The sequence below is a fragment of the Grampus griseus genome, assembly GCF_964374135.1.
Source record: "Grampus griseus genome assembly, chromosome: 8".
Taxonomy (NCBI): Eukaryota; Metazoa; Chordata; class Mammalia; order Artiodactyla; family Delphinidae; genus Grampus; species Grampus griseus.
The window spans coordinates 104,866,217-104,985,477 of NC_139002.1; the positions used below are offsets into that span (position 1 = coordinate 104,866,217).

At 42.6% G+C, this 119,261-nt stretch overlaps 1 protein-coding gene across 3 annotated transcripts; it reads left to right on the forward strand.

Moving 5' to 3' along the window:
• The first annotated feature begins 3,831 nt into the window (after positions 1 to 3,831).
• On the forward strand, positions 3,832 to 109,823 carry KDM2A (lysine demethylase 2A). 3 transcript variants are annotated; one of them, XM_082659526.1, is made up of 21 exons: positions 3,832 to 3,930; positions 6,047 to 6,170; positions 66,049 to 66,187; positions 66,953 to 67,031; positions 67,434 to 67,480; positions 71,817 to 71,995; positions 77,618 to 77,724; positions 78,090 to 78,183; positions 79,370 to 79,523; positions 80,382 to 80,497; positions 84,041 to 84,167; positions 86,600 to 86,994; positions 95,906 to 95,989; positions 97,431 to 97,700; positions 98,244 to 98,375; positions 99,945 to 100,034; positions 101,953 to 102,665; positions 104,566 to 104,729; positions 105,324 to 105,482; positions 106,061 to 106,276; positions 106,709 to 109,823. In XM_082659526.1, the coding sequence occupies exons 2-21, from the start codon at positions 6,129 to 6,131 to the stop codon at positions 106,888 to 106,890; spliced, it is 3,489 nt and encodes a 1,162-aa protein (XP_082515652.1). In that variant the 5' UTR covers positions 3,832 to 3,930; positions 6,047 to 6,128; the 3' UTR covers positions 106,891 to 109,823. The 3 variants fall into 3 exon arrangements, with proteins under 3 accessions (XP_082515652.1, XP_082515651.1, XP_082515653.1); XM_082659525.1 differs by lacking the exon at positions 3,832 to 3,930 and adding an exon at positions 4,676 to 4,827; XM_082659527.1 differs by lacking the exon at positions 3,832 to 3,930 and adding an exon at positions 4,676 to 4,827 and having other exon boundaries at positions 86,912 to 86,994.
• Positions 109,824 to 119,261: the final 9,438 nt, after the last annotated feature.

Sequence of the window (119,261 nt, forward strand, 5' to 3'; positions counted from 1 at the left end):
AAGTATCTGATATTGATTTTGGAAGGTCTTTTGAGGGACTCAGATGTGGCCTGGCCCCTGCCTTCAAGGAACTTCCAGTCCAGTGAAGGGGGGTGGAGAAAGATGTTCAGGAAATGATTAAGTTACAAAACTAGACAGCACGTGATGAGGGTGCACCAAACATGGGTAAAGGGAAGTGGGCAAGCAAGGTCTACTCCGCTGATGACATGGGCATGGCTGGAGAGAGGAATGAGCACAGCAGGTGGGGAGCAGCAGAGTGATGGAGAGAATGATTTAAAGAAAGAGACCTCAGGATGATCAGGTGATGATCAGGGAGAGGCAGACAGAGTCAGGGACAAGAGAAAACTGGAGATCAGAGACACCAGGGGTTGGAGAGGAGAGACTAGGATCCAGGAAAGGAAAGAGGAAAAGCTATGTAAGTCACTCCTTACACTCTAAATTTGCTTAAACAGTGAAGCATCTGTACTTAAAACTTTCCTCGAAACTGGAGGTCAGAAACACAGTAAATGCTCATAATCCATGGCTACTATGTGTCAGACACTGGGCTTTAAGATATTATTTACCTCATCCTGAGAGTTAGGTATTTTTCCCACTGTATAGATGAAAAACCCAGGCTTTGAGGAGTTCATTAGGACTGACTAGCTGGCAGCCAGCTGAGTAGACCTTCTGTCTTTGATGCCAATACTTTTTAATTACTGGCTATGCTACCTCCCAGGGGCTCTTCAAGACCAACTCTTCTATTTCGGTTTAGACCTACACTGTTTGGGATATCCCTACTTCCTCCTGAACATTTAGGGAGTGCAGAGAAATCAGAAATAGCTTAACTTAATTGACCAGACTACAGGGTTCTCTTTTCTCTCACTAAAGTCTCTCCAAGGAAGTGGGTGATCTGAATTTTGACTCTCAGCATTTGAGGGGTCTTAGCTTTGCTCAAGAAAGCAGAGGTTTGTTAATATCTTATTAAGGTACCAGCTTATTCCAGTCAGGGATTCTCTTCTCAATGCTTCTAGAAGGAATTTTTCTTTCCTTCTTTCCCTCTACTACTCTCGCCCTCTCCCTGCAGCTGCAGGTGAAGTCATATAGCTGTTCACAGTTCTAGTGGCCTTCTCGGGGAATCCCCAATCTCTGTTCTCCTTGAAAATGGCTCTTTTAGGGCAAAGCAGTGAGCCTCATGATATGCCCTTGCCAACCAGAGCCGTTGTGATTTTGGGGGGGTGGGAATCACTGGCCATCTGCCTATCTCTTATCTCACCCTGCACATCTGCTTTGGAATATTAACAAAGCCTGCCTGTGGAGAAACCACTGTGTATATGTTTAAACATCATGTTGCCCAGTGCAGACTAGTTAACAAATAGTTTTCAACTGGAAAAGAGCTGGCTGCAATCTGACAAACCTTTACTCGCAGTCCTGTTCAAAGTAAGTATTACTATTATTGTTCTTGAAGCCTTCTTAGGTTTCGTCCCAGCACACCCACCTGAGTTAAACCTGTAGGAGGCATCTGTTATCTGAAGGTGAGCAACTCAGTTCACTGACGGTTAATTACTTTAAGGGGTCCTGGATCTTAAGACCAAGTTGAGTTTCTGCTAGAGACCTCCTTCTCTCTCTCTTTGCCCCCAAGTATCTCATGGGTTTATAGGGATGAGTGGGAAGGAAATAAAGCCGTTTATTTTGCAAATAGCAATGAGGCCTGACAATGGCAAAAGTCTTTCTCTCCTTCTTAAAGACAATACAAACAAGCTGCTGCCTTTTTCTATACCTGCAGAGAGCCAGATGCCTATGGGATGGCATGTGGTAGTGCCAATGTTAAAGACTGCTGCCTTTTAAATATATTTTACTATAGTCTGAAAGGCTTAGGCTTTAGGCCTGATAATTTTGGGTGAAGCTCTTCATTTGCCCTGAAAATCTAAGAAGTCTGAACAAAACTAGTATTAGAATAAAGAATATTTCCCAGTGACTGGAATGCAAGAGGGTGATACCATGTTAACAAACATTTTGTGTTGTTTGTGAGAAGTTGAAGTCTGGTGTGGCAAAGCACTAAACTCTTCTCTGTTAGAGTAGTCATGCAAGCTGTTTAACCTTTCTGTACTTCAAGTGTCTATCTTTGAAATGAGTGTAATGGTACCTACACTTTAGCTTGTCCCCTAAGGATGTTGTGAGACAAAGCAGAGAATGTCTGTAAAGCTCCCCAAGTTTGCATGTAGAAAAACCTCATGTGCTAATAAATAATGATACTTTGGGTTTACATACTGCCTTTGCCCTAGAGTCCAAACCTTGACAGAAATAGAAGATATCATTATTTCAATTATTGTCTTTCTCTAACGTCTTCCTAAAAGAGTTCCATGTTGTTCATGGAAGTTATATGATTCACTCCATGCCCTTCCTCTCTCCTCCATCCCCGGATCCCAGGAATCAAGAGTTTAAAAGGTAGGAAACCAAGGCAGGGAGAAAAAAGATCTATGTGACACCTCTCAGCAAGAGTGTAGTGAAGCCAACAGAGCTGACCCGGGTGCGTTAACGCCCAAGCCACGGTCCTTTACGGGATTTATAATTTAAACGGGCCCCAAAGCACGAGATTGGCTGGGGAAATGCCCTGATCGCGGTTGGGCTGCTCGCATGGCGTTGCTCAGATACCTCTGGCCGGGCTCCGTCGACGTCCCCAGCCTGCTAGCCCGTCGGGCAGCTGTCGAGCCGCGGGAGCCCGTTCGTGGGCAGGGCTGGCGCGGCTCGGCGGCCGCTGCCCCGTCGCTGACCCTCGCGCGAAGCTGCGCGCACCGAGAGAAGACATCTTCCCGGCCGGGCCTCCAGCGCCCGCCGCGGCCCGGGGCGGCGGGGTCGGCCCGCGGGCTCGGGACAGCTCGCGCACCCCTCCGTGGGGGGCGCCCCGACTCGCCGGGGGCGGGGTCACGTCCCACCCGGGCCGCCGGGGGCACGGGCGCTGCGGAAACCTGAGCGTGGCCGAGGAGCGGGGGCTTGCAGGGCCACCTCCCCGGGCGCCTCGGGCCCGCGGTGGGCGCGCCGGCCGCCACCGCCCCCGGGCCGTCGCGGCGACCACTCCCGCGCCTGGTACCTGTGGACTCCCTTGTCAAGAGCCCGGAGCTCCCCCGGGGGAGCCGAGCCCAGGACAGACATGCTACTCCCGTTTCCTGCCCCTTCGGAGCGGCGTGGAGTGGGTGAGGCGGGACCGGGCTGCTGCACCGAGGAGCCCCCCGAGCCGAGGGCGGACTGGCCCCGCGGCGAGGGCGCCAGGGCCTGCCCGGTGATGGCGGGCAGGCCGGCCTCGGCCCATCGGCGGGCGCGTGAGGGGAGGGAAGCCGGCGGGAAGGCGCTCCTTCCCTGCGCCCCCTCGCCCTGGGCAGTCTGGCCGGCCGGGCCCAGCAGCCTGACCCCGGGAGACCCCGCTTTGAGGCGGGCAACGGCTGCCCTCGCCCAGGCCGCCCGGCCCTCAGGTTGTGCGACTGTGACGGGCTGACTCGCGCAGAGGGCGGTTGAAGGGGAATGGGGCGCTTCTCCCCTCTGCTTGGGGAGGGGGGTGTTGTGCTTTGTGGGGGGTCGGGGGGTCACCACCCTCCCAGAAGAGGTGGGGGAGGGCCGCCGGCGCAGCTGGCCGGCGAGGGGCGGGGTCACAGAGGCGAAGTGTGTGTTCGAGCGAGGGCGTGTGGGGGGCAGGGCGCGCGCGGAGGAGGATCTGTGGCCTGCGCGCAGGCGCGAGCAGCGGGCCGGGCCCGAGCCCTGGAAGAAGGCCGACGGGGAGCGGGGGCGGTGGGCCGGCGGGAGGGCGGGCAGGCTGACGCTAGGGGGGGCGGGGAGCCGCGTCGGCGTCGCGGGGGCGCGGGCGATTCGAGGCCGACGCATCCGCGCGTGCGCGCGCCGGCAAAGTGTCCGCGTTAGAGGGGAGTGACGCGTGCGCGTTCACGTGCACCTCGGAGAGCGGTAAGCGGCGAGGAGAGGCTTGAAGGGGGGTGGGGGGTGGAGAGGCTAGCCGAAGGAGGGGTGGGGAGGCGGCGCCTGCGCAGTGCGCCGCGGAGGAGCTGTGTGTATGTGAGAGTCTGACGGGTTCAAAATGGCGGCGGCTGCTTCAGCGGCTCCTCCTGTGTGAGGGAAACAACACCCCTCCCCGGCAGCGGCGGCGGCGGCGGCGGCTGCGGCTCGCAGAGCACCTTCCCAGCGGCTGGGCTTGTCGCCGCTCTGTCTATCCTGGGCAGGGGGCGCTTCGGGAGGAGGGGCAACGCCAGGGGGCCCATCCCCCGGAATCCCTCCTCTGCGACTGGGGAGTAGCCGGGGGCTCGTCCCGCAGCGCGGAGCCCGGGCTGAGGGGGAGACGCGAGGGGAGCCGGGGCCCCCAGCCCGGCGCGCCGCGCCGCTCCCGCCCTCTCCGCCCCCCGGGGCCGGGGCCCGCGTTCCGGGGGGCCGGGGCGGCGCGGGCAGCCTCGGGTCGGCCGGTCTCAGCTGATCGGCCGCCGCTCCCGGGCTCCGGCGGTGGCCGAGCGGCTACTTGTCTAGGGCACGGCGGCCCCGCGGCCGGGGCTGGCCCGGGGCTCGGGCTCGGGCTGCTGACCGCTGGCCCGGGGGAGGCGGGGGCGCCCCGGGCTCGGCGCCGAGGGGTCGCGCTCCCCTCTCCTGACGCCTCAGACTCCCGGTCTCCAAAGCCAGAAGAGGAGGTTTGATTCAGCAACTGTTTCCTCTCTTTTCCGGGTCGCTGTGACCCTCTGGATACTGGGTTGATCCACGGAAAAAACCCGAAGACGACGTTTGGGATTTAATTTTTCCTCTCAGTTTTTGGAATCTTTTACTTCTCACTTGGACAAGAACTCACGAGCAAAATCCCCGGTGAGATTCCCCCTCCTGTCGCCCCCCCCCCCCTTGGAAGTTTTGGTTCGCTGTGTTATCTAAAGACTTAATGTAAAGTTTCTATTTCTTTTTCCGATGGTTGAACGAACCATTGAAACGCCTTTTCCTGGGGGAACCAGGCGAGATTTTCCATTTTTCCTCTCCGGCCCTGGCTGCTCTCAAGCCCGGGCGGTCTTCGCCCAGGGGGTGCAAACACGGTTTCCCTCCCGACTTGGGGCGAGGGCTTCCTCCAGGAGGGCTCTGCCACGAACTGCTCTTGCAAACTGTGTCATCAGGTCCAGTGGTCTCGTAGCAGTTTTGAAAGGATGCTGTTAACGTGGCCTTAATGTAGTTACAAAAAAGAAAAAAAAATCTGCATTCTCTATGGAAGCCATTATCCTTGAGAATATTTAGGAAAAAGAAAAACCTTTCTTGGTATTAGGGATCGGCCGTCGCGCAAACCGGTCTTTAATGTTTGGAAAAGATGAATTTTACTTACGTCTCTATGTAAAATCTTTATTACTTTACACAGAAAGATCTGATACATTTTTGTGTCTGATTTGCAACTCCCTTGAATTTGTTTCAGAGTTGTACACATCTTGTGTTGGGGTGGAGGGTTGGTTTGGGAATGAAAAGATCCGGGGAGTCTAGGAAGGAAGGCGACGATTGCATACGGATTTACTAGAGGTGTATGGGAAATTGTTTTGGAGTCTATTTAAATCCTAATTTCTTGTTCTCTTCTTATATAGTTAGTCTGTCCTTTTCTTTAGTTTCTAATTACGGGTGAGAGAGAACTAATTTGGTTCGGATCTGGATTAGTTCAGTGGCTGCTTCACCTGGCCAGCTCTCTAAGAGAGAAAAGTCCTGTGTCCCCCCCCCCCTTTTTTCTTTCTTTTTTTTTTTTTTTTGCTAATGCTGCCATTGAAGGGGAGCCTTGCGTATTGTAATCCTGTGGGGAGAAACAAGTGGTATAGCCCGACAGTAAGGAACTGAAACCAACATCTTCTTGCCTATAGGCCTCAGACAGTTGTAATGTGATTAATGTTGATCTTGACATGGAACCACTTGCCCCAGAGCTGAGAGGTCCCAAACTGATGAAGAGGAACCAGATTTCTCAGGAAGCCTTTAACTTACACATGTCCTAAACACTTCATTCCGAGGAAAGAAAGGTTGAGTTCGAGGATGAGTTCTCATCTCTGCTCATATCATTATTCTTTAGTGTTGCAATCTGGTTCCTAAGGAGGAAGAGGAAGGCAGCCCTGGAGTGGTTTCTTTCTGTAATTTCAACAGAAGAGTGAGAGATGGAACCCGAAGAAGAAAGGATTCGTTACAGCCAGAGATTGGTTAGTATTTTCTTGTCTTTTTTTTTCTTTTCTTTTCTTTTCTTTTTTTCCAATTTTGAAGCAGAAAAACTATTTTGTTTACATTTGTGAACATACTGTGATTAAAACTTTTCAGGTGGCTTTTCTCTGCACCAGAGGAGGGAAGGTGTATTAGTATCTCATTTGAATTTTAGGCCAAGTAGTTAGAGTCTTAGTAGTCATCCTATTTGGAAATGGATTTATAGGTAGCTTTTAACTTCTGCTGAAACCGTTGTAAATCAAAGGATTTTGTGGATTACAGTGTGACAAGGATTCCTAATTTTGCAATACTGACATTGTAATAAATCTAATTGATTACGTTAGATTTGAATGTAAATTTGAGGGGCAAAACTGTTTGAGGAAGGATAGTTCCGTATAATTTTTTTAGATTATTGTGTACCAAGATTTTTGGCTTTGAGCTGGGGAGTGGAAATGCGGATTTTTTTTTTTTTAACACAAATTAACACTGATAGGGTTGAAGGGGATTGATTGAGAGAAGGGAGAATACTGGATGCTGATAAAGTTCTATATTTTGTATTTGGGGAGGGATGTATGCGATATATCTTATAAAAGTAAATTTTTACTTAGTAATGATTTGGAAGGAATTAGCTTGTATGTGCATATGAATACTTTGTCCATTAGGCTCCCGCTTTCCTCTCAGGGTTTCCCTACTGGAGTTTAAGAATTTGATTTTTGTTTTCCCTAGTCAAAGAGAGCTTTATTAATATTCTCACCATATATTCGTTTCAGAAATTTGACTTTATTTGTAGAGTGGGGAATGAGGAAAGCCACAGAACTATATGCATTATGTAAACTTTGGTGAACTGAAAGACCTAGAAAATTACTAAAGGAATTTATGCTGGTTTTATTTGGCTCTGCATTTTAGACTGAATTTGGAGGAAAAAAGAGTGATTCTTTAATTCATTTTCTGATAATGTCCAGACTCTTTGAGAAAAGGCTGTTCTCCCCCGCCCACCCCCCCCATGCCCCAGTGTGACTGTTGAAAAGGTGTGGTGTGTATTGGCAAGTGTATCCAGTAGGCAGTATGTTCTAGCAAAGCTTTATTTCAGAGATTTGCTTCTTGTCTCCTAATCTGTGTGTTGAGATTATAATTCTTTATCTTTAACTTTTAGAAATAAAGTATATCATCAGTGGAATTTTGTACGTTTAGGATTTATTTTTGTTTTGACATTTCTTGAATTCAGTTTTTTGGGGGGAAAAGAAAGAAGATGCTGCAAAATTCTTTTCTTGGTTAGTTACTGCTATATGGATTTTCGTTTTTATCACGTCAGGCTGGTAGAATTGCTGAGCTGTTTCATAAATATCTGAGAGATCTTGGGATCCAGTCTTTCAAAGCAAGTTTTTATTTTTTAACAAGATAGGGAGGTAGTGGTAAGGAGATCCAAAGAATCTGTGATTTTTGTCCTGGTAAGTTTTTTTTTTTAATTGTAAAATGATTGCTACCTGTTGCACACATTAACCTTTTCCTTATCTAGCATATTTTTTCTTTTGGTTTATGTGTTTTTGTAGCAGTGTTGTGTAAGAGGGTACAGCAAATATTTTGGGAGAATCTTGCTCACTTAGAATTTTGGGTAATAATCTTGAGTTTAGGGTGACTGATGTCTGTTTTCCTTTTTTAAATTACATGACAAAATTATATCCAAAGTGTAAATCCCTTCCATAACATAACTTTTTTTTTTTTTTTTTGCGGTACGCGGGCCTCTCACTGTTGTGGCCTCTCCCGTTGCGGAGCACAGGCTCCGGACGCGCAGGCTCAGCGGCCATGGCTCACGGGCCCAGCTGCTCCGCGGCATGTGGGATCTTCCTGGACCGGGGCACAAACCCGTGTCCCCTGCATCGGCAGGCGGACTCTCAACCACTGCGCCACCAGGGAAGCCCCATAACATAACTTTTGATATGAGAGCATATTGGTGGCTAATTTGAATGGCAGTCTGCCTACCAAACTTTTAAATTTATTTATTTATTTATTTTTAAAATTTATTTATTTTATTTTTGTCTGCGTTGGGTCTTCATTGCTGCGTGTGGGCTTTCTCTAGTGGTGGCGAAAGGGGGCTACTCTTCATTGCGGAGCACAGACTTGAGACGCTCGGGCTTCAGTAGTTGTGGCGTGCAGGCTTCAGTAGCTGTGGCACACGGGCTTAGTTCTTCCGCGGCATGTGGGATCTTCCCGGACCAGGGCTCGAACCCATGTGCCCTGCGTTGGCAGGAGAATTCTTAACCACTGCGCCACCAGGGAAGCCCTAAATTTATTTATTTTATTTTATTTATTTTTGGCTGTGTCGCGTCTTTGTTGCTGTGCGCCGGCTTTCTCTAGTTGCGGCGAGCAGGGGCCACTGTTCGTTGTGGTACACGGGCTTCTCATTGCGGTGGCTTCTCTTGTTGCGGAGCATGGGCTCTAGGCACGCGGGCTTCAGTAGTTGTGGCTCGCGGGCTGTAGGGCGCAGGCTCAGTAGTTGTGGTGTACGGCCTTAGTTGCTCTGCAGCATGTGGGATCTTCCTGGACCAGGGCTCAAACCCGTGTCCCCCGCATTGGCAGGCAGATTCCTAACCACTGTGCCACCAGGGAAGCCCTGCCTACCAAACTTTTAATGTCTCTGTGGCAAGTGCTTATATTACAGAATTCTCTATTGATAAAGTTAGATATTTGAGGAATTTTAAGACTGACATGAAGGCATAAAGGCTAATTTTTACAGTAGCTATAATACCGTATCTCTTTAAGTCAAAGTATAGAATTTAGTTTTGTTTTGCAGTTACTGGCCATGGAACATAAAGTTTGAAAGAGAGACAAAATGACAGGTGTGCTAATTTGGCTTGGTGATTAAACTTTGTGTGGTCTCATGCTATATGTTTGTCGAATTGAATTACCTAGTGCATTGATTATAGTGTTATTGGCTATCACTTCCATATTGTTTTAGAGGACAAAACCTAAATGGTTATCCCTCTGTGACATACTTTCAAAATAGCCTCTTGGGAGAGAAAATGTAGTATACCAGTATTAACAGTCTGAGGCCAAACTCGTTTCAGAACAAGAGTGACTTTAATATTGAGGATCTTTTACCTATCTTTAAAAAAAAAAAGTTGTATCCTTACTTATAAGAATATGTATTATTCATGATTGAATAGATCCTTTTTAATGCTTTTAACTGACATAGCTATTTCAAGTTCACAGACTGGATTTGGTGAGATAAATTTTGATATGTTTGTTATCATCTTTGTGACAAGCCATTTTTTAAAAAATCAGGCATAGCTAGTTTTTAAAAATTGGCTTGTCTTTTGTCAAACTAGTATTTATCTATTACATGTAGAAGAGAATTACACCTTTGAATATGGTATGTACGTGTAGATTTGGGGCATAAGCTCTTCTTTCTGGAACTAGAACATTTACTTATTTTGCAGTGTAGGGAATACAAGGGAGGGTAAATGCTGTTTTGATTTTTTTTAAACAAGCCACTGTTTTGTTTTTAATGAAAAGATTAGTAGTTTTGTGTATGGATTTCTAGAAGAAAGCCAGATAGATCTCCATGGGAAGTTGACATAGTTGAGGAGGTATTCAAGTGAGAGGGATAGAAGCTTCAGGTTGGTGATGGGTGGATATTTGGTTATCCTGAGGTAATGATGATTTATTTCTGTATTTCTAGTAAATTAAGATGTAGGACCTTACTGAGAAACATGGACAGGTACTAATTTTAGAACTTTTTTTCTTCATTTGGTTTCAGGAGCCAAAGTGTTGAAGTATTTTTGAATGTTTGTCACAGCCATGTATATTTAAATGTTTGTTTATAGGGAATGTTCAACATAATATCTTATAGTTTCTTAATCTAAAATATTAGTTAAATCCTCAGCAATTGTAGTCAATGATCTTTTAAGTTTTTGAAATCACACCAATTCTGAGTAATCCTTATTATTGCACAATAAAAATAAAATCAAGGACAAAATAATGTGCATCTGAAGTAAATGCTTAAGGTATAGTTACATTTAGTATGGAAAAAAATTCACTGACCCCTGCCAAAGGCAATTGTAGAAACAAATGAACGCCTAAATCAATGTAAAAGAAGGTGAAGACAATATACTTCAGGGTAAAAGAAGTTACATGACATGAATATTTTTTTCCCTTGACTTCACCTAAGCCTAGTGCTGTTATCTGAAGGGAGAGATGCTGATTTACTTGAGAATTCAGCTTGCTTGTCAATCTTGATGCTAAGATGAAGAGATTTTCTAAAGGATGTTATTATACTACTGGATGCTCAATCCTGTTAATGTGCCTTACATATGATTCTCTCTGAAATAGCTAAATCATTTATCTGTTGCAAGAAACTGAGGGCACTGAGTCCTTATGATATTCTCACCTTTCTTTGGGTCATCCTTAAAATTGTCTCCCCAGATTCAGGAGCAATGAACAGATTATCCCTTTTACAAACAGTCGCACTTTGAATGTCCCCGCTCTAAGGTCTTTCTGCCCAGGAATAGACCAGGCAAAATAAAAACCTAATTTTAAGCAATTTTTTCCATAGTTTATTAATAATTAAAAAAATTATAGATGGTCTAAATTGTTGAATTTGCTTATTTATCGTCATTCCATTAGACTTAACTGTCAGTCTCTATTGGTGGAGGAGTACATTGTTCGGAGTGTTGCAGTCTCCTTCCTGGTGATGTAGGAAAAACTTGTTGCCCATTTTTGGCATTCAAAATGCAGATGATGAGGGAGCTAATTCTTTATACTTATGCATCAGTCTTCCACAGTTACCCGTATTTTGGGGACCCAGAATACAGGGCTGTATTTAAGCCCCATTACTTTCTCTTATTTATTTTGCTGAGCACTAATCACTACCATACTTAAGTTTGTTTGTGCATATCTCTCCATTAGAGTACAGGCTCCTTGAGAGTTGGGACTTTGTTTTTGTTTATGGTGTCTACTGGATGCTTTGAATAGTGCCTGACACATAGAAAGTGCTCAATAATTAGCCTCAAAAAGAGAGAAGAAAGTACTCTCAGTCTGCAATGTAGAAAGTGCTCAATAAGTATTTGTTGATATTGTTGAAAGCCCTCATAAGTATTTACTTTTCTTTGCTATGAGTTTTCTTGACTGCTAGGAATAGATCACTAGAATGGAGGAGAGTTTGGTATACAGGGATGAGCAAAATATTGGGGTATTGGGTTCTGTAGTATACATAAGAACCAGAAGGCCTAAGCTCTAACAAATGAAAACTTATGCTTAGCACACGTGCCACATGAACACATTTATAGTATTTAAGCCATTAGAACAGATAAGAAAATATTTAGTTAACTGTAAAAGCTCAGTCTGAATTTTAAGTTTCCTATCTCAAATCCTGTCCTAAACCCTCCATGTTACGGTTTTTGCTGACTTTAAGACAACCTTAAAGTTGTGAAGTTGCAAGCGACGGTGTTTGTGTTACTCTCAAGTCTTGGTTTTTGTAAACTGATACAGCCACTATGGAGAACTGTATGGAGGTTCCTTAAAAACTAAAAATAGAACTACCATACGACCCAGCAGTCCCACTACTGGGCATATACCCTGAGAAAACCATAATTCAAAAAGAGTCATGTACCACAATGTTCATTGCAGCTCTATTTACAGTAGCCAGGACATGGAAGGAACCTAAGTGTTCATCGACAGATGAATGGATAAAGAAGATGTGGCACATATATACAATGGAATATTACTCAGCCGTAAAAAGAAACGAAATTGAGTTATTTGTAGTGAGGTGGATGGACCTAGAGTCTGTCATACAGAGTGAAGTAAGTCAAAGAGAAAAACAAATACCATATGCTAACACATACGTATGGAATCTTAAAAAAAAAAAAAAGGTTCTGAAGAACCTAGGGGCAGGACAGGAATAAAGACGCAGACGTAGAGAATGGACTTGAGGACATGGGGAGGGGGAAGGGTAAGCTGGGACGAAGTGAGAGAGTGGCATGGACATATATACACTACCAAATGTAAAATAGATAGCTAGTGGGAAGCAGCCGCATAGCACAAGGAGATCAGCTCTGTGCTTTGTTACCACCTAGAGGGGTGGGATAGGGAGTAGATATGGGGATATATGTATAGCTGGTTCACTTTGTTATAAAGCAGAAACTAACACACCATTATAAAGCAATTATACTCCAATAAAGATGTTAAAAAAAATAGTCTTGGTTTTGACCATTAAGTCAGGGAATGGATACATTTGCTGTATACCATGCAGAGGGACATAACATTCTTATTTTCTGTTCCTTTTTATTTTTCTTCTTGGGGAATGAACATCCTTAGTCAGGTTTTATTAATGTGCTCTCTTTATCTCATTTTTGGGATAATACAGTGTTTTTGCATTGTGCTTTCACATCAACAGAGGTTAAAATTCAATAAACATTTATCATGTGTCAAGTACTAGGCTAGGTTCTTTCAAATGCGTTACCTTATTTAATCTTCAAAACAGCCCTGTAAGGTAGATGGTATAGTTTCCAACCTTAATTTTTTTTTTTAAATAAATTTATTTATTTATTTTTGGCTGTGTTGGGTCTTCATTTCTGTGCGCGGGCTTTCTCTAGTTGCGGCCAGCGGGGGTCACTCTTTATCGTGGTGCGCGGGCCTCTCACTGTCGCGGCCTCTCTTGTTGCGGAGCACAGGCTCCAGACGCGCAGGCTCAGTAGTTGTGGCTCACGGGCCTAGTTGCTCCACGGCATGTGGGATCTTCCCAGACCAGGGCTCAAACCTGTGTCCCCAGCACTGGCAGGCAGATTCTCAACCACTGCACCACCAGGGAAGCCCCAACCTTAATTTTTTTTATCATGGTAATGGAGGCGTAGGGAGCTGCCTTGACTTGACCAGGGTCACAAAGTTGGTAAGGGGTGGAACGAGACTTTGAACCCTGTGTTTCTTCTTTCACACCTTATCATCTCTCTTGCCGTGTATTTCATACAGAAAACAAATGATAGGTACTCCTGTTGTAGGAAGTTGTAAACTGAGTGCTTCATCTTTTTTTGAGGCTACTGTTACAGTTTCTTTCCTAACAAATATCTGCTTAATAGCCTAAATGAGATAGCTACAAATATTTGACAGCTAACATTTGATTATGTTTTTTAAAAATTGGCACGTTCTTTCTTTTTTGTGAACTTTGAACTTACTGCACTTGATCTATTAAAATAGCAATATCCATGCAGTTTGTGTATATGTCAAGCCTTTTATTTATGCATGTCACTCATATCATTGTTTTCTGTTTTAAATTTTAGGTTCTTGGGGGTTTTCTCTATCTGTGAGTACTTGGTAAAAACTTAAAGCATAAAGATAAAAGGCAGCAGATAGTGACCAAATGAGTGGTTTTGGCAAATACAGTGGTGAAGCCTCCTTCAGGTAGGTAGAGAGGAGGAGGGAAGAGGGTGGTCTTGTAGGAGCTAAAGAGAGCGTAAGCTTTACTAGAGATTAGTAGGACTAAAGTAGAAGATTTGTTTGGGAGGTAGTGTTGATAATGTAGGGAGCACATTTTAAACAATTACGAAAGCCAGGTATGGAAAATAGAGAGCCGTTAGAAGCTGTGGTTTGTTTTTAATTGAACACTAATTTGATCAAAATGTTTTTTTACGAGTAATATTTTTGTAGTTTTAAGTCAGGGAGGTGTCTAGAAGAATACTGAAATAGATTACCTCTTGAGGTGATAGGTTACCTGAACTCTAGGGCAGTGGTTCTTGAAGTGTGGTCCACTTACCAGCAAGGTAAACATTATCTGGATGTCTGGGAACTAGTTAGAAATGCATATTTTTGGGCCCTGCCTCATACTTTTGGTGGATCAGAAACTCTGGGGTTTGAGACCCAGTGATCTGTGTTTTAACAAGCCAGGTGATTCTGTTGTGTGCAGAAGTTTGAGAACTACTGCTCTGGGGTATAGATAGTAGAAATGGAAAGGAAGAGATAGAAGCAAGACACTTTGGCAGTGAAGGACTGACAAAACTTGGTGAATGATAGATACCAGCATGTTAGGATGGAAAAGAGTGCTTGACTGGGGATCATGAGCCCAGAGTCCTAGTACCAATTCTATTACCAGCTATAGTTTTGAGCAAGAGAACTGACCTCTTATTGAGGGAGTTATACTAAGTGATTTCTGAGGATTTTGGAAGCAAAGACAAATGAATTAAGGTGGACTCTGGGATTAAGTCTCGATTATCAGGAAGATCAGAGGGAGGAATTTTTGAAAGAGGGAGGAGTGAGTGTGGGCAGATGTTTTAGACATTTGGAACAGATTTGTTTAAAGCAGAGGTTCTCAGCTGGGTGTGATTTTTGCCCCCCGCCCCGGAGACATTTGGCAATATCTGGAGACATTTTTGATTGTCAGACTAGGAGAGTACTACTGGTATGTTAGTGAGTAGAGGCTAGGGATGCTGTTAAAACATCCCATTAAACATCCCCTACAACAGAACCTGCCGTATAGTGCGGGGAGCTCAGCTCGGTGCTCTGTGGTGACCTAGATGGGTGGGATGGGGTGGTGGTGGGAGGGAGGTCCAGGAGGGAGGGGATATATGTATACATATAGCTGATTCACTTCGTTGTACAGCAGGAACTAACACCACATTGTAAAGCAACTATACCTCCAAAACAAAAACCAAAACAAATTGCCCATAACAAAGAATTATCCAGTGTTAATTGGGTGAGATTGAAAACTGATTTAAAGAGAGCTATCCAGTAGATGGGTTCTAGGTTTCCATCCTGATTATCTGCTGTTAATCTTAGAGTTTTAAGTCCAACACAAAACATCTTGAAAGCATCTCAGATTGTTTTTCTCAGGGCTTTGCCCAAATAAGCATGAAGTGGTTTTTTTGTTGTTGAATTTTTGCAAAAGTAACTTCATGGTCATGGCAAATCCTCAACCTAGTTGCAGATTTCTTTATTATTCCTTTAAACTTATTCTAAGATCACTTGATTTGGGCAACCAAAGTAAGTACTCACTGTCTTGAGATGAATAGTTAAGTTATAACAATAAATCATCTTTTGGTATTCTCTTTGAAGGATAGCAAAAAATGAGCTAAAAGCTGTGGGTGTTGATGTGAACAAATATTGAAATACTTTTGATTACCATGTGGCTGAATAAACCCATGGCCATTCCTGGAAACAACCTCATGAGCTGGTTGTGGCCCTCAGTGTGAATTTAAGGTAGCCCCAACCTTAATTTATCTCTTTATATCCCTGGATCACAGAAGTTACGAAGTCTTTTGTGTCAGGGCAGTAATCTAGCCAACCCTTTCTTGTTTCTGACAGTAACTTCAAGAGAATGTATATTCATAAATACGGTGATTGTATTGTAGGACTTTAATCATTTCCAATGTACCTCTGTGTTTATTGTCTTTTGATCATCTTATTCTTTTGATCATCACAATTGCAGGGGTTGCTAGGACATGAGGATGGTGCTACCATGTTGCACAATTCCTGAGGGACCCATTCACATTTGTTATTCTATGTGAAAGATGCTCTTGGAGATGGGCAGTGTGCAAACAAACAAAAAAAAGGGACCCTTTCTGGGTGGGTAAGATAAAGGAAGGGCTTCCCTCAAGGCGCAGTGGTTAAGAATCTGCCTGCCAATGCAGGGGACACAGGTTTGAACCCTGGTCCAGGAAGATCCCACGTGCTGCAGAACACCTAAGCCTGTGCACCACAACTACTGAGCCTGTGCTCTAGAGCCTGCAAGCCACAACTACTGAACCCGTGTGCCTAGAGCCCATGCTCTGCAACAAGAGAAACCACGGCAATGAGAAGCCCGCATACCACAATGAAGAGTAGCCCCTGCTCTCCGCAACTAGAGAAAAGCCCGTGCAGCAATGAAGACCCAATGCAGCCAAAAATAAATATAAATAAAACAAATTTCTTTCAAAAAAAAGATAAAGGAAAAGCCACCTTGTATATTTGAAACAAAGGGAGAAAAGAGTCCAGTCTGATGAATAATAGCACACATTAATTGAGTGTATATTATGTGCTTGGTACTGACCTTTTACATATATTAACTAATTTAATTTTCAGCAGCCCTTTGAGGTAGGTTCTGTGATTTCCATTTTCTAGTTTGGAAACTGAGGCATAGCACAGTTAAATAACTTGTCCCAGGTTATTCAGCTAAGTAGGGAAAGAGCCAGGATTTATAGTAGACAGTCTAAGATATACTGCCTCTTTTTCAACTTTGTTGGAACGCAGTTTGTAAATGTTCTGCTGTTGAATTTAGGGTGTTCCCCAAGTCATCTTTTCTCACTCAAGAGATTCATTCACTTAAATGTTTGCTGAGTGCTTACACCGTGTCAGGCACTTAACATGGGCCTTGCTTTTTTAGAACTTCCAAATAACTGTGGTTTCAGGTAGTGCTGAATACTTTGAAGAAATTAAGAGGGGGATAAAATACTTGTAGGGTGGGGATCACTCCTTGAGTTGGGTCATTGGTAAAGGCTCCCTGAGAAGATGGTGTTTGTAACTGAGACCTGAGCGATGAGGAGCCAGTCTTGTGAAGGTCAAGGCCTTGGGGGACCAGATCTGGGTCAGCAGAGCTCTAGGTTGAGGGACCACCTAATGCAAAGCCCTATGGTAGGAATGAGAAAATATTACAAGCACTTAACCACATGTCAGACACCATGCAGGGCACTTGGGATACAGATACAGTGATGAGCAAGATAGGCATGGTCCCTCTGTCATCAAGATTACGGTCTGTTAGGGAAGTCAGACAATAAATACTTATAATGTTAATTATAGTTATGCAAAGGACTACAAAGATAATGTAGGAGGCAATGAAAGTGTATAATAGAGTGACCTAATCTAAACTTCAGGAGTGGGAAGAGGCATCAGGGAACACTTTTCCTGAGAAAACCTTTAAAGCTGAGACCTGAAGGGTGAGTAAGAGGTAACCAGGCAAAAAGGAGAAGTGATTATCATATGCAGAACCTCCGAGGTTGGAAGGAATCTGACATGTTTGAGGAGCCTACCAACCAAACCAAACCAAAAAGGACGGTGTAACTGGAGAGAGGAAGTAAGTGGTGGAGACAGTTAAAATCCTGACAAGGTAATCAGGGGTCAGGTCAAGTAGGGCTTTATTCTTTTCTTTTTAAATTTATTTATTTATTTATTTTTGATTGCGTTGGATCCTTGTTGCTGGACGCGGGCTTTCTCTAGTTGCAGCTAACGGGGGCTACTCTTTGTTGCGATGCGCGGGCTTCTCACTGCGATGGCTTCTCTTGTTGCGGAGCACGGGCTCTAGGTGCACGGGCTTCAGTAGTTGCAGCACGTGGGCTCAGTGGTTGTGGCTCACGGGCTCTAGAGCACAGGCTCAGTAGTTGTGGCGCACAGGCTTAGTTGCTCCATGGCATGTGGGATCTTCCTGGTCCAGGGCTCAAAGGGTAGAGCTTTATTCTGAAGGCAGTGGGAATGCAAAGTTCAGCAGAGGAGTATAACATGCTTGGAGTAATATCAGTAGCTGCAGTGTAGAGAAGGGATCAGGGAGAGGTAAGAATGGATTTGGTGAGAACAACTAGGAGGCTACTGCAGTTCAGGTAAGATAAGATGGTAGTATGGTTGAGAGTGCTGGCAGTAGAATTATAGAGGTCTTCAGGAATATTTAGGAAATGGAATCAAAGGACTTTGGTTCATTGGTTGTGTGGAGGGTGAGGTTAAGGGTTACATATAAGCATAACTCCCACGTTTTTCTCATGTGAGTGGTTTGTGGTGCAGTCCTTTTATTGAGATACAGGGCGCACTGAAGGAAGAGCAGATTTGGAGATTGAGGGGAAGAGCTTACGTTCAGTTTTGAGTTAAGTTTGGACAGGTTGAGTGTGAAGTGCCTGTGAGACATCCTGGTAGAACTGTTGAGTAGGTAACTGGCTGTGGTTCTGGGCTTCAGGAAGGGCTTATTGGCATATAGTTGGATCTTACTGGCATACGTGTGGTAGTTGAAGTTGGGTAGACAGGGAGTGACTTACAAAGGGGGTGAGAAGGAGGAACCAGAGGGATATGAGGAAAATCAGGAGAAGTGGTGCTGGGACTTCCCTGGTGGTCCAGTGGGTAAGACTCCTCACTCCCAATGCAGAGGGCCCGGGTTTAATCCCTGTTCGGGGCACTAGATCCCGCATGCAGGCCGCAACTAAGAGTTCGCATGCCGCAACGAAGATCCTGCATGCCACAACTAAGGCCCGGTGTGGCCAAAATAAATAAATAAATAAATTCTTTAAAAAAAAAAAAAAAAGAGTAGTTGTGCCTTGGGGACTTCCCTGGCGGTCCAGTGGTTAAGACTTCACGCTTCCAAGCAGGGGCATGGGTTCAATTCCTGGTTGGGGAACTAAGATCCCACATGCCATGTGGTGGGGCCAAAAGATTTCAAAAAAAAAAAAGGATAAACAGTGTTTATCAGGCACTGTTCTAACCATCAGTGTATTTTTACTCATTTAATGCTTGTAACTCTATGAAGTAGGTGCTTTTATTATCTCTATTTTATAGATCAGGAAAATGATACAAGAAGGGACTGTATAATTTGCTCAAGACCACTGGGTAGTAACTGGAGAAGTTGGTTTTCGAACCCAGGTTTGTATGGCTCCAGTTTGCATTCTTTTTTTTTTTATAAATTTGTTTATTTAGTTTGGGGGTTTTTTTGGCTGCGTTGGATCTTCATTGCTGTGTGTGGGCTTTCTCTAGTTGCAGCGAGCGGGGGATACTCTTCGTTGCAGTGTGCGGACTTCTCATTGCGGTGGCTTCTCTTGTGGAGTACGGGCTGTAGGCACGCGGGCTTCAGTAGTTGTGGCACGTGGGCTCCGTAGTTGTGACTCACGGACTCTACAGCGCAGGCTCATAGTTGTGGCTCACGGGCTTAGTTGCCCTATGGCATGTGGGATCTTCCCGGACCAGGGCTTGAACCCATGTCCCCTGCATTGGCAGGCGGATTCTTAACCGCTGCGCCACCAGGGAAGTCCCCAGTTTATATTCTTTTTTTTTTTTTCCGCGGTACGCGGGCCTCTCACTGTTGTGGCCTCTCCCGTTGCGGAGCAACAGGCTCCGGACGCACAGGCTCAACGTCCATGGCTCACGGGCCTAGCCGCTCCATGGCATGTGGGATCTTCCTGGACCAGGGCACGAACCCATATCCCCTGCATCGGCAGGCGGACTCTCAACCACTGCGCCACCAGGGAAGGAGGCCCTCCAGTTTATATTCTTAAACACCACTTTACACTAATAGTGTTTCAAAGAGGAGAGAGTGGTCAGCTGAGGTGGATGCTGCTTACAGGCTGAGTATACTGAAGACTTGAGATTTCCATTGGATTTGGCAACATAGAGGTTATTGGTGACTTTAAACAGGAGTTTTGGTGGCATTTGGGGGCAAAAGACATTCTTCAAAATAAATGTGAGATTAAACAGAGACAGTGAATGAAGAGAAGTTTAGAGAAGTTTGGCTGTGAACAGAGAAGTGGAGCAAGTCGTTAGCTACAAGTGTAAGATCCAGAGAATGTTCTCTTCAATGTTTATTTGTTTGCTGTGTTTTGTTTTAAGATAGAAGAGACCACTGCATTTTTTTGTTAATGGCGTTATCAACTATTACTCCTTCTTCTGTTACTCTCCATATTTACTTAGTTGCTAAGCCCTGCTGGATTTCTGATATTCATCTCTTTGTAGTTCCTACTGCCACTTCTAGTTCTTACTCTTAGCCTGGACTATTGTAGTAGCCTTTTCTTAGATTTTTTAATTTTTATTTATTATTTTTTTTTTTTAGTGTCAATTCTTTTTTTTTTTTAAAGTTTATTTATTAATTTATTTTGGCTGTGTTGGGTCTTCATTGCTGCGTGTGGGTTTTCTCTAGTTGTGGCGAGCGGGGGCTACTCTTCGTTGTGGTGTGCGGGCTTCTCATTGCGGTGCGTGGGCTTCTCACTGCGGTGGCTTCTCTTGTTGCGGAGCATGAGCTCTAGGCACACGGGCTTCAGTAGTTGTGGCACGCAGGCTCAGTATTTGCAGCTCGCAGGCTCTAGAGCTCAGGCTCAGTAGTTGTGGCGCATGGACTTAGTTACCCCGCAGCATGTGGGATCTTCCCAGACCAGGGCTCGAACCCGTGTCCCCTGCATTGGCAGGCAGATTCTTAACCACTGCGCCACCAGGGAAGTCCCTCCATTATTTCTTATATTGTGCTTCTAAGGTTCTGATAATGTTATTCCTATCCTCTGTGACATTTCCATTCTGTAAAGTCACTGGTGGCATGGGACAGACACTGGGCCTTGGTTCATGAAACTTGGCTTTGAATTTCAGCTTATAAACTGTGTAAACTTGAGCAAGTTATTTAACCTTGATGAACTTTCATTTTTCATGTGTGGAATAGTAAAAATAAAACTTACATTTTGGAAATAGCTTATTAGTGCTTGGTTAACTTTAAAGGTTTGCCACTATAGACGCGAACTCCTTAGCCTGGTATTCAGGCTTTCCTGCACACTTGTGATATCCTGTCCCTACCCTAGGGTTTATCCTCTAAAACCCATTTGCAGTATTGTTTTCTTAATCCTATATGTTGAAGGAAACCTTTTCTGAACACTCATAGTTTTTTCTCGCTATCTCTTGTGATATCTAACTGGATACAAGATAGAAAGCTTGATTATGTCTAGATTATATGCTCCTTGAGGACAGAGCATGGCACACAGATAGCACAGAACTATTTACATCACTGAGACTGTAACATTACGAGTTGGTTAACTTCGTCATGAGCACATGGTAGAATGTAATCAAATTAATTTACTGCATTCTCTTGTTAAGTGCTGACAGTACTGCTATAATTATCAGGAGGGTGGTGGTCAGACAAAAGAGAAGGGAGCCAAGGAACAAGAATTTGCCACGTCTGGTTGCCCCACTTGTTATGGTCAGTAGAGAAAGGTGGAACAGACTGCTCATGTTCTTGAGACCATCCAGTTACCTTATTTCTTATACCGTGCTCACCAGGCTACTTTCATAATTAGTTTGGTTCCCCTGTTCCTTGGGAAATGGGTTCCCTGGATAATGGGCATGAGTATTCACAGTGCTAGGCATTGTGAAGAAGTTAACTGACAATCCTTTTATCTTGCAGAGTTGAGTACTAGCCTACCAAGATCTCTCCTCTGGGGCTTCCCTGGTGGCGCAGTGGTTGAGAGTCCGCCTGCCGATGCAGGGGACACGGGTTCGTGCCCCAGTCCAGCAGGATACCACATGCCGTGGAGCGGCTGGGCCCGTGAGCCATGGCCGCTGAGCCTGCACGTCCGGAGCCTGTGCTCCGCAACGGGAGAGGCCACAACAGTGAGAGGCCTGCGTACTACAAAAAAAAAAAAAAAAAAAGTCTCTCCTCTGAACCTTAAAGGAGACAAGAATGTCCACTTAACAGTAGTAGTGTCTACACTCTTCTTATGTACAAAGGTTTGAACGGTGTGTAGAATGCTAAGGTACCATCATACCTTAGCTCAGACCCTTTTCTCCGGGGAGAATTTCTTTGGCTAGGTCAGATCTTCCAGTTATTCTCATAGTATAGAATACCTCTTATGCGTAGCACTTCTCAAAATTGCCACTTTGCTTGGGTTATTATTTGATTGTCTGTTTCCCTTTTAGAATATAAGCATCATTAAAGGCTGCTACAGTGCCTTTTCTCACCATTTTATCCCCGTGCTTGGTACAGGTCCTGGTCCACAGTAGGTTCTTGATGGATTTTTTTTCTGTGAATGTGCATATCTAAAATGCTTTCCCTCCCACCCCATTCTGTCTTCTTGGGTAAGCTCTTAGTAAGCTCTTAGTTGTCCTCTAAGACCCCCAGATGTTGCTCTTCTCTTGAGTTCTCCTCAGTTACATTCCCAAGACACTTCTTATGCATTTTTGCTCTGGGACTAGTCACTTTGTGTTGTAATTCTTTGACCACGAGTCTATTTTCACCCAGCTAGAGTAGACTCTTTTCCAGTTTTATTGAGAAATAATTGACATACATCACTGTATAAGTTTAAGGCGTACAGCATGATAGTGTGATTTACATATATTGTGAAATGATTACCGCAATAGGTTCAGCTAATATCCATCTTCTCATACAGATACAATAAAAAGAAGAGAAGGGGACTTCCCTGGCGGTCCAGTGGTTCAGCCTCTGTGCTTCCAATGCAGGGGGCACGGGTTCAGTCCCTGGTTAGGGAACTAAGATCCCACATGCTGTGTGGTATGGCAAAAAAAAAAAGAGAAGAAAGGAAAAAAAATTTTTTCTCCTTGTGATGAGAACTCTTAGGAATTTCTCTTCCAACAACTTTTCTACGTATCATACAGCATTGTTAGCTGTAGACATCATGTTGCACATTACATCCCTAGTACTTTTTTTTTGGTAACATCCCTAGCACTTATTTATCTTCTAACTGTAAGTTTGTACCTTTTGACCACCATCCTCCAGTTTCCACTCCCCCCACACCTCATCTCTGGTAAGCACTAGAGTAGACTTCTTTAAGGCAAGAACCATGTTGTTTTCAAGTGCTCAAGTGCATTTTATTGTGCTTAGCTTTATTGCGCTTAGCAAATATTGTAGGTTTTACAAATTGAAGGTTTGTGGCAACCCTGCATTGTCAGATGATGGTTAGCATTTTTTAGCAATAAAGTATTTTTTAATTAAGGTATATATATATGTTTTTAGACAATACTTTTGCACACTTAATAGATTATAGTGTAGTATAAACATAACTTTCATATATCTCCGAGGTATGCTTGTATGTCTATTGAAATGAACAGAAATGTGTTGTGTACTTTCTTGAAAGTACATAGACCATCATATATAACATAATAACCCTAACAATTAAAAAAACCTTAGCTTGGTAATCAGGAAGCCTGTATTAGTTATCTCAGCTTTATTTTATTTACCTACAAGGTCCTTCTCAATTCTAATAGTTTAAACCAGGTGTTTTCAAAGTGTGACCCAGACCACGTCATCTGGGAACTTGTTAGAAATGCAGATTCCCAGGTCCTACCCCAAACTTACTGAATCAGAAACTCTGGGAGCGGGACCTGGACTTGTTTCAATAAGTCCACCAGGTGATTCTGATAGATGGTAAAGAGAACCACTGAAATTATTTTAGCAGTTAGTTTTTCTGTGCATTAAAAAAAAAAAAAATAGAGTTAACGACCTTAATTTAAACTTCATAGCTTAAAGTTATTTTTAAAACTTTTCTTTATATGTGTTTCGTACCAGTTGAATTTGAGGACATTTTTCTAAACTAGTTGTAGCTAAATATCAAGGTATCTTTGAATCAGAGGTAGTAGATTCAGAACTATTTGAAGACTGCTGCTTGCACAAAGTATGAGTGTGTGTATGTGCTTATATTTATATCTGTATATATGCATGTAGCATACATACATGTTTTTCTCTCTATCACTGGAAAATTCTCCATGATGAGTGGTTAAAGGAAGGGAAGGATACAGTACAGGCCTCTATTAGGCAGACTTGAATGAGTGGTATGGCAGAATAAGAAGTATTAAAAAGGAGAAGTTGCTTTTTTACAGTAGCAGATACACATATAGTTGGCCCTCTGTGTTCCTGTATCCTGCATCTATGGATTCTACCAACCATGGATTGAAACTATTCAGGGGAAAAATTCCAGAAAGTTTCAAAGAGCAAAACTTGAATTTGCTGCGGTGGCAACTACTTACGTAGCACTTACATTGTATTTACAATCATTTATATAGTATTGTATTAGGTATTATAAGTAATCTAGAGATGGTTTAAAGCATATGGGAGGATGTGCATAGGTTATATGCAAATGCCATACCATTTTATGTAAGGGGCTTGGGCATTTGTGGATTTTGGTATCCTGTGGTGGGGGGTGGGGGTTAAGGGGAGTTCCTGGAACAAATCCCATGTGGATGCTGAGGGACAACTATATTTACCTCCTATACCAAGGAGCTCTCTTAGCAACAGATTTTACCTCTGTGCTACCTGCAGCGGGTTGTTGTTGTGGACCGAAAGGTACTGATTATTGTTGATGTTCACTTACTTCCTATAGAGGGAGTTGCACACTTTACTATTGGAAACCATAATAATGGCATATCTCAGATGCATATTTTGTGTTTGGCACTATGCTACGTGCTTTTATATGTGGCCCACTTTCACCACTGTTGTTTTGGCTTAATACCTTGAGTTTAAATTTACTCTCTGTTAAATAAAAGGGAACCTTTTGGAAATAGAGTTCCTAAAAAGAACTCCATTTTTTTAAATAGATTTATTTATTTTTATTTATTTATTTTTGGCTGTGTTGGGTTTTTGTTGCTGCGCGCGGGCTTTCTTTAGTTGCGGTGAGCGGGGGCTACTCTTCATTGCGGTGCGTGGGCTTCTCATTGTGGTGGCGTCTCTTCTTGAGGAGCACGGAATCTAGGCGCGCGGGCTTCAGTAGTTGTGGCACACGGGCTCAGCAGTTGTGGTGCACGGGCTTAGTTGCTCTGCGGCCTGTGGGATCTTCCCGGACCAGGGCTCAAACCCATGTCCAGTGCGTTGGCAGGCGGATTCTTAACCACTGTGCCACCAGGGAAGCCCAAGAACTCCTTTTAAGATACCTACTTGAACAGTTTCAGGATTTAGTAAACAGTTTCATGTTTGCTTCATTTACCTGTTGTACCTTTTGTGTGTGTGTGTGATTCATTATTTTTATAGATTATACTCCATATAAAGTTATTACAGAACAGTAGCTATATTTCCCTGTGCTTTACAATATATCCTTGTTGCTTATTTATTTTATACATAGTAGCTTGTACCTTTAGTTATTACCCATCTCATACTTTCTAAATTGAAGAAGCCTGTTTTCTTTCATCTTTCCTTACATGGAAGTTGCTTCTTCTTTTTTCTTTTTTTCTTTAATTACTGTAATGGCCTTTCTCCAAGTCTTTTCTACCTATTAACTATTTCCTAGTGTGGTTACCAAAACTATAAGAATTGTCATAGGTTCAGAAGTTTTGTTGTTTTTGGTTTTTTGCTCATTTATTTATTTATTCAGCAAACATTGTTGGGTGTACTGTTGATGTTTATTGCGTGTGCTGGGTATACAGAAATGAATATCTCTACCCCGTCTTCATAGTCTGATAAGAGCCATATAAACAAATAATTACGCTGTACTATGATAAATGAAATTTAGGAAGTATAAAGTACAAGAGGCAAGAGGAAGGAGGGTATGACTGAGGAAAGAAAGTCTTCAAAGAGGAGGTAAACTATTTACTAAGCTCGATATTGTAACATTAAGGGTTGTCCAAGAGGCCAGAGGGTGAGGGGGGAAATTCCAAGCATGTCCAGAGGCAAAGAAATATGAAACAGCACTACCAGCTCAAAACAGCATTGCCAGTAGTTCAGTGTTACTAGCGCATACAAATGGGAGAGGATCTGAGATCTGAAGAGTCTGAGTCCTGTTAAGTTGTTTGTACCTTATGCAATAGGTAGTGAGGAGACATTATCGGAACTAGAAACATGGGGATACTTGATGGTATCTGTTTTAGAAAGATCGCCCTGGAAAGGTGTTGTGGTGGATAGACTAGTGAGGGAAGAATTGCAGCGGTAAGGAAATCAGATAAGAATTTACGATAATATTTTAGAAAGAAATGATAACCAAACCTTGGTACCAAGAATGGAGATGGAGAAGAGACTGAGTCGAGGTACTTGAGGACAGAGTTGATGGGACTTGGTGATCCTGTTAGATGCCCTTGGAGAGGAAGATGACTCCTGAGTTCTTGGCTTGTGTTCCCAGTTGATGGGTGGTGTCACTCACTGAGAGAGAATACCATGGTTCTATGCAAAGGCAAGAATGTAATTTTGATATATTTATATTGATCTTTATATCTACATTAGCGTATTTATTTAATTTATTTATTTAAAATTTTTTTTTCTGCGTTGGGTCTTTGTTGCTGCACGTGGGCTTTCTCTAGTTGCGGCGAGCAGGAGGGGCTACGCGGGGGCTAATCTTTGTTGCAGTGTGCAGGCTTTTCCTTGCGGTGGCTTCTTTCTTTGTTGCAGAGCATGGGCTCTAGGCATGTGGGCTTCAGTAGTTGTGGCACGTGGGCTCAGTAGTTGTGGCTTGCGGGCTCTAGAGCGCAGGCTCAGTAGTTGTGGCTCACGGGCTTAGCTGCTCCGCGGCATGTGGGATTGTCCCAGACCAGAGCTCAAACCCATGTCCCCTGCATTGGCAGCCGGCTTCTTAACCACTGCACCACCAGGGAAGCCCTACATTAGCGTATTTAAATCACCAATTATTTATTGGGTCTGCTCTATGAGAACCTTACTAGAGATTCTGGGCTGATGTCATGAGGTATCAACATAGATTTGGATGACTTTTTATTAGGTAAAACTAGTTCAGAAACCATTGTATTTTTAAATAATTAATTTTTTATTTACTTATTTATTTTGGCTGTGCTGGGTCTTAGCTGCAACGCTCAGGATCTTTAGTTGTGGCATGCAGACTATTAGTTGCGGCATGCCTGCAGGATCTAGTTCCCTGACCAGGGATCAAACCCGGGCCCCCTGCACTGGGAGCACAGAGTCTTACCCATTGGACCACCAGGGAAGTCCCAGAAACTATTGATTACTACATGGATTAATTATTTTTTCTCTAGGCCTTTTACTTTAAACTTGCCCAGATCAAAGGCTAATAGTATAATACTGATTCATGTGGCTTTTTAAGCCCTTTCTCAGTTCATTTCCCTCTGTTTGGAATATTATTCCATGTTGTCTGCTATATCATTTATGAAAATATTAGGAACTGTCCCAAACATTATCTTGTGGAAAACACAAACATCTGGAAACATCCGTTTACTTGTTACTTTTTTTTTTTTTTTTTTTTTGCGGTACGCAGGCCTCTCACTGTTGTGGCCTCTCCCGTTGCGGAGCACAGGCTCCGGGCGCGCAGGCTCAGCGGCCATGGCTCACGGGCCCAGCCGCTCCACGGCATGTGGTATCCTGCTGGACTGGGGCACGAACCCGTGTCCCCTGCATCGGCAGGTGGACTCTCAACCACTGTGCCACCAGGGAAGCCCCTGTTACTTCTTTCTAAGTTTTTTTACCAGTTCTTCATATATGATATAAAATTCTTCCAGATTCTGTTTTTAAAATTCTATAAACTTTGTTTGTTAAGAATTTTTATAATTCTAAATAAATTATATTTCTCTTGAGTTTCTCCCTTCATGGAATCCATGTGGCCATTCTAACAGCACATTTGGGAAAGCCCCTGTTGATACTTTGCCATCCTAAGTCAGGTTGGAACTGTGAGGAACTCTCAGTTACCAGCCATGAGCCAATGAACTCTACTTTCACTGGGTAAAAGTAGAATGGGAGTTTATAGTGCCATGGTCAAGTGTCAAGTGGGTGGTGGTGGTAGTTTTAGATCTGGGAATACATCACATCTCTAGGCCTCTCGCCTTTCCTGTGTGAGAACAGGCTTCTCTCTCATTTTTTATGGATTGAGAGTTTTCTAATCACCTGGATACAGCTCCTTAATTTGATGACTTTATTGGTGGGTTTTTAAGACTCATTTGAAAACCGAAAACTATTGGCTAAAATTTCTCAATCTTGTTCTATGGTAATAATCATTTGAATGACTTATGTATGCCCACCCATATTAATCAAATTCACTGGCTTCTGCTAAAGCTCTCATGGGAATAGAATGGCAAGCTGACACATGTGCATTTGAATCAAAACCTGTCTGTTCATTTCACAGGTGTCTGATAGGTTCATTACCACAGGACTTTAAACTAGGCACACTGGCTTACGTGTGAAATAGGCTCTATTCGGTTTCTGAAAAGGAGAAGTTCCTTTGGGTATAATGCTTCTTTATATGCTGTTAAATCCTAAAAATAGTCTATTGGTTAGTTGTACTATGGGATTAATATGACTCCTATTGAAATTGTAATTAAATACAGGAATAATACAAAGGAATGGAGAAAAATTCAAATAGGATTTTCCCATGGGTAAAATTTTGTTTACCTTTTCCCATACTGATCAGTCTTTTGGAATGTAATACTGATGACTCTTCCACAATTTATTAGTGTTTTTGCTTTCTTCCCTGAACTTTGATAGAATTGATATTTTGGGTGAGTGAATGAGGAAGAAGTTTAAAGGATTTTACCCTGTCTAGTGATAAAAGTTACACATGCTAGTTGTGAAAAATACAAGACAATCACTCATAATCTTAAACTTAACCATCATTAGCATATCTCCTTCCAGTTTTTTTTCCCCATGCATAAAAGTATTTTTATGTAGCTGGGATAATGCTTGATATCATTTTATATCTTGCTTTCTAAATTTATCATAATCATTTTCCAGTCATTAAAAAATCTTACAAGAGTTTTTAGTGACTAAAGGTATGCTGTGATTTCCTGTAGTTTATTTGCCCATTTCTGTTATCGAACATTAGGTTGTATCTACCTTTGGGGAGCATTAAAAATAAAAATACAGGGTCTTCCCTGGTGGCGCAGTGGTTGGGAGTCCGCCTGCCGATGCAGGGGACACGGGTTCGTGCCCTGGTCCGGGAAGATCCCACATGCCGCGGAGTGGCTGGGCCCGTGAGCCATGGCCGCTGAGCCTGCACTTCCAGAGCCTGTGCTCCGCAATGGGAGAGGCCACAACAGTGAGAGGCCCGTGTACTGCAAAAAAAAAATAAATTAAAAAAAATAAAAAAATAAAAATACAGTGAACTTATGTATTTTTTTATGTTTCTGAGTATATCCTTATCATTCCTACAAGTACAGTAATTAAGGTTATGAACATTAAAAAAACTTACTGTGGGGCTTACCTGGTGGCGCAGTGGTTGAGAGTCCGCCTGCCAATGCAGGGGACACGGGTTTGTGCCCCGGTCCGGGAAGATCCCACATGCTGCGGAGCGGCTGGGCCCCGTGAGCTATGGCCACTGAGCCTGCGCCTCTGGAGCCTGTGCTCCGCAACGGGAGAGGCCACAACAGTGAGAGGCCCATGTACCGCAAAAAAAAAAAAACAAAAAAAAACTTACTATGGAAAAATTTAAACATACACAAAATAAACAATAGTGTAATGAGCTCCATCACCAGCTGCAATGATTATCAACATATGGAACTCTTTCATCTGTATCCTCCGCTCCCTCTCAATTATTTTAACTTAAATCACAGATACTTTTATTTAAGTAATTTATTTCATCTGTAACATCCTTCAGTTATGTATATCTGAGTTTTTAGTAAAACTTACTGTTTGTGAAATATAAAGCACATACAGAAAAGAATGTAAAACATAAATTTCTAGTTCAGTGCATGATCACAGAAAATACCCTTGTAACTACCACTCATCAAGATTTAGAATTGCCACTACCTCAGGAGCTTCCTCATGCCTCTCCGAGTCACTCGTTTGTTTTTCTTTCCCAATGGAGACTTCTAGCGTTATAATTTAGTTTTAGTTGAGTTTGAACTTTTAAAATTGGAATAATACAGTGCGTATTTTGTGTCTGGCTTGTTTTACCCAACATTTTGAGACTTATCCATGTTGCTCTGTAATATATATAGACTTTTTAAAAGCATAGCAGCATTACTGGGCTTCCCTGGTGGCATAGTGGTTAAGAATCCACCTGCCAACACAGAGGACACAGGTTTGACTAAATTTGCCAGTTTTCTTCCCTGGTCCGGGAAGATCCCACATGCCACGGAGCAACTGAGCCGGTGAGCCACAACCACTGAGCCCACGCGCCAGAACTACTGAAGCCCGCGTGCCTAGAGCCCATGCTCTGCAACAAGAGAAGCCACCACAATGAGAAGCCCGCGCACGGCGCTGAAGAGTAGCCCCCACTCGCGGCAACTGGAGAAAGCCCATGCGCAGCAACGAAGACCCAGCGCAGCCAAAAAAAAACATGGATGAGAAACAACATTACTAGTATCAAAGTAAATGAACAACTTCTTAATACCTTCATTGTTCAAATTTCCCTAATGGTTTTTCTTTTTTTTTTTCCTCTTGTTTTTGGCCACGCGGCTTGTGGGATCTTAGTTCCCAGACCAGGGATAGAACCCAGGCCTTCAGCAGTGAGAGTGCAGAGTCTTAACCACTTGACCATCAGGGAATTACCTTTTTTTTTTGTTTTTTTTTAATGATTGGTTTGTTTGAATCATGAGTCAGACAAGGTCCACCCACATGTTGTGTATGGTTGATGTGTGTCTGAAAACTCTCTTAACCTATAAGTCACTATTCCCCCCTTTTCTTTTTCTTGTCTTGTGGAAAGATCTGGTCACTTGTCCTGTAGAATTTCCCACTTTCTGGATTTTGCTGATTGTATATCCATGTTGTTATTTTTTTTAATTGAGATATATGTAACATATAATGAAATATAGAGGTCTTGTGTTCAGTTTGGTGAGGTTTTTTGTTTTGTTTTGTTTTTTGCGGTACGCGGGCCTTTCACTGCTGTGGCCTCTCCCGTTGCGGAGCACAGGCTCCGGACGCGCAGGCTCAGCGGCCATGGCTCACGGGCCCAGCTGCTCTGCCGCATGTGAGATCTTCCCGGACCGGGGCACAAACCCGTGTCCCCTGCGTCGGCAGGCGGACTCTCAACCACTGCGTGCACCACCAGGGAAGCCCCAGTTTGGTGAGTTTTGACAGAGTAGTCACTATTCAAAATAAGATATAGATAGAGAACATTTCCATCTTCATGGAAATTTCCCTTGTGTCCCTTTGTATTTAGTGTCCTCTTCCATCCCTATATCTGACTTCTATCACCATAGACTAAACTTGCCAGTTTTCATAAATATAGAATCACAGCATGTGCTCTTCTGTGAGGGGCTTCTTTCACTTAACATTACGTTTTTGAGTTGTGTCCATGTGTTTCCAGAGTTTTTTCCTTTTTATTGCTGAATATATTCCATTGTGTATATATACCATAATTTGTTTATTCTCCTTTTGATGGACACTTTGGTGGTTTTCAGTTTTCAGCTATTATGAATAGGCTGTGATAAATATTCTTGTGTAAGTCTTGATGTGGACATGTTTTTCATTTTTTTCTTGAGAAAATACAAAAGAGTGGTTGCTGGGTCATATGGTAAATATATGTATAAATAAGAAATTGCCAAACTATTTAAAGTGCTGTTCCATTTTATACTTCCCCAGCAGTGTATGAGACCTCCACTTGCTCCATATGCTTGTCAACGTTTTTTTGTGTTTTTTTTTGGCTGCGCCATGTGGCAAGCAGGATCTTAGTTCCCTGACCAGGGATGGAACCCATGCCCCCTGCATTGGGAGCATGGAGTCTTAACCACTGGACCGCTAGGGAAGTCCCCTTACCAACATTTTTGACATTAGCGATTCTAGTGAGTGTGAAATAGTATCTCATGATTATAATTTGTATTTCTCTGGTAACTAATAATGTTGAGCACCTTTTCATGTGCTTACTGAGCATTTGTGTATCTTTGATGAAGTATCTGTTCAAGTCTTTTGCCCCCTTTTTTATTGATTTGTTCATCTTTTAATTGTTGATTTGTAGTTCTTTATATGTTTGGATACAAGTCCTTTGTTAGACTTACATGCTGCAAATATTTTTATCCAATCTGTGACTTATTTTATTTTTTTAATGGTGTATTTTGGTGAACAGAATTTTTTAAATAATTTTTTTGTTTGTTTTATGGTTTGTTACATGCTTTTTAAAACTTGATCTTTGAGATAACCCTTTGAGGGGAAATATGGTAGTGTCCTCATTTTGCTCATTAGGAAATAGAGGCCCAGAGAGGTAAAAAGACTTGTCCTAAAGTTATACAACTAATAAGTGGTAGAGCAAAGCTTGGAAACCAGGTCTTTTTACTTTGGGTTGAATTTCTTTCCATTACACCTTATTCTCCCTTTCTCTTTTCCCATTACCTGAAAATGATACTGTACTCAGCTACTTTCTTTTTCTTGAAGTTCTCTGGCCTATTTTACCTTGGGGCCTTTGCGTATGCAGTTCTGAGTTGAACACTTTCCTTCCTCTCTCGAATTTGATTTATCCTTCAGATTTCAGCTTAGATGTTACATCCTTTGGGAAAATTTTGACATCTGTTTCTTTTCCTGCTAGATAAGGTACCTCTTCTCCCTGTTTCTTTAACATTAGATTTTTCTGCTGTCATAACAAATAATACCCTGATTGTCTTTCTACTTACTCTCTCTAGATTCTGAGGGCAGGAACCATTACCGTCTTATTTACCAGAAAATTGACAATGTCTGGCACATGGGAGATGATTAAAATATAATGAATTCGATTGAATATAATTCTCTCTTTATCTACTAGTGACAGATTTTTTTTTGTACCGTATACTTAAACCCTATTGTGTATTTAATTTAGCATTTTTGTGTAGTGTCATGATGTTTCACTTGTGATTGCTGAATTCCTGAAAGGATTGTATCATATTTTAAAGTGAAGATTATAAAAATTTATTTTTTATTCCCTGTATACCTAAGGAGTATTAAAACTTATTGAATTGAATATTTGACTAGCTTTAGGAAGTTTTCTTTATCCATTTACTTTATTTTTATTCATTTACTTTTACTATTGACAATGTCTTAAACTGCAAATTTAAACTATATAATTGCCTGAAAGATATTACATCTGAAAAACTAATTTATACATTTCACAGCTGCTATCTTTGACATTGAACAGCAGGCATAGACTCCATCTTTTATTCCTAAAGAGTAGATAGGTTCTTAAAAAGTAACTTACAGAATTTACTGACACCTGGTCTGTGGTGTGGTTAAAAAAAAAAATCCTTATTCTTAGGAAATGCACACTTAAGTATTTAGGAGTAAAGGGCCATCGTATATACAACTTACTCTCAGATGGTTTGGGAGTAAGTGGGGAAAAAAATACACAGCTGTGGAATGTAAATTGGTGCAGCCACTGTGGAAAACAGTATGGCAGTTCCTTAAAAAACTAAAAATAGAGTTGCCATATGATCCAGCAATCTCACTACTGGGCATATATCTGGAGAAAACTATAATTAGAAAAGATAAATGCACCCCAGTGTTCACAGCAGCACTATTTACAATACCCAAGACATGGAAGCAACCTAAATGTCCATCCACAGATGAATGGCTAAAGATGTGGTGTATAGGCACAGTGGAATATTACTCAGCCACAAAAAAGAATGAACTAATGGGGAGTTCTCTGATGGCCTAGTGGTGAGGATTTAACCCTTTCACTGCCATGGCCTGGGTTCAATCCCTGGTCGGGGAGCTGAGGTCCTGCAAGCTGCGTGGCGTGCCCCCCCAAAAAAGAATGAAATAATGCCATTTGCAGCAACGTGGATGGACCTAGAGATTATCATACTAAGTGAAGTAAGTTAGAAAGAGAAAGAAATACCATATGATATCACTTATATGTGGAATCTAAAGAATGACACAAATGAACCTATCTGTGAAACAGAAACAGACTCATGGACACAGAAAACAAACTTATGGTTACCAAAAGGGAAAGAAGGTGGGGGAGGGATAAATTAGGCAGATACAAACTGTTATATATAAAAGAGATAAATAACAAGGTCCTACTGTATAGCATTGGGAACTATATTCAATATCCTGTAATAACACCATAATGGAAAAGAATATGTATATATAAGTGAATCACTTTGCTATATACCAGAAACTAACACAACATTGTAAATCAACCAGACTTCAATAAAGAAATAAACAAAAATTCCACACCTGTATACACACACACACACACTCTTGTATATATCCACAAGCAGTCCCCACTTTGCATGGTAGTGTAGGACTATAAAAACGACCATGAAGCCTAAGGCCATGCAAGATGACCAATGGGAAAAGTTATGATGTGCCCTTTAAAATTTTTGTCAAAATATTAAAAACAATTTCATTGTTGGTATGAGGAAACGAAAAAGTAAAACTAGTATTTATTTGATACACTGTAATCTAAAGCATTAGAAACATTGAATATTGAAGTGTTCTATATCTTTGTTAAAATTTATCAAGAGTAGTTTGAGCAGTGTTTGCCTGCTTCTTGTCCTATAACTTAAGATATGGAGCAAACGTCTTTTGGATGCCTTGGCTTCCAGCATTTTATCCTTTGTACTTTCTTTTTTTTTAATTTATTCTTATTTATTTATTTATTCTTATTTTTTATTTTATTTATTCTTTTTTTTCTTTTTTTATTATTCTTTTTTTTTCTTTATTTATTTTTGGCTGTGTTGGGTCTTCATTGCAGCGTGTGGGCTTTCTCTAGTTGTGGCGAGCGGGGGCTACTCTTCGTTGTGGTGCGCAGGCTTCTCATTGTGGTGGCTTCTCTTGTTGCAGAGCATGAGCTCTAGGCACGCAGGCTTCAGTAGTTGTGGCTCACAGGCTCTAGAGCACAGGCTCAGTAGTTGTGGCTCACGGGCTCTAGAGCGCAGGCTCAGTAGTTGTGGCGCATGGGCTCTAGAGCGGAGGCTCAGTAGTTGTGGCGCACGGGCTCTAGAGCACAGGCTCAGTAGTTGTGGTGCACGGGCTTAGTTGCTCCGTGGCATGTGGGATTTCCTGGACCAGGGATTGAACCCGCGTCCCCTGCATTGGCAGGCGGAGTCTCAACCACTGCACCACCAGGGAAGCCCATATCCTTTGTTGTTGTTTTTTTTTTAAATTAAATTAAATTTATTTTTTTTATACAGCAGGTTCTTATTAATTATCTGTTTTATACATATAAGTGTACATATGTCAATCCCAATCTCCCAGTTCATCACACCACCACCACACCCTCCCCCGCCCCCGCCACTTTCCCCCTTGGTGTCCATATATTTGTGCTCCCTATCCTTTGTACTTTCAATGTCATGAAATATCATTGAGAGTTCCTTTTTTTTTTTGCTGGTGTCAGTTCCTCTGGGACATCCTTATCCTTTTCATCATCATCATCATCATCACTTTCCTTATGTGTATGTTGATAAGTTTGCCAGTACTAAGCTCCTCTGATGCATGTTAACTCTGTTTATTTTCTATTCAGATTTTACTTTCAGCATTACCACTTTTTACATCTTTGCTTCATTTTTATCTCTGTAGGCCAGTTCCCTTTTTTGATTATCCATTTTTATAAAATGTCACATGGGTTTATTACTGGAGACTAGGAGTCAACACAGCTACACGCTGTGCTGTTTGTGTGTGAACTGAATAGCATGCCCAGTGACTCATCACTAACAGACTTTGAAAGAAGTGATGTGATTGGTCACTGATCACAATGCACATCTTCACTTACACAGCCATTCTGGAGTGAAGAACTAGCAGTAAAATTTGTACTTGAACCTAGGGGCAGGACAGGAATAAAGACGCAGATGTAGAGAATGGACTTGAGGACACAGGGAGGGGGAAGGGTAAGCTGGGACAAAGTGAGAGAGTGGCATGGACTTACATATACTACCAAATGTAAAATAAATAGGTAGTGGGAAGCAGCCACATAGCGAAGGGAGATCAGCTCTGTGCTTTGTGACCAACTAGAGGGGTGGGATAGGGAGGGTGGGCGGAAGATGCAAGAGGGAGGAGATATGGGGTTATATGTATATGTATAGCTGATTCACTTTGTTATAAAGCAGAAACTAACACACCATTGTAAAGCAATTATACTCCAATAAAGATGTTTAAAAAAATTTGTACTTTATGCAGCTACTTGTGGTTCATATACCATGGTAACTGAAGTTTGAACGATGTTGTTGGGAGACTGATGTTATTTAACTAAAGTGTGACTACTGAAATTTGGGCACATGGGATTGTGGAAAACAAGTACTACCAGTAAAAAGAGCATGTGTGGGGGCTTCCCTGGTGGCGCAGTGGTTGAGAGTCCGCCTGCCGATGCAGGGTCACGTGTTCGTGCCCCGGTCCGGGAAGATCCCACATGCCGCGGAGTGGCTAGGCCCGTGAGCCGTGGCCGCTCAGCCTGTGCGTCTGGAGCCTGTGCTCCGCAACGGGAGAGGCCACAACAGTGAGAGGCCCGCGTACCGCAAAAAAAAAAAAAAAGGGGTCATGTGTGAATGAATGCAAATCCTTCCATTTTTATAATGTTAAAAGATTAATAACTCCTTGCAGGAAGATTTATGTCATTGTATTCACTTTTAGTGACTTGTAGCTGTTATTTACAGGGAGCATCAGATGATGAGACACTGTATGTATATAAAAGTTTTTTGTTAATCATGACATAGAGAACAATATATGGTATGATAGGGTAACCAACATTTGCTGAATCGCTCTAATATGCCAGGCAGTATTTTAGATATTTTACATTATTAGATATGCCGTTTAATCCTTGTAACAATCTCTGAAATTGGTAGTATTTTATATAACCTCATTTTATAGAGGAGGAAACTGAGGCTCAGGGCTTATGTAGGCTTAGTAAGTAACAGTTCCAGGATTCAAACTTAGGTCTGCCTGGCCCCAGACCTACTCATTCTGCTACCCCGTTTTTCATGGTGGTTGTTGGCGCTCCACCAGAGTCCCTTTGATCGTGACTAAACTGAGACTAAAACATCAGAAAGGAGCACTTTAGAAATAAGTTTATGGAGCTTTAGGTGATTAGCTTCAGGTTAAACACATTGGCAAAAATACTACAAAGGTCACTGCCTGTGTTTGTTTATTGCATCATACCAGGAGACAGTTTCAGGTTGTCTCATTTTTGGCATTGCTATGTTTGATCACTTTGTTACAGGTGCGACTGTCATTTCTTTCCTTTAAAAATGTGTTTTCTCCTTTGTAATTAGAAAATAATTTGTGGGATGGTACTTTGAGATTCCCAACAACTTTTTGCCAATCATCCGTTTATTGTCCTTGCTGTGGTATACTTTTATTGACATCTTTAAAAGTTTATTACCAAAAATTTAGAAAATTAAACAAATAACGTATTTTTCACTGTAAGAGATAATAGGTGATCTCCAAAGAAGAGAAAAAGTTCAAAGGCACTGTTGAGCTTTTATTCTTTTATGATAACTTTGCAATTCCTAAATTTTTTTTTTTTTTGCGGTACGCGGGCCTCTCACTGTTGTGGCCTCTCCTGCTGCGGAGCACAGGCTCCGGATGCGCAGGCTCATGGGCCCAGCTGCTCTGCGGCATGTGGGATCTTCCCGGACGGGGGCACGAACCCGTGTCCCTTGCATCGGCAGGCAGACTCTCAACCACTGCGCCACCAGGGAAGCCCGCTAAATTACTTTTGAACTGTGTACTCTGAAGTATGTCAAAGGCACTGTTCTGTATTCTAATTGTTCTCTAGTAGAACACAGCACAACACACACGCACACATTTGGCCTGTTAAACCTTTCTGAGTTTTCTTTTTAAATAATAAATAATCAGTAATCAGAATATAGCAGTCAATTGCAGAAACTTTCAGGAGAGGACAGAATTTAAGATCTACTGATATAGTGGCAAAGAAAAGAGAAGAGTTATTTTATGGTTATAAATAGATAGAGCTGGGTGATTGTGATGATAGATATTCAAGAATCAGAATTAAATAATGGCTTCTCTGGAAATGGTGGATCTTAAACTGGTGAGGACAGAGAGCCAGAGAAATAATTTTAGAAAGTAAAGCACAAAAGGCACATCTTAGGGGCTTCCCTGGTGGCGCAGTGGTTGAGAGTCCGCCTGCCGATGCAGGGGACCACGGGTTCGTGCCCCGGTCCGGGAAGATCCCACATGCCGCGGAGCGGCTGGACCCGTGAGCCGTGGCCACTGAGCCTGCGCGTCCGGAGCCTGTGCTCCTCAACAGGAGAGGCCACAACAGTGAGAGACCCGCGTACTGCAAAAAAAAAAAAAAAAAAAGGCACATTTTAGAACTTAGTCGTCTTGAAATTTGAGTGAATTTACTGAGACCCAGTGAGAGGGTGAGAAGGTACCTTGATAATGGGGGTAGGATGAAAGAGGCAAGGGTTGGCCCAACATCGTGGGGAAGAAAAACTATAATTGCTACGTTTTAAAGTTTTGATGTTCTTTATAGAGTAAGTCATGAGGTCATCATTTGTAAGGAAAGGTGGTAGAACTGGGAACAGAGTTTAGGAAAGGAACTTGAAACAGCATGTGTAATATAAACCGAAGACACTGAATACAGAATGAGCAATATTGAAATGGTGGATGGAAAATAACCATTTATTCTCTTTTTTTTTTTTTGCTGTAGAAAACTCTTCAGTTTAATATTGGTTATAAAAAAATATTGGTTATAAACTATAATGCCATGCTTTCCTCCGTCATTTTAGTGGGTTTTATCTATTGATTTCTTAACTTGAGTATAAAAATGTTTTATAAAAGCTTTTAAAGGTACATAGCTTTTTTATTTCATTTGGAATTAGGTTAATATGTTTGAAACTCCCTCAGAATCTCACCCAGGACTAAAGTTAATTTGTAGCACTGGCAGTAAAAATTTCCTGAACCAGATACGGAACTTGAAATAGCACTAAGATTTGTGAAAGTGTCTGACGTATAAGTCCAGAGTATGTAATCAACTTAAAAACAATGCTGTATGGAAGACTTGGCATTTGAGAGTGGAGATAAATCTTATTTATATTTCATCCAGGCTTAACCACAGCTCTTGTTCCATCCTGGGAAAGGTCAGGTTAAAAGAGATGCCCTTCACTGGATTTCAGGAGTCAGTGAACCTAGCTAAACTTGATTAAGGTAAGAAGGAAAGAGGATTTCAAGGATCATGAGCTTCGGAGACACTGTATATATTTCCCTTACATTAGAGATTCTTGTAGCAAGACTTCTAGCTGATCTTCTAGTGGTAATGTAAATTGACTGAATACACACGTATCAGTTGATTAACTTAATTTTTACTAGATCAGTTATAGTTGGTACAAATACTTGTCATTGTTGTTGTCCTTTAAGAAAATTATGGGGGTTTTGGTAGTTAAAACTCAAATCATAGGGTTTTTCCTTTGTCAGAAACAAATAATCCACACCCTAAAGTGCAATCCAGCTGAATTTATTTGCTGTACTTTGCTTAGAATTAACCAAAAGAGCTGAGGTGGGAGCTGGTGGTACATGGCTTGTCACTACAGCTCTACTTAAATCTCTCAAACTTTCAATAGGTTCAGGACGCTGCAGCCACGATCAGCGGAGTTAGTAAGCCAGTCAAGAAATACCACAAAGTGGTCTTACAGCTTCGTTTACTGAATCTGGCAGATAAATAAGCAAATTTTTTTCTTTAACAATAGCAAAAGTTAAAAAGTGTTTTCTCTTTACTCCTGAATTAACTGAATATTCCCTTAGCAAGGCTATAACTAATCTGTCAAATTCCCTGTGGATTTGCTTTAGTGTGGTTTTGGGGTCCCTTCCAGGCCCTGACATTTGTGTGACCTTAAACAGGGCACTTCTTAACCTCTCTGAGTCTCAATTTACTCATTTCTAAATTGGGGGTAATAATGATACTTGCCTTTTTAGAGTTGTTTGAGGATTTAATGGGGTAATGAATATAGACTGCAAACAATGAACTTTGAATGAATGGTATCTGTTATAATTTTCAGAACTTAAGTTATATAACCAGCTAGTTCTACATATTTCAAATCTGACTTTTTTTTTCTTTTTAAAATTTATTTATTTTATTTTATTTTTGGCCGCATTGGGTCTTTGTTGCTGCACATGGGCTTTCTCTAGTTGTGGTGAGTGGGAGCTACTCTTCGTTGCAGTGCGCGGGCTTCTCATTTTGATGGCTTCTCTTGTTGCAGAGCATGGGCTCTAGGCACACGGGCTTCAGTAGTTGTGGTACGTGGGCTTGGTAGTTGTGGCGCACGGGCTTAGTTGCTCCGAGGCATGTGGGATCTTCCCGGACCGGGGCTCAAACCCATGTCCCTTGCATTGGCAGGCGGATTCTTAACCACTGCGCCACCAGGGAAGCCCCCTGACCGGCTTTTAATTATACAAATAGAATAGGAACACATTATTATATAAAGTATTATAGATAAGGCTAAAGAGCCCCTTAAACGGCTCTAGTCCCAATCCCTTCCCCAGAAGTAACTATTTTATCAAGTCATGTATCCTTCCATGTCATCTTCTTTGCCTTTAAACACACATACACATGCACATGCGCACACATGTACACAAATAATACACAGGTATATATATTTTCTACTTCATAGATATATAAAAAGATAGTGAGTTAGTAATTTCGTATATATTACAAGTACTGGTTATTAGAATCTGTATTTTATAAGCTCAGTAAACAAAGGATAGCAGAATTCAACAGTTTTTTTTTAAGACTTTTTTTTTTTTAGATGTTGGTAGGAGTTTATTAATTAATTTATTTTTGCTGTGTTGGGTCTTCATTTCTGTGCGAGGGCATTCTCTAGTTGTGGCAAGTGGGGGCCACTCTTCATCGCGGTGCGCGGGCCTCACTATCGCGGCCTCTCGTTGTGTAGCACAGGCTCCAGATGCACAGGCTCAGTAGTTGTGGCTCACGGGCCTAGTTGCTCCGCGGCATGTGGGATCCTCCCAGACCAGGGCTCGAACCCGTGTCCCCTGCATTAGCAGGCAGATTCTCAACCACTGCACCACCAGGGAAGCCCAGAATTCAACAATTTTTAATGTAGTGTCAGATCTTAGGCCAAATTACAGAATTCTTTTTTATTATTATTATTATTAATTTATTTTTTGTCTGCATTGGGTCTTCGTTGCTGCACACGGGCTTTCTCTAGTTGCAGCAAGTGGGGGCTACTCTTCGTTGCGGTGCGCGGGCTTCTCATTTTGGTGGCTTCTCGTTGCAGAGCACAGGCTCTAGGCTCGCGGGCTTCAGTAGTTGTGGCGCATGGGCTTAGTTGCTCCGCGGCATGTGGGATCTTCCTAGACCAGGGCTCAAACCCATGTCCCCTGCATTGGCAGGCGGATTCTTAACCACTGCGCCACCAGGGAAGTCCTAGAATTCTTATAACCCTGGAAAGGTTTATTCAAGGGAAGAAGCTGGAAGAAATAAGAAATATAGTTTCAGTCATTTAGCTCAAAAATACACATTTGCTAAAAGACCAATAAAAGATTAGAACTTATGAAATTCACTGTCTCTCCGTTTACCTGAAGTTCTACAGTTGGGGGTCAAAGATACTGTTTGTTAGTCTGACAAGTAAGAAATGATGTTTCCTTTTTTCAAAAATGTGAAAAATTTGCTCTCATCTTCATGGGGCAAGGGAGACATTTGAGGGAGGATAGTAGGGAAGAGTAATTGAACTACTATTTGTATATCATTGATCCTAAGTATATTTAAATTATTTTTTTGTTACCTATGGTATTTTTGAAATAGACATTGGGAAGTGGATTCTAGGCCACTTATGGAAAGAGATTGATCTTGAAGTGATGTTAGTTGCTCTCCTAAAGCCACTTTCTGGCAGAATTTTCTTTTTAAAGTAAGGGAATGTCAAGAGGAAGAGGCCACAGTTACTTTGGCAGCAGGAATCTAAGAGTTGGAGAATATGGATTTGACATGATCTCTCTTCTCTGGGGAATTGGAGGTCAGTTGGACAAAACAATGGGGGAAGGGGTTAGTAGACAAAGACAAATGCCAAGGGAAAATGGTGCTAATTCTAACCATTAGCACCTTTTTCTTTTTTCATCCTAGTCTTCAGACTGAACCTAGTAATGAAAGCCAAGGGACAGAACTCCCAGGCCCACCCGGTATGTGTGTAGAGGATGTGGAGTAAAGTCTCCCCTGCCCACATGGAGATGTGATAACCCCCTTTGCTTAGAGGATATCGTGGAGGGTACCAGAGCAGGGATTGAGTTTAGTTTGTAAATTAAACCTTGGTAAATGGTTGTTTGGCTGATTATCATATGTAAATATAGAACAATTCCAGCATTTGTTCATTTTGGAGATTCATATACATACATTAAATCCCTTTCTTGGTAGCTCACTTTCTAAGCTTTGCTTCTGTCGCTTCTTCTAAGAGCTAGATTGCTTTGTTCAGCATAGTAAGCCGCTGGCCACATTTGGCTATTGAGCACATGAAATGTGGCTAGTGTAATTTGAGATGTGAGTGTAAAATACACAATGAACCCTGAAGACTTAATATGAAAAAATAAAAATCTCAATAATTTTTATAATGATAACAGTGAAATGATATTATTGATTACATGTGAAATGATTTCTTGGAATAAATAAAATATATTATTAAAATTAATTTCACCTTAAAAATATGGCTACTAGAAAAAAATTACATATGTGGCTCACATTACTTTCTGTTGGAGCCCGCTGGTCTAGAACAACCTGCACAAGGGATGCGTACTTGCTGTAGAATTTCATGTGGGTCATTCCATAGACATTGAGTGATTTTAGTTCAGTAAGAACATTTAAGCCATCATTTAACTTTTATAGTCAGATTTTTTTCCCTTGGCTGGGGAAACAGCATTTGAAATTTAATTTTGTAAGTCAATGAGAATATAGGATTGCAGTGCCAGATTTTTTTTATGTGTGTGTTACATGCATGCACTTGTGCATGTGTTATTTTTCAGGAATTCCTCTTGCAAGTGCTTATGGTGCATCTTATACCCATGTCCACAAGGAATGGGTCCTACCAATCTTCCTACCTGATTAAGCCTGTCCTTGGAAAAGCGATGCTTTTCTGTCCCAGAAAAGGATCCTGGAACCAGGTATATTCCTCAGTGCAGTTCTCATAAGCCCTTACTCCCAAGGAATTTGGGACATTAGGCTTAATATGTTGTCAACCTTTGTATTCAGCTGTCTAGAGCCAGTTTTCTACCTTCACAAAATAAAGTTGCTCCCAAACTTTTTTAGTTTGAAAAAGCTCTAATACAGAAAAGTTGAAAGAGCCATATAATGAACATCTGTATATTCTTCCCCTAGAGTCCCCAAATGCTTTTTGAAAATTGCCACGTTGTTTCTATATATAGTTTTTTGAGGCTGAATTATTTGAAAGTAATTTGCACATCATGACACATATTTATCACCCCTAAATATTTCAGCATGTCTTTCCTAACAATAAGGGTATGACCTTATCACAAATCTATTGTCATAACCTAAGAAAATAACAATAGTTCCCTGATATCTAATATTCACATTTTCCTAAATAGCTTTTTCCTGACTTTTAAAAATTCTAGATTCAGTCCAAGTTTATGATTTACGTTTAATTATGACTCTTTAGTCTCTTTTAATCTAGGATAGAGGTTGACATACTACAACCCTTGTGTCAAGCCTGGCTAGCCACCTGTTTTTGTACAGCCTGCTAGGTAAGAATAGTTTTTACATTTTTTTCCCATATCATTTTTTTTTAATTGAGGTAAATTCTCATAACATAAAATTAACCATTAACCATTTTAAAGTATGCACTGCATTGACGTTTAGTACATTCAGTACATTCTATCTAGTTCCAAGACATTTTAAACATCCAAGAAGGAAACCCCGTACTGTTAAGCAGTATACCCCTCCTTTCAGCTCCTGGTAAGTACTAGTTCACTCTCTTTTCCTGTAGATTAACCTATTCTGGATGTTTCATATGAACAGAATAATATAACATGTGACCTTTAGTGTCAGGCTTCTACTCAACATGTTTTTTTTTGTTTGTTTGTTTGTTTTGCGGTACGTGGGCCTCTCACTGTTGCGGCCTCTCCTGTTGCGGAGCACAGCCTCTGGACGCGCAGGCTCAGCGGCCATGGCTCACGGACCCAGCCGCTCCACGGCATGTGGGATCTTCCCGGACCGGGGCACGAACCCGTGTCCCCTGCATCGACAGGCGGACTCTCAACCACTGCGCCACCAGGGAAACCCCGTGTTTCTGTTTTCTTGGGGGGGCTGCGTTGGGGGTTCGTTGCTGGGACTTTCTCTAGTTGCGGCGAGCAGGGGCTACTCTTTGTTGCAGTGCGTAGGCTTCTCATTGCGGTGGCTTCTCTTGTTGCGGAGTATGGGCTCTAGGCTCTCAGGCTTCAGTAGTTGAAACATGCGAGTGCTGTAGCTGTGGCACGTGGGCCCTAGAGCACGCGGGCTTCAGTAGTTGTGGCGTGTGAGCTCAGTTGCGGTGAGTGGGCTTCTCAGTGCAGTGGCTTCTCTTGTTGCAGAGCATGGGCTGTAGACGTGTGGGCTCAGTAGTTGTGGCGCGCGGGCTCTAGGGAACACGGGCTCAGTAGTTGCAGTGCTCAGGCTTAGTTGCTCCGCGGCATGTGGGATCTTCCCGGACCAGGACTCGAACCTGTGTCCCCTGCATTGGCAGGCAGATTCTTGACCACTGCGCCACCAGGGAAGTCCCCATCGGTGTGTTACATTTGTTACAGTTGATGAATCTACACTGACACAACATTATCACCCGAAGTCCATAGTTTATATTAGGGTTCACCCTTTGTGTTTATAGTTCTGTGGGTTTTGGCAAATGCATAATGTCATGTGTCCACCATTACAGTATCATACAGAATGGTTTTCACTGCCCTGAAAATCTGCTGTGCTCCACTTAGTCATCTCTCCTCCTCCCTCTCACACCAGCAGCTACTGATGTTTTTATTATCTCCATAGTTTTGCCTTTTCTAGAATGTCATGTAGTTGGAATCCAAATACAGTATTGCAACCTTTTCAGACTGGCTTCTCCCACTTAGTAATAAGCATTTAAGTTTCCTCCATGTCTCTGTGTCTTGATAGTTCTTTTTATTGCTGAATAATACTCCATTGTATGGCTATACCATAATTAGTTTATCCAGTCACCTGTTGAAGGACATCTTAGTTGCTTCCAGGTTTTGACAGTTCTGAGTAAAACTGCTGTAAATGTTTGTGTGCAGGTTTTTCTGTGTGGACTAAGTCTTCAACTCTTTTTGTGGATGTTATTTCCCAGTCTGTGATTTCTCTTTTTATTCTCTTAAAAGAGTGTCTTTCACAGAGCAGAAGTTTTTGATTTTAATGCAGCCCAACATAACATTTTTATTTCATGGATTTTGCTTTTGGTACGTATCTAAAAACTCATTGCCAAACCCAAGGTCACCTCGGTGTTTTCATATTATCTTTTAGAAGTTTTATAGTTTTGTGTTTTACATTTAGGTCTATGATCCATTTTGAGTTTATTTTTGTGAAAGGTATAAGGTCAGTGATTGTATTTTTTTTTTTGTACGTTGACTGTCTAGTTGTTTTAGCCCCAATTATTGAAAAGACTGTCTGTTCCACAGGAAAACGTTGAATTGCCCTTGGTCCTTTGTCAAAGATCAGTTGACTGTACTCATGTGAGTGACATTGTCTTTTAAAAAGCCCTACATTCTGGATTTGTCTCTTTCCTCATTGTGTACTTTAATTTGTTTTCCTAAACTATTCCTCATCAACTAGAACTTGAGTCTAGAGGATTAGATTCATGTTAAACATTTTGGCAAGGATGCTTCCTGGATGATTGAGCACTTCAAATTGTATCAAGTCAGAAGGTACACAGTGCTAGGTTGTCCCACTGGTAGTGATGGTTAAGACTGGTTAAGGTGGTAACCAGCAGATCTTTCCATTGTAAAGGTATATTTTTCCCTTTGCAATTAGTAAGTACTCTAGGGATAACTTTGGCCATGTAACAGATGAATATTTGAATCTATATTTGTCAGGCATGTGCTAGATTCTTGGGAGGCAGCAGTAAAAAGAAAGATTTCTGCTCTCACAGAATTTGCCTTTTCCCCTCCAAGTTTGAAGACAGTAGTGGGATTGGGTCTATTCTTGGACGGGGTGCACTTGGAACTTAGGGTAGGCTGATATCAGAAAAATAGGGTCATTGAAAACGTATATGCCAGTAAGTATAGAGTTGCAGTATGGGATGATGTAAAACTCCTGGCTGGAGAAGGATAGTGGTGTTGGTTGCATAATAACGTGAATGTACTTAATGCCACTGAACTGTATATTTAAAAATGGTTAAAATGATAAATCTTGCATTATGTGTATGTTACTACAATTTTTTAAAAGTATATGCCATTATGATGCATCACTGAACTCAGTCCTGCCTCACTGCCTTTTTGCTGATAATTTTCATCAGGCTTTTGTTAGTCTGTTTGGACTAATTGAGAGAGAAACTGTTTCTGAGAGAAAATTCTGCAGTTCAGTTCTGGTAGAGAGGAAGAGGCAGTGATGTTATGTTTCATTCACTGCCTCCAGTAGAGTTTGTCTTTGTAGCCTCTCAGGGAGATCATTGTTGAGATCTCTGGGTGTCCTGGATTGTGCCCAGGCTGTGGGTGGAGCTTCAGCTGTTGGTGCAGACAGGCTCTGCCTTTCACTGTCTGCTGTTTCCATTTGTTGCAGTTCGCCAGATGCAGACCTGCCTTTGCCAGGATACAGAGAGAGATCTACAACTTGAACCATTGTCTGAATGCTGCTGTTTTGACCCAGGAAATCGTATAGATTCAGGATGAGAGCAGTAACCATAACGCCAGCAGCAAAGTGATTGTTGACCAGTTTGCTCTGAAGGCAGGCCCTTCATTTAGGAAGTCAACCTGTGATTAAGAGCAAGAGCTCTGTTTAGAGGGAAGGGAAGAGCACCTTTATTTGTGGCTGATGGAGCTTGGATAACTCTTGCCTTCCTATTTACCTGAACTGACTGTGGAAGCAAAGGTGGTAGGAAAGCTTTAGTGGTGGCTGTGGCAACAGCGTGATAGCGTGGTGAGGTGACCTGTGACTTTATTCAATTTATAGAAATTGTATCCACCTGAAACCTTTATTTGCCTTCATGTTGGAGAATATCTAGCTTATAACAAATTATCAGTTTTTAGTATACAGATTGTAGGTTATGTGTGTATAGCCTCTGCTTTGGCAGTAGTATAGGGAAATTAGTGTGTTGTACAGTGTTTTTCAGTGTTTGACTGAGCTGCAGTAGGAAATACATTTTCTTTTTTTTTAATTTTAATTTATTTTATTTTTGGCTGCATTGGGTCTTTGTTGCTGCACGCTTTCTCTAGTTGCGGCAAGCAGGGGCCCCTCTTCGTTGTGGTGCATGGGCTTCTCATTGCGGTGGCTTCTCTTGTTGAGCACAGGCTCTAGGCGCACGGGCTTCAGTAGTTGTGACACACAGGCTCAGTAGTTGTGGCTCATGGGCTCTAGAGTGCAGGCTCAGTAGTTGTGGCGCACGGACTTCCTTGCTCCGCGGCATGTGGGAACTTCCTGGACCAGGGCTCAAACCCATGTCCCCTGCTTTAGTAGGTGGATTCTTAACCACTGCGCCACCAGGGAAGTCCAGGAAATACATTTTCTGTTAGGACCTAGTACACTCATACACATGGGTGTACATAATTTTAACAGCAGTTTCAGGAAATGGTACTTAGCCTACTGTGTTTTCTTATACTCTCCATTTCATTCTATTCTATTATTTCATTTTAAAATGCATATGTGACCTACATTGATTTTTATGACCCATGATTTAAAGAAGATTGGTGTGGAACAGTGGTTCCCACAGTATGATATATACTCAGGATTCTTTTATGTATAGGGATCTGTGAAGTCAAAACTATTTTCATAGTAATACTGAGATGTTATTTGCCTTTTTCTGTCTCATTCACTAATCAGTGGAGATTTTCCAGAAATACAGTGGAGTTTTCCAGAACTTACATGATGTGTGATGACATCACTCTCAGGGTTAATAGAGTGTGTATTTGTGTATTCTTGTGTTTTCTAAAATTTTGTAAAGTAGTAGGATTTAAATGTGTTTTTTCAGAGATTAACTCAGTTTTCAGTACTCATATTGTGCTCTTACTAGCTAGTGTTTGATTATAACTGCTGTAATCTCTGTAACTTCATTGTGGTCCAGTGAAATCCTGAAGTTTTCCTTGAGCCTTTGTGGAAATACAAGACATTGTCTTGTTTTGCAATTATATACTTAGAAAATTCTTCCATTTTAATTTGTAATCACTAAATATTGACCTATGTAACCCACATATACAAAAGCTATTTGGGGTCCTCAGTAATTTTTAAGAGTGTAAGGGATTCCTGAAACCAAAAAGTTCGAGAACTTCTGGCATAGGGGTAAGAATGTAGGCTTGTTTCGTTTTATTTTTTGTCTGTGTTTTTTTGCAGAAGGGGAGTCGCACTTTTTTTGTGTGGTTAAGAAATATATATATATATATAACCTGAGATCTGTACTCAACAAGTTTTTATTTTTTTTATTGTTATTTATTTATTTAATTTATGGCTGAGTTGGGTCTTCGTTGCTGCCGCGCGGGCTTTCTCTAGTTGCGGCAAGCAGGGAGTACTCTTCCTTGCGGTGCGCGGGCTTCTCATTGCGGTGGCTTCTCTTGTTGCAGAGCATGGGCTCTAAGCAAACGGGCTTCAGTGGTTGTGGCACGTGGGCTCAGTAGTTGTGGCGCATGGGCTTAGTTGCTCCATGGCATGTGCGATCTTCCCGGACCAGGGCTTGAACCCGTGTCCCCTGCATTGGCAGGCAGATTCTTAACCACTGCGCCACCAGGGAAGCCCTCTCAACAAGTTTTTAAATGTGCAATATTGTTAATTATAAGCACAGTGTTGTGCAACAGATCATCTTGCATAACTGAAACTTTATACACACTGAACAGCAACTCCCTGTTTCTTCCTTCCCCCAATCCCTAGCAACCACCATTTTACTTTCTGCTTCTGTGAGTTTGACTTAGAATATAGGCTTTTTTCAATGATAGTTGGCTGTATTTGAGTCCCAGCTCAGCTACATGTTGAGTAATCCTGGCTTCTTACCCAACCTTTTTGATTCTTTCTTCATAACTAAAATTGGCATTTTACTGTCTTCATAGGGTTGTTGTGAGGATTATAAATGAGCTAGAAAAATGGGCTCAAAAATGCTTAGCACAAGGAAGCATTCATATGTTACCTATTATTATGATAGAAAATGTAGTAACATCTAGTCACATTGATATTTAGCTGTAGCATTTCATAGCAACACGCACCTGTGTGAAATTGGATTGTCTAAACCTACTCTTAAGTTCTCGTTCTCATTCTGCTCTTGCCTGTGCCTCTAGTCTTTTCTTAATTAAGTGGGTTCTGTTTTCCAAAGAAATTATGAGCTTCTTGAAAATAGCCGCTCTCTTCTATTTATTTCTGTTCTGTCTTGGACAGAACTCAGCCTATAGTAAGTACTCAGGACATGTAAGTCCTATAAGTCCTAGTACAAAGGCTGTGCGACACACAGGCTTAGAATCTCTATGAGGATGATGGTGGGAAAAGAGCTTTGTAGGTCCCTGTTTTGATTCTTTACTCTGTCTCTCTCAGGAACTTCCTTCCACTACTAAACAAGCTTCCTAACAAGTATAGTGAAGGATGAATTACAATTTATTAAATCATTTCAGTTTATTTGGTTATTGCCCTTTCTCTTGGCAGTGTAAAGTTCTAACATAATTGTATACTTTTCACCAGGGTTTTCTTTCATTACATCCGAACAATACAAGAGAATCATAGCAATAGATGATTTAATTCTTGTTTTCTGTAAATGTACATGATTACTTCTATAGCACTTTCTGAGATTTTAGAGCAACACAGGCAGGGAGGTCTGAAATTTATTTTATGTCAAGAATTGAACTGTGTTCTAAACCTTCTAGTTTTGTTGGTCAGTTCTCTTTTCTCCTTTAGTCTGTCTTCAGCCTTCTCTCTGTCTTAATGTCCAAAAACTTGTTCTTATATAAGCACATAGCTCCTCTATCTTCTGGCTCCGCACTTCCCCTGTTCACATATGACCATTCCTTTAAGTTCCTGCTACCCAGAAATCAACAACAGTAGAGCCAGCTCTACCACTTAGACTTTTAGGCTTCTCCCAAATAACACCTTCCAGCAATGACCACTTCATATTAAATTGCTGACAGTGTGGGGATGGAGAGGGTACAGGTGCTGCATTTCCTGAAATTTCATCCCTAGGATTAGATATTTGATGTAAGGAGATAGAGATGGTGAAAACATAAAAGAGCTCGTGAAAGGGATAGACTTAGGAAACTTATTAGAAGCTTTGCCACTTGGGATGATAAGGGAGGAAAAAATCTTATCTGATGTTTAATGCTGTTTGAGAAAAGGCATGTGAGGTATGACTTGTCTCTAGCCGCATAAACCGCTCTTTTTGGGAAAGATAGTTTGTTTCCCAGTCCAGTGTTGATTCCTGTTCAAAACCATAGTTGCTAATATTTTTTGGACATGTGCTGGCTACTTCACGTCTTTTATCTCACTTAATCCTCATACAGTCCTGTGTGATGGCTTCTATTTTAATTATTAAAGTAGCTCATGTACAGTGAGAGGCAGAACCATTATTTGAACCCTAGACTCTGCCACTACTACATTCAGCCTTTTTTTATGTATGGGACACTTTACAGTTTGCAGAGTACTTGTGCATATGTTCACATTTAAACCTCACCACAATCCTGTGCATTAAGTGAAAATCTTGACATTTTCACACAAGAAAATGGAAGCTTCAGGAATTTGAAGCTCAAAGTACCGGTACTTAGACCAGGCCCACACCCACTCTGACTCCAGTTCCTTTGTTCTCATTATGTAGTTTTGCTAAAAATAATAAGTAATAAATAGGGTCATATCTGACGGTGAATTTTCTAAGATTGTTCACTTGGTTGAAGGTGATTGGTAATGTTTTAGATGTCTGGAGAAGTTAGCAAATATGTGGTCATTAATTTGCATTATTGGTTTCTCTCATAGCTTGAGTATAACTGCTTTATCTAAGTATTCCTTTTGCTCTTGGGCTTCTCAATGCTATGGGTCAGTTTACCACTCTTACACTAACATTTCTAGGTAAATTCAGAAGTGAAGACATAGTTTTCTGTGCTTTAACCTTCCTTGGGTGGCACAAATGAGTGACTGAAAGATGAGAAGGAAAAAGGTCTTGGCAGGATTATAATATAATCATGGTAGTGGGAAAGGGGAGGAGTATATGTGTTTGTGGGGGACAGTTTAAAATACCAGCTCTTCATCTTTTGCCAGTTCCTTCCAGAGCTTCTGTTCCTAAACATGAAATTTCATGACTCCTCTAAATCTCAAGTTTGACAGTTTGAAAGAGGTCATGTGTTGGTGAAGAGATTGATCTTTGTCTGTGAATCAAAACATTAATCATAGCTCCAGAGAGGAGGGCCATAGAGAAAAGCATCCTGATCAGAGGAATATAGCAAGACTGGAGATAGGTACATTTATCTAATATCATCTGGCTTCAAGTGACTGCTTGCTGTCTCCCCAAACTCACCTAAAATTTAGGAGAAGCAGCATGTGGGACACATTTAATGGTTCATATCATTTACTGAGTAAATGTCTAGAGTTAGTGTTTTCCAGAACAAGCTGTCCTTTTAGGTTTGCAGTACCTTTCTCAGTGACTGGCAGAAAGGTCACACTCTTACTTCCCCATTAGATTTAAGGTAAACTTCTAGGGGCTTTTTCTTTTTCTACAAATTGTTTTGCCTAACAAATACACTAGTCTCTACCTTCTAGGAACTGAAATGGCATGGCTTGTGCCACACATCATACTAATGGCTTACAGTTGCATCAGTTACCGAAGATGGTGAAAAAACTAGGCATTATCTTTGTTTCTGGATTCTGGGTGTCTGTTGCTATAGAAACAAACCAGGCAGTAAACATGAGTGTTTAGGGAGTATTTGAATCTCAATGGATGTTCGTTGGCTAATGAAAATAAAGTTAAGAAATTTGTTGAGTTGAGGGATAAACTGAATATTACTGAGTTCATTATTGTTTCCATTTTTGGTGGGTGGTATTATCCATTTTGGTTGTGTGCAGGTCATTTGAAGATTATTTCCTAGTGATTAGGCCTTCCAAAATTCCCTTTTCTGCTCTAGGAGGTGAACAATTAGAAAAAGCAAACATTTTATGTTCCTTTTGGGTAATGATTTCACTTAATTCAGATTAATTTGGGGGGGGTTGGCAATGAGTAGATTAATTTTTGAGTGTCATATAGTAAGAGTGCTGAGTTTAAAAATCATTCTATGGTTACTAAAAGGAGGTGAAGATTTGAAAGCGGGATAGAAGGTAGGGTGGGGAATTACACATCTTTATTTCCCAGTTATTTAAGAAATAAATCCCCCTTGGGACTTCCCTGGTGGCGCAGTGGTTAAGAATCTGCTTGCCAGTGCAGTGGACACGGGTTCGATCCCTGGTCCAGGAAGATCGCACATGCTGCGGAGCAACTAAGCCCGTGCGCCACTTGCTGCAACTACTGAAGCCTGTGCGCCTAGAGCCTGTGCTCCAAAACAAGAAGCCACCGCAAGTAGAAGCCCGCGCGCCACAACAAAGAGTAGCCACTGCTCACTGCAACTACAGAAAGCCCACGGGCAGCGACGAAGACCCAACGCAGCCATAAATAAATAAATAAATCTAAAAAAGAAGTAAAACCCCCAACATGACTTGGACATTGACAAATATTGTTACTTATTTCCAGTTTCTCTGATGGCTTGACTAGGCTACTTTGGGAGGATAAACGGATTGAACATTTGCATGTTGATAGTGTAATATTGCTGAGTACTACTTTTGCCAGTATCCAAGAAGAAGAATGTATGTATATTCTAGTAAAAACCTTTAGGGGAATAAAAATGTGCTTTTTCTATAATGTCTGAACTAAGATTATTCCTCTTAAAGATGGTGTTGAGATGCCTGTCTTCATCCTGAATTTCAGAGAATGATTTGGCTACTTGTAGCCACAGTTTTTTTCTTTGCAGAATTGTGGCGATATCATGGTTACTTGTGCAGCAAGCACACTGAACAGTTGATTATACCACATAGTATGCAGAAAAGCAGGGCATGTTGGTGGAAGAGATCCAGCACTTTAACTCATTTCTCAGCCAGTTGGTTTTTTGGAGGACATGTTTGTGGTTGAGTAACTGTATCCTGACTCAGAATTTTAGGATCATTCTGTATATAGTAGGTATTTGATATTAGTTCTGAGGGAACTTTTAGGGGAAAAGTTCACTTTGTGTTATATATCCCTCTTCTTCAGAGCATTGTGCCTTCTCAGCTATCTTTTTTTTTTTAATCAGAGACTTAGGTGTGAATAAAGCTTCTTGCCAAATTCTATTTATGGATTACTCTGCCTTGTTGGAATTACTGTGATCTGCTAACGTCTTTCATATATAGAAAGTGTTCTGTGTACTGTTGATCTCTGCAGAACGTGATCTTCAGTTAGCCCAGAAAATATTTGAAGGCTGAACTGTCAACAAAAGAAATGCAAGCTTTTCAGCCCTGTCAGTTGATCAGTACACATTCTTTGTAATACATTAAAGCAGTCGTGTTAAAACTAAGCATGTGCCTTCCTTTATCTTTGTGGTCAGGCCTCTTATTTTAAGGGCCAGTAAGTGTTAAATCAAAAGGTAAAAACTTGGGCCCAAGGTTCAGTCACTGTAAGGCAGTGGTTCCTACTGTTCTTGTACTACCTTAGGGTGTTTCCATTAAAATCCCTCATGAGGTGTAATGAAATTATCACATTTTCTAAACAAAGATTATAAGCTTTTATTTTTGAAAAATGTTATCCACACCCTCTCATTTAATACGGAGGTCCTGAGTAATCCAGTAGGGTGAGGGGGAAACCCAAAAAAGTTTGAAGAGGTCACTGCTATAGAGGAGCAATATAGAGTCTGTATCTATAGTCCTTGGCACTTAGTAGGTGTTCAGTAAAGTTATTATGAATGAACAGACATTTCTTCTCTTATGTGGAGCCTTCACCAACCATTCTGTTACTTCTTCTTGGACTCTAATAACATTTGTATCTACCTATCTTAATACAGTACATTATCACATTGAATTGTAATACTGTAATTTATTTACATATCTGTCTCCCCCTACTGGCCAGCAGTCTCCTTCAGGGCTAGGACTGTGCCTTTTATCTTTGTATGCAGAGCATCTGGCTGTTACTCCATGTTCAGTGTCCTGTTTTATGAATGAGTAAGTGTTCAAATAATTTTTTTTTAAGAACTTATTTTTCTCATTCTTTTTTTTTTAAGATTTTTTTTTGATGGGAACCATTTTTAAAGTCTTTATTGATTTGTTCTGTTTTTTTTTATGTTTTGGTTTTCTGGCCACGAGGCTTGTAGGATCTTAGCTCCCTGATCAAGGATCGAACCCCCACCCCCTGCATTGGGAGGCGAAGTCTTAACCACTGGACCGCCAGGGAAGTCCCCTCAAATAATTTTTATAGCACAAACCACACATACACACATAGGAAGGTGGTAGGCAACGATCCATCTACATATGTACCTGTCCCAGTGTGTGATCTTACAGTAATGATGGGTTTTCAAAAATATGGAAAGAAAGAAAATGAGAACAACACTTTAAAGTTCAATTGATTTTTAGGGTATGTATATGTCCATACTTTTGTGATAGAGGCTAGTTGAGAACCTCAGCTGCTTTCTTTAAAGATGTGTAAGAGCTTATTAAGCACTTATCAAATAGGGGATTTGGTATATGTTGGAAAAATTCAGATTTAATCCACATAGCTTTATAAATTTGTAAAAAGATGCCCCAAACTTTTTTTAAAGCAGTATCATGATGTGGACATGAAAATCCAGTTATTACTTGGCTTCTTATACCATCACCAGCAAAGAGGCTGTGTAATTAAAAACTTTTCTATCAGGTAGTGGGGTAGATCTATCTCAGATCAGAATCTTAGAGAAAATAGGAGACATAGAAATCTTGCTTAAAAAAAAAAGTTGGCAATTTCATTTTTACAGAAGGTGTGTAATAAATGTCACTGACTACAAATACAGAGAATGAGAACAAATTTTAATACCATACACAATAAATGTACTAAGTTCAAAGCACTCTGATATAAAATAAAATGATCTCTGGTTAGGAATAACAATATTTTTATTTCAGCCAGAATAGCTGAATGTCCCGTAAGATAATTTGTCAAGTAAAAGCTAGAATTAGAAGTCAGGAATGGTAGAATGTTAAATAAATAGTGGCATAGCTAGAAATGTAGTATCCCTTAGCAAATATCAGAAACCTCCAACCTTAGGGAAGGTCTTTTGCTAATTTTCTTTCTACCAAGCATGGTTTTCTGATTTATAGATAGTCTCCTTTGTTGCCAGTAGGTCCCACCACTTTACTTCCTCTCGCTGACAGAGTCATTTCAGTTGTCTGGGTGTCTTCTTCCTTTGACAGTTACTTCCAGCTGTCTCAAGCTACTGGTCTGGCTGAAGTTTCATTCCAAAATGATTTCAGTAGTATAGGGTGGTTAGACCATTGGTTCTGAAACCAAAGTGCTGGGGTTCCAATCTCAGCTGCACCAATTACTAACTTTGTAACTTGGGCAAGTTACTTCTATCCTACATTTGCCTTTTTTATTTTTATAAAGTAGAGAGGATACTATTCTTCTATGTGTTAATACATGCATAGTGCTTATTACAGTACTCGGTACGTGGTAAGCACTCAAATGTTAACTGCTATTACTACTGTAATTTTGCCCTGGCATCATAGTTCACCTTCAGAGCAGTAGCCCTTGTGGGTGTCATTAATAAAAAACTAACTGCCTTTTCATACTTTATACAATTTCTTCATTCTCTGACTCCTTTGTATCCCTAGGGGAATGGGAATTGCCTAAGCTCTCCAGAAAGAACTGCCTCTAACATCTGGTTGATTGAGATACACGGAGGTTTGTTTAATATGGGGGGTAGGCAGACAGCAGGACGATGTGGAAGTCCCTAGGAGGGCTACCCTGCCAACCCACCACTGGTCTCTCTCAGTGTCTCTGGTCAGGACAGAGAGGGCTAGGTCTGGAATTTAGATAGTCTATGAATAAGGGCAGGCAGACCTGGGGGACCCGTATGTAGCAAAATTTCAACATGGTATAATGTAAAAGGGAGCAAGGCTGATATCTTAGATGGAATCAGATTGTTGAGGACTTTATTTTAGAACACAAAGGGACCTTGAATTATTTACCTCCAGGGGAAAACTAGGATCTAGAGAGGTTAAATGATTTACTTAAGTGCCTAAGATCACACAGAAAGTAGCAATAGTAGAATTGACACTAGATAATTTCTCCCTTTAGACACTTTTACTTTCTTGTTTTTCTGTTGTTTTCTGAGAGGGTTAACTTAGGTCAGTTTTACCTTTCTTTTTCTTTGTAAAATAATACCGCCATATTTCCTGATTCTCACAGGTTGATTATCTTAGCAAGAAAAACTATTTGATATAAAATGATAGAATTGTACAGTGATTCTTTTTTTTCTTTTTTTTATTGGCTTAGTTTCTGTGCATGGGCTTTCTCTGGTTGCGGCAAGCGGGGGCTTCTCTTGTTGTGGAGCATGGGCTCTAGGCACGCAGGCTTCAGTAGTTGTGGCACGCAGGCTCTAGAGCGCAGGCTCAGCAGTTGTGGCGCACGGGCTTAGTTGCTCCGCAGCATGTGGGATCTTCCCGGACCAGGGATAGAACCCGTGTCGCCTGCATTGGCAGGCAAATTCTCAACCAGTGCACCACCAGGGAAGTTCCTGTACAGTGATTCTCAAAGGGAGATTTTTTATATATTACGTTACTAATTTTTAGAAATTGTAAAATATTTATAACAAAATTTGCCATTCTAACCATTTTTAAGTGTATTAATTCAGTGTACTGCCATCATTACTGTTTCCAAAACTTGTTTTCATTACCTCAAATAGAAATTTTGTAATCATAAAGCAGTAACTTCCCATTCCTCCTCCACCCAGCCCCTGGTAACCTCTAATCTACTTTCTCTATGAATTTGTCTACTCTAGGTACTTCATAAGTGGAATCATACAATATTTTATCTTTTTATGTCTGACCTATTTCACTTAGCATAATGTCTTGCAGGTTTATCCATGTTGCTGCATGTATCAGACCTCCATTTCATTTTATAGCTGAATAATATTTCATTATATATATAAACACCACATTTTATTTATCTGTCAATGGAAATTTGGGACTATTTCCACTTTTTTTTTTTGACCATTGTGGATAATGCTATTATGAACGTTGGTGTCAAGGTGTCTGAGTCCCTGCTTTCAGTTCTTTTGGGTATATACCTAGAAGTGGAATTATTGGATCATATGGCAATTCTGTGTTTACTTTTTTGAGGAATTGCTAGACTGTTTTTTTACACAGGCTGCAAACAGCAATGCATAAGGGTTCCAATTTCCCTACTTCCTGACTAACACTTGTTATTTTGTGTTTTTTTGATGATAGGAATCTTAATGGATGTGAAGTGGTATCTCATTGTGGGTTTGATTTTTAGTGATGTTAGACATCTTTTCAAGTGCATATTGGCCATTTGTGTATCTTCTTCGCAGAAATTTCTGTTTAAGTCCTTTGCCCATTTTTGAAGTGGGTTTATTTTGTTGTTGAGTTGTAAGAGTTCTTTATATATTCTAGGTACTGATCCCATATCAGATATATGATTTGCAAATATTTTCTCCCTATGGTTTCTTTTCACTCTGTCATTAGTGTCCTTTGCACAAATTTTAAAAAAAAATTATTTAATTTATTTGGCTGTGCCGGGTCTTAGTTGTGCATGTGGGATCTTCTTTGCCGCGTGCAGGATCTTTAGTTGCGGCATGCGGGATCTAGTTCCCTAACCAGGGATCAAACGCGGGCCCCCTGCATTGGGAGCGCGGAGTCTTAATTGCTGGATCACCAGGGAAGTCCCCAAATTTTAAAAATTTTGATGAAGTCCATTTTGTCTGTTTTTTTTGCTTTTGCTTTTGATATCGTTTAAGAAATCCTCGTTAAAGCCAATGCTGTGAAGATTTTCCCATGTTTTTGTCTAAGAATTTTATTATAGTTTTAGCAGTTATGTTTATGTCTTTGATCTATTTTGAGTTAATTTTTGTACTGTATGGTGTCAGTAAGGGTCCAACTTCATTCTCCTGCGTGCAGATACCCAGTTTTCCCTGCATCATTTGTTGAAAATGTATTTAATCTTAATTAATTTAAGTCTCATAGTCACATGTAGCTAACATTTTGGACAGCTCAGATCTAGCTGATCATGTAATTTTTCTCCTTTAATCTGTTAATGTGGTGAATTATATCAGTAGATGGAGTGGAAATTCTCAGAACTAACAAACTGCTTCTGCATTTTTGGCACATCATGGTAGTTCATTAAATACTGAACAACTTTTTTTAGTCACTTGTCTGTGTGTCCTTTCATATAAAATCAACTGAAATGTCTATGGAAATTGTTTAGAAAAAGACTTTGCTTTCTCAAAAAAATGATATCAGGCAATGTGTCTTCTATTGGTCTACATCAAACTTTATTCTTATAAAAATACATTGCTTTACTTAAACATGTATGTTGTATTACCTTTATTCTTTTACAGATTGCCCATCATTATTTTGTACTGAGATAGAATTCATATGCTAGGCAATTCACCCTTTTAAAGTGTGCAATTCAATAGTTTTTAGTAAATCCACAAAGTTGTGAAAACATTACCAGTATCTAATTCTAGAACATTTTCATTACCCCAGAGAAACCCAGTACACATTAGCAGTTTTTCCCCATCTCTCTTCCTTCCAGCCCCTGGCAACCACTAATGTGTTTTCTGGCTTTATAGATTTGCCTATTCTGTCCATTTCAGATAAAGGTAATCATAAAATATGTAGTCCTTTGTGATTGGCTTTTTTCACTTAGTGTGTTTTTTAAAGTTCATCTGTGTTTGTAGCATTTATCAGTACTTCACTCCCTTTTTCTGCTCAACTGTATTCCATTGTATGGATATATACCATATTTTATTAGCCATTTGTCAGTTGATAGACCCTTGGGGTGTCCATCTACTCTGGTTATAATGAATAATGTTGCTATGAATGTTGGCGTACATGTTTTTGTGTGGCGTGTTTTCATTCTCTTGGGTAAATACCTAGGAATGGAATTTCTGGGTCATATGGTAACTCTAACCAATTTGAGGAACTGCCGGACTGTTTTCCAAAAGATTTGCTCTGTTCTACATTGCCACTAACTGTGTATGAGGGTTTTGCTTTTTTCACATCCTCACCAGCACTTATTACCTAGTAGTTGTGAAGTAGTATCTCTTGGTTTTGATTTGCATTTCCTTAATGACTGATGAGCTAAAGACTAATGATGTTTCATGTGCTTATTGGCCAGTTATATATCTTTGAAAAATACTCTTTCAAACCTTTGCCCACTTTAATTTTATATTTTGTCTTTTCATTTTTAAGTTGTAAGAGTTCTTTATATATCCTAGATATTAGACCCTTATGAGATATATAATTTGCAAATATTTTCTCTCATTTTATAAATTGCCGTTTACCTTTCTCGATAGTGTTTTTGAAGCACAAAGTTTTAATTTGGGGGCTTCCCTGGTGGCGCAGTGGTTGAGAGTCCGCCTGCTGATGCAAGGGACGCGGGTTCGTGCCCCGGGCTGAGAAGATCCCACATGCTGCGGAGCGGCTGGGCCCGTGAGCCATGGCTGCTGAGCGTGCGCGTCCGGAGCCTGTGCTCCGCAGTGGGAGAGGCCACAAAGTGAGAGGCCCATGTACCGCAAAAAAAAAAAAAAAAAAAGTTTTAATTTTGAAGAAATCTAGTTAATCTATTTTGTTGTTGTTACTTGTACTTTTGGTGTCTTATCTAAGAAACTGTTGCCTAATCCACAGTCATGAATATTTACACCACAATTTCTTCTAAGAATTGCATAGTCTTAGCCTTTACATTTAAGTCTGATCCATTTTAAATTAGCTTTTTTGTATAAGGTGTGAGGTAGAGGTCCAACTTCATTCTTTTACATGTGGATATCCAGTTGTCCCAGCACCATTTAAATTTTTTTTTTAATTTTTAAAATTTTTATAGTTTTAAAGGTTGCTTTCCATTTACACATGTTTAGAAAAGAGAATGCCAGATGTTTCTGTGTAATAGTGGATACCTGTTTGCATCTATTCTTGCACCATTGTCTTTTTTTTTTTTTTTTTGGCCACGCTGCAGCTTGTGGAATCTTAGTTCCTCGACCAGGGATTGAACCCGAACCCTCAGAAGTGAAAGTGTGGAGTCCTAACCACTGGACCGCCAAGGAATTCCCGCCATTGTCTTTTCTACAGCTAGGAGAGGAGAGGAGAGTAGAGTATAGTATAGTATAGTATAGTATCTGTAGCCCTTCATCTTATGTGTCAGTACTTGAGTTAACTAAATATTCCATTTATGTGGCTGTTTTTACCATTTGATATAGTTAATTACCACCTGACCAGGAGTAGTAAATATTTTTTTAAGGCAGTTTCTAAATTTTTTTTTTTTTCGGCTGTGTTGGGTTTTTGTTGCTGCGCGTGGGGTTTCTCTAGTTGCGGCGAGCAGGGGCTACTCTTCGTTGCAGTGTGCGGGCCTCTCATTGCGGTGGCTTCTCTTGTTGTGGATCACAGGCTCTAGGTGCGCAGGCTTCAGTGTTGCAGCACGCGGGCTTGGTAGTTGTGGCTCACGGGCTCTAGAGTGCAGGCTCAGTAGTTGTGGCACACGGGCTTAGTTGCTCTGTGGCATGTGGGACCCTCCCGGACCAGGGCTCGAACCCGTGTCGCCTGCATTGGCAGGCAGATTCTTAACCACTGCGCCACCATGAGTTTGCTCATGGTGAGTTGGAAAACATGAGTTTGCTATATAGTTTGGTAATCTAAATAGAATAAATGATAATTGGTTATTCAGGAGTAAAACTCACTGTTAACCCTGGAAAGTACAAATTGCTTTTGAGTGAAAATGTGGTTGGAATAGATTTCATAGTTCAGTTTGTGCCTACTATTTACTGTGACACTGGGTTCAGCAAGGGCTGGTGTCTATGGGAAGCCAGAAACATCCTTTAGGTTGCCAAAAAGCACCTAGAATTAAAAAAAGCACAGCATGCTAGTTAAACCATTTAGAATTATTTGGTAATGTTGGTAGGCTGGAGGAGATTGGTGGCTGCTTTCCTTAGTGTTAAAGTGGCATTGCCTTTTGAGTTTCACCTGTAGCAGATTGTGTCATTGACTACTTATTTCCAGGGTTATTTTGAGGATTGAATATGTTTTTTAAGCACTTAGAGATTTGCCGTAGATGTTTACTTTCACCAGGGTTTACATATAGATAGGAGAATGGTGGGGGGGACCCTTATCCTTGACAGTGTTAAAACCAGCACAAATAATTTCACATTACTGTTGACCTCCCAATTGCAACAATCAAAAGAAAACAAGAATTTAATTTTTCTGTAGTCCTTCAGAAATGGGCATAGCTTGGCTGGGGCAGGAGTTTTCCTTATATCCTTACACTTTCCGTATTGAAAGTACAAATGGAAGAATAATTCTTCTTGAATATAGGAAAAATAAAAGCATATAAAAAGAAAGAAGAGACAGAGAACTTCAGGCTACCATGTTAGAAATGTTGGGATAATCAAGATGATGATATCTTGACTGAAAAAGAGTCGGTAATAGTTGACCTAGGAAATGTTAAAGTTTGAAAATATGACTGGGATTTTTTTGATGTGCATATTAGAATTTATGCAAAAGAATGCTTTCTTTTCTCTTTGAAATTGAGGTATAATTGACATACAATATTATATTAGTTTCAGGTGTACAACATTCAACATTTGTATACATTGCAAAATGGTTACCACAATGGTTCCTTACCATCTGTCACCTTACAAAGCTAATATGGTATTATTGACTATATTGCCCCATGCTGTACATTACATCCCCATGACTTGTTTATTTTATAGCTGGAAGTTTGTACTTCATAATCCTATTCACCTGTTTCACACCACGCCCACCCCTCTGGCAACCACCAGTCTATTCTGTTTATGACTCTGGATTTTGTTTTGTTAGTTTTGGTTTTTAGATTCCATATATATGCAGTGTATGTCTTTCTCCGCCTGATTTATTTCACTTAGCGTCATACTCTCAACCCTCACGTTGCTGCAGATGGCAAGATTCCATTCCTTTTTATGGCTGAGTAGTATTCCATCGTGTGTGTGTGTGTGTGTGTGTGTGTGTGTGTGTGTGTGTGTACACATATACCACATCTTTATTCACCCATCAATCAATTAGACACTTAGATTGATTCCATATCTTGGCTATTATAAATAATGCTGCAGGGAGCTTAAGAATGCATATGTCTTTTCTTTTTAAAAAATATTTATTTATTTTTGGCTGCACCAGGTCTTCCTTGCAGCATGTGGGAAATTTAGTTGCAGCATGTGGACTTCTTAGTTTTGTCATGCAGACTCTTAGTTGCATATGTGGGCTTCTTAGTTGCAGCACGCATGCGGGATCTAGTTCCCTGACCAGGGATCGAACCTGGGCCCCCTACATTGCGTACACGGAGTCTTACCCACTGCACCACCAGGGAAGTCCCGCATATATCTTTTCAAATTCATATTTTCGTTTTCTTCGGTTAGATACCCAGTAGTAGAATTGCTAGATGATATGATAGATTGATTGATTGAGTCTTCATTGCTGTGCGTGGGCTTTTGGGGGCTACTCTTCGTTGCGGTGCGCGGGCTTCTCATTGCACTGGCTTCTCTTATTGTGGAGCATGGGCTCTAGGCACGCAGGCTTCAGTAGTTGTGGTACGCGGGCTCAGTAGTTGTGGCGCATGGGCTTAGTTGCTCCGCGGCATGTGGGATCTTCCCGGACCAGGGCTCAAACCTGTGTCCCCTGCATTGGCAGGCGGATTCTTAACCGCTGCACCACCAGGGAAGTCACTTTTTTTTTTTTTTTTTTTTTTTTTTTGCCATTCTATGTGGCATGAGGGATCTTAGTTCCGCAACCAGGGATCAAACCCACACCTCCTGCAGTGGAAGTATGGAGTCTTAACCACTGGACAGCCAGAGAAGTCCCTGTTACCTTTTTGATAATAGTCATTCTGACAGGTGTAGGATGATACCTTACTGTGGTTTTGGTTTGCACTTCCCTGATGATTATTGTCATTGAACATCTTTTCATGTGCCTCTTGCCACGTGTGTCTTTTTTGGAAAAATGTTTATTCACATCCTCTGCCCATTTTTTAATCAGTTTGTTTGTTTGTTTGCTTGTTATTGAGTTGTATGAGTTCTTTATATATGTTGGATGTTAACCCCTTATCAGATAAATTATTTACAAATGACTTCTCCCATTCAGTAGGTTTCCTTTTTATTTTGGTGGTAGTTTCCTTTGCTGTGCAGAAGCTTTTTAGTTTGATGTAGCCTCATTTGTTTATTTTTGTTTTTGTTTTCCCTTACCTTTGGAGTCAGATCCAAAAAAATTGCTAAGACCAATGTCAAGGAGCTTACTGTCTATGTTTTCTTCTAGGAGTTTTATGGTTTCAGGTCTTACATTTAAGTCTTTAACCCATTTTGAGTTAATTTTTATATATGGTATAAGGTAGTGCTCCAGTTTCATTCTTTTGCATGTAGCTGTCCAGTTTTCCCAACACCATTTGTTGAAGAGACTATCCTTTCCCCGTTGTATATTCTTGCCTCCTTTGTCATAAATTAATTGACCATGTATGCGTGGGTTTATTTCTGGGCACAAATGAATGCTTTCTAAAAGTGATTATTGTGGGAAACTACATTTATTCCGATGGTATTGTTCCTGCTTTTTGACATACTTGGAACTCATCTTTTGGAGTTCTCTTCAAAGACATATATGAAATAAGGTGAGGAAGAGAACGGAGTGGTGTCTTCTAAAAAACAAACCTATTTAAGAAATTGTCAGTGAAAATACCACCCCCCCTTTCAAATATAAAGATAACTAAAAATATTTTGAGCAGTGATGGCATTTTTAGAGTGAGAGGTCTACTAAATTAGGTCTTTTGGCCTTTGAGCTGTGATTTATGGCAACAAAGTGCTAGGTAAGAGTGTTATAAAGTTTTTTGTGTTTTTTTTTAATATTTATTTTATTTATTTATTCTTTTTGGCTGTGTTGGGTCTTCATTGCTGCACGTGGGCTTTCTCTAGTTGCCCCGAGCGGGGGCTACTCTTCGTTGCAGTGCGCGGGCCAGTGGCTTCTCTTGTTGCGGAGCACGGGCTCTACGTGTGCAGGCTTCAGTAGTTGTGGCACGCGGGCTCTAAAGCACAGGCTCAGTAGTTGTGGCACATGGGCTTAGTTACTCTGCGGCATGTGGGATCTTCCCGGACCAGGGCTTGAACCGTGTCCCCTGCATTGGCAGGAGGATTCTTAAGCACTGTGCCACCAGGGAAGCCCAAGAGTGTTATAAAGTTTTTTTACCAAATATGGAAAAGATATCAGGTATCTATCAGTGTTTCTACCTAAAGCTGCTAAATTGAATCTTGCTCTCCTCTGGTGTGCTCTCCTCTGTGTGTAGTTTTTATTTTTTATGACTTATTTCTGCCCTTTCCTTGATCCCATTCCCTAAGAGACCTTTCTACAGTGTCTCATTTTCTTATGTGTTTATATAAATTCAGGTGCCATGTAATCAATTCTAGATCATCAATATCTAACTTTGAATTCCAGGTTTGGTTGTCCTTAGCACATACTGGAGTAGGGCTACTTTACCATTCATTGCCTCCCACGTGAATTGTCCTATGTGTATGTATTCAAGAAACTTCGACAGATTTTAACACTGGCTAAAGTAAAATATACCAAAAGGTAAATTTGCAGCAAAAGCAACGTGTTATCTTAAAAAAAAAAAGCTTACAAGATTATTCACATACCATAAAATTCACCCGTTTAAAGTGTACAACTCAGTGGTTTTTAGTATATTCACAGAGTTGTGCAAACATCACCACTATCTAATTCTAGAACATTTTTAATTTCTCCCAAAAGAAACCCATACTGTTAAAAGTTACTTTCTATCTCTCCCTCTCCCCAGCCCATTGCAACCATTAATCTACTTTCTATCTCTGTGGATTTGCTTCTTCTGGACATTTCATGTAAATAAAATTATGACTTTTTGAGGGCGGTGACCGAGTCTGGAGCTGCCCCAGGAGCCGGATCTGTCGTATCCTCTCTTCCACTTCCTGTTGCAAACAATAAAGTCCATTCGTACAGTAAAAAAATAAAAATGTGATTATGGTCTTCTGTGTTTGGCATCTTTCACTTAGCATGTTTTTAAGATTCTTCCATATTGCAGCACATATCAGTACTTCATTCTTTTTTATGGCCAGTTACTATTCCATTGTGTAAATATACCACGTTTTGTTTATCCACTCATCAATTGATCGACATTTGGGTTGTTGCTGCCTTTTGGCTATTATAAATAATGTTCTGCTATGAACATCTGTGTACACGTTTTTGTATGGACGTGCGTTTTTAATTCTTTTGGATATATACCTAAGATTAAAATTGCTGGGTCATAGGATAACTTACTGTGTGTTTAACTTTTTGAGGAACTGCCAAACTGTTTTCCAAAATGGCTGCAACATTTTACATTCCCATCAGTACTGTATAAGGGTACCAGTTTCTCCACATGCCCTCCAACACTTGTTATCGTCTACCTTTTTGATAATAGCCATCCTATTGGGTGTGAAGTGGTGTATCGTTGTGGTGTTAATTTGTATTTCCCCTAATGACTAATGATCCCGAGCATTTTTCATGTGCTTTTTGGCCATTTGATCCCGAGCATTTTTCATGTGCTTTTTGGCCATTTGTGTATCTTTCTTTGGCAAGACACTATCCTTAATGCTGAGTATTGATGGTCTGCTGTTTGGAATACTGTTGTTTAGATTAACTTTCTTTATCTGCTGTAAAAGAGTTTCTGTTTCATTAATTCAAGTGTTCTAGTCTATTCTTGAAGGTTGTTTTAGAAAGCTAATCTAGAAAGGGCCTTCCCCATGAAAAAATTATGTTTTGTATCCTGGCCTGTAATGTCTATGAAGACAGTTTAAGCAATGATAGACAAATAAAATGTTAAGTAGACCCGATTTGGTCATATTTTCGTTGTAAATTTATATCTCTAGGCTCAAAGAGTTAGCAGTGGTAAAATGTACAAAGTAGGAAACCTAGTGACTCATTTAAAATTTTGTACATTCTGAGACTATTAGCTGACCTTTGGTTGAGAAAAAGATCTATAAGGCAAGGAAAATTGATGCTTAACATAGCAACTGAAAGGCATGAAAAAGTACATGATTTCATCCTTATGTCCCTCTCTCCCCAGCGTGGTACCATGCGACGACGCTATGAAGATGATGGCATTTCAGATGATGAAATTGAAGGAAAAAGAACTTTTGACTTGGAAGAGAAACTCCACACCAACAAATATAATGCAAATTTTGTTACTTTTATGGAAGGAAGAGGTCAGTATCATTTGGGTTCAGACCTGCAGCCCCTTGATGTAGGAAGTTGTAGACTCTGGGAGCTGTGGGCTCAGCATCTCTGCAGCCAAAGTACTGCCTGTTGATGCTGTGATGCTATTTATCTGTATTTTCTCTTACTACTCAATGCCACTCATGCACACACCCCCGCCCCAGTCCTCCCACCCTGTGAGTCATTCTCTGCTATATTGGAAAAAGCAAGCGTTTATTAGGGCAAGAATGTTGGAATTTTTCCCTAAAGGCCTCTTCCTTCTTCTTCTCCCATCCCTTGGTTTGGGTTTAATTAAGAATAGTATAATAAAAATCCTTTTATGCATGTACCTGCCCCACCAAAACTGAGCTCTATGTGTATCATGCAGCTTTGTTCCTTGGCAAACTTCCAAGGATGTCATGGTATGTATTGTAGTGGACAGAGTTACATATTTAGGCTATTAAGTGACAGGGTGATGATTTCTGCTTAGGATTTATGAGATGACTCAATAGTACTATCCCCTGTTGGTTAAATTCTGAATTATTGTGGAAGTATAGATTTAGCAAACCCCTTGAGCCCTGCTTCTCAGTGTGCTCTCCCTATACCTTAAGAGATGCTTCTTAATAACAAGCATGTATTATCTAACAGCAAAACTGTATACACAGAAATAGCAAATACCATCTCTACCTTATTATTTAGGATCCATTTTATGGTCCTTTTGTCTTTTTCCAGCTAAACCTTTTCCCTTTCTAACAATTGTTTTCCTATGGTGACAGATTTTAATGTAGAGTATATCCAGCGAGGTGGCTTAAGAGATCCTCTGATTTTCAAGAACTCCGATGGACTTGGAATAAAGTAAGTGTTTGCTGTTTGATTGGATGTGGTTGCAAAATGGCCACGTTACACCCAGGGCTATAGACAATGCAGTATGGATAATCCAAAGCATAGATCATTGAAAATATCTAAAAGTGTGTTGTTATAGGTAAGTGAGAAAATACAGATGAGCTATAAAGAAAATAAATTTAAATCTCCTAAAATCTACCACCCTGAGATAATCCCTATTAACCTTTTCTCATATATTCTTTTTTCCTATGTATATATATGTACATATATATACATTTATATTTCAAATATGTTTTAATCCTCAATATGAAGATTGATATGTCTTGACTGGGGAGTTCTTAGTTCTTTAAGAAAAAACTCACCTGACTAGAGTAGTTGTGCTTCCCATTATACTTACTAGTGTTTGTTTCATAGGATGCCAGATCCAGACTTCACTGTGAATGATGTCAAAATGTGTGTGGGTAAGTATTAAACTTGAGGCCTTTGGGTGTCTTTGAGGCAAAGATCTAAGATTTACAACTGAGTCTTAAATCCCTTACTGAGATTTAAGGCTTAGGAACATTGAACTATATATTTGATTGAAGTATATACTACTTGAAATAGTTTCTTGATTAGAAACTACTGTTTAGCAACTGAGGATTTTCTCAAAGGTAGTTATAGAAGTTGCTTCATTTATTACTACCCATTAGACATACAACATCTGAACATCTGCCTCTTTCCTACCTACTGTTTTTATCACTGTGCATCCTTCCTTCTCTCCATGAAGAGCCTACCTTCCAGGGCAAAATTTCAAAAGTGAAATTTTATATCTCTGAGCCAAGAATAACACTTCATTTATGATTCTCTTCCTTTCCCTAAAAGCCATGGAGACATTTCCAGGAAATTTTCACCAATGCTACATTTGGTAACTTGGCTAAGGTTTGAAACTTTGTAAGCTGAGAAGTGGGTTCATTAAAATTTCTCTTCATTGGTTGATTGGTTAACCATTCTTGATTGGTTAACTTGAGTCTTAATAAGAATTGTATTTTCTTTCTTCTTTTTTTTTTGGCTGCACTGGGTCTTCGTTGCGGTGTGCGGGCTTCTAAAACAAAAGTTTTCAGATGCTTCCCGCCTAACACTACAACTTCTATTATGTTTTGTCCTCTATGCTGAAGCTCCAGTGCAGTCTCTCCCTTTGAAATTAAGTATTGCAGTACTGTCTCTTGGCCACTTGAGGGCTCTTTTTAGACAGCTGGATAACTTCCGTTTATCCAAGAGATAAATGTCCTAGGTAGAGGAAGTTTCTCTAATTCCCTGTATTTTTCACTCCCCTACCTGTTTCTATGTTAGATTCCAGCTATCTGCCTGTCACTATGTATTTCCTATTACTTAGCACAGTCTCTGGAGTATAGTAGATACTCAGTAAATCTGTTTACTAATTAAAATGCTTTCCTACTCTTCACAAGGCAGGGTTCTCAGGGGGCCTCGGAAAACATAGTACTTGAGTACTTATCGGTCCATCGCTTGACTTTTTTTTCCTAATGGACCTCCAGGAAGTAATTCCTTGGATCCACAAGTTAATGGACCACCAAAGCTTTTCTCTATTGGTCAGGCATTCTTAGGGGTTTGTGGTCCACAGATGACCTGCATCAGAATCATCTGTGATACTTGTTAAAAATATAGACTTCTAGATCCTGTCATAGACTTACAGTATCCAAATTTCTGAGCTATACAGATATAAGGACTGATTCACTCACTAGCCTTCTTTTGCATTCCTTCTCACTTATCACTTTCTCATGTCCTCAATATGTTTTCTGCTAATAATGGTCTTTAGAGCCCTTCCTAACCTTATATTTTCCACATAGACCTGTGGATGGTCACAGATATCTTTGTTGTGATTTAAAATAAAGCAGTGATTATATTTAAACTGACAGACTTATCAGAAGTTTCAAATGATGATTGTTAAAATGCAGGAACAACATATTGGTGATTACAATAACCCATTATTACTAAATGTACTTTGGCTGATCCATTCTTCTTTTCTACCTAAAGTAGAATGTTACATCTCCAGTGTCAGTTCATGTCCCCAAAAGATAGTACACATGTTCTATTGTGTAAACTTTATATAATGGGATATATTGATTTTAAAGTGTGGACTCAAACAAAACTGGCTGGTTTCAAATCCCAGCTCCACTAATTACTACCTGTGTAACCTTGGGCAAGTTACTTAAATGTGAAGAACAGTGTCTGGCACGTAGTATGTGCTCAGTAAAAGTTAGCTATTTCTATGACTGTCATTATTTTATCTGAGTGCTCTGGTAGCATTGGCAGAGTGGAACTGTGTTTGCCTTATCTACATTCCTAAAGGAAAGCATTCACTTTTTAATTTTTTTTAAAATTATGGTAAAATACAGATAACCTAAAATTTATCATTGTAATAATTTTAAAGTATCCAACTCAGTGGCATTAAGTATATTCACAGTGTGCAACCATCACTAATACCTACTTCCAGAACTTTTTCATCACCCCTAACAGAAACTACATACCCATTAAGTAGTCATTCCCTGTCCTCTCCTTCCCTCAGGCCTTGGCAACCACTAATCTACTTTCTGTCTCTGTAGATTTGCCTATTTTGGATATTTCATGTAAATGGAATGATAAAATATGCAGCCTTTTGTGTATAGCTTCTTTCACTTAGCATAATGTTTTTGAGGTTTATCTATGTTGTAGCATATAACAGTACTTCATTCCTTTTTATGGTTGATTAATCCATTCATTGTATGAGTATACCACACTTTGTTTTTGGTTTTGTTTTTAATTCCTTAGTTTTTCATTTATTTATTTGGTTGCGCCAGGTCTTAGTTGCAGCATGCAGACTCTTAGTTGCGGCATGCATGTGGGATCTAGTTCCCTGACCAGGGATCAAACCTGGGCCCCCTGCATTGGGAGCACAGAGTCAACCACTGCGCCGCCAGGGCAGTCCCACCACACTTTGTTAATCGATTCATCTGTTGATGGACATTTGGGTTATTTCCACCTTTTTGCTGTTGTGATTTAGAGCAGCTAAGAACATTCATGTGTAAGTTTTTGTTTGAACACTTGCATTTGATTCTTTTGGATATATACCTAGGAGTAGAATTGCTGGATCATGTGGTCATTCTCTGCGTAATTTATGGAGGAGCTACCAAAGTGTTCCCATAGCACCTGCACCATTGTACATTCCTGCTGGCACAGTCTGATTTCTCTGTACCCTTGCCAGCCCTTGTTATTTTCCCTTTTTTAAAAAACTTAAATTGTGGCCATCCTAGTAGGTGTGAAGTGGTATTTCAAGGCAGTTTTGATTTAGTGTTTGCTTTTTCTTCCAAATAATGAAGAGTAGGTTCAGTCCGTTGTCTTACATTAGCAGTTATCTTTTTATGTGTATTCTGCTATATCTGCTTCATTATGGCCATATTCTTGTCCTTTTGCCTATTATGTCTTATCTCTAACTAGACTATAAACTCCTTGAGGCAGGGGACCAGGTCCTAACACTGCTTGGTATATCCACCAAGCCAGGTGGATATATAGGTGTTTGTTAGTTTCTTACAAATTGAACAGTATTCTTAATATTTCAGTGGCAACTTTTTATTCTCTCTCTCCCCTCCTTGACCTCCATTTTCTTAACTTTTTAGGTGTGCTGCCTCTCCATATCTTCTCTTATGCTGTTGCCTCTGCTTGGAATTCTCTCTGTTGAATCTTGTTGAAATTCTATTTATTCCTCCAGGTTCAACTCAAATGTTTCTTCTTCCCCTTCCTTTTTTTCTTTTTTTTTAAATTTATTTATTTGGCTGCATCAGGTCTTATTTGCGGCACGCGGGATCGTCGTTGCAGCGCGCAGGTTCTTCGTTGCGGAGCGCGGGCTTCTCTCTAGTTGTGGCGCATGGGCTCTAGAGTGCGCAGGCTCAGTAGTTGCGGCGCGGGCTTAGTTGCCCTGCGGCATGTGGGATCTTACTTCTCCGACCAGGGATCGAACCTGTGGCCCCTGCATTGGAAGGTGGATTCTTAACCACTGGACCACCAGGGAAGCCCCCCCTACCCCGCACGCCCCCTTTTCTAAAATCCTTCTCTGGTCAGTCTAGTTTAAAATTTTTTTTTAAATTTTCTTTTATTTTTACTGCTGTTTAACTGAGCACCTATTTTGTGTCAGACATTTTACCTCATTGACTAAATCCTCACAATGGCCCACAAGGTGATATTATTCCCAAGTTACAGAAGAAGATATTAAGGTTCAGAGAAGTTAAATAACTTGCCTAAGTAATATTAGAGCTGAGGTTTAAACTTGGGTCTCTGGCTCTGAGGCTATTGTTTTCTCCCCTCTGCTATTTTATGCTGGCTCTGTGACATTCTGCTTTTTGTTGTGGTTGTTATAGTTGATTGAGAATCTGATGTACATCTTTGTATTCATTAAGATCATTAAGATGTCTTTATCATTCAGTAAATATTTATGGAATGAATGAAATTTCTCATCTATGAATGGTACTTAGTATTTAAAATTGTTAGGATTGAGTGAGATGTTGAATATAAGATTCAATGCCTGACCATATAGTAAACATGCCATAGGGAGTGATTGTTGTTTTTAATATTAACCATTGTCTTTGTCATTCTTTATGATTTGATTTTCTGTCGATTACCTTGAAAGTGACAGCTATAGCCTGTCTATTAGTGAATACTGTAAAGAAGAAAGGATAGTTTGTTTACTTTCACTTGTGTCTTATATTTTTAATATATTTAAGGATATTAGTGGCTCAGTAGAGATGATCAATGCATCTTTCACGGCAGGGAGTCGTCGGATGGTGGATGTCATGGATGTGAACACACAGAAAGGCATTGAAATGACCATGGCTCAGTGGACACGCTACTATGAGACCCCAGAGGAGGAGCGAGAAAAACTCTATAATGTCATCAGCCTGGAGTTTAGCCACACCAGGCTGGAGAATATGGTGCAGCGGCCCTCCACGGTTAGTCTAATCATTTTCTCCACATTGTCTTTGTCACCAAGAGGGTTGATTATACACTGGGAGAATTTATAACTTCTTAAACATACCAGGATAAGGATGAACAAGACAATTTGATAAGAATAACTTGTGTTTTTAGAAGGTTCATCATTTTCCAACATCACTTAGTTTTTGATAGGGAGAGGCCATTCTGATAATTTAAGAACATTGGCCTTTGCATGTAATGGAGAAAAGTCTTAAATTCATTCTGATAAGAACTGTGAATAGGAAGTTTGCCTAATAAATTTCTATCCTATAGGTTTATACTTGCAGAGATGCTTGGGAGAAAACTGATTTAGAGCCAGGTGATTGTATGAGATGGTTTCTCGAGTAGATTCTGTTGGATGACTAATAGCAATAATTTGACAACCCATCCTGAGGGGAAGTTAGTTTTTGATGCTTAACTTTCCTGAGGTAGATACTGATTTAACCCATCTCTTATGAAAGTGGCTGTCTACAGGATGCTGAGAGCACTCATTTCCCTAAGTGGGATTGGTTTCACTTTTAAAATACACCTAGTCATTTTTCGACCACTTTTATTCCTGTCACAGAACTCACTTGAGTCAAGTATTCCACCTGGAACGGTGGAATTTGGAATGTACTAATGGAAAAAATGTACATTTTTTCGGAGTCAAGTTCTCAGTGTTTTATCCTATCGCCATTTAAATTATCCTAATTGTACCCTGTGACTTTCAAAGTTGAAATGTGGTATTAATTGGTTATAATACTGTTTTATATATACATTTATATATAAAATATATATATACATATACTTTGACTTTCAAATTGTACCTTTTGACTTTCAAAGTTGAAATGTGGTATTAATTGGTTATAATACTGTTTTATATATACATTTATATACATACATACCTTCAACTTACTAGTTAGTTGCATTGTTTTTTATCACTAACACATTGGTGTGTACAAACCAAAGGGAAAATGTTGTCAGTGTTATGTGAAGAGACTATAATTTTTGTCATTGTTTCTTGTTATTGGAGATGCTACAACAAATACAGAATTTCTCAAGAAAACTTTTCCCCCCTAAAATGACAAAAATCCTTTTTATATATTAATTGTCATTTGTTTGGTCATGTGGAAATACAGGAAGACAGGTGGTTAGAATTTAGCCTTGTTATTAACCTAACAAGGTGCACTTAATAAATAAAGAATTCAATAAGAGAGATAGTAAGAATCACAATAACATTGTTTATAAATGTGTTCCTTAATATTTTTAGAATTTCAGTTTAAGAGTAGTAAGATTGTAGCTGTAAAAGTAAAACTTGGCCTGGATCATACTTTTCCATTCTTAAAATTTAGAAATGTGTTATTCACACATGAAGCCTTCTTTGTAACATCCTTAATTCATTTTGCCCCTAGTTTTAATGATAAAAATGCTACATCATTTTATAAAAATTAGAAAAGTACTCCACCATTAAATGGAGGAATAGAACCCATGGAAGAGCTCAGAAATAGAAAATTTTCTAGAGGGCAGAGAACAGTGCACCAGTATCTTCTAGAGACCTAAAACAAGGCCAGAAAGATTGAGTGAGCTATTATTACCAAAGTCACCTCCTAAAAGGAAGCAAGCTTTTTATGACCTTGCTATATAAGCAGCAACATTCTTATTCTACTAGGGTGTTATTTATTTACCGGGGTATTTTCCCCCAAGGTATATCCCTCCATTTATCTAGGTCTTTTCTAATATATCTCAATAATGCTTAATAAAAAACCAACTTTATTGAGGTACAATTGATATACAATAAAGTGTATCCATTTTAAGGGTACATTTCAGTGAGTTTTGAAAAATGTATTCATTCATGTAGTAATCTTTTACATAAACTACATAATTTCTTGTTCTCTATGATCTTCACACCTTCAGAGTGAGCTTATTGGTTTAAGTGCCTGCTACATGCTAAGTGCTGTGCTTAGGTGCTAGAGGTACAGTGGAAAACAAGATCATTCTTGTCCTCAAAATGCTTAGAGTCTCATGGGGAAGAAAGACCAGAGAATTGGCATTTATAGAAACTACAGTGTGGTAAGTGCTTCAAAACTGAATAAGTACGGAATGTTGTGTGAGCCAGTAGGAAGGACCCACCTAACCTAAACCGGAGGAGAATTGGGCGAAGTTTTTTGGAGGAAGCGGTACCTAGGCTTGACATGAAAGAAAAAATGAGGCAAAGAGAAGGAAGACCAGAATCCCAGGCAGGAAGAATAATATGTGCAAAAGTAGGTGCAGGGAAAGTAAGGTGGGCAACTTTTTTTTTTAATAAATTTATTTATTTTATTTATTTATTTTTGGCTGTGTTGGGTCTTTGTTGCTGTGCACAGGCTTTCTCTAATTGCGGCGAGTTGGGGCTGCTCTTCCTTGTGGCGTGCGGGCTTCTCATTGTGGTGGCTTCTCTTGTTGTGGAGCATGGGCTCTAGGCACACGGGCTTCAGTAGTTGCAGCATGCGGTCTCAGTAGTTGTGGCTTGTGGGCTCTAGAGCACAGGATCAGTAGTTGTGGCACATGGGCTTAGTTGCTCCACGGCATGTGGGATCTTCCCGGACCAGGGCTCGAACCCATGTCCCCTGCATTGGCAGGCAGATTCTCAACCACTGCGCCACCAGGGGAGCCCAAGGTGGACAACTTTTAAGTGCCCATTGTAGGTGATAGCATAAAGTGGGACTCTCTAGTGAAGAGAGAGAGGTGATTTCTGCTGTCATCCCAGCAGTAACTGAGAAGTAGATGAAAAATAGCAGCAGATGTAATGTGCAGATTTGTTTGGTGATGGGGAAATTAGTTTGTGGAAGGCCATGAGCTGTTTTTGCACAGTGTATGAATAGATTATGTCTTAGTTATTGCACTTCTTGCCAGTTTGTATTGGTACGGGACAGGAAGAAACTGTGATTATCTCCTCTGGAGACTTGCTGTCATATGGATGAGGCCATTTAGCAAAAGGCCTATCCAGAGCCTAAAGATTAACCTAAGAAAAATGTATGAACGCCTTACCATAATATTCTCTTGATAGTCAGATAATACCCAATAATACCAAATAAAGGGAGGCCAGAGAGTGACTTATTGCTGCAGGTGAGAAATTCTAGCCAGAGAAGTTCATCTATCTCTGAGTGAACACTTGACAAAAAATACTCATGTGTTCCTAACTTTTCCTCTCCCTATCTAGATATAAGAACTTATAGTGAGTATACTGAGCAACTCACAGTTTTTCTGTATTCTGTTAAAGGCTTTCCAAAGGACAATACCAGGAGATGGGAGAAAACTGGCCACTACATCAATAGAGCAGAAAGTAGATTTTGTTTGATAGAAAGAAGAATCTGGGGCTCATTCAGTGTTCTTAGGCCCAGTGGATGCTTAGTTAAAACTGTTGGATCCCTGAGTGGAAATTCTTTGAAATGGGGCAGCAAGTTAACCTTCATAGTTGTTCCTCATCTTGCTTATTTAAACTTGCATATCGGGACTTCCCTGGTGGTCCAGCGGTCAAGACACTGTGCTCCCTGTGCAGGGGCCCTGGGTTTGATCCCTGGTCAGGAAACTAGATCCCACGTGCTGCAACTAAAGATCCTGCATGCTGTGACTAAGACCCAGCGCAGCCAAATAAATATTTTAAAAAAAAAAAAAACCTTATATATCATCGGTGACCCCTTCCAAACACTCTCCCACAGTTTACATCTGAGTGTCCACTGGACATTTGCCTCACATCATTACGCACAGATTGTATGCATTTATCTAGATCTATGTTGTAAGGAAATAAATGATCAAATATATACATACATAAGTTATAAAGCTTACCAGGTACATGCTTTTTATAGCCATAAGTTAGATACTTGGAACACCAGTGCTATGCTGAATCTATGGTTATTTGGTTATCACATGGTTATCACACTTTATCTACCTAAGACTGTTTCTTGGAGTTCAGTGGTTGGGTGCAGTCATTTGAAGGTACAGGGCACGTTACAATTCAGTGTGAAGTATTTTAATAAGTTCATACTGTTTTCATTTCTCATTTCTTTCAGCACATATTGGATTGGCCAAAAAGTTCGTTCGGGTTTTTCTGTACGATGTTACGGAAAACCTAAACGGACTTTTTGGCCAACCCAATATTTAAAACAGATTCCTGGACTTCCCTTGGTGGTCCAGTGGTTAAGACTCCGTGCTTCTACTGCAGAGGGCACGGGTTCGATCCCTGGTCAGGGAAGTTCCCCATGCCGCATGGTGTGGCCAAACAAACGGATTCCTAAACTCTGATGACATTATTTCAAAAATTTTTTAACATGTATTTACATGTAATCCTCACAATATTCCTTTGCGGTAATTATCCTTATTTTACAGATAAGTTCCAGAGGCTCACATATGATCTTCAGAAAACTAGACCTGTAACTTCTGATTCCTAACCCAGTAGATTCTATAGCACATTGCTCATGCAAGCTACAAACCCCTACTGGAATTCTTTTCCCTTCCCCTCCACCTCTCCCCTCCCCTCCCCTCCACCTCTCCCCTCCCCTCCCCTCCACCTCTCCCCTCCCCTCCCCTCCACCTCTCCCCTCCCCTCCCCTCCACCTCTCCCCTCCCCTCCCCTCCACCTCTCCCCTCCCCTCCCCTCCACCTCTCCCCTCCCCTCCCCTCCCCTCCACCTCTCCCCTCCCCTCCCCTCCACCTCTCCCCTCCCCTCCCCTCCACCTCTCCCCTCCCCTCCCCTCCCCTCCCTCTCCCCTCCACCTCCCCTCCCCTCCCCTTCCTTTTTCTTTTAAATTTATTATCTTAACCTTTTCTTAAATGATTTTTTTTTTTAGATTTATTTATTTATTTTTGGCTGCATCAGGTCTTCGTTGAGGAACGCAGGATCATTCGTTGCAGCATGTGGGCTCTTTGTTGTGGTGCGCGGGCTTCTCTCTAATTGTAGTGTGGGGGGGGTTTCTCTTTCTAGTTGTGGCACGTGGCCTCCAGAGCACGTGGGCTCTGTTGTTTGCGGCACGCGGGCCCTCTCGTTGAGGCGCAGGAGCTCAGTAGTTGTGGCACACGGGCTTAGTTGCCCCACGGCATGTGGGATCTTAGTTCCCTGACCAGAGGTCAAACCCGCGTCCCCTGCATTGTAAGGTGGATTCAAAAAGTACAGCTGACTATACTTCTCTCCTCTTCTTTTTTCTTTTCTTTTCTCTTTTCTTTCTTTCTTAAATGGTATCTTAGCTGCTCTAACAGTACTTATATCTTTTGGTAAGTTTATAGGTACCTTCCAGACAGTGCCTTTTATTGGACCAAAAAAAAAAAATTATAGCTGATTATACCAGTACTGACACAGAAGAGAGGGCTTGGTTGGATACTATGGCATCATTTAATGACTTTGTTTTCATTAGGGCTACTTTTATGATCATGCTGATGGAACCATTAGTCTTTATTTTCACTTAATAATTATTTCTAGAATGTTTGCCTATTGATCCTAAGATTCACCAACATATTATTTGTTTGCTTAAAATTAAATTGTAGTCTTTCAGTGTGTGTTTTGAGAATTTCTATTTTTCTTGACTTTAGAATTCTCTTTAATCCCAACCCTTCCTTTGAAGCCTAAATGTTCCTCCTCCTTTTTAAAGGTGGATTTCATTGACTGGGTAGACAATATGTGGCCAAGGCATTTAAAAGAAAGTCAGACTGAGTCAACAAATGCCATCTTGGAGATGCAGTACCCTAAAGTGCAGAAGTAAGTGGCTTACCCTGCATTTTCCTCGGTGTGCTGTGGGACACCAAAGTGATAGCAAGAAATGGTCCCTCCCTTCGGAACCTTGCTCTGGGTCCCAAGTGATCAAAAAGGTGAATTATTTAAAGAGTAGACTTTAGTTCCAAAGGGAAGAGTGTATGTAAGAGTACCATAGCCCATGATGACATAAAAACAAAAGTATCTTCTGATAATATGATAGCTTGAGATTGCATTCCTCTCACCGACTGGGAGTTTATTAGGTGGAAAATAGAGGGAGTGGAGTACACAAGGGGAGAGTGTGGCATTGTGGTGGGAAAAGTCCTCTTTTTCTTGTCAGTGCACTAATGCTACTGCTTTTTTTGGGTCAGGTACTGTCTGATGAGTGTTCGAGGCTGCTATACTGACTTCCATGTGGACTTTGGTGGTACCTCTGTTTGGTATCACATCCATCAAGGGGGAAAGGTACGGTCATAGTTGTGATGGGGGTTGGAATCTGAAGCTGGTTATATGAGTTTCCTTCAGTTCATGCATGCTTCATATACCCTGGAAACGAGTCTACTAGGGGATTGTCCCCACTCGTATCTGGAGAGAATTGTAGATTAAGTTGACCTCCTTGGCTAGAGTCCAGTAGGAATTACTATTCATCTAGTTCATTCTCATTTTACCAGTATTGGCATCACTACTTAGTAAACCTCAATGGTCCTGTTTCTAGATTCCCAAAACAGAATTCTCCAAAGGAAGGCTAGGAACTGGTTTTAGGAGGACAAGATAATTTCTCTACATGAAAGTATAATAAAGTAGTAGAAGGAAACACAAATTATGGGTAGATTCACAATGAAATCAGCAAATTGGGATCCAAACCTCTTTTCCCTATATAGAGGCATTGGTCTGAAATGTAGCCATAGGAAGCCTTTAAGTCCTGTCAGAGGATATAAATAGATTTTGAAAGATTATCCTCATTCATAAAGACCTTTGTTCCAGCTTCTCAGAGTGCTTCTGAATGCTGTGTAAGAATGGAAATGTAGAATTAATATCAGAGGTTTATAGTATTACACTCTTACCGTTACCCTTTTTTCTTGTAAGAAGTGAAAGCATTTGTGAGAGAAAAGTAGAACTGGAATGAAAACAGATGATGCTTTTAAAATGTGAGGGCCAAATCTAGAACAGCTGTACCTCCAAATCCAGAGTCATTTTGTTTATTTTGGATCCATTTAAGTGGTATCTTAAGTTCTGTCCTTTCAGTCTTGGTTACTATCTTGGAATAAAGCAACTCAGGCCTGTGTTTTGAAGGTACTGTACCTAACTAACTGTGCTTCTTAGGACCATTTAGACCAGCCAGCCAGGGGCAAATAAGGGACTGCCTAGGTGACAAGCTAAATGCCCTCCTTCTCTCTGAGTCCTGTATAGGTTCCGGGTTCTACAATCAAACCCCAGGGAAGCCCTAATGCTGTTTGATCAAGTGGAGGACAAAAAAGGTTCACTTCCTTGAGGCCTCTAGAATTTCCCAAATGGTCAAGTTCTGTAGGCTGGGAGGATTGCTTGTTTCTCTTCTACCTGTTGGTCTTAAGTTTGTACCTGTTTATCAGTTGAGGGAGACGACTGGGTCATGTCAATGGCTGTTAACAGACTGAAGTTTTTTAACTCACAGGTCTTCTGGCTCATCCCCCCTACAGCCCACAACCTGGAGCTGTACGAGAATTGGCTGCTGTCAGGGAAACAGGGAGACATCTTTCTGGGTGACCGGGTGTCAGATTGCCAGCGCATTGAGCTCAAGCAGGGCTATACCTTCGTCATTCCCTCAGGTAAGCAAGATGCAAAAAAGTGGGTTGTCTACTCTAGCCACTTTCTTTTCTTAAAGAAAAATAAATTGATAGATTACCACCAACACCAAGAATGGTTATGATGCTGGAGTGGGCAGAAAACAATGGCGTGTTCTTTCTTGTCATTACTGAGTAGATGACAAGAATTTATCTTCTTTTTTAAAGTCTATGATTTTCCACTAAGAGTATGTATCAGAATTGCCAGTGGCGGCTTTTCAGATCTACATGTTTGAGCCCCACATTAGCCCTAGCTCTTCAGAATCCTAGGGATAAGACCTGTTTTGCAGGTGATAAACAGCCCCCTATTAAGAGCTACCTACTCTGCTAAGGGATAGCTGTGAAGGCTAGAGTACTAAATCAGTAATAGTTTTTATCAGGTAACTAAGTTCCCAAATAAGTACTTAGAGGGAGCATAGATTTTGGAGTCACAGACCTGTATGACTGACTATGAATTTACCTGCTAATACTACTTTGGTCAAATATTTAAATCCCTGTCTCATTTTGTTGTGAGGAGTAAATGACAATACATGTAAATTCTCTTGTACTAAGCCTGGTTAATATTAGGTGCTCCAAAAAATGCAAGCACCATTTATTGAAAGTTTGTTGTAAACACTTTACATGTACTTTCTCATTCAGTGCTTACCAACCACACATATAAAGTATAATTTATCCTGATTTTATAGAGGATATTGGGGCTGCAAGAGATTAAGTAACTTGACCAGCCGTGAAGAGGCAGAATTAGAGTAAAAAGTGTGATCCAGAAGTCTTGTACTAATGCTCTGAGAGAGCCATGTTACAACGTGTGCTTACAGCCACTGCCCTCCATTCCCTTTCTTCTAGGCTGGATTCATGCTGTGTATACTCCTACAGACACATTAGTGTTTGGAGGCAATTTTTTGCATAGCTTCAATATCCCCATGCAGTTAAAAATATACAACATTGAAGATCGGACACGGGTAAGTAACTCTATGTAATAATTGGATTTGAAGAGGTTTCTTATATCTTTCTTTACTCTGCTTACTATGTAACACTCAAACTGTTATACTTTACAAATGTGTATACTGCCTTTCTCAACTGGGGTTGTGTGAGAGAATGAAGCCCTATAGAAAATGATTTGTGTGTCTTGTTTTGTCAGTTTTCCATAGGATGTTACATAGCTGATAAACCATTCTGGATATATAGGGGAAAAGTTACATGCATTGGATACCTTAAGGCAAGAATTGGCAAACTTTTTTTGTAAAGGATCAGATAGTAAATATTTTAGGCTTTGTGGGCCATACAGTATCTGTCACAAGCACTTAACTCTGCCTTGTAGAATGAAATACTTAAATAAGTGAGGGTGGCTCAAATAAAATAACATTTTATTTATGGACACTGAAATTTGCTTTCATATAAGTTTCTCATGTCACAAAACCCTCTCTTAGTTAGGTTTTCTTCCCACCCCAACCCCAGCCATTGAGAATGTGATATGTTAACAACTGGTGAATCTTGGAGACGCTGTGGAAGTCTTAGTGGTACTGCTCTTTAAACTTTTTGGTGGATTTGAAAGTTTTCAAAATCAAAAATCAAAAAATAACAATTAATGAAGAATTCACAACTTTTAGAAGGAGTAGTCACTGACCAATTTACTGTGAACATGATCAGTTAACCATTTTGGTGCCTATTTTGAAACATTTATTCTGGTTGGAGCTATTATACGTAAGATATAAGATTGGTATTGTTGGAGTTATAGGGATTGCCCTGTTAGAATTGAGAGGATGCAGTGCTTTTTAAATAAATTTTATAGAATTGAACTTCTGCTTGTTTGTTAAAAGTAATGAAACTACAGAAAACAGTAAATAGTTTAGTAAGTTTTAAGTTATAGTAACAGTAAAAGTAGTTAAAATGTTTCAAAAGAGAAAAATTACATAATTTCATAGTAAAATACTCTTATTTAACTCAAAATCATTCTAAGAGGTAATACCACCTACACTGCTGTAAGATTCAATCTGAAAATGTTTTTAAAAAGCATTCCCTTTTTTGGCTAAAAATAGCTATTATACCCATAGCTTAATTGTTTGCTCAGTTTGAGGGAAGAAAGGGAGAATGTATATTCAATGGCATAGGTAAAATGATCACCTTTATCTCTGCATGAAAAATTTCCTTCAGACGGTTAAACTGTTAATAACTGATGTTGATTTATCTAATTTTCCTGGACTTTGTTTATCAGAAAATGTCAAATTTCAGTATCTAACTGCTATATTATTCCATTTTTCCTAAGAACGGCTTAATTCTTTCATTCCAAATAGGAACCCTTCCGTGTTTCTATAACATTTCATTGGGTCCTCTACATATGTACACACAGAGCCTTTTTTTTTTTTTTTTTTTACTTTCTCCACCAAGCTTTCACATTGCCAATATCAACCTGACATATGTTTATTATGTTACAAACTGCTATAAACTTACAGAATTTAACTTAAAAGAGAATGTGTAGAGAATGCTTTAGGGAAGAAATATACAGTGTTGTAAATTTAAGACAATGTTTTGGCTACTTTGCCATGCCAGTGTAGAAATAGACTATTTGAACTTGATTGTTAGTAATTATTCTATTGATAGCTCTTAAAGGTTCAGTAATTTTATAATGAGTATTAAAATTTTTTCTTCCAAAAACATTCTAACCCAGTCTTAGAAACTGCTGTGCTCTGTGGTGTCTAGCAGCATAGGTAAAATGTAATGGCACAGTTTGGGTGTGTGATGTCTTGGCTATTATTAGTACAGTCTCTTGAGTTCCAAGTGAAAAATCAAAAGTTTAATGCCCATTTTATATTTTATTTATTTATTTATTTTCTGTCAGTATTACTCCGCTCTCAACAGAGTCCCAGAGGTTTTAGAATTTTGGGTTGTCCTGAACTTTTAATAAAGACCTTTCAGAAAAGTGTTAATAAAACTTAAAAGACGAGCAGAGAAGTCCAGTATATTATGTTTAATTTGGGGGGGATCAAGTATCTATTAATTCTTGTGTTCCCTCCTACTGTACCAGAAGTAAATTAATTTGATTTTCAAATAAGGGTGGATAAACCTCTTCTAGTTGTTAAAGATGTAGTGGCAATAAGAGACCGAGATTCGGAGCCTGAAGCCTCTGCGTTTTAAAGCTAATGAAAAGTACCTGCATTGCCTTGCAATGAGGAAAGTGATCTCCTCATTCCACAGTGATGCCCTGTGACATAGTGAAGGGTTTTGAAAAGGGACTCCCATCTGGGTCTCCTTGACTGGGGAAGACTACCTGACATGGAGCTTTGAAAGGAGGTGGGAACATTTTCAGGAGTTACATATTCAAAACAATCCTAAAAGTATTGTTTGCCTTATCCTTTTGAGAGATGGCCCCTCTGAAAGAAGACGGGCAGAATATACAGGCATACCTCAGAGATATGGCAGATTTGGTTCCAGACCACGCGATAAAGCGAATATTGCAGTAAACTGAGTCACATGAATTTTTTTGGTTTTCCAGTGCATATAAAAGTTATGTTTACATTACATGTAGTCTGTTAGTGTACAGTAGCATTATGTCTTAAAAAAAAAAGTAGATACCTTAATTAAAGTATACTTTATTGCTAAAAAAATGCTAACCGTCATTTGACAGTGCAGGGTTGCTACAAACCTTCAATTTGTAAAACTCAGTTAAGCAAAAGCACAATAAAATGAGTTATGCCTGTATTTAGGATAGTCCCCATGGTTGATCTTTCTCACTCGTTGATCCATGCTGATTTGCCATTTCCTTGACTATGGTAGATCTAAAGGGCACTTATTTTTATTATAATTCAGCTGGAATAATTTCATGCTACTTTTGGGGAGAATTGGAAAGAAGACTAAAGATAGCAACTGATTAGGCCACATGGAGTAGTAACCTGATTTGTGGACATACCATTTTGGTAGACTACAATGTATGAGACGGGCAAGCTGAGAGTTAATAGTGGGGCAAGTACTCAGTCTCATGTCCTAGACTAGATATACCTTGAGAATGCATCTCTAATCATACTTTCATATATGTAAGGACATAATAAAAACATATAACTTTATCTCATGTCCTGATTTCCTATTATATTCTGTGTTTCATGGCCTTCTGGTTCAGGGTAAAACCACAGTAAAGGCAAGAGTGGTTGGTATGCCTTTGTATCCTAAGAACCCTAAAACAATTTTCTCAATTAAGTATATTGTGTCTTACTAACATTTTACTCTCTGTCTTGAAACTTGTTTTTGATGCTTTCCCACTCAACAAGACAGCTTCTTGATAGTTCTAAATGGTCTTTCCAAGTACCTTTTATCTTTAGTGATTATTTCCCAAGACCAACATTTTCTAAGTTGACAGATCCACTTAAGTTCTTGCTCCACATGACAACTTAGGTTTGCAGGTTACTTACAGAGTGTTTTTCCTGGGCTAATTATTGCAGTGATTGTTTGTTTCTCTCTTTCCTTGAAAATTGTTATCAGCTTGATTTTTTCATCATTTTTTTCCTGTGTAGGTTCCAAATAAGTTCCGCTATCCATTCTACTATGAGATGTGTTGGTACGTGTTGGAGCGCTATGTGTACTGCATAACCAACCGTTCCCACCTAACTAAGGAATTTCAGAAAGAGTCCCTTAGCATGGGTAAGTGTTCCACCTACATGAACTTTCAAGATACTCTGCAGGACTGAGGGTGAGACTGGGACTATTCCGTAGGCTGTTGCTCAGTAGTTTTGTTTTGTTTTTAATTAATTAATTAATTAACTTATTTATGGCTGCGTGGGGTCTTCATTGCTGCATTGCGGGCTTTATCTGGTTGAGGCGAGCAGGGGCTACTCTTCGTTGCGGTGCATGGGCTTCTCATTGCGGTGGCTTCTCTTGTTGCGGAGCATGGGTTCTAGGCACTCAGGCTTCAGTAGTTGTGGCACATGGGCTCAGTAGTTGTGGCTTCCAGGCTCTAGAGCGCAGTCTCAGTAGTTGTGGCACACAGCCTTAGTTGCCCCGCAGCATGTGGGATCTTCCCAGACCAGGGCTCGAACCCATGTCCCCTGCATTGGCAGGCAGATTCTTAACTACTGCGCCACCAGGGAAGTCTAGTAGTTCTGTTTTTATAGTTTGTCTTTTTTACTTATCTACTTAGAAGTACCAAATCCATTCACTGAAGTTGAACACTGGTTACAGCTGATCCTCCTATCCAGATGTGAATTACTAGGGCTAAATGAAATATTCTGGATCTCATCTTTGTCTGAGTTGTTAGTACTTAGCTCCTCACGAAAGTAATCAGTTGGAAATTCCCTGGTGGTCCAGTGGTTAGGACTCCGCACGTTCACTGCCATGGCCCAGGTTCAGTCCCTGGTGGGAGTACTAAGATCCCGCAAGCCACACAGCGCAGCCAAAAAAAAGAGAAGAGTAATCAGTTGTCTAAAATGTTTTATTCTGTAAAGAATGGTCTTTGGCACAATAAAAACTAGGATCATATCATCATAATTACTCTTACTATATTCCAGGCACCAAACTAAGCAGCTTATATACATTAAGTTATTATTATTAGCTGTGAGGTGTAGGTATTATTATGCATATTTTACAAATGGGGGCATTAAGGTTCAAGGAGATTAAAAAACTTGTTTGTGATCTAAGAGTTAATAAGTGGGAAAGCTACAGCTTAAACCATGTTGGTAAGATTCTAAAATGTATTTTCTTAACCTTTGTGCTTTAATGTTTCCCCAACTTCTATCAAGAGAAATATTTTATTGGATGTCAAGATAGTTTCAGTTATACATTTTTAGGCTATTCCATGCCTTAAAAATAAAGAGGAGCCAACACTGTAGTATCCTGTGGTCATATATTTAATGGAGAGTCTTCAATCCAAGCAAGATACTTTTTGCCTTAGCATTTCTGAAACATGCTCACCAATACATGAAAGCAAGATACAGAATTGTACATACAGCATGATCCTAATTTTGTTTAAAAATACATCAAGTCGGGCTTCCCTGGTGGCACAGTGGTTAAGAATCCGCCTGCCAATGCAGGGGACACAGGTTCGAGCCCTGGTCCGGGAAGATCCCACATGCCACAGAGCAACTAAGCCCGTGTGCCACAACTACTGAGACTGCGCTCTAGAGCCCACGAGCCACAACTAATGAGCCCATGTGCCACAACTACTGAAGCCTGCGCCCCTAGAGCCGTGCTCTGCAACAAGAGAAGCCACTGTAATGAGATGCCCACGCACCGCAACGAAGAGCAGCCCCCGCTCGCCACAACTAGAGAAAAGCCCGTGCGCAGTGATGAAGATCCAACGCAGCCAAAAATTAATTAATTAATTAATTAATTAAATTATAAGGTTTACAAAAAAAATACATCGAGTCATAGTCATACACATATGTATAGGAAAAGATGGAAAGAAGATACATCACACTGAGTAGTTATCCAAGGGTGGAGAGATATGGGAAGACTTATTTACTTCTTTGCACCTTCCTGTATTTTCTAAATTATTAATAGTCAACATGTGTTACTTTCATAATAAAAGATCAGTTAACATTTTAAAATTCTTCTTTCATTAAAACTTTTATTTTCACTTTGTTTTGATTATCAAAATCTTTATTTTAAAAAATATTCACTTTGTTTTATTAGCCATGTTGCTAAGATTTCAATTCCAAAGCTTAATTTTATGGTGAAAACTTTGAACAAAACTACTTTTTAAATATATGTGCTTCACACTAATTTTTTAAAAGATAATGAAATCCCATAATACCCAAATTAAGTTTGAACTTGAAACTAATATACAACTATTTTCATAGGTAACTTACTTCTAGCACACAGTTTAAAGACTACACCCTTCCCAATCTTTTAAAAATCCAGTTGACTGTTACCTCAGTTGTCCTGCTAGCTCAGGATCCTGTTTTTACCTGTAAATGGTTTTCAACAGTGGACAAATGGGTTGGAATAGGGAAGACCATTTTTTAAATGTGACAGCTTTGTCATTTATAACCTCAAGGCCCCTCCCATACTACCTATTTCTCTGTTGATCACATGGCCATGTGTCATGTTCTTACTGCATTTTCTCTTCATACTGGCAGATTTGGAGTTAAATGGGTTGGAGTCTGGAAATGGGGATGAGGAAGCAGTAGATCGAGAACCCCGGCGCTTGAGCAGCAGGCGTTCTGTCCTCACTAGCCCTGTAGCCAATGGGGTTAACCTGGATTATGATGGACTGGGCAAAACCTGCCGAAGTCTTCCAAGTCTGAAGAAAACTTTGTCTGGGGACTCATCCTCTGACTCTAGCCGGGGCTCCCACAATGGCCAAGTATGGGATCCCCAGTGTAGCCCCAGAAAGGACCGACAGGTGCATCTGACCCATTTTGAGCTTGAAGGCCTTCGTTGCCTTGTAGATAAATTGGAGTCTCTGCCACTGCACAAGAAATGTGTCCCTACAGGGATAGAAGACGAGGATGCTCTCATTGCTGATGTAAAGGTAAGGGGTTGGTTATTTTGCATGACAGCTATTGATCTGGCTAGGGCATTCAGTTTCTGGATTCTGAGAGAAAATTTGGGAGTTTTGGGTAATCTTGGTTCAGCGAGAAAGAAGTTAAGTGTGTGTGTGTGTGTGTGTGTGTGTGTGTGTGTGTGTGTGTGTGTGTTTGGACTGTACAGTGTTTCAATTCCTAGAATGAGGTTAGGTCCCTGTTATGAAAATACTAACATTTGTACGTTCAGTTAGGACTTAAATCTAGTCCTAAAAATGCTGATTTCAGGCTGACCCTAAAAAAAGGAAGAGCCCGAGAAAATGTTTGTATTAAGAAATGTTACTTTGAACTTAAGTTACACTAAGATAAAGAGGCCTATTTCAGAGCAAAAGTGGCCAATAACAATCTCTAGCAGTCTTACCCCAAGCAGATTTAGAGGAAAGAAATTGAAATGTTGGGTTATGTTGAGCATGTTTAACATATTTAGCTTCAAATTTATCTAGTATTAAGACTTAAATACATTGGGGCAACTTTTGAGAAGAGTGTCATTTTAAACATAATTCATCCTATTGCTATTTCAAGTTTCTTCTTGTTGTATATTTTTCTTCTTTCTCAATAAGTCTCCAAGCATTAGTAATCTTCAAAGCCCAGCCCAGCCCTCATATATTGGTCTCAAAGAAATGAGCTTATTTTTAAGGAATCCAGATTTGAGCTGTCTGAACTGGAGAGAGTTCTATTAAATCTTTCCTTATACATAAACATTGGGGACTTCCCTGGTGGTCTAGTGGTTAAGACTCTGCGCTGCCACTGCAGGGGGACATGGGTTAGATCCCTGGTCAGAGAACTAAGATCCCACATGCCACCCGGCACGGCCACACACACACACACACACACACACACACACACAAAAGTAACCATTAATATGAACACCAAAAAGTCTTTAAGTCACTGTTTGGAATTATGTCTTGGATGCAGGGCATGGGTATGTGTATTAGAAAGTTAGTTCACCATTTGTAGTAAGTGTTATTTTTCAGACCTGTCATATAGATTGTTTTAAGCCACAGAAGAATTTATAAGGAATAATTTTAGTGACCTCAAGGAAGATGGGCAAAATATCTCATAGTACGTCTTTTCCATTCCTGATTCCTGATTCAAGTTTTCCCTTGGCCACCACTAACCAGCCAGCTGAGGTGCTCCCTACCTTCTGCCAGATACCTCAGGAAAGAATTCCAAAGACTGGGACAGGACCTAGACTTTTAATTTTTTTAATGTTTTCTTTCTTCGATTGACATTTTAATTATATCTTACTGTTTATGCATCTGTGAAGTGGTAAAAACTTTAAAAGACTAAAAGGGGTGGTACCCTAGTGAGGTTGGTCCTCTCCATAGTGATAGAAGCTAGACAGTTGGTTTTATAGTTTGGTTTTATACAGCTGTTCTAGACAAGGCAGGTGGTTATCATTGTGGCTTGTATTTATGGGAGGAAATAACAAAGTTCCAGGTGGGTGTGGTCCTATATCTGTCATGATTAATGTGCAGCAAAACAAACTTAGCCTACTTTTCCAGACTCACAAACCAGTTCCCAAACTCACTTCCCACCCCTGAGTGAACAAAGGGCACTTACATTTTTTCTTTTCCATTGTGATGGGACGTGTATAATTATGTTTTCCTGAGAGTTTGAGTGTAACATCATCTTTTTTTCTACAGAAGGTTCTCCTTTTTTTGGCTGCACCGCGCGGCTTTCACGATCTCAGTTCCCTGACCAATGATTGACCCCAGGTCACGGCAGTGGAAGCCTAGAATCCTAACCACTAGGCCACCAGGGAACTCCCCAGAAGTTTCTTTTTTCATGTAGCTATTCCATCATGGATGCATATAGGAAACATTAAACCGTGACTTTGGCGACTTATTAACTTGTATAATTGCCTTTAGGAACCCTAAGAAGAAAGATTTGTAAGTTTATCTCTCACTAATGTTCTTGTGGCCTGGGGAATCTGTATTTCTAATTCATGAAAAAGAAAAATATCTTTTTAATCCTAAAGGATGTCTATAGATGGATTTGATTTCATTGAATCCAGTTGTAGGAAGTCATATTATAATTCACTAACCAGTTGTACAGGTCAAATGTCATGATAGAAATACACAAACTCCCTTAACTAATGTAGTTAAATAAGGATATTTGCAGAGGCAGAGTGGTAGGGGAAAATGTAGAAAGATTTGTGTCAAATATTAAGCAGAGTAAAAGGAGGCAGCAAGAAAGGGAATGAGTTAAGAAGAACCATCTAAAGAGAACTCTTAACACTGTGAAAAGTGTCTAGAGAGAGCTTCCTGTTTATCAGGAATCGTGGAGAATCTGGCTGCCATTGCTCACTAAGACAGAGTGGCATAGAGACCAGAGCATGAGGAATGAGTGGCCCAGTAGGATGACTGCATAGACCGACAGTGTTTGAATTCTCCCTTCTCTTGTTTACCCAATACCATAGTCAACATGTAGCTGATAACAGAAGACAAAAGATTTAGAACCCAGTTCTGCAGGTAATTTCACTTAAGATCAAACGGATTATTCCTACATTTGACCAGTTATATTTAATCTGAGCTTTAGATAACACTGAGTTTATGGCTTAAATACTTCGAGAATCTAAGCATCACCAAAAAGGAAAAAGCATTGGATTGGGTGGGTGCCGAATCACTGCCACAGCTGGAGACTGCAGTGCTAGAGAACTTGGTGCTGTGGTAGCACAGAAGGCTACACTGCAGCAAAGGACAAAAGCAAGCCCAGAGTTTACCCTTCCTGCAGTGAGAGGGATTGTTTCTTGTTGTAGCCTATATGACTCTCACAAATAACTAGGAGAAGAGATGAGAGGAAAATTGGTGGATATCTCAAGACATCCATAATTACCTATTCCCTGAGAGAAAAGTCAATTTTACTGATGTGGTAAAAGGGCTTTGAAGATTCTAAAATGTTCTGCAGTGTTGAAGAAAGATCATGGAGTATAGAGTTTGAAGGGAATTAGATGAAAAATGAGGCATTAAAAAGTTTTGATTTATTGGCAGAGTTCAGGGGAAAGTAATGAGCATGTGTAAAGTCCTATTTGGGAGGGGTGTGAGTAACCTTGGCTCCTAATCTAAAATTGAGAGGCCATGTCCTTGAGAAATGTTGACTAAAGAGGCAGGACCTGGAGCAGTATGTATAGTGCAATCCCATTAATGTAAGAAAAAGTGTCTTTGTTTGTATGTGCATTACAGCGGGGTTGGAGGGGGGCATATCAACTGCTGACAGTGCGTCATAGCAAGATGGTGGGAGTCAGCTGGAAGACTGAAGTTTTAATCAGACTTTACTGTTCTGTTTGTGTTTATTTTGGTAATAAAGGAGCTCTTAATGTATGTGTGTGTGTGTGTGTGTGTGTGTGTGTGTGTGTGTGTATTATATAAAGAAGTTTTTAATATATCAATACATTTGGCTGCCCAGCTCACTTAATGAAACAATTTCAGTGTTACTGAATATTTTTCTACTTTCCTATTTTCTCTAAAACCTTTTGATAAGCTTGGCAAACATGTGACTTTTGGGCAGGATACTAGATCTATAAAAGCATGTTTTCTCCTCTGTAAAATAACATCTACCTCAGTGGGGATGTTGTGAAAATTAATGATAATGTTAGTAAAGTACTTAATAAACAGTATCATTATTACAGAAAAAAATTAACTGTTACAGATCTATGAAATTCACTTATTCCACTAATGTGAATAATGCCTGCCTACTCTCTGCCAGGAACCAGGCTTAGAGTTGGTATAAATACGCGAACATACTGTGGACCAAACCCTCAGGGGGCTTACAGTCCAGTGGTGGAGCAGGCATTTTAAGTGGGCTAAGAAAGTAAGTGCCTTCTAGGTTTACAGGTGCTGGGCATGACACTGAGGGGCGGGTGGTCGATTCTGTTCTAAGGGAAGGAGGTGCCAGTCTTTTTAATTTACCAGTTAATAAACTTTCCTGTTAGATGATACAGATTGATTACTACAACATTATCTAAATGATGAAAGCTCTCAATTTATAAATTTGAAATTTTTTCTTTGTGGTACAATTGGCTACTGCTGCTCTGATCTAAGATTCTAACATTTTATTTTGTAACTGTGATGTAAAAATTTACACTAAGCTCCATCCCAGGAGTATGATGGGACTGAAGCAGAGAGTTACGGTTGTGAATAAATACAGAAACACTAATCAGAAATTTCCCTCATCTGACACTTTGGGAGTGATTCTGACACTAATAAAGAGAAGAGCTGATAGAGGACCCAGTGTAATTAGAGCTTAGTCCATTAAGCCAGATGAGGAGGGAAAAAAAGAACTTGTATAAATAAAACTTCATTTGCAATTTTTACTGACAAGATATTTGTAATAATTCACATATTCTTACTGACTAAAAAGTTTTAAATAACTCAGCTCCAAGGCATATAGGTTAGGTTAAAATAGATACAATTATTTAAAAATATTTTCATTATATTCCTGTATTATATAATGTTATATTCTTATTCTCATCTTTGTTCCTCTTTTATTCTGAATTAATAAGAGAAAAAAATTAGGTCTTGTTTAATGTGTGATTTGAAAACTTACCTGGAGTGAGTTTCCTGTCTAGTTTTTGTCCTTTTCCGGTGGCCTTTAGAATTTCTGCTTGCTACAACTTGAACTTGTGTTTTGTTTTGTTTTGGAGTAACTTGTTTGTCAAGTATTTGTGCATACTTCATCATCCCTCTAGGTTAGATAACACTAAGACCAAAACAAGCATTTTCCAAGAAGACCTCTCACACCTGTTAAGAAAGGTTTTTCTAACATAATAGGCTAGGGACTTCCCAGGCAGTCCAGTGATTAAGACTAAATTACACAGGGTCTCTGAGTCTTAAGATAAAGTGCAAATGAGGTTTAGGATTAGAGTGACCATTCAAACATTTCCAGGAAGAGCTCCACAGAAGAGCACGAAAGTCCCTCCTTTTCCTTGGTAAACTACTGTAAAAATTAAAATATGCAGAGCCCGGCATCCAAAGCCCCAGGCCCCAGAGAGCCTATTAGGCCATTGCCTGCACCAGAAACTCACTGAAACAACTGTCCTGGAATAAGCGAGAATAAATAAGCATGTTTCCAGTGGTTAAGAGCTAGGTTCTCAGTGGCCTGAGATGTTTATTTCAAAGCAGCTTCTGTCATTTCCAAAAAAGCCAAGTTACATTTATTAGAGTCTAAAAATTACATAAATCTGGCCCCAATATATGGGACACTGTAGCCTGAGAGAGTGCTCATTCTGTCTGAGCTTAACCCTGACCGTGGATCGGTGCGTGGAGAGTGGGTGACACGTGTCACTCGAGTGGCCGTCAGAAGTGGCATGAAGGTGTCTGACAGGATGTGAGGCTGGCTGCTTCATCCAGGGAATATCAAGAAAGAGGCAGGCAGAACAGACAACTGGCATAGGCAGAGGAGATGTGCAGGAGTGCTGGTGCCCTGAGGGCGGGGTAGTCCAAGGGGCAGGGTCCCAGGAGACTGGCAGGTGTGGAGTTGGCAGCTGCACTTCCCCCTGGTTCCCTGTGCCTGGTTCCGAGGTAGGAGAGGTAGGAGAGTAAAGCTCCTTGACCTGAGATTGCGCCTCAGCTGGTCTGACTTGGTCACGAGGGAACTGCCAGCAGAGCTGCCCAGGCGGTTCTCTCACTGTGGGAGGCTCCCCGGGTGGTGAGCAGAGGCCGGGATCTGTTGTGGAAGTAGCTGATATTAAACAGACGTATTGTATTGAATACCTCAGTATTGGTTGAAATGTGTCATTCTGAAGGTTTTTCTGGGAACGTGTGCTGGTTATGGATTCTGGGCTGGGGGAGGGGCAGGTGAAGCAGGCCGGTTGTTCAGGGAGTGAAGGTAACTCCAGAGGAGCTCAGCTCTGGGGCCTGGCTCAGCTGCAGAGGCTGAACTTTGGGCGACTCGCTGTCTGCCTGAGAGTGGGGAGAGATCGGTGTGTGCAGCCAGTGAGAGCACCGGCTGTGACCATAAGAGGTGACCCTGGGGGGAAGGGTGTGGACCGAGGCAAGGACAAACGCGGGACCAGACTTGGAATGGGTTAAAGCCTTGCCTTTGCTGGCGCCTTCCGAAGTCAGCCAGCGAGAGCCCTGGGGGCCGGCCCTGGGTTCTCCTCTTGCGGTGACGGTGGGAGGGAGAAGGCGGGGCGTGGCCGGCTCACCTCCCCGGCGGGCTCTCCTCCAATCGCCGGGCAGAGAGCGCCTGCCCAGCACACCCCCTCCTGACTCTGCCGCAGGACGCTGGGCCCTCTGCTGGCTTGCTCACTAGAGCTCGGCTCCCCTCCTGCCATCTTCCGTTGCAAAGCATTTCTGGGAGCTGCATGTGGGTGACGCAGCAGCATTGTTCGCAGTTACAGGAAGCCGCGGCTGAGCTGAAGGGCTCGAGAAGGAGCTTAGAGCACTGCACGCCGCTCCCTCTGGGTAACCTGAAGGGGTTAGCCCGACTGTCCTGCCTTAGCTGCTCTGGGAGATTTCAGAATTTTCAAGTAAATTGGGATTTTTCCTAGAGGCAGAAAACCTAAGTCCTTCAGCACAACTTCCAATACAGAAAGCAAAACAAAGACGCTGGGGAAACTTCAACCAAGAGCCTCGGCAGCTCCAGAGCGACGAGAAACGCAAGGTCAGGCAGGCGGGCGGCAAACCCTTTCTGGTTCGGGGTGTATGTAACTGTAGGGACTTTGTCTTGGTGAAGAGGCAGAAGAACTGCCTGCCGAGCGAGTCCGGGACAATGCTTAGGTGTTGGTTGTGCCGTCACTGCACTTGTTCCCCTTCTGGTGGGATGTGCTTTCAAATTGGGTCGTTTGGCTTTTGGGAATCTTTTCCCCTTCTCTACTCAGGCGCCCGCGGTTCTCTTCCCCTTCCTGGGCTGTGTCGGGTGTGGGCTTGTGCTTGAACATTCTCTCGAATGCCAGGAGCCTAGATAGGCGTCAGCCTTTCCGCACTCCACCCCCGCTCCCTGTCCCAAACCCCCTCTGGTGAAGGGTGGTGGCTTCTTTATATGGTTTCTTGAAGGGCCTCAGCTGGAGTCTGCCTTTTTTGATGAAGGCAGGACGTGCTTGGTCGTGCTTGGTCGTATGGCCCCGGTGAAATAAGGCTTGGAAGGAAATCTGCATTTCCCTCCACACCCACACAGACCCTAGTAACTGAGTCGTGTATGTGTGAACAGCTGCCCCCCTCCACCCGCCCCGCACCCCAACACAGACACAGTTTCTCCACCTACCCTTCCCTGTCCCCCACAGAAGTCTTGCAGGTGGACTGCTTTTGGTGAATAATTAGGTTCCTTTTCTACTCTTAAACAATTGCGGATCTTTCTGTGTAGTCTGTTTTGCTGAAAGTGGAAAGTCCCTGTTTGTGGACAGCTCAGTGCTCGCAGGCAGAGGAAATGGGCAGAGTCCTACTCCTCGGCAGTGCGAAGTGGGGGAGGGGAGCCATGCACTCCCTAGCACACATTTTGAATGGACCTGAATTTTTTCACCCTGGGGAGATTAGGAGCCCGTACCAGAGCCTAGTCCCACGTGGCACTGCACCCCGCCTCTTCACCCCCACGCAGTGTGGTGCTAAGAGGAGGCTCCAGAATAGGGTGCCATAGCAACTCGAAGTAAATAAAACGTCTGCAAATGAAATCAGTTTGGGGGAGTGTGAGAGGCATCTGGAGCTTTGGCAAAGGGGATCATCGTGGAGGAGCTTCATGGGTATGAGTTAAAGGGTCTTTCTGAGTCCCAACTCTGGATTTGGAGCATGATCCTTAGGTTAAGGATGAAAAAACTTGGTAGAGAAATGCCTCATGCTTCAAAAAGTCCTGGTCTCTAGGCACAGACCCCACAGGGTTAGGAGAATTATTATTAAAAATGGCCCAGGCATGCTGGCCTGTCGAGGATCAAAGTTTACTTTTCCCTGAAACAGTTAATATCCTGTATACACCTAAAGCAACCAGAAAGAAATTGTGTAACTTGTCTTCTGGATTTGTGTTTTTTTGCAGTTGCCATTGCTTTAGGGTTCATGAGGTCAGATGAGGAGGGATTTCGTTCTGCTAGAAGGTTTGGGACTCAGAAATTTCTGTCTAAAACGTAAAAGATTTGTTTCAAAATAACACTCAACTAGTGTGACTCACTTGAGTGGCAGTTTCTTACTGTAGAATTGTACCTGAAGTCATTCAAACTAGATTGGCTAAAGTCATGGGAACTATTGCCCCTAAGGTAGTTCCTGCTCCCCTTTATGGGAATAAAGGCAAATAACTCTGTGTGTGTGTGTGTGTGTGTGTGTGTGTGTGTGTGTGTGTGTGTGTGTGTGTGTGTGTGTGTGTGTGTGTGTGTGTGTAAGAGAGAGAGAGAGAGAGGTTTGAGATTGAGATTTCTGTAATCAGCCTTAGAAGAACACAGCCCGGGGTTGAATCAAGACATTAAGACCCTGCTGTTCATATTATTAATTCAGTATTAGCCAATCCTTTTTTTTTTGCCACTTCGCCGATAACATCTGCGAAATGAAGGCAATATTTAAATACATGATAATACTCGTTAACTGGTGTAGAAGAGTAATGGGATGAGGTAACGTTTTACTGTCATATATAGAACTGTGTGACAACACTTGTCACAGTGGTAGCATAAGTGGTTACAGTAAGTACACAAGTATGGGGTTGGAAGCAAAGGTAAATTTGAAGTCTTGATAGTACTGCACTCGTTTGAGTTCTTTTCCCTCTTCGATTTCTTTTGCAGTGAGTCTCTCTCTATATGAAGGGAAAATATAGACAGTTGCCAGCCTGCCCTTCACCTTGGTGCTTAGGGGGACTGAGGCTAAGTCTGGATGCTGTTAGGAGTGGTTGGCTCTCTGTTCACTATGTCCTTTTTTCCCCTCTTCTCTCCTGTCTTACCCTTAGATTTTGCTGGAGGAGCTTGCCAACAGTGATCCCAAGTTAGCCCTCACTGGAGTCCCTATTGTACAGTGGCCGAAAAGGGATAAGGTAAGAAATTATTCTTCAGGCTGCTGAAACATTTTGCTGGCTAACCATTACTGTTCCTGGAAGAAAAAGAACAACTAGAGGCAGACAGCTTTGGTTGCATTAGTGTGAACTGACAGAAAATCATTACTCAGTTCTGTTTTGCCTCTTAAGTCAGGATAATTGGCTATCTTTGGAGGTGACTCTCTTAACGGAACTGTCAAACTAGGAGACCTGCCTCCAGGTTCAGATGCCAAGAATGGATCAGTTCCTATCCTTCTGGCCCAGTGACTCAATTATTTTCATACATCTGATGTAAAACTAGTTAAAATAATTGCATATACATTTAAAAGGCTAGATGTCTATATTGGAGTGAGACCACACTCTCAAGTTTCCCCTTAATTTGGACTTTTCAGTATTGAATTGAAAAGAGAGGAAAGCAGTTACCCATTAGTTAGTAAATTGTCAGTTATGAATTTTCATGCCTCTTCAGTCAGGTCCTGTATAGTTTTTTCCCATATTGTCCTTTGTCAAGGTCAGTGATAGCATTCTGATCCTGGTCGTGAGTCTGGCAAATAAATTAGGCCCTTCTTTGGTTCCCTAGCTAAAACTTGCAGAGCCATCACATTCCAGGAACGTTTAGGCAGAATATAAAGGTGTGTATCTAAAAGATGTCTTTGAAGAAGACTTCCTCCTTCCTAAGTAGTGTCATCCCACTTGGCTCATGCATGGCCACATGGGACTGCCTCAGAACAGCATTTCTGGCCCTGGCTGTTGAGTGTTCTGTGTCAGAAAAGTACTTAAGGCACAGTGGGAAATTAAAGAAGTGGAAGACAGTCCTTGTTCTTGAAAAGATAACCAGCAGGGTAAAATACAAGTGCTAAAATTATAAACATATACCTTAGAGATTTATTCCGCCCTTACCTATTATTGGAGTGTCTCCTGTGTACCAGGTTGTAGGCTTGGATTTGGAATAATAAAGAACAAGACTTGTCTCACCCTCAAGTAGTTTACTGTCTTCTTCAGGAATGTATTCTGAGTAGTAATATTCAGGATAAGGAAATATTAGAGTGCCCCTGGAATGACTTTGGTACATAGAAAGCTTCAGGGAAGGGTAGCTCAGCAGAGTGAGAGGGATGGGGCTGAAGTAGTCTGAAGGGATTAGCAAACTTTTTCCATAAAGATAATGTGTAGGTAATAAATATAATAAATAAAGATAATTTTTTTAGGTTTTGCAGGCCATACAGTCTGTTGCAGCTTCTCAGTTCTGCCACTGTGCTTGAAAGCACCCATGGACAAAACATAAACAACGGAACATGGTTTTGTTCCAATAAAATTTTATTTACAAAAACAGGCAGTGGGCGGTTTGCCCTCTGGCCATAGTTTGCCAAGCCGTGTAGTGATCTACCCCCTCCAGTCCTTAAAACTACCTGATATGTTTGACCTCACTGCTTTCTCTTTCTAGCTTAAATTCCCGACCCGGCCAAAGGTGCGGGTTCCTACCATCCCCATCACAAAGCCTCACACTATGAAACCAGCTCCACGGTTAACACCTGTGAGGCCAGCTGCTGCCTCCCCCATAGTGTCAGGAGCCAGGCGGAGACGAGTGCGATGTCGAAAATGCAAAGCCTGTGTGCAAGGAGAGTGTGGTGTCTGCCACTACTGCAGGGACATGAAGAAGTTTGGGGGCCCTGGTCGCATGAAGCAGTCCTGTGTTCTCCGGCAGTGCTTGGCAGTGAGTGATCTGCTGGGTAAAGAATATGGGGGAGGGGGGGTGGTACCAGGGGACCGAAATACACACAGTGTAGACTTCAGAGTTGGGAAGACAAGGTTTTGCTCTCTTTATGGCTTTCTTCATTTTGTCCCTTTTTTCTCTAGGTTTAGAAAGAAGGTATCTAATATTTAAAATAATCGAATTTAATCTTTCAGCCTTAGCCAATTTTCAACTGAGGGACCAGCACTTGAAGGGCAAATCACTGCTGTCTGTCCCCTCTTTAAGTGGATTAGAAAGGAAGGACCTGAGAGGCCAAGGACAGGCCAACTGAAAATAAACTGATCTCTTTTGGTCTCTTGTCCTCAGCTAGTTGACTCTCCCCATTTTCTTCCTTAGCCATTTTTCCTGCCAAAACCTCTCTTCTCACCACCCAGTCTCTGTGCTCTCTAAGTGTTTACTAGAGAATTACAGGAACCAAATCGTCCATCTTTGGTTAAAGGGAAGCTGAAATGATAAGGATCTAAGCCTGCTCTTTTCTTGGTTTCTGTCTTTGTCCTCTTGTAGCCCAGACTGCCTCACTCAGTCACGTGTTCCCTCTGTGGAGAGGTGGATCAAAATGAGGAGACACAGGACTTTGAGAAGAAACTCATGGAATGCTGTGTCTGCAACGAGATTGTTCATCCTGGCTGCCTCCAGGTGAGGAGAGGCCTAAGGGGCCCATGAGGTCTCCGCTTATAGAATGTCTAAAGATACTGAGTGGAGCAGAGGAAAGTGGAACATCTGTCATGAGAGGCTGGCAGCATCCCTACTGTGGGCCATCAGCTGTGGGTCATGTAGTGGTCTAACATCTGCTCTTGATTCAGTGTCTGTATTCAATGTCAGGCACTGTGCTAGACCCTGAGGATAAACCGGTACACAAAATAGTCCTGGTTCCTACCCTCATGGAGCTTACAGTCTGGCCTCTGGTGGGTATGTTTGGAGTCCCCAGGCCATCGTGGCATAGCCTAGTCTGTTTTGGAATGCCTCGTGCCTTTAAGTGCCTCTGTTACATACTTCATTTTATCTCTGGATATTAGTTCCTGAAAGATGGTGAGAGTAATACTGTCAGCTAATATTTAATGTGTGTTCAGTCTGTATCAGGCTCGGTGCACACCCGGAGAGCTTTAAAAAAAAAAAAATAGTAACAGGAATTCGCTGGTGGTCCAGTGGTCAAGACTCCGTACTTTCATTGCCGAGGGTCTGGGTTCAATCCCTGGTCAGGGAACTAACTAAGATCCCGCAAGCCGCACAGCACAGCCAAAAAAAAGTAGTTAGAAGGTTCAAAAAAAAGAAAGTTCAGACCTCAACCTCAGAGGTTGAGTCAACTCTTCTGTCATGGACTCTGGGCCCAGGCGTGTTCAAAAGCTCCCCGAGTGATTCTAATGTGCAGCCGGAGTGAAGAAGCACTCTTTTACATATACTCCCTTGTCTAATCTTTAAGACAGCCCTGTGAAGTTGGGTCTGACCTGTTTCTTCTTTAAGTTTTCTTTAAATCTAAAATGCATTGGTGCTGGTACTTTCTTGGTCTTCCTGAAGGTGTCAACTATGTCATGACTGCCACCTGGCTGACAGTGATTATAAGACACTGTTAATTGTGAGAAGCAGCCCAGTTTCAGAAGATTCAAACGTGAAAATATGCATCTTAGAGTTGATAAAATAAGGTATTATCTTCATGATGATGACAATGGTTAATACAAAGTGTTTACTACATGCCAGGCATTTTTCTAAACATTTTACATAGTACATAATTCATTTAATCCTTACCACTACCCTGTAAAATGGGTATTGTTATTTATCCTCACTTAACAGTTGAGTCACAGAGACCCCAAACCATAACTAAGTCTTAACCATTATGCCCCACTGTCAAGATCACACTGGCACTGTTTCTGTGTGTCCAGTTCGTTTTACAAAGTGGCATGAGACCCTCAGGAGAATGTATGTGTCAGGGGAAGAGACCCCAGATTGACCCAGACTCTTGGGAATCTTCTCTTGGAGTCTAAACTTGATCAGGTAACCAAGAGTGAGGATGGCCAGTTTCCCACTGTCTGGGAGTGAGGCCAGATGGTTCTCTATCTTTCTCCCCTGTGGACCAGTGTGTTTAAGAGTGGGTAACTCTTCCCAACCATGTGGCTGTGTTATTGTTTGATAAAGGAAACTTAAGAGACAGGTTGGGTTTTGTCTGTTTTTTAAATGAGACAGATTTTTAACATCGTTATCTGCCTACAGATGGATGGAGAGGGTTTGCTTAACGAGGAATTGCCAAATTGCTGGGAGTGTCCAAAGTGCTACCAGGAGGACAGCTCAGAGAAAACCCAGGTAAGGGAACTTTCTCCAATCTTGCACTGTGAGAAGGAAGGAAGCATCAAGCTCAGGATAACGTTTGCCTTTGCATCTTTATTTGCAAGATTATTTTTTATTCTGTTTTGTTTGCTATCTTTTTTTTTCCTTTGGTTAATTATATTTCTTTTGAGTTTTAAATTTTGTGGGTTTTTTTACTATTGAATATTGTTGGGGGTCTTGGGGGTCTGCAAATTCCTGAGGTTCTTTTACACTTTGGGGCCCTTGAAAAAGAGGAGCCACAGCTGGGCTGTTTGAGGAGGGAAATGAGGTGAGCTTGGGCTGCTCATGAGGAATGAAACTTGAGGGGAGGCAGTGACCCGAGTCAGCTGGTAAATACGGTGGTATACTGGAGTTTCCAGTTAGGCAGGTTTACATTTTTGTCATCTTCACCTTTGTGGCAGAAAACCCTGCCCTCGTGCCCAATTGTGTCCTACAGAGGCCGTCCCTCCTCTGGAGGGGATCAGTGCCATGACCTTGGCCCCAGGCTACTACTGTTGCTGGTCCAGTGGTCACCAGTAATGTCAAAGGACCAAAAAGACGCTGGTTACTCCAGCCAGGAAGGCAAGACCTGTTAAGGGCACATACAGAGGAGGCCGTTGGCTTCGTGTCAGTCATCCATGCCCTGGTGGATGATTCCAGGTACCCTGCGCAGGAGTAGGGACACGTTTCCTTGTTTTCTTTCTCTTTCTTCCCACTTAGGCACTGAGGTCATTGAATTTTCAGTCTAAATATCTTTGAGGGCAAAGATTTCTGGAGTTGACTAGTGCTAAAGTTCTCCTTATTCCAAGTTCTTATACTAGCAGCAAGTTCTTTTAGTAATAGCTTTTACATGTGTCTTCACTGGTGGTGGTGGTGGTGGTGGTGGGCGCTTGCTATAGCAGATGGATTGGCAGATACTTTAATATTACCTTCTAATGCATTGTAAAAGCCAGCACCCAAAAGTTGGTCATTCTCTTCCAACCATAGTGATCTAAGAATATAAGGAGAAAAGGGAGCAGAATTGTTGCATAGGGACACAAAATGTCTCCTTAAAGGAAATCTGAACTACTGCTGTGATACCTAGTGGAGCACATTGGTTAGGCTTCATTGCAGCATAGCCAAGGTGGGCTTCAGGAAGGGACAAGTGACCGGTAAGCACAAGTGGCAGAGGGTGAGGTTGTGCTTTTTTTGTGAGATGTTGGCTTCACCAAACTTGAATTCCTCATTTTCATCCTGAGGAGATTCCTCTGGGAGCAGTGCAGTTTCTCGTTCTCAGCATAATCTCTCACCTGTGGTTGGTCTCCCGGGACAGCGTGAGGCACTGAGTGGAAGAAGCAGCCTGGTAGGGTCGAGCTTAGACCCTGGTAGAGCTAAAAGTCAGTAGTGTTTACTGCTATCACAATCAACATCCTAGTTCAAATATATATGTAGGCTGCTTTTCTTCCAACAGAAGCATCTCTTGGGTGTTTAAAATGGTCAGATGGCATAGGGGTAGAGTTGTGGCCTCTTTAAAGGATTTCTTTACCCAGGGAATTATAACCAAAAAATTGGGACAAGAGCTGAATAGGGCAGGCTATGGAATCATGCAGCCCAAATTTGGATCCCACTCCTCTGTACTTGGACACAGACCTTTCTGTCACAGGTAGATTTCCCAAGTGACCTATTTCGAGGGTTTTGCTCTGTAATCAGCTTTCTCCAGCACAGACGTGAGCTCAGTTGCTGATCCTGGCAGAGTCTAGATTGCAGACGGAGGAGATGACCACCCTGCAGCAGGTAGAGATCCCTTTCCCCGTAGAAAAGCAGTGGCCTGCCTTCTCGCTAGTCCTCTGAGAGCAACAGTGAGGTTGACCCTGTAAGTGTAGAGGGTTTTGAAGAAATGAGGCACTGATGTGGCGTTTGGGGGCCTGTTTTGCAGAAGCGGAAAATGGAAGAGAGTGACGAAGAAGCCGTGCAAGCCAAAGTCCTGCGGCCCCTGCGGAGCTGCGACGAGCCCCTCACGCCCCCACCTCACTCGCCCACCTCCATGCTGCAGCTCATCCACGACCCGGCCTCCCCCCGGGGCGTGGTGACTCGTTCATCCCCTGGGGCCGGCCCCAGCGACCACCACAGTGCCAGCCGCGATGAGCGCTTCAAACGGCGGCAGTTGCTGCGGCTGCAGGCCACAGAGCGCACCATGGTACGGGAAAAGGAGAACAACCCCAGCGGCAAAAAGGAGCTGTCTGAAGTTGAGAAAGCCAAGATCCGGGGATCGTACCTCACTGTCACGCTACAGAGGCCCACCAAAGAGCTCCACGGGACATCCATTGTGCCCAAGCTGCAGGCCATCACGGCCTCCTCTGCCAACCTTCGCCATTCCCCCCGTGTGCTAGTGCAGCACTGCCCAGCCCGAACCCCCCAGCGTGGGGATGAGGAGGGGCTGGGGGGAGAGGAGGAGGAAGAGGAGGAGGAGGAGGAGGAAGATGACAGTGCAGAGGAGGGGGGTGCAGCCAGGCTGAATGGCCGGGGCAGTTGGGCTCAGGATGGAGACGAAAGCTGGATGCAGCGGGAGGTCTGGATGTCTGTCTTCCGCTACCTCAGCCGCAGAGAACTTTGTGAATGTATGCGAGTGTGCAAGACGTGGTATAAATGGTGAGCAGGGATACAGGGATCAGGAATAGGGGTACGGGAGTAGGTGGCAGGTTTCCATATGAGAACAGCATGTGTCTTGGCATCTGGAGGCTTGTCGGGTCCTAAAGGATTAAATCAACCCAGTCTGTTCCCCAGACGGTGGGTCCTGTTAAATATGTGGCCAGTTGTGCCTGCAGGTGTCATTGGGGAAATTTGGCCCTTTGCATCCTCTCCCTGCTACTTTCCCATCTCTCTTTACTGGACTTAAGGATGGATTTGTACATTTGGGCCTGGGGGATGGATTTGTAGTTTGTGCTAAAACTTCAGAGTCATAATCCCCCTACCCCCCAGTCAACTGAACTTGTTATACATTTGTTGAGAGCCTGTGATATGCCAGTCACTCTCCTGGTGCTGGTGACACAGATGACTGCTGTTAAGCCCCTGCCTCAGTTATGTCTCCATCTAATGAGAGAGGTATACATGCTTTTAAAACACTTTGAAGGTGCTCACAGGCTCACAATTTGCCATAGTTTTAATTCTCATCCTCTAAACCTGGATCGGAATTCCTTTCTCCAGCAAGCAGTTCAGTGTTGAAGCTTCCTGAGACTTAGTTGTCCTTCTTAGTGAGACCTGCCATTTCTTCTCAAGTTAAACGTTAAGACAAGGGAGGGGGGGGATACCTAGAGGTGATAAAGATTTCCACTGGGCATTGTTTTCCTTTAAGCTCCTGGACCCTAGGACATATCCTTTATATCTGGGTCAAATCCCATTACAGTAGTTTTCAAAGTGTGATGCCTGGACCAGTGACATCACCTGGGACCTTGTTAGAAGTTCAGGTTTTCAGGGCCCATCTCAGACCTACTGAATCAGAACCTCGGGGGCGGGGCCAGGCAATCTGTTTTTAATAAATTCTCCACCAGGGGATTCTGATACACATTAAAGTTTGAGATCCCCTGCTCTATTGTAAGCAGCCTGTTTCTGCCATAGAAGTTTCATGTGCCATTGGTGAAGTTTTTTCAGTCTTTAAATAAAGACTCCATTCTTTGCAAACTTGAGTTTATTTCCCAAATCTGAATTAATATGTGATCTACCCAAATTCTCCTAATATTTCTCTTCGTAGGGCTAGTGGGCCTGCCTGGCTCTATCCCTCAGTTTCCAGGCCAAGCCACATAAGACTCGCATTATGTGCCGTCTCCTCTTCCCCTGCCAGCCAGACTCTGAGCCAGGCTGGGGAGCAGGAACTGTAAAATATTAAACAGAAGCCTGCATGTTGCAGTGCTATTTGTGGCCTATGGACTTGTAGATTGCAGTGGAAGGGCAAGCCTCTCCTTTTCAGTTCTGGTCTGGACTGGCTAGAAAATGTAAAGATAGCACTGAAACCCAAGGGCGGTAGAGGACTCTCCAGGCCTGATTTTAATAAAGAGCCTCTTTTGACCTGATACAGTAATGGCTCTTTGTGGAGCTCAAGGCAAAATGAACTGTGATGTGCCACGTAGCGCCCTGCGTCTCAGGCAGCTGGGAGACACTGTGATGAGGGAGAGAGTAGAGGGAAGCCTAGTAGCTTCCAGCAGTTAAGAAGTCAAAAAACTTTCTGATGTTCCCTTATATATACTTTGATGGGAGCCGTACCATTTTAATGCAAATGAGGGGTTATAGTATACTGTTTCACTGTGTGTCCCTAACAATTGTGCTGTGTTCTCAGCCCATCCAGAGTAAATCAGGGTGAACTGGTCAAGTAATCCCTATTCTCTGAGGCAAAAAAGTGACAGGGCATGATCCTTGTATGCATGTAGAAAAGTCTAGAGGAGGTGACTCCTCCAGGCGCTCTGCTTTTCCCAGAAGCCTCCAGCAGCCTGTGATGAAGTTCCTCCGACAAGGGACGTCAGGTATTGACAGCTAGTTCTCTTTCCTTCTGTCACAGGTGCTGCGACAAGAGACTTTGGACAAAAATTGACTTGAGTAGGTGTAAGGCTATTGTACCCCAGGCTCTCAGTGGCATCATCAAGAGGCAGCCAGTTAGCCTCGACCTCAGTTGGACCAACATCTCCAAAAAACAACTGACGTGGCTCGTCAATAGGCTGCCAGGTGAGCAGCCCTGCGCTGTCCTTCCAAGGGCAGGCAGGGAAAGCTGCGTTGTTGGCAGCGCTTCTTAGAATTGCTTTAGGGCAATTTAGGGCAGCAGTCTGTGCCATTGTTGCCTCTCTGCTTAGCAAGACACTTAGCCTGGGCCATCTTAACTGCCAGTCCCCACGGTGCCACTCTGGACTGGCAGGCCAATCACTGCAGTAGACAATGAAGAGAACGGGATCAGGTGCTGCTGCCAGCCCTGCAGGTCTGCTCAGCATAGCCACTGAAGAGGAAATTTGAGTAAGATGTTGCCTTGATCAGCCCCTTGTAAGGCCTTGTTCCCTTAAGCATTTTGAGGTCTTGGATAAAGAGGAAGTCACTCACACTTACATGACTCTGGTAGGAACTAAGCAGTCCATTTTACCACCAGAGTTAGATGTAATTTAGGAAAGCATAGGAGTCTTTGAGCTGGATTACTAGAGTAAGATTAGGACATGGTCCCTCTCTCCATTAGACTGGGCATCTGTTTACCTTGATCTGATCAGCTGGTAGTTGAGGCTTTGGATGGGCTGGTACAGTGTATTATTGCGTGTCTGTTTCCTTCCATTGCAGGACTGAAAGACCTCCTCCTGGCAGGCTGCTCCTGGTCTGCAGTCTCTGCCCTCAGCACCTCCAGCTGCCCCCTTCTCAGGACCCTTGATCTTCGGTGGGCAGTAGGAATCAAGGACCCTCAAATTCGGGACTTGCTGACTCCACCGGCTGATAAACCAGGTGTGCTCTGGGCCTGATTTCTCTGTGCTCCTCTTGGGGTAGCTTTGTCTTTCAGCTGAACTTCATTCCCAGAAGCTAAGGTTCTGATGCTGTTGAAGAGTAGAAAAATGCAAATTGAAAACAGAGTGATGGACTGCGTACAAGTACAGGTTACCTGTTTATAGATAACTACCAACAAAGAAAGGAGTAAGTCCATTTTGTGGGTTAGTGGAGCTTGGGGCTTAGAGAATAAGCCCGAGGAAGCTCAGGAAGGCTTCATGGTTGAGGTGGAACATTGAAAGCTGTTTCCATGATTGTCTAGAAAAGTGCGGGAGTGTGGCAAGGAGAGGAGCATTCCACACATACCCCTTTGCTGTGTAAGTGAGGCACAGTCCAGCAGCTGGGAAGAAAGAAAACGTGTCTGGTTTCCTAGAAACGGCCCCCACGCACTGCTCACTCCCTGAAGGGAAGCGTGTGGGCAGTTCTGCTTATTAACCCCTGCAGGGGGCCCTGGCCAGCAAGTAGCTGAAGCTGCCTGCAGCTTTGGAGCTGGACTAGAGTTGGGAATTTTGATCTAGGCCCTTCTCTTGCCTGTGCAGGTCAGGACAATCGCAGCAAGCTCCGGAACATGACTGACTTCCGGCTGGCGGGCCTTGACATCACAGATGCCACGCTTCGCCTCATCATCCGCCACATGCCCCTCCTGTCTCGACTCGACCTCAGTCACTGCAGCCACCTGACAGACCAGTCCTCCAATCTACTCACCGCTGTTGGGTCTTCCACTCGTTACTCCCTCACAGAGCTCAACATGGCAGGTATGGCGCTGTGATGTTTTGTGACAAACTGCCCCCTGCCTCCCAGAAGCCCAGCCCTCCTTGGAGCTTGACCGGTGGAACAGAAAGAACATGGTCTGTTGACTAAACCATGTTAATTTGTTTCCTGACATCTGGACAAGGACATGGAACTCTGTCCCTTTTGTAACTGATGGGAACTAAGGCCTCGAGCAGTTGTCAGGTGCCTAAGAGCACAGCCACTACCCAGCTGCAGTTTGGTGAGCCTTGCAGTGCAGGGAGTGCGGTGGCAGGGGGCCTTCAGAGGCCGCTGTGCTGATGGCGCTTCTGGTCTCTGAGCCAGGTAGTTATGGGAAAAAGGGGGCTTTTGTTTAGCATTTTGAAGGCAAGCTGGGAAATTGAGGCTCCTGTGGCTGTGTGTACATAGCATTGTCCTTGTGGTCACTTTCCCCACAGGTTGCAATAAATTGACAGACCAGACCCTGATCTACCTACGGCGCATCGCCAATGTCACCTTGATCGACCTTCGAGGATGCAAGCAGATCACCCGAAAAGCCTGCGAGCACTTCATCTCAGACTTGTCCATCAACAGTCTCTACTGCCTGTCTGACGAGAAGCTGATACAGAAGATCAGCTAAGACACACCCAGCCCAGACTGAACAGGAAACCGATCTTCCCCTGACTCCCCAGCCAGGAGAGCCTCTCTCCCCGACCCTGCACGGGCTCTGAGGCCAGCGTCACACTCCCTCTCTGCTCTCCTGTCCCTTGAGCCCTTCCCTTACAGCCGGGGCAGAGAGGGTGGTGGACACCAGGCTTACCTGCCTGCTTCTCTCCCTCCTAAGGAGAAGGGGGTAGCAAATTGATCTGAGGGGAAAGCACAGGCTGTGTGCTGTCACAGTGCCTGCTCGCTTGCTCACCCACTCGCTCACTCGCCTGCCAGGAGGCTGGGCTCTCAGTTTGGGGTGTCTGTGCAACCGTCATCTGCACTGGGCCCTGGGGTCCTCCTCCCCATCCATGGTCCCCAGCAGTGCCTGGTTCTGAGCAAACTCCCAGGGAAGAAAGTGGCCCTATCTCCGTGGCCAGGTTCTCCTTATGGTGTCCAGTGCGTGTCTCTCCTCCATCACACTCTCCCGGCTTATGCAGGAGGGGCCAGCAGCCCCAGGAATGCCAGCCCCATGCAGATCACACTGGTGCTGTTGAGGTGTCTGAAACCTCTTGTTGTGTCTGTGCTCTCCCTCCTCTCCTCTCCTTTAGCTTGATCCCGTCCGATGCTCGTGGTAGTTCACATAATGAGGTTCCCCCAGCCCAGACTTGCCTGCTAGTTTCTGTGAAGTCCTTGTTGCACTTATTGGGGTTGAGGCTCTTCAGAGGAGCTGGAACTGTCTACCCCAGGGACACCCCCATTTTATTGCTTTCCAGGCAGATTCTGGGACAGGCACCATCTCCCCATTCCCTCCTTCTTCAGCCTGCCCTGCCCTTTTCCACACTTACCTTATTCCCACCTGAATAGGGCTTTCCCAGGATGCGTGTCCTCAGAGGGAGCAGCCTATCTCCCCCAGCTGGGGGGGATCAGAGAACTAGGCCAAGTCCCCACCTGCCTCCCAGCAGGCTCCGGGCCTCAGGTGTCCCGTAGCCACCAGAGCCCAGGCCTGTGTCTAGCCCCAGTGGCTCACTGATCTGGCACCTTTGGAGGGGTGGGAGGTCCTGCTTAGAAGCCAGTCACCTGCCCTCTGCCTGCAGCCATGGAAGGGGGTGTGCATGTGCCTCTGTGTGTGTGGCTGAGTGTAGTAAGCGTGTGTGTGGAGGGAAGGAGGGGAGCGTGGTATCTCCCACTCCACCGCCCTGTGTCGAGCCCCATCAGCTGCCCCCTCTTACTTTGCATTGAACGGCCTGTCCAAAGATCCTCTCTCTAGGGCAGCAGAGAGCTTTTTGCACTTTAAAAAAAAAAAAAAAAATGGAAAGAAAGGTCGGAATTTCTTTTGGGTCAATATTTAAGTGTGTGAGGAGATGCTCAGTAGCAGCAGCCTGTGGCAAGAGCTTATAAATGATAGACGCGGATTTGCACTCTGCTCCCCATCTGTAAGGATAGCGAGATAGCACAACCTTGCCCCACCTTCTCGTCCTCCAGCCCATCCCTTCCTGGCCCCTTTCCTGCAGCCCAGTCTCAGGCTCTCCTCCTCCTGAAGCCCTTTGGGGGAGGGGAAGGAGCCCAGGCACCAGGGGTCTGAAGTGTGAGCCACCCCAAGGAGAGACGCCACATGCACCCTTGCCACTTCCAAAGCAATAGAGGCAGAGGGGCTCCCTCTTTGCCACCTAGCCCAGCTTTGACCCTGGCATTGACTGGCCTCCTAAGAGAAAACTGGGTCTTGGGAGGGGGTGGCATTGTGTCTGTTTCTTCCAATCTGCTGATTCTCTTGGCTGCACCTTAGAAGCAGCAGTCTGCTCCCGTGACCCTCTGCCCCTTCCATTGGTCTCCAGGCCCCAGCCAACTGGGGCTGAAACTTTGAGGAAATGCCAGTGACTTATTCCAGAGTGCCTCAGTTAGGGGAACTTCTCTGTAAAGAACCCTGGGTATTGAGCAAAAACCTTATTAATATTATTGTTAATGACCTATAATTGGAAGCTTCCTGCCTTTTTTTGGTTGCTCCTGTGGAAAATACTGAAAAGATTACTTTGTTTTGTTTTCTTGTCTTTTTATAAAAGGGGAGGTGGAGAGACCCCTTCAGAGCAGGGATTGTGCCGGGAGAGTGCCTCTGACTTTGGGACGTTTCATCTACAGAAATTTCCAAGCTGATGGTTTGTTTTGGGTTTTGGTTTCTATTTTTGTTTTTGGTTTGGAAAAACAAGCATTTTTACCGCGCACGTAAATTGGTCAGCAGAAAAGGGAGCTCAGGAGTGGCAGCCAACGGACCTGTGCCCTTGCTGGGTTTTCCTTTTCTCTGGGACTGTGAGGGGGAAAATGGTTTTTAGAGGTGAGGGTTGGTCCATGTGGAGGAAAGAAAGTCTGTCTTTGGGGACAGAGGAACCTGGGAGTTCCGCCAAATTTCCTGCAATCTGCTCTTAGACACGGCCTTGCCAGGAGAGCTTGCCTTCCTCAGACCGCGGGACCAGACACCCTGCCTCCATCTTTCCGAGCACCGGGGCGAAAGACCACAAGGAAAGGAAGAAAATTTATATATATATATAATATAAAATCACTTGGTGATTAAAAAATAACTGCTCCATAAATAAAACTCCTAAAGTCACTATGTTTAAAGGGTTTGGTTGTGTTTTTGTTTTCGGAGAAATATTGTAAATATATATTTTTTGTTGCTGATTTAGAGTCAATCTCCAATGTTGTGCTAAAAAATTAAATTAAATGTAAGCATTAAGGGGACAAGTCATGCTATCTCAGTTGACACATTGGGGTTATTTTGGGCCAGGGAAGGAGGGAAGCTAGTTGGACTTTTGTTTTCTAAACGTTCTCCACTATTGGTTTTAGAAAGAGCAAGGACATCTTTCCTCTGACATGTGGGAATGGGAGATATTTGTGTAATAAAATTTTTAAAAGACAAAAAAAGAAATAGCCTCCAATGGGAAATATTTTGATTTGGTTTTTTTTTTTTAATAAAAAGGTTTTAAAAACAACAACAACAACAACAACAAAACCTTTTCTGCCTTGGTGTGTGTGTGTGCGTCCATGTGAAAGAGGAAGAGTCAGAAGGTCCTGCAGGCTCTCGCCTCCCACTCCCCCCGCCCGCCCCCCGCCCCAGGCCCGCAGTTCCTGCTTCATCCCTGAGTTAGCAGCAGAACTGCTATGTGCCTCTACTACTTGTCTTGCCTTCCTTTTTTGAATGTCAAAAAGCAGCACTTGCTTATGGAAACACCAAAACATTTTACTTCATGAAGGGGAACTTTTTAATAGATGTGAAAATTTAAGTATGAGGTTACTGGACCCCCACCCCTTCCTCACAAAGCAGTGCTTGGAGTGGCCCTACAGAGTCCTCAAGGAGAGCTGGGAAGGACCCCTGTGATGCTCTCCTGAGAGCAGGCCTGGGGATTTCTAATCTTGCCATCCTCGACAGCCATTAGCCGAGGCCAACCTCCAACCACTACAGCTGTAGAACAGGCCTCAAGGACAATGCTGTTCGAGGTCACTGCACAAGGTGTGTGTCAGGCAGGCTCCATTCGGCATTTGTCCCACTGTCCAGCTGCTTATTGAGTACAGGCTTCCAGCCTTTAGACGAATGTCTGACGTGCTGCCCTCAGCCCTGACTGCACCATCTCAGGAGAGCTGAAATCCCATCCGGGAGGTCTTGAGGAGGCTCTCATCACTACCCTCAGGGCATCTGGGGATCCCTGCCCATCCTACTCACCAAGCTGTTAAGGACCATCTCCAATTCTGCTGCACATTCTGGAAAAGCACAGGGTCCTGGACGGTGAGCTGGTTCCCAGTCCGCTTCCTGAGGTTGGATGTGGATGTGGCCATGTTCCATGTTGCAGGGGAAGGCAGAGTGTCAATTTTGCCACCTAAATATCACAAGAGCCCATCGTCCACCTCTCGATGACCTCACGCCTACCACCCTAGGTGAAGCCAGCATTGTCCAGAACCTTGACCCCAGCAGGAGCCCTGAGGCTTCCCAGCCTCTAGGCCAGCCCCCTGTCCTCCATGTTGGCAGCCAGAACATTTCTCTTAGATTTGACTACTTCTCTATTTAAAACCCATTAGTGTGTCTGTCTCAGGATGAAGTCCAAGCTTCCTCACTCACCATCTGCCCCTCCTACTCCCCTCCACCCTCACAGCTAACTTCAGTGCCACCATCTCTGGGCCTTTGCTGTTCCCTTTGTTGGTACACCTTCCGTAGTTTACATGTTACTTCCTCTGGGAAGCCATCTCCCACCCTGCTCAAGACTGGATCATATGCTGCCGTAGCACCCTACTGGTTTTTAGGACTCCTTTAAAATCAGTCTCCCCAGCTAGCTGGGAAGCTCCACCAGGACAGGGATCAGACTGTGTTGCTCACCATGTCATCCCCAGCAGCTGGCGCAGAGCTTGGCACATAATAGATGCCCAAGCAACAGGGTTGAGTGTTCCCAGTAGCTTGGATACCCAGAGGCCTGTGCCTCCCCAGTACAGCCAGTTTGTTGTCATGTTCTCCAAATTCACTACCTCATACATCTTTCCCCTCCTTTCTTGTGTTAATCCTGCCAGCTTTTTTTTTTTTTTTTTTTTTGGCCTGTTTCCAATCTAACCTGTATTCAGCTATGAATCTTCCTAAAGCACACACAAAAATCTTCAGTCTTCATGTGTAACACTCCAGAGTCATGTGTAAACTCATCCTGCCACTGGCATCCGTAAAATGAGAAGCACCAGGTTGGTGGTAGGCGCTTATAAGAGGCCTCAAACTGGACACCTCTGTAGTCACCAGGCTTGCTGTGTTCAGGGTGTGTCACCCTCACAACTATGAAAATCTATCCTTCCTTCAAACACCTCTTCCTCCAGAAGCCCTTCCTGTTTCCCCACCAACCAGAAGGGATTAACCTGGACATACTGTACCTTTCACAGGCAACAACATAGTAAAAACAGCTGGCATCTTCTGAGCCTTACTATGTGTTGAGCACTGTTCTAAGCACCTACATGAAGTAACTCCGAATCCTCGCAGCAACTCTACTTTTTTTTTTTAAGGATGGTTGATTTACAATGTTGTGTTAGTTTCTGGTGTACAGCAAAGTGATTCAGTTATACATGTATATATACATATTCTTTTTCATATTGTTTTCCATTATGGTTTATTACAAGATATTGAATATAGTTCCCCATACTATACAGTAGGACGTGTTTGTTTTATATATAGTAGTTTCTATCTGCTAACCAAGCTCTTAATTTATCCCTCCCCCACCTCCTTTCCCCTTTGGTAACCATAAGTTTGTTTTCTATGTGAGTCTGTTTCTGTTTCATAAATAAGTTCATGTCATATTTGATTAATTAATTAATTAAGGCTGTGCTGTGTGGCTTGTGGGGTCTTAGTTCACTGACCAGGGATTGAGCCCGGGGCCATGGCAATGAAAGCACCGAGTCAACCACTGGACCACCAGGGAAGTCCCTTGTGTTATATTTTAGATTCCACATATAAGTGATATCATATAGTATTTGTCTTTCTCTTTCTGACTTAATTCACTTAGTATGATAATCTCTAGGTCCATCCATGTTGCTGCAAGTGGCATTATTTCCTTCTTTCTTATGGCTGAGTAGTATTCCATTGCGTATGTGTGTACCACATCTTCTTTACCCATTCATCTGTCGATGGACATTTAGGTTGCTTCCATGTCTTGGCTACTGTAAATACATAGCAAGTCTATTATTATCTTCATTTTACAGATGAGAAACTGAGTTATAGACATTTGCCTAAAGTGTCTTTGCTAGTAAAACCTGGAGACTGACTGCAGAGTTGGTCCTATCCGCCCTGCTCCCTAGCCTCTGTGTACAAGCAATGGCATTTCATGCCCATACCCCAGCCAGGGGAGGGGGTGGTAGGCAGGTGCCTTCATTCTATAAAGCCAAGGCTCAGAGAGGTAAAGTGAAGGGTCAGTGGCAGGGCTGGGACATACGTGAATTCTGGGCCTGGGACTCTGGAGCTTGAGCCTTTACCCCAGCTCCCTCGTGCCTGCTGAGCAACCAGGCTGGGTGTTTGTCCACACCCCCTCCCATGGCACTTTTTTTTTTTTTTTAATAATTTATTTATTTTTGTCTGTGTTGGGTCTTCGTTGCTGCGCACGGGCCCTCTCCAGCTGCAGTGAGTAGGGGCTACTCTTTGTTGAGGTGCACGTGCTTCTCATTGCGATGGCTTCTCTTGTTGCGGAGCACGGGCTATAGGCGCACAGGCTTCAGTAACTGTGGCACGTGGGTTCAGTAGTTGTGGCTCACAGGCTCTATAGAGCACAGGCTCAGTAGTTGTGGCACACGGGCTTAGTTGCTCCGTGGCATGTGGGGTCTTCCTGGACCAGGGCTTGAACCCGTGTCCCCTGCATTGGCAGGCGGATTCTTAACCACTGCGCTACCAGGGAAGCCCTCCCATGGCACTTTGAACTTCTTAAGGGTGGGGCTAGACTTAGCTAGCTCTGCTTACCCCCTTCATCTGCCCTGGGAGTCGAGGGATAAGGAAATTTACTGAGCATAATGAAAAGTGGATTTATAGGAGAGGGAAGCAGGACCAATTTCATGGGTGAGTGACCCACGCAGTCACACGGGGCCCTGCCCTCAGATGGGCCCCACACTTAGTTTAATGCACTGTTGTCATCATCTTGAAATTTTTGAGCAAGAGGACGTGCATTTTATTTGCAGTGGACCCCACAAATGATGTAGCTAGACCTGGGAAGAGGGCCAATACCAGCTCCCCCCACCCTCGCAGGCCACCTCTGTGCTAAGTGCCATTTGGGTGGCCAGCAGCAGAGCAGGCCTGGCACTTGCGGGCTGGGGAGACTCGCCCTACCACCACCTTTCCAGGTGCCAGGCCGGAAAGGAAACCTCAGCGCTGACACCCATGTACGGGCAGGAAACAGTGAGAGCAGACACCCAACGTCAGGGAGGACCTGTTTTTGCCCTCAGCCTGGCACTTCTGCCTCCCCACCCGCCCCACTCCAGAGAGCTACAAGGGGGGCAGGAAGTCCAGCTGCTATGCCCCCAGACTGTGCCATGACAGTGCTAGGATGGCAAGACAGAGGGAGAGAAGCAGAAAGAGACACAGACCCAGAGAGAAACACCCTGAAAGACCCAGAAAAGGAAAGGCAGAGAAAGAGGTAGAGAAAGGAGGAGGGGAGAAGAGAAATGGGAGAAAAGAGACCATGGAGGACGCTGAGAGAGAGGCACAAGTGAGGCCCAAGGTACTCGGGACAGTGGCCACTCGACAAGCCATCTCCCTCGGCTCAACACTGCACACACATCTCCGTTTATCCTCAAAACAATCCAGTGAGGCCAGGAGGGAGGCGCCCCGGGTACAGATGAGAAAGGCAGTGCTCAGATAGGTTCAGTAACTTGCCTAAGGCACCCAGAGAGGCAGCAGGAAGTGGCACTAGCATTTGACCCCAGGTCTTTTCCGAACACATCCTCCCTCCCCCTGACACGGCAAGTACCAGTCGCCACAGTGGGGCCGGTGGGGGCTAGAGACCCCGACTGGGTCACTCACTGGCGGGCTGAGAGGGTCAAGGCACAGACACCTACGGTGGGAAGGCAGAACGACCTAGCGCCAGGCTGAGCCTCGGACGTCGAGGCGCATGCGTGCTGGGAACGGCCCCGGAAGGGGGCCGGGTGCTGGGGCGGGGCTGGGGCGGGGCCTGATTCAGGGGCGGGGCCGGACTCAGGGGCGGGGCCACGCCGCGCGGAAGCTCCAAGGCGGAAAAGGAGACTGGGGCCAGGGGCAGCCGTGGGTCTCGTGACCTTACGGAGGGTTCCGAGGAGAGCCGCTGCTCCAGGGAAGTGGGTCAGGCGGAGCCAGCGGTCTGGAAGCCTGGCCCAGAGTTGTGGGCCATCAAAGGTCCTTGGACTGTGCGGGAGGGAGCAAAGAGCCTGTCTCCTGGAGATGTAGGAACCTGCTGGATAACCAGGCTCTTTCCTCCCTCAGGGCCTGTGCACTTGCTGTTCCACATGCTTGGAAAGCTCTTTTCCCTGCCCCTAGCAAAGCTGCTTCTCTCCTAGCCTAGCTCTGGCAAAAGTGCCAATCCGCAGAGGTTTCCCCGACTTCACCTGAGGAGGCTGCTGGCTCTTACAATAACATGTCACTTGCTTCATAAGGATGTTTTGAGCATTAAATGAGATCATCTGGGTTCTAGGAACAGTGCCCTGCACGTGAGGAGAACCCAGTAAGTGTCAGTGTTTATTATTATGTATGGTTTGCCCATAGATTCACTGTCTCTCTCTATGTTGGATCCCCAAGGCCAAGCACCAGTGCCTGGCATGTAGTAGGAGCTCAACAAATATTGTTGGATAAGTGGATGAGTAAATGAGGTGAAGTCCCAGCAGCCTAGCCAGAGCCTGGCACTGTCTGGGCCCCGGGACATCAAAGAGGTGGCTGTCCACTATAGGCAGGAGTTTCTCCTGGTTAATCTGCACACCCCTGGTGAGGTGTACAGATTGGGAAGCCCTCAAGCTCATCCTCCTGGATCTTCAAACCCCAGGATGCAGACCAAGAGGTGAAGCCCCAGCAGGAGGAAACTTGCACCCCTGGGCCTTGGCACATGCCAGTCCTCACCCCCAAACTCACTCATGCTCACGTGCATACAATGTCAAGTTCAAGACCTTCCCCAACTCTTCCCCTGACTCTCTTCTCCTGAGCTCCCCATCTCCTCACATTATAGCTCTTGCCAGGTTAATTAGAGGCATTCATTTAGGGGTCTTCTTCCTCACCAGACTGGGCCACCACTGAATCCTCTTTCTCCTTGTGGCCCTAACTTTGTGCCCAGTGCCATGGTAAGGGTTGAAGAGTGCACCAGTGACCACAACAAATGGGGGCACCCGGGGAGAGCCCCCTGAACAAGAACTTTTTTTTTTTTTCACTAAAAATGAACAGGAAGTTTGCAGCCCTCGGGATGCAGGGTGAGCAGGAGTCTTTCTTGCCGGAAAGGAGGGAAAGGAAGGTCATTCCAGGCAAGGGGAATTATAAAGTCAACACCCAGAGGTGGAAATGAACTTGGCTTGTTGTAGTGACAGAAGGAAGACCAGAGAGCCTGGAGAATAAAGGGCACAGGGTTGGGCGAGTGGGCTGAGTTAGACAGATGGGCAGGGGCCAGACTGCAGGTCTCACAGGCCACAGAGAGGGGTGGGTTTTCCCCTAAGTGCAGGGGTGGTCATTGGAGACGGGGTTAGATTTAGGCCTGTAAAAATTCTGGCTAGGGACTTCCCTGGTGGTCCAGTGGTTAAGACTCCACACTCCCACTTCAGGGGGCCTGGGTTTGATCCCTGGTCAGGGAACTAGTTCCCGCATGTTGCAACTAAAGGTCCCCGCGTGCCGCAGCTAAGACCCGCCACAGCTAAGGCCCATCGCAGCCAAAATAAATAAATAAATAGGGACTTCCCTGGTGGCGCAGTGGTTAAGAATCCGCCTGCCAATGCAGGAGACATGGGTTTGAGCCCTGGTCCGGGAAAATCCCACATGCCACAGCGCAACTACTGAGCCTGTGCTCTAGAGCCTGCAAGCCACAACTCCTGAGCCCGCACTTCTAGAGCCTGTGCTCTGCAACAAGAGAAGCCACCGCAATGAGAAGCCGGCGCACCACAACGAAGAGGAGCCCCCACTCACCACAACTAGAGAAGGCGTGCGCGCAGCAACGAAGACCCAGTGCAGCCAAAAATAAATAAATAAGTAAATTTATTTATTTAATAATAAATAAATAAATAACAAAAAAACTCTGGCTAGAGGAGAGGCAGGGAGGAGGCTGGTGCAGGCATCAGTGCCAGGCAGCCCCAGGTGATGGGACTCAGATCGGGTTTAGCAGGGCACAGTGGAAGGATTTGGGGTGATACACCAGGTAGTCGACAGGACAGGCTGGATGAGAGCATGTGTATGTGGGGGCGGGGGGGGGGCCGGCAGAGGCAAGTGAGGGAAGAGAGGAATGGAGGTTTTTTCGGAGGAGGAAGGAGCCACTACTGAGATGGGGAGGCGGGAGAGGAGCAGGTGGGACCGGGCCGGGTGCGGAGCCAGAACTCAGTGTGGGACGCGTTAAATTTGCAACACCTACTAGTCATCTGGGCAAGATGCCAGGTAATGATGTATCTGCAGTCCTGCCAGCTAGGCAGAGACGGGGTTCCACTCCTCATTCACTCCTAGCATTCCAGCCAGAGGCTGACACGGTCTAGGCACCAAAGTTGGTTGAAAACGACTGAAGCCAGCCTGAAAAGGCAGGTTGACAATCGACCTTCCCTCAACCACCAGAGGGCAGCACTACCCAAAAAAAGCCCCAGCCCAGGGCTTCCAAGAGCTGCTTTCCAGGGTCCCAGGAATCAGTGAGGGGTGCCCTGGAGACTCTCTCTCTGTCCCTCCGTCCCTCCATCCCCCCCCCTCCTTCAACCCCAGCTTCAGGCCTGCCTGGGTTGTGGGTTGGGCAGTGGCTGGGAAGGGCCTTCTGGGCTTTCAGGTGGTGTCGGGGAGGTAGGGCCACCTCCGGGAGCAGGATGGCTGGCTTTTCAGAATTCACGGGGACTCTGGTCTGATGAGTTCTTTAGACAGGATTTTTAAATAGGAGTGGTTCCAGAAACCCCAGGTGGCCGTAGTTAGAGTCCAGAAGAGTTGGGGAGAGGCGGGAGGAGAGGAAGTTAGAGGCCTTCTGGTGCATCCTCCTGTGCCTCTGGCCGTCTTCTACCCCAAACTCCATGTGCCACCTTGGGCTGTGGAGCTCATTCACTCAGTCACTCATTCATTCATCAAACATTGACTCTACTTTTCTGTGCCAGGTCCCACGGTGGGCAGTGGGAGGAGGTATGAACCCCTTTTTTTTTTTTTTTTTTTGCAGTACGCGGGCCTCTCACTGTTGTGGCCTCTCCCGTTGCGGAGCACAGGCTCCGGACCCGCAGGCTCATCGGTCATGGCTCACGGGCCCAGCCACTCCGCGGCATGTGGGATCTTCCCGGACCAGGGCACGAACCCGTGTCCCCTGCATCGGAAGGCGGACTCTCAACCACTGCACCACCAAGGAAGCCCTGAACACTTTTTTTTATACGTTAGCATTTCTAACATCAGGATGCATTTTCCAATGGATGCAAACATTTAATAAAGCTTCACACACACACACATCCCATCCCTCTGTCAAAAACTTGAAATGATGCATCTTGCAACTGACGATGCTCTCAAATCAAGGAAGTAGGCAGTTAGTGCAGAACTGGAGATGGACAGAATTGGAGACAGGGGATTGGGGAAGGCTACCTGGAGGAGGTGGGGCTTAATGGATGAGCAAGAATTAGCCAGGGAAGAGGGCACACAGAGTGCTTCCAGACACAGGGCAGAAGAACAAAGGCACAGAGGTAAAAACTGATGGGTAGGCTGGTGGGGGGACCCCAGGCATAGGGGATGGTGGCAACACAGGCCTGAGAGGGGAGCAGGACCCACTCATCCAAGACCTTGACTTGCAGGTTAAGGAACTTGCTCACCTGATCTACTTTGGGCAGAGTGGGCCCTCCTCTGATTTCCCACTCTCAGCAGCCCCAGAGGTCCGGGAGCACTGCTTCTCAGTGCTAAGCAGGCAGTAACCCTATCAGATCTAGACTGGGGAGAGGCATCTCTGGTCAGGGCCTGCATCAGGGCAGCAGCTGTGGGGATCCTCAGAAGCAGACAGGTTTAAGAAGATTCTTATCTGGAGGCCACATAAGAGGGTGTGGTGACAGATTAGGGAAGGGGGAGATGGAGAGCCAAGGATGATGCCTGGAGTTCTGGCTTGAGTATCTGAGTGGATGGTGGTGTCGCCCACTGACGAGGGGACCTCATTGTCTTGATGTGCTCTGGTTCCAGGCTCTGCCGAGGCTGATCTCAGAAGGTAGGCTGAGAAGTGCAAAGAGCGGGGGCGGGGCGTGGGGATCCTATGCTTTGCAAAAGTGTTCTGATTACTGGCCCACCAACTGGCATGAGGCTTTGGCTGCATGTGCCCAGGACTGGGAGGGGATCTTGTCACCTTGGAAAGCAGAGAGAGGCTCTCGAGGGCGTGTTGAGTAAGGGGTGCCGCTTTGAGACACATGGAACCCCCCCACCGTGGGCTGTCAGCAGAGTAAGTTTCCCTTGCCAGGCAGTACAGTGACCCGGGTGCCCTCCCAGGCTGAGAGAGGTTTGATTCCACTTTGTGGAATCATGATGATTCTTGTCTGGGGCGGGGAGTGGTGTTGGTGCAGGATCCTTGGTCCTGAGTGGGAGCCCTGGGGGCCTGGATTGGGTCTGGGGCAGGAGGAATGGGGATTGGGCCTGGGGTAAGTCTGGAGTCTGACTGCAGTTGTCAGGTCCCAGGTCCATGGCGGCCTGTTAAGGGTTCTAGGTCCAGTCTGGGTCCCGGTTGG

Excerpts from the sequence above, each read along its gene's own strand:
- KDM2A (XM_082659526.1), top strand. The coding sequence starts at position 6,129 with ATGGAACCCGAAGAAGAAAGGATTCGTTACAGCCAGAGATTG. Across the intron at positions 79,524-80,381 it reads TACCTTCGTCATTCCCTCAG|GCTGGATTCATGCTGTGTAT; the intron begins GTAAGCAAGATG and ends CCTTTCTTCTAG. Across the intron at positions 95,990-97,430 it reads AGTGGCCGAAAAGGGATAAG|CTTAAATTCCCGACCCGGCC; the intron begins GTAAGAAATTAT and ends TTCTCTTTCTAG.